At 38.3% G+C, this 109,654-nt stretch overlaps 5 protein-coding genes and 1 long non-coding RNA gene across 13 annotated transcripts in view; 5 read left to right on the top strand and 1 right to left on the bottom strand.

Annotated features, from left to right (window-relative positions):
• Positions 1 to 16,043: 16,043 nt before the first annotated feature.
• On the top strand, positions 16,044 to 24,756 carry tp53inp2b (tumor protein p53 inducible nuclear protein 2b; the record flags this gene model as incomplete). Of its 4 annotated transcripts, none has more annotated exons than XM_079401444.1 (4): positions 16,044 to 16,288; positions 17,511 to 17,862; positions 20,267 to 20,396; positions 21,166 to 24,745. In XM_079401444.1, 3 exons carry the CDS (start codon positions 17,739 to 17,741, stop codon positions 21,431 to 21,433), a joined length of 522 nt encoding a protein of 173 aa, XP_079257570.1. In that variant the 3' UTR covers positions 21,434 to 24,745. The 4 variants fall into 4 exon arrangements, with proteins under 4 accessions (XP_079257570.1, XP_079257568.1, XP_079257571.1 ...); XM_079401442.1 differs by having other exon boundaries at positions 16,051 to 16,288; positions 19,976 to 20,396; positions 21,166 to 24,756; XM_079401445.1 differs by lacking the exon at positions 16,044 to 16,288 and having other exon boundaries at positions 17,737 to 17,862; positions 21,169 to 24,739.
• LOC306859976 lies at positions 17,150 to 25,943 on the bottom strand. The gene is made up of 3 exons (XR_013783350.1): positions 25,708 to 25,943; positions 24,766 to 24,815; positions 17,150 to 17,889 (listed from the first exon to the last, which is right to left on the bottom strand). It is a non-coding gene; the product is annotated as an uncharacterized lncRNA (long non-coding RNA).
• ggt7 (gamma-glutamyltransferase 7) lies at positions 25,407 to 53,040 on the top strand. Of its 2 annotated transcripts, none has more exons than XM_079401440.1 (16): positions 25,407 to 25,501; positions 28,640 to 28,836; positions 28,914 to 29,140; positions 31,193 to 31,344; positions 32,624 to 32,738; positions 32,875 to 32,942; positions 34,890 to 34,963; positions 35,200 to 35,393; positions 35,748 to 35,835; positions 38,006 to 38,133; positions 39,848 to 39,936; positions 40,042 to 40,194; positions 40,742 to 40,859; positions 42,680 to 42,817; positions 42,918 to 43,017; positions 51,363 to 53,040. In XM_079401440.1, exons 2-16 carry the CDS (start codon positions 28,647 to 28,649, stop codon positions 51,524 to 51,526), a joined length of 1,998 nt encoding a protein of 665 aa, XP_079257566.1. In that variant the 5' UTR covers positions 25,407 to 25,501; positions 28,640 to 28,646; the 3' UTR covers positions 51,527 to 53,040. The 2 variants fall into 2 exon arrangements, with proteins under 2 accessions (XP_079257566.1, XP_079257567.1); XM_079401441.1 differs by lacking the exon at positions 25,407 to 25,501 and adding an exon at positions 25,686 to 25,939.
• A 238-nt stretch (positions 53,041 to 53,278) lies between these two features.
• On the top strand, positions 53,279 to 68,880 carry ncoa6 (nuclear receptor coactivator 6). Of its 4 annotated transcripts, none has more exons than XM_079401153.1 (15): positions 53,279 to 53,403; positions 55,236 to 55,490; positions 55,833 to 55,988; positions 56,165 to 56,287; positions 56,665 to 56,793; positions 59,305 to 60,144; positions 60,231 to 60,317; positions 60,470 to 61,856; positions 61,952 to 62,067; positions 62,161 to 65,640; positions 65,737 to 65,784; positions 66,174 to 66,204; positions 66,494 to 66,535; positions 66,835 to 66,980; positions 68,372 to 68,880. In XM_079401153.1, exons 2-15 carry the CDS (start codon positions 55,280 to 55,282, stop codon positions 68,422 to 68,424), a joined length of 6,849 nt encoding a protein of 2,282 aa, XP_079257279.1. In that variant the 5' UTR covers positions 53,279 to 53,403; positions 55,236 to 55,279; the 3' UTR covers positions 68,425 to 68,880. The 4 variants fall into 4 exon arrangements, with proteins under 4 accessions (XP_079257279.1, XP_079257278.1, XP_079257276.1 ...); XM_079401152.1 differs by having other exon boundaries at positions 53,284 to 53,403; positions 59,329 to 60,144; positions 60,231 to 60,362; XM_079401150.1 differs by having other exon boundaries at positions 53,284 to 53,403; positions 60,231 to 60,362.
• A 1,838-nt stretch (positions 68,881 to 70,718) lies between these two features.
• On the top strand, positions 70,719 to 84,331 carry LOC306860050 (protein spire homolog 2; the record flags this gene model as incomplete). The annotated part of the gene is made up of 14 exons (XM_079401584.1): positions 70,719 to 70,890; positions 74,192 to 74,223; positions 74,306 to 74,470; positions 74,597 to 74,722; positions 76,371 to 76,430; positions 77,622 to 77,789; positions 77,915 to 77,995; positions 78,718 to 78,844; positions 79,000 to 79,064; positions 81,893 to 82,012; positions 82,079 to 82,146; positions 82,219 to 82,246; positions 82,329 to 82,453; positions 84,163 to 84,331. The coding sequence occupies 14 exons, from the start codon at positions 70,719 to 70,721 to the stop codon at positions 84,329 to 84,331; spliced, it is 1,506 nt and encodes a 501-aa protein (XP_079257710.1).
• An 11,115-nt stretch (positions 84,332 to 95,446) lies between these two features.
• top1b (DNA topoisomerase Ib) overlaps positions 95,447 to 109,654 on the top strand; it is a 19,078-nt gene continuing 4,870 nt past the window's right edge. Inside the window, exons 1-16 of the mRNA XM_079400523.1 lie at positions 95,447 to 95,660; positions 95,909 to 95,933; positions 99,212 to 99,308; positions 99,527 to 99,611; positions 99,725 to 99,774; positions 100,700 to 100,789; positions 100,873 to 100,963; positions 101,047 to 101,141; positions 101,234 to 101,349; positions 102,651 to 102,772; positions 102,898 to 103,020; positions 103,094 to 103,281; positions 105,898 to 106,042; positions 106,598 to 106,741; positions 108,763 to 108,948; positions 109,273 to 109,341. Of these exons, the coding sequence (XP_079256649.1) occupies positions 95,628 to 95,660; positions 95,909 to 95,933; positions 99,212 to 99,308; positions 99,527 to 99,611; positions 99,725 to 99,774; positions 100,700 to 100,789; positions 100,873 to 100,963; positions 101,047 to 101,141; positions 101,234 to 101,349; positions 102,651 to 102,772; positions 102,898 to 103,020; positions 103,094 to 103,281; positions 105,898 to 106,042; positions 106,598 to 106,741; positions 108,763 to 108,948; positions 109,273 to 109,341 (1,659 nt within the window). The 5' untranslated portion in view covers positions 95,447 to 95,627. The remainder of the gene's footprint in view (positions 95,661 to 95,908; positions 95,934 to 99,211; positions 99,309 to 99,526; positions 99,612 to 99,724; positions 99,775 to 100,699; positions 100,790 to 100,872; positions 100,964 to 101,046; positions 101,142 to 101,233; positions 101,350 to 102,650; positions 102,773 to 102,897; positions 103,021 to 103,093; positions 103,282 to 105,897; positions 106,043 to 106,597; positions 106,742 to 108,762; positions 108,949 to 109,272; positions 109,342 to 109,654) is intronic.

Below are 109,654 nucleotides of genomic sequence, written 5' to 3'. Positions count from 1 at the left end.
TTCACACAATAATGATAAAAATTTAATTGAAGGGGATAATGGTGTTAAATACATTCTATTATTAATCCCCATAACCTTTACAATTGAAAAAAAATATATATATTTTTTTAAACCTAATAGCAGTTACAATTGCTGGACATGTTTTGTCCCATGACTTAAGAATGTCTGATTTACTAAAGTAGGTTACTGTTGGATAATTTATACAGCACTACTAACTCCATGCCTACCGGTGAAGAGTCCCAGCTCAGGCTGGGGCCCGTTCTTCATACGTCGCTTATTATATGACACATCCAAGATGATCATCATGCTAATCATGATCTGGCTAATTCAACGTCCCTGTTTCGGCCCTCATCTGCCATTTCCATAACAAATACATAATAATAACAACACTTGACCAATCCAGTATGATAAAAGCATGGGCTTTTATCATCAGACCAGCCACCTTGCATCTCGGACAAAGAAAAAAATCATTTAACTGTGATAATGCAAAAAAAATTATAAAAATTGAAAAAAACATTTTGGTTTTGCAGATTGATATTATTGTTGTTATTATTATTTTATTGTTGTTATTATTATTTATTTTATTTTATTTTTTTACTATAGTGTAAGATTGATTGTAAACTGAACGCAACCCTGACGAAAAACTTGACAAAATTCTGTTATAATATATAAATGTTATAATAGATCAAAAAAATTAACAATTTTGTATTTGAATTGTTTTTAATTGATTTATATTGATTTATATTCACGATTTCTAGTATTTGTACAGGCTTTACATTTTTATTTCAGTAATTAGCATTTAATTTAATTGTATCTTTGAAACAGATTTGTTATGTGACGGCATTAATTAAAGTTTCTTAAGGGTCAAGATCAGGTTATCTGCATCTCCTGCACTCCATCAAGCCACTCCCATAATAACTGTCATCTATCAAATTAATGCATGACTCAGATTAACTGTATTGCATGTGTGTATGACTCTAATACAATTATGAAGTAGTTATTTATTTTATGATGAATAAATATTTCAGTGAGTAAAACTGGCTGTGTCTGTAGTATTATAGACTACACAACAGTATTATATTGTTTTTAAATTAATTTTTAAATGATTATTATTTTAAATTACTGTCCATGAATTAGTAGGGCTTGTAATAAAGTAGCAGTGGCTGGGACAAGATTTTAAGTATCAATTCTGCTTAAAAAGATGCAATCTAATCCTGTTTACATGAAATAAGCTGCTCCAGAGCAGGTTTAAGTTTATGGACCTGTTGCTATGACAGCAAGTCCAATTGGGGCTGTTTCATAAAACCAGTTTACCAAATAAGCCAGGTTTATTTCAGTTAGTCTGACTTATTGCCAGTTGATTTGGATCAACCCGGAGATCGGCTGAATGGATTCAAAAATGCTAAAACTCAACTATTTAACTCTAGGAGAGTTGTAAAATGAGCCTATTTTTATTATTATTTTAAAGTGGAGTGTTCCTTTAAATGAAGTGGTTGAATGAATGATAAAAAAAAGACATGTAGTGGTTTGGCCCTCGATTTTATGTGTCCTACTTAGACAACCAACAAGACATATTGCATTTGAGATTTGATGACAAAATATGCAAAGCAGCCTTTAATACAGACAAGCTTGTGGTTCTTCCTGTCAAAATGCGAGCCCATAGCATGACAAGGATGGTGTTACCTGGAAGCTGCTGCTTATGGTTTCTGCCAAACATAGCGCTTTCCTTTCAGGCCAGTTCATCTTTAGGTTTAGTTTCAGGTTTTGTCACATGGTTTCAAGTCTAACATCCCAACCTGCAGTTTCCCTTTTGCAGCTCTAGAGGTGACTTTCTGTGAGTACTGACACATGTTGTCTTTAATTGCCTTTACTATTGTTACCCCTGCAGTTAGCTGGTTCTGTTTTGATTGTTTGATTCCTATCTGATCAATCAATAAAGTGTCACAATACTTCTCTTCATTTTGAATCGTATATACAATTGTGCCATTAACACACCCTGTAGAACTGACAGAAATAATATATTTGTGTGAACTGTGCACTGTGTTTTTAACCCTTAAAAGCCCTATATATGAAATAATAGTCAGTAAACTAGTCAGAAATATTTATAGCTTATATAGTATGATATAGTGAAAATATGGACCTCATACTTGAGAAAAAACACCTCCAAACTGAGCAAAATTATGTAATTTGGCCAAAATAAAGATGAAATTCTGATAGCCTGTAATGCACCAATGAGGTCTTTGTAACTGTATAACATGCATAAAATGATACAAATATCAGTTGTCACGCTATATCTCTAATAATGTCTTAGTAAGATGATATTTAAATACTTAGTTTTATAATCAAAGCTCTGTAGTTTAAAACACATAATGCAAAGCAGTAGAATGATGACTGAGAGATGAACAAATGTGATCCATTTATTTTGACAAAGCATATTAAAATGTATGCATGCATAATCAAGAAATGTTGCTTCAGTCCAGTTCATGTTGATTTATTGCAAACATTATTCTTATGTTTACTGTACAAAAATCAGTAAAGATTTCAAAACAAAAAGACACAAGCACAAGCTGAATGTGGACATTTGTAAAATTATACCAAAAGACCTTTTACTTGCTACAAAAATGTCAATTAGATGACAGAAGGCATGTTTTAGATTGTGTGCAACAGGTTTTTCAGCAAAGTTTTGGTCATGTTAGAAATTTAGAGGCACTGTAGGTTTTGCACACACACACACACACTGTTAGCTGTATTTAATTGCGCCACCTGCTGGCCTGTGGTGTCTCTTCACACGACCTCTGCTCCCAGCTCAGGTTTATGTTATCAGGCAAAGGCTAAGGGTAAGAGGAGCCACAGGGCCGGGCAGGATATTTTAGGATGGCACAGAGAAAGGTTATGTAATCTGAGGTTTGAACTCACCCCTGCATACTATCCATCAACCTGGCCAGTATGCTGAGTGTGTATGTACTGTACGTGATCTGCAGAAAAACACCCAACACTGATGAGACAGGCCAAATAAGCCAGCTTCATTACTCAAATCTAATTGTACGGTGAAAAGTGGTCTCCATATGACAGGTGTTTGGACGGGAGGGGAAGAAAAATAGTCTCTGACGTCAGTCACAAAGGAACATTACATTACATTTTGCTGAAAGATTAGGAAGACAACCTATTTTTTTGTTAGAATAACGTGCACTGATCAATCATGCATGATAAGAGCAGAAAGTCAGTGATGTCCAGTGAGAGGTTAAAGCTGTTCTTTTGGTCCTGTAAATTCTCTGGTTGGGTGTGATCCCCAGTGACTCTGTGTGCTTCATATTCCTTCCATGGGCATTCCTTTGGGACTGTTTGTTCCAGACGTGTAGAGACACATCAGACGGCCGGACTCAGAGGAGGCCACTGAACGAGTGTGTCTTACTCACTGAGCAGAGACAACAGTGCAGTAGGAAGTAGATCCATGTTCAAGCACAAACGAGCCTTTTCATCTGTTTAGATTAGATTGGATTCAACTTTATTGTCACTGTGCAGAGTACAAGTACAGAGCCAATGAAATGCAGTTAGCATCTAAACAGAAGTGCAAATAACAAAGTATATAAATAAATATAAAAAATGTGTATATACATTAAGTTTTATGACATAGTGCAAGTTATGAGGTAGAGGAGGAGAGACTAGCTCAGTGCAGATGACTGTACATACAGCTTAGGTTGCAAGGAAGTATAAACAGAAGGTGCATTATAAAGTGAGGTATGTAGTAGCATATGTTTATATATGGCCAATGACCTTAACGGCATCCGGAGGTAGAAATGTGCAAGGGAATGTGCAAAATATCAGAAATATGCAAAATAACAGAGGAAACAATAAGAACATTGTGAGTGAGGAGTGCAGACAGGTTATTGAACAGTGCAGTTTTTTTTATTTTTTTATCCATTAGGTGGTCCATCTTGGATGTAGTGTTCAGCGCCTGAGATTGCAGTTCAGTAGGCTGACAGCTGAGGGAAAGAAACTGGTCCTGAGTCTGCTGGTGCGACAGCGAAGACTCCTATAACGTCTCCCAGATGGGAGAGGAGTGAACAGTCTGTGACTGGGGTGAGAGGAGTCTTTGATGATACTTCTCACTCTCTTTAGGCAGCATTTGTGGTAAATGTCTTTGATGGAGGGTAGCACGACACCAGTGGTGTATTGGGCAGTTTTCACCACCTGCTGGAGGGCTTTCTGGTCCGAAACAGTGCAGTTGCCATACCACACTGTGATGCAGTTTGTGAGAATGCTTTCAATAGTGCAACGGTAAAAGTTCAGCAGGATTTGGGGGAACAGGTGAGCTTCCCTTAGTTTACTAAGGAAGTAAAGGCGCTGTTGTGCCTTTTTGATCAGTATGGAGGTATTCAGGGTCCAGGAGAGATGCTCAGAGAGATGGACACCAAGGAACTTGCAGCTCGCCACGCGCTCCACTTCGGTCCCATCAATGTAGATGGGAGTGTGTGTGTGGTCCTTCTTAGTCCGCCGGTGGTCTACAATCAGCTCTTTGGTCTTCTGGGTGTTGAGTGCAAGGTTGTTGTTGGCACACCACGTTGCTAGATGCTGGACCTCATCCCTGTAGGCCGTCTCATCATTGACGCTGATCAGGCCTACCACCGTGGTGTCATCTGCAAACTTGATTATGGAGTTAGAGCCATGTACAGGTATGCAGTCGTAGGTGAAAAGGGAGTAGAGGATTGGGCTCAGCACACAGCCCTGTGGTACCCCAGTGTTTAGAGTGAGGACAGAGGAGGTGTGGGTACTGATCCTAACAGACTGTGGTCTGTTGTGGCGCTTTTCCACTGCATAGTACGGCACGGTACAGTTCAGTACGGCACACTTTTGGGGGGTTTTCCACTGGGTACAGTACATGGTACCAGGTACTTTTTTTAGTACCACCTCGGCCGAGGTTCCAAGCAAGCCGTACTGTTACCAAAACGTGACGTGTAAACTCTGCTGATCACTGATTGGCCGGAGAGAATCGTCACTGCCTATGTCATTGCACTTGCGGCACGAGACACAACAGACCCGCTAGATTTAAATCAGCACAGCCAGTTAAGGATCGAACGCAACTGTTTTGAATGGGCGCACCTTTTTTAACAACCATAAATGGCTGTTTCGTTGTCTGTTGAGGAAGTATAGACAATCCTATCATGATAGCCGAGGAACAGATCCAATGAGAGCGTGATGGAGAGACGCAAAATTAAAAAGTTTTTCAGGAGTCACGGCAGTAGAGGTGGCGCAACTATAATGACACGTGAATAATCCCGCCCACTCTAAAGCAGTACTAAACTGCAGTGGAAACGCAACCCGAGCCGAACTGAGCCATGTCGGGCCGTTCTGAACCGTGCCGAGCCGAGTCGTACCACGCAGTGGAAAAGCGCCATTGGTGAGAAAGTCCAGGGTCCAGTTACAGAGGGAGGGGCTGATGCCAAGATCAATGAGCTTGGAGATCAGTGTGGATGGGATCACTGTATTGAAGGCAGAACTGAAATCAATGAATAGCATCCTGACATATGTGTTGGTTCTGTCCAGGTGTGTCAGGGCAGAGTGCAGAGCTGAGGCGATGGCATCTTCAGTTGACCTGTTGGATTTGTAGGCAAACTGGTATGGGTCCAGTGTTGGGGGCAAGCATGTTTTCAGGTGGGAAAGAACCAGCCTCTCAAAACACTTTGCAATAATGGGAGTAAGAGCAACTGGTCGGAAGTCATTGAGGGCCACTGCACCAGTATGTTTTGGTACAGGTACAATGGTGGCTGTCTTGAAGCAGTTGGGAACAATGGCTTGGGCCAAAGAGAGGTTGAAAATGTTGGTGAAGACCTCAGCCAGCTGTTCTGCACAGGCCCTAAGCACTTGGCCAGGGATGCCATCAGGGTCGGCAGCTTTGTGTGAGTTCACCTTACACAAGGTGGCGCACACGTCACTGGTGGAAACTGTGAGCGGCATGTCGTCAGGTGTGAGCTCAGCTTTGATGGGTGGTTCTGTGTTTCCACAATCAAAGCGAGCATAACATCTGTGTTAACATCTGTGTGGGAGTCCAGTGTGGCCCGAGAAGCAAACAAATTCCAGTCTGTGTTCAGGAACTCCTGCTGTAATGAAGAGTCTGCTTCTTCCAGCCAAACTTTAACAGTCCTCACAGTGGGTTTCACACGTTTGATGATGGGGGTGTATTTGGGTAGCAGGAACAGGGAGAGGTGATCAGATTGTCCAATGTCGGGGAGGGGAGTTGCTCTGTAAGCATCAGGGATGTTTGTATAAACATGATCAAGAGTATTGTCTCCTCTTGTAGGGTAAGCAACGTTTTGATCAAATTTGGGGAGAGTTGTTCTCAGATTGGCATGATTGAAATCACCAGCAATAATAAAAACCTCATCCGGATGTGTTTGCAGTTTATTAACAACAGAAGATAGTTGAGTTTACTTGAGTCTCAGCACTCAGCTGCGAACGGAAGTGGAATTCAATGCAAATGCTGTAGTAGATAATAAAATGTTGCTTCACTCCTCCTCTGTCTACAGTGCTTGCTTCCATTTCTGGATTTTTTTCTACTTGAGCTCTTGTAAATCCAGCTAGACTTTTGCATGTCCTGATGTAAATGTGAGTGTTATTAGTCTATGCAAAGCACTACGGTGCTGGGTGTTGTCATGACATTCACGTGGCCTATATGTTTATTATGGTGTTGCTGGATGGTTGTTTGGGTGTTGTGGGGCGATGGCTTGACTGTTGCTACGGGCCAAAGTCAAAAACCCCACCCTCAAGTGTCTGTGATATTCCAGTTACTAGATATGACCCAGGTCCCTCCTTCAGTGTAAGTAAAAGGGATTTTTATTATTGTCTTTGTTATCATGTTAAACTGAAGAAAACAATATTGGACTCCACTTCACATACAGACATGTTTTCTGTCTGAAATATATTATGCCAATAATATCTTGTAAAGACCACTGAACTGAAAAAACTAAACTAAAACCTAGTAAAATATTGATATAAATATATTTTAAAATGTGACCCTGGACCACAAAACCAGTCATAAGGGTCAATTTTCCGAAATTGAGATTTATAGATCATCTGAAAGCTGAATAAATTATCTTTCCATTGACGTATGGTTTGTTATGATCGGACAATATTTGTCTGAGATACAACTATTTGAAAATCTGGAATCTTAGGGTGCAAAAAAATCTAAATATTGAGAAAATCCCCTTTAAAGTTGTCCAAATTAAGTTCTTAGCAATGCATATTGCGTAGAGTGAAAAAGAAAAAATATTTTCAGAAGCGAATCAATGATAGTGGTACAGATAGTAAGAGAATGTGGAATGTATTCAACGAAATCATGGGGAAAAAATCTACTTGTACTTCTTTTGTTGAACTGAATGGAGTTTATTTGACTAAGCCAATACAGATTGCAAACTATTTTAATGATTATTTTGTTAAAAAGGTTTCTAACCTTAGAGAGACAATGAAATTTACTGTTGATTCCAACTCCAATGAGTTGATAGAAAGATGTATTATGAAAGATAAACTGTGTAGTTTTGAATTTCATCAGGTTAATGTTGTGCAGGTGGAAATGTTGCTGAGATCTTTGATTGTTAGTGGGTCTGTTGGTACAGACAACTTGGATAGTAGGCTGTTGAAATTATCAGCTGGACATATTTCTAAACCAATCTGTCACATTTTCAACAGATGTTTGATTAATGGTGTGTGTCCTATGCTTTGGAAGGAGGGCAAGATAATTCCTTTACCCAAAGACACAAAATCAACATTCTGTGGTCCAAATAGTAGGCCTATTAGCATTTTGCCTATTTTAAGTAAATTGTTGGAAAGGATTGTATTTGAGCAAGTGCAAGATTACTTTTCTAACAATGATTTGATTACGAAGTTTCAGCATGCTTATAGGTCTGGTCATTCCACCTGCACTGCAATGACACAAATGTCGGACAGCTGGCTAACATCAATTGATAATTCAATGCTAGTGGGTACACTATTACTGGACTTCAGTGCTGCTTTCGATGTGATCGACCATGAAATTTTGATTTCTAAACTTATTAGTTATGGTTTTACTTCCTCTGTAATCAAGTGGTTTAAGAGCTATTTGTCGGAGAGGTCGCAAAGAGTTTATTTTAATGGTGCATTATCTTGTAGCAAGTCCCTGGATTGTGGTGTCCCCCAAGGAAGCTGCCTTGGACCTTTGTTATTTTCAATTTTTACAAATGATATGCCATATACACTCAGTAAGGCTACATTGACTATGTTTGCCGATGATTCTACTCTTTATTATGCAGCCCCTACATGTTCAGAGCTTAATCAGGTTCTGTCTTGTGAGATCAGCAAATTGTATAACTGGATTAAAACAAATAAACTTGTTCTAAATATATCAAAAACAACGAGTATAATATTTGGGTCTAAGTATAGATTATCTGATAATCCTAAAATTAATATACAAGTAAATGGTCAAAATATACAACAAGTGAAAAAGGTGAAGCTTCTTGGACTTTGGCTTGATTGCACATTGTCATGGTCTGATCACATCAATAAAGTTGTTGCTAGAATGGGTAGAGCTGTTGCAGTAACCCGTAAATGTGCACGGTTTCTAAATTCACAGTTGTTTTGTCGTGTTGTTTGTACATTGGTTTTATGTCATTTGGATTACTGTTCTGTTGTATGGTCTGCTGCATCAAACAGTCTTTTGAAAAAATTACAGGTGGCTCAAAACAAGGCCGCAAGACTGGTTCTTGGTTGTTCTTCTAGGACTAGTGTTGCAGAGATGCATGAACGTCTTGCGTGGCTGATGGTCAAGCATAGACTATCTGCTAATATGTTAGTATATTTTCATAGAATTATTAACACTCAGACTCCTAAATTTTTTTAGGATAAAATAATTTACTGCTCAAATATGCATTCACATTACACAAGAGGGGCGAATAGTCAACAGATTTCTTTACCCCTACCTAAGTCTGACTCTATGAAAAGGACTGTGTTTTATAGGTCAATTGTGTTTTGGAACAATCTTCCAGTTGTTATTCGTGAAATCAAGGGAAAAACTGCTTTTAAAAAGAGACTAAAATTGTATTTGTTCTCAACATCATAATATCATTTGGATTGGTTGAGTGAGGTTGTGTCGTGTGCTATGTTGCTTTTCCTTATTATATTATTATTTTAATAGGTATTTTCAGTATTGTTACTCTTTATTGTACTTTTATGTGAATAAATATGTGATATATTTGGGAGTAATTGTGAATGTAACTATTGTGTTTTGTAAGTATTGTCTGGACCCCAGGAAGACTAGCTGTCGTCTTGGCGTCAGCTAATGGGGATCCTTTTTAATAAAATAAATAAATAAATAAATAAAATAAAAAATATTACTAATCAAAAATTAAGTTTTGATATATTTACAGTAGGAAATTTACACAATATCTTCACGGAACATGATCTTTACTTAATATCCTAATGATTTTTGACATAAAAGAAAAATGATAATTTTGACCCATACAATGTATTTTTGGCTATTGCTACAAATATAGCCCAGCGACTTCAGACTGCTTTTGTGCTCCAGGGTCACAATTACAGATTAGCGATATACAGTATACTCACGTTTTTTTTTTTTGGAACTGATGGTTCCTTGAAGAACAAAAGGTTCTTTTAGTGGAAATATGTTGTTTAGATTATTACAATGTTCTTCACACTAAAAAAAAAAATAATATACATTTTAAATATATTTAAAAATATACAAAAATACCCACATGTATTTGCTAAAATATGTTTCAAAATATATTTTCTAACAATATATATTTGCCATTTGTTTGTATATTTTTGAAAATATAATTACACATTTAAAATATATTTTCAAAAATAGTTTTTTAAATTTTTAAAATGCTCCAAAAAAATTCAATATTGCAATATATAAAGATTTTAAGCATGGTTAAATAATTATAAATCTGATTTTGATCTCTAGTAGGCCAGTCCAGGTTTGTATTTAGCCTACTGAACTGGAAATGTATTTTCATGTCCCTTAAATACATTTAGAAATATATTTTGGTATACGAAGGTTGAAACTAAATATATTTTCCATTTCAAAAACATATATCATTGAGTTTCACTGTTTGCAACATATATTTAGTATATATTTCAAATATATTTTGGCTACATTTTTTTTTTGCCATGTGGGAGAACTGTTCCCTGAAATGGTTCTTTTACAGCATTCCTGTAAAAAAAAAAAAAAAAAAAACTTTTTGGACCTTTATTTTTAAGAGTACACTATTTTATTTTTAGACAAAATTAAAGACATTTTTCAACATTTTTTTTATGTTGTACTGAAGAAAGAAAAAGTCAAATGTTTGGAACAACGTGAGTAAATAAAATAAATTTTTCAGAGATCTGTTCAAAGAGCTATCTGCTATTGTATTTTAAAGAACACCATGCAGAAAATGGTTGAACACTTGCAGCTACAGTTGATTACCGCATGTCATCATATCCCACTCTGACCCGAAAACGCTCCATGTGAACTCTAAAGATAAAGAGTGAGAGCAGAGACAGTCAGCAGGCCCCAGAAATGACCTCCGCCTTGTCAAGAATTACGAGAGAGAGAGAGAGAGAGAGAGAGAGAGAGAGAGAGAGAGAGCGCATGAAGTACAGCTTGTAATTGGACTTTCTCTGTCTGCAAACATGTCTGTTCTGTAGATACAAAAGATAAAGGTGACAGCCAGTTGAGATTAACAGCATTGATTAACAAAGTATATATATATATATTAGCTCTGATCCACCTACATTTCACTGCTGGTTAAACCCTGTATAATTGTGTATGTGACAAATAAAAAAATAAAAAATCTTGAAACATGACTGCTGATCCAAACAGCAGATATATAGCAAAATTATGCTGCATGTCTAAAATGCCTTGTTTTCCATTTTCAAATCAAAAAGGCAATCCTAAAAATGCATTGCACTGGGCTCAAACAAATTTAAAAACCCCTGCCTTAGAGGACAGAAACGTGTCTCAAGGGGTTGGAGCTGAGCCATTTTAAAATGCCTCGACAGGGATCATTAACCATAAAAGGCAAGTTATAAAAAGCATTTAGTGCACCAACAAGTCTGTGCAAAATACAGTCATCATCTGAATTCCTAACATATTTGAATAAGGATGATCCTTGATTGAATGTACCGCAGGTGAGACTGAATAAAAAGAGATAGGATGGTCCTTTCCCTAACAAAAGCTCACTGGCATTTGTATTGATGATTTTCCACAGAGTCTGCCCTATTTGAGGGTTTGTGTTGAGCTTTCATCTGGCTCCTCCTCCAGTTCTTTGTAACGTCCAAGATAGAAAGCACTTCAGCTGGTTCACTGTGGCCACCACGTCTGTTTTTAGGGAGTAATCTGGAAAGGTTAAGAGGGCCATGATGGTAGCTTCAAAGCATGACAGCATCTAGGGTAGAGAGCTACAGTAAAATCAGCTGATGTGGTGTTTGTTCTCAAAACAGCTCTATCTCTCTGCTATCTGACATCTACATCTGTGAAAGTCTTTCACAGCCACTTAGGATCTGGAAATCCTCATAAACAGACTATGCATTTTCTTACCATTTTAAGAGGCTTGGGTTTCTGTGATGCTCATAAATAGCGAGGAGAGTCACTCCAGTCAAGTGTTGTGTACAGACTGCTGAAGTTCACAATATAGCACCGCCACTCAGTGAACTTTCACCCACTTTTCCACCCTTAAGCAAAGGTGAAGGCCTGAGAGAAGACACCTGCCAAACAAGCCGACAACACTTGAGGAAAGAGCTGGGAAAGAAGTACATAATGTATGCAGCGGAGGAAAGAAATTTCAATTTCAAGAGGGGAGGGGCATCCTGTCTCAAGGACAGGACAGACGGCCTCAAGAACGAAACCCGTTCCGGGACCCACGGTGGAGCAGGGAGCTCGGGAGGCCATGGCGGATCTGCCTCAGAGGCCACGGCCCCAGCCCCAGCCCCCACCCCCGCCTTGGCCTCGGCCTCTACGGCTGGAGACATACTACCCCCCCCCCCAAAGTACTTGGGGGAGCTTACAGGACTGAACGGGGGGGTCAGGAGCCCTCCCTGGGCCGAACAGGAAATCAGGAGCCCTCCCTGGGCTCAACAGGGAATCAGGAGCCCTTCCTGAGCAGATCTGGGGATCAGGAGCCCTTCCTGGGATAAACGAGGAATCAGGAGCCCTTCCTGGGCTTAACTCGGGATCTGAGAAGCGCTTACGAGGAGCTGGCACTGGAGGGCGCTCTGGAGGAGCAGGCACAGCAAAGCACTTTCGAGGAGCTGTCACTGGAGTGTACTCGGGCTGGAGCCGACAATGGAGCGCTTGAGTGAGCGGCAGCCAGCGGGCTTGACGGGGGAACAGCCGGAGGGCCTGTGGGAACAGCGGATGGTGGCGGGCTTGAGTAGGAATCAGCTGACGGGCTTGACGACGGGCTGGTTCTGGCTCCCACGGGGAGATTGTAGTTGGCCACGAGCCAGAACAGAGCATTAAGAGTGGTGTCAGGAGAAAACAAGGAAAACAAAAGACTTTTCAAAAAAACTGTAAACAAAAGGGGAGAAGGGGCCGCTTACTTTTTGTTGTGTCTGCAATTCTGTCTCTTTTCACACAATAAGTACTGGAACGAGGAGACGATGAATAAACTTCAACATGGACCTTAACTCAACAAACTCAGGGAAACGAACTAAGGGGTGACATCCAGGAAGACAATTCAACAGCAGACCCTGGACTCAGGGAAACACAGTGGATAAACAGTGGAGTAAATTATAATTAATGACACACACCTGGAACTAATGATTACAAAATAGGAACTGAACGAGGACAGGAACAGGAAAAACCAAATATGGGCATGGAAACACTGGGAGTACAAGGAAACACAAGACGCGGGGACAAAAGTCTGACACTGACGCTGTGGTGTTAAATTTCTGCAGCAATAGTGGTTTCCAAACAGGTTTTCCAAACACTCCTTCCACCTCAGCCCAAAGTCACTCTATTGGTTGAGTCACAAGTTGATGTGGCTTAAAGAAACAGAGCAATGTTGTGAAGCCACTGTGTTTTCACAAAGATTGGGTGAAATTCAAAATTTGAGAATTGGCTCCATCTTGATTCAAGAGTACATTTTGAATGAACTGACCACCAGATTGTGACTGGACTGGACTGGACTGACTAGTCCAATGCAAAATGGGCAAGAACATTAAATGTAGGCCTTCTGTTAAAAGTTTCCATTTTGTAAACTTGCTTCATGTTGTTTGACTCTAAAAACTTTTGGGGGGTATTAAAGCATTCTAGGAGATTAAGTCCTTTTTTTGTTTATTTACCATGGTCCATGCAATAAAGATCATATGCTTGTTAAGTCATGCTTCACTATTTCTAGAGCCAAATGCTCTATCAGATTCCAAAACAAACAATAACTGGTGCTAATATACACTTTAAACAAAAACGATGCTAAATAGCACTAAAATTGGGTCACTGGCTTGTAATCAGGAGCCAGCACATATCTTTAAAGGCCAATGGTGTCAAAAGGTGCTATGTGGACTTATAGGCTTAATAATAGGCTTACATGTGTGTATGATAGCATGTTTATGGGTCACAAAATGTGATTAATGTGTTCTATACATAGAGAAATATTATTTAAAATGAAATACAGTAGTTATGTGATTGTAGTTCTGCCTCCCTAAATTCAAACTTGAATCACATTTCCACAATTAATCCATAATTGCCTATGTTTTGTTGTGCACATTATCATTCTGGGACAGGACAAAAAAAAGTATTATATAGCACATCAGATTTATTCACCTGTGTATGTGTGGTCCATGTGTTCCCAAATGTCCCCACAGGGATCGTAAAACTTGAAATGTTTGACATTGTGAGGACAATTTCAGAGTATACACGTCAATACTAAATGAAGTTGTGTTTTCCTATGAGGATTTGGATAGAGTAAGGGTTGGAGTCTGGAGATATATAAAGGTCATATCATATAAAAATCAATATGTTTATGGAGAGTCTTTCGGTGTGTGTGTGTGTGTGTGTGTGTGTGTGTGTGTGTGTGTGTGTGTGTGTGTGTGTAAACATTTATGCTTGTGAAACAGCCTGGTTGATGACACTTTGCTTGCTCAATATGTAATATTGCGTACCAAACGGGGCATGCCGTGCCTGTTTGATTCTGTAGGGCAGGCGTGAGATAAAAGTACACGCTGGAGGCTTTTGTCCCTGCTTATTCAGTTTTCATTTTTATTATTGTGTTAGCAGTTTTATGTAGGATCATGTCCATTGTTTTTAATTAAATAATGACAACAACATCCAGGGTGTAGAGGACAAATCACCAGGTGACTCAGAGAAAGGGAGGAATTACTGGAAAGGTGTCATTGGTTTGACATACTGTATGTAGTATCATCTCTAGAATATGGAAAGGGCTACAAATCACAATCCACCGATGGACAGGTTATAATATTTGGTTGGGTTCTCGTTTGCATTTATTTGTGATCACTGGAAGGTGTGCATGGAATGAACTTGTCTGGTGGCATCAATACAAGCAAGCTACAGTATGCTCACATTTTAAAGTAAAAGCAAGTCAACAAATGGTGATGTTGTAAATGTCAAATTCTATGTAACAGATCATTTGAAGCCTAAATGTGACCCTGGACCACAGTCATAAGGGTAAATTTTTCGAAATTGAGATTTATACATCATCTGAAAGCTGGTCGGACAATATTTGGCCCGAGATACAACTATTTGAAAATCTAGAATCTGAGGGAGCAAAAAAATCTAAATATTGAGAAAATCTCCTTTAAAGTTGTTCAAATGAAGTTCTTAGCAATGCGTATTACTAATCATAAATTAAGTTTTGATATATTTATGGTAGGAAATTTACAAAATATCTTCATGGAACATGATCTTTACTTAATATCTTAATGATTTTTGTCATAAAAGAAAAATCAATAATTTTGACCCATACAATGTATTTTTGGCTATTGCTACAAATATACCCCAGATGTTCATATCATGTCATATATACCAGATGTTAGAACCTTTTTCTCAGAAGCAAAAGATGTAATAGTTCTATAGTGGTGAATAGAAACTAGCAAAAGTATATATTGCGTATATAAGAATATATATATATATTGCTAGATTTTTGGTGTTGTTGTCCACTGCAAAATTATATTTTATATTTTGCTAAAATGTTTTATTAGGTACAAGTGCATTGCTGTTTGATTACTAGGGTTTTTGGCTGCTAGATAATTGCCCCAAATCAAAAGAGGCCACTTAAAAAGTCTTCATAATATCCTGATCTATAAATTTGTCTCTCTCATAATCCTAAAATGCATGCAATTAAAATGTTGTTATTGCTAATATTGTTTATTACATGTCTGCTAGTGTTAGAATAAATATGCAAATAAAAACGAGTGGTAATACGATAATACGAGTTACTATCTAAAGATCCTAAAGCCTTTCAAGACCAGCTGTTTTCCATAGGATGCTGACCTGTCAGCTTTCAAACCAGGAGTTGTGATTGGTTGCTGGTGACATGTGGCAGTCTAAGTCCCGCCCCCATAGCGAGGGCAATATTTACAAACACTGTTTAAAGAGACAGAGCTCATATTACCTGCAGTAGCAGAAATGCACCTAATCCACACCAGTGATATAACATTTCAAACACCTCAGATTACTATATAATCAAACAAGCCTGTAAATCATTTCAGCTCGCTCGGCCTTGTCCTAATCTTTCACGGTTAAATTACACAACTCTACAGTTTTAATGACTTTCAACTTTGCTAAAATAATGTTATCAACAATATAAATAACTTTTCAGTATTATTCTACACAAAATAAAACAACACAAGCTCTATTAAATGCAGTCCGCTTTAAGGCTAAATGTATATTTATGGGATTTCATAAGCGATTATTTTTATTTTTTTAATTGCAATGACGTTGATAACACTATCTGCCCAACCCCCACCTGGAGCTGGTGTAAGCCTCTGATTGGTCCAGCGGCCGCGGTGGGCGGAGCCAGGCCGTTGCTATGAACGTCGTGACGTCACCATCAGCTGTTCCGTGCGTGCTATATTGTGATCTGCGGATCAGCTGGCGAAGCAATAACATCACAAACTATATCTGCTGGAAAAACACACTATTTACACGCAGATTTCTTCTAAGAAGAAAGACTTTTCATATTTTTATTTGTGTGTGTGTGTGAAATTACTACCTCGTACAAAAGAAGACCTGAAGCTATGCTTTAAGATTGTTGTTGTTTTTATTGTGATCGTCGTGTTTACATCTTGAATAATTCTGCAGGTAAGATGCTAATCTCCTCGGGTTTGAGCTGAATTTAGTTCGTCTGTAGAAACTATCCGTCCAGAAACTCTTATCCATACATGGATCTGTATGAACAGTGTTTTATTCGGTTATTAATCGGTTTAATTGCCATCATATACGGCTTGATCATTATTTTGAGATCGTATTCATAGAGTAGACCACAGCCTGTCGATGCTTTTCTGATCTTTACCTTCAGAAGTCGCTTAAAATAGCATTCTAAGCATAGAATGTCACTTCACTTCATTTCAATATTGTGTTTCCTAGTCGACGCTTGGAGGCAGTGAATGTGATTTCTGATATTAAAGTGTTGATGAAAGCGGTGTTATTGAAGAGAATGTGTTTATTTGAGAGCTGGTAATACTCTTGATCCGAGCTGTCATTGCTGTGACCCTCAGTCTCTCTCGCTTCGCATTATATGCTTTCATGTGTTCATGTTCACTTTTGCTTGACTGTTTTTCTGATATATGTCCACGGTTGCCTTGGTTTCATCGGTAAACACAGGAATCGGTGTTGTTTTTCAAACAGTATCTGTCAGGCGTACGATAAAGTCATTTTTATTAAACGGGTTTTCGTTCTTGGTGAATGCACTCGGTTTATCTTGGGAGAAAAGGCTATTTTTGTATGTTGTTGGTAAACGGAGTTGTTTTAGCTGGTTTTTATCAATGACCCTGCTTCCTTTCTGTTATTTTAGACTCTGTCCGCGGGTCTGATGATGAGGGCGGGGTCAGTGCGCATGTGACGTCACCCCGACGCAGGGTTGCGCATCTGAAGCCCCGCCCACTGACGCTTAGTTAAAGCCCGCCTGCAGGGGAGCCATTGGGACTTGATTTTTTTTTTTTTAGTTCAGTGAATGGGATTATCATTTAAAATCATTTAAATTGAATTAATGATGTGGATTAACAGAGACCGAGAGATAGATACTGGTCATATTTCATATTCATATTCCAGTCATAGTTAACAAGTAGTCATATTTCAGCCTAAAATTACAAGATAAAAACATTGCATCGTAGCATGTTTAGGATTATTTTCATGAATTGTAACACTATGTAACATATATATATATTTTACAAAATATAAAAAAAAAAGCCAAATACTCATAGTGCCACTAAATCTGTTGTTCTAGAGGTTGTTTTGATGAAATGTTATTTTATGATATGGTTTTCTTGACCAATTCTGTTGTTTCTGTCTTTGTCAAATGTAGATCTTTGCACCAACTGAGACCTTATATTATACTGCGCCTTCTCTGAAGACTCAAAAAAGGCCAATAAACCTGTGATCAACCTGCCATCTGTTACATCACTGAAAAAAAATAGCGACTTTAGTTAATTAAACAGCTATTAAAATAAAACAAACAAACAAAAAAAAAAACTTCTAAGGCAGCTATCCCTCAGAAAACAAAAAACTGTGACCTTTGACCTCCGAGGCAGCCATGTTCCAGCGGTTCACCAGTTTGTTCTTTGGAAGCGAGGAAGAAGTTACTCCAGATATGAAGGGACCAAAGCCCTGTGTGACTGAGGCTGATGAAGAGGGATGGCTCCTGGTCAATCTGCACGGTGAGTGTCCTCTGCCTTTAATGGGACCTACATTTATACAGTTTACAAAATAAAGGCAAGGAACAAGTTATATTTAATTTAGTTTCAAGTGGATGTCAGAGTAAAAAGGCAACATTCTACTGAATGTAATGGATTAATCTCTATGCATTTGGAAAACATTGGCTTGGTTCCAAAACTTAGTGAACTGCCTCACTATTTAAGGCAGCTTGTGAGGCATCAACACAACCCGGTCTGAAATGCTTTTCATAGCCAGCAACTGTTTTAACAGTCATGTATGCATGACATGCAAATAACAATCCTCAGGCAAAGCCCACAGGAATCATCAAATGCTAAAAATAGCATTTTGCTAGGCTAAAGATGTTATACTCTAAGGCCCAAAACATACTCTTTGAATCTAAATTAGTGCTGTCAAACGATTAATCGCATTCAAAATAAAAGTTTGTGTTTACATAATATATGAGTGTGTACTGTGCATATTTATTATGTATATATAAATACACTTGCATGTATACATTTAAGAAAATAGTTATATTTGTATAAATATATTTATTTATATATATATATATATATATATATATATATATATATATATATATTTTCAAAATATATACTGTATGTGTGTGTCCTCTTATTTATATATATATATATATACATACACATAATAAATATGCACAGTACACTCACATATTACATAAACAAAAACTTTTATTTCAGATGCGATTAATCGTTTGACAGCACTAATGTAAATATTAATACTTGTAGATGCACAGCTCAATTTTGTGTCATTCAAATGTTCAAAATGTGCCATACAGCATATAATTAAAAAAATGTAAATGGTGCTAATGGTCTACATTAGCACAAATAGCAACATCAACAATATTAGCATAGTTTTCTGTTCCAGATCAACTACCATCATAAGGTCATTGCACACGGAGTCCGAAATTTGTGCATGTTAAAAAATAAATACGACTTTGTGTCAATCATGTTTACACACTGCCTTTGAAACTTTCGTCCATCATAAAAAAAAATTGGCTCAGATTCGATTTTCTGCGTTTTCGCATCCATAACATGGATTTTGAAAGGAAAGGATGACGAATACGAAAAAACGCATGTAGTCCGAAACCGCATCCTGTCTAGCAGGTATTACATTTGATTTGAAAGCATTAAATATGTTCAATGTAGTATAAATATGAGTAGAATGATTAAAATTCAGAAATACTAGATCTACCATGTTGTCGCCATTCGTAACTCGGCACAGTAAACTGTACATCGAATGTGTGCTCCAGAACCTCAATAGAAGTAACAGGTCATCCAGGTACTTCTCACCTACTATTTGTTTTTTTTTTTACATTACTGTACACTACTCCTTTGGTGTGCTGTTTTCGCAAACTATATAGCAAGGTTGTAGACATATTTGAATGCAGCAAATATCCCTGAGCAAGTTTTTGTTTTTCCAAAAGTAAACAGGAAGCAAAGTAGGAGAGAGAGAGGGATCTGGGATTCAAACTCAGGATACCCACAACACAACGGCCTTTTATGTCAGCACACTGCCTACTTGGCTACTGGCACCAACTTATTCCTAAACAAGTTAGTAAAACTGTCAGCATAACTACCTGAAATAATAATCTGGTTTTAATGAACAGGTAACTATCAACCCCTGGGCTCTAAGGTTTGGTGAAGTGTGTAATTCCTGTGACAATCTCCTTTTTTAGCCATTATTTCCCTCACAACTGACGCCAATGGTTGAGTAAGTGTGGCTATACTGTGTCTCATTGAGCTGTTCAGACTATTACTAGAAATGACACCCTTCCCATTTGAAATGCTGCACAAGTAGGCATCTCACTAGGTTTTGGAACCAAGTTGTTGGGACTTAGTAGTACAAAGTAGTACATGGTGAGTAGATCATGATAATTTAAAAAGGGTTAAAAAAACTAATGGTAGTATTTATGTTTTTTCTGTATCCCTTCTCATTTGTCCATATTTGAATGAATTCCTTTTATTGGTATGTGTGCTCATGGTACTGGCATCCCCCACTCGCATGGCTTCAACCATACCTTTCATATTCTGGAAATACACCCTGTTCTGTCTTCTATCACTTCCTACTTCACTGAAGGTGAGGATGGGCCAGAGGCAGCTTCAGTAGCATGCGCCCGTCCCCGCAGTGAATGTCACGCATCTCAGATATGCGGCCCCTCTCCTCCTACCTGCAGAAACCGCAGGACTAGAGCAGGCAGGATACAGCTGGCACATCCTTCCTCCCCTTCCATCTGCTCTCCTCCTGATCCTGCCTCCTTCTCTCACCTTGAGTCAGTAGAAGTGAATGTGTTGTTAAGTGAGCAGGGATCGTGTTCCTGCAGTATGGATGAGAGCTGGTTTGTCACCCCTCCCCCCTGTTTTACTGCAGAGGGAGCCTCGGCGGAGGCCAGCCCCATGGAGGACCTCCTCATCGAGCACCCCAGCATGTCTGTGTACGTCTCCCCTGGCCCTCTCTCTGCGGTGGAAGAGAGCACCACCAGCCTGGCTGGCAGTGTCAGGTAAATTTCACTTCTGCTGTTTGTGAACTTTTCTGCAATGATGCAATTTCACTTGGTTTGTGTTTGTTGCGCAAAACAAATGTAAACCAGGTGACTGACAAAATGTCTTGTCCAGGGATCTCCAACCCTGCTCCTGGAGAGCTACAGTCCTGCAGACTTCAGTTCCAACCCTGCTGCAACACACCTGTCTGTAATTATCAAGTAGCCCTGAATAACTTGATTAGCTGGTTCAGGTGTGTTTGATTGGGGTTGGAGCTGAAATATTCAGGATGGTAGCTCTCCAGGAGCAGGGTTAGAAACCCCTAGGGTGTATTCCAGAAAGCAGGTTATGTGACATACCCGGGTAAGTTTGAGGATAAGCGAGCGGATAACCTCAGCTTTCGGTTCCAAAATCGGAGGTTACTTTCGAGGTATGCAAGTAACCATAGTAACTTGCTTTCTGAAGATAACCTGCTCCGGAGCAGGTTATGTTCCAGGGTTAGTTCACTTCAGTGCTATCAGTGCACACGTGACATACTGACCAGCCTTCAGTGGGCCTGACAGATAGCCCACAACATTATATAATATTAGATTATATAATATAGCCTCATATATATATATATATATATATATATATATAAGTAATAAATAAGGTAATATATTATTCTAATATGGTTATTTTATTTATTTTATTGGCATATATAACAGTTATTTGTATTTTCACTCCATTCTGTCTATTTGCTTCTCACTCAAACGCTTCCTATTCCTCCTCCTATCTGCACTGTTACAGCAGGATGTCTGAATCAGCAGCGCCTGTAATGACCAGGAGCAGCATGACCACACGGGTGACCCGAGGAGCAGCCGCACAGGCAAACGCCCTGGCTAAAGTCACCCAGGTCTCCAGGGTCCAGAGGGCCAAAGCCCGCACTGAGCGTCGCCACCTGGCACGCAACCGCATGCAGCGCCAAAATCGTGTGCGTGAACAGGTGCAACGGCGCACTACCCACACCCGCAACTCCTTCCTGCACCAACCGTGCCAGCGCAACTTCTGCCACTGATGCATTAAAGTTTACATTGAGGGCATTATAACCCACCCCAAGAAACCCTCACCTCCCAATGAATCCCCTGCCTTCTCAAGTTTTCCTTTTGCTTTTACTGGTTTTATGCTATGATGTTATTCAGTTTCATATTAATCAGGTTTGTCTTTGAGCACAAGCCAGTTTATCCTCTTTTCACTCTTATCTGGAAACCCACTACCAAGCACAATTACTCTAAGACGATTCATATATTTGCTTTCATATAATGCCCATGTACCTCCAATAACACCCAAATCAGTTTCCCTGTCTGGGAGTATAGTTGAAAAGGAGACACGTGTAAACTGTATCTTTACATACATCCTTCTAAATGTATAACATTGACACTTCAGGTACATTGGCACTGTTTGTTGAAACATAATCAGGTTAAATTGTCAAAAGAAGGAGCCAACCACTGAATGCTTCATGGAAATATGATCCTAAGATCATATCACACTGAGAGAACAAAAAGCTACTACAGCAATGTAAAGGTCACTTAAAGACAACAAGGATAAAAAGTCTGTAGATAAAGTGTGAGTACGCAAGAATAGATACAAGTAGTTGAGAGTTTGCAGATTAAGACAAATCTAGCCAGATACGTTTGTAAAGAGGTCATTTCAAAGTAGATGTTGCTGCCTAATTTTCAGCAAAGCGGTGCTAACTTTCAAAAGTAATTAAACTCCCAAACAATTTCATTTAATTGCTTGCTTTTGAATGTCCTCTGTTCCTAAACCTAGCGAGTTGCCTATCGAAACAGCATTTAGGAAACACCATTTATATGTGTGCTTCCACAAAGGCAGTATCCTTCCAAGAAAAGGCAGTTTCACTGAAGAAATCAATTCAAGATGGTGGAGAAAGTGGGCACTGTCAATTCTATACATAGTCTGAATGGGAAAGATACCCCAGTGCATTTATAAATAGATATTTACACCCAATATTTAGGTGTCCTTATTGGAGTGTTGCCTTGTGTTAGCTTAGCAACATGCTAACATCAAATTCTATTGAAATCAACTGTAAGCATCAAAACTCTTGTGTACTTTGTAACTCATTCAGTACTAAAAAGTATAGAAAACAGCTTAGCAACATGTTACCATAAACTTTAAAATAAATTTTGATTGTACATGTTACAATCAAAATTTATTTTAATTCATGTCTCTTGAGGCAGCTTCTTAAGGAATCTAGATTTTGAAACGGAGCCTTCAGGTAAACATCATGGATAGTACTCGTATAACAACAACAACATATTACTAAGAAGATTCATTATTATTTTTCAATGATCTTTTAGGGATACAGCTCTTTAGCATGTGACATGAAGCTAAAGCTGACATGATAGCATCTGATCTAATAGGAAGCGATCGCAGGAGTATCGGGGCAATGTCTTAACAGATCGACTTACAGAGCTGAGGAGAGGTTGCCGTAGATTATGGATATAATTGCTTATAGAATGTGCAGGATTGTGACTCTTTATTTGCTTCATGGAGGATTACTGTTGGGTGAATTTCACAAAAGTTGTCAAGATGGCTGCATAACCTGCAAAATATTGTTACTTTTGATTTTGGGATGCAATTTGTCTGCAGTTTTTGTGAGATTGACCTGACGCTCCACAAAAAAATCATGTACTTGTCCACTGCAAAGCTTTCAGTGTAGCTCAAAAGTCCCCCTGTCCAGCACTTAATGCTTTTGTGTGAAATCGCTGTGGCCACAGAGACAAAGAACGAAAAGTTTTCCCATGACCATTTATCTCTTTCTCAAAACATCCCTTTTTCAGACGATGTCATTATTTGCATTTCATCAAACCTCTTAAATATTGATTATACGATTGTGCTTTACATCCTCATTGTATTCTGATGTCTGTCAGAGGTTGCTGGGTCAGCGTCTCTCTCTCTTTTGACGGACTCGCACTAACGCATACGTCGAATCCTAAAATGTGCTCTTCCTTGACAGTCAGCGAATGCTCTCGGCACATTCACAGGAAATGCGTTCACCACGTTGTGATCTATCTTATGTGTATTCAGTAATGAATAGACTAACAATGGTGCTTAAAGTATATAATTATATGACTGTTTGTACATTTCTTTGAGAAGTTTGCACTGTCTTACGTTTTATGGAGAATCATGGTGTTTAGCAGTATGCTGTTTTCGTTTGCAATGGTGAATGAGATGCCAACATGCATGAGTTGGGGAAAAAAGCTACCTTAAGAGGTAAACAATTATTTGCATTCAAATGTATATAATTGCAAACTATTTACAGTTCAGTGTTGGCATTATTTTCATATGGAAACATCACCTTCCTGTTTTCATGGTATCATTTAACCCTATGTTTCTCCAAAAACTTGAGTACACGTTCTTACTGGGTATTTTATGATAGGAACCAACGTTTGCCATGTTGTCAGTACCACCACTGAGCAGTTTTGCATTAAGAGGATTTGATTTTACATGCAATTTTCTTCTGTCAGTTTAGTGTTAAATCATTTTAAGACTTCTTCTTGTAGTTTTTCCTATCACCTGCCAAAATCTGTAAAACTATTATTGTAGTAGGCTATCTAAAGCTATTAACATAATAATATAACTATAATGTAAATCTAATTATGCTTTTATTTCTTTGTTTTCATTTTAAATGGACTGTTTCTACATCATATTGACTCCACAGAGAGTAAAGTACGAATGTCAGTGGTGCATCTAGGAAAATCCAAAGCCCTGTAGCCTTACAAGGGTCCTTAACATCGTCCACTTGAAGGTCGTCTTCTATTTGCATTGTTTCTACATGTTAGATGAAGTGGACACGGCAAAATCGCGTAATGAACGTACAGTGATCTCTGCCCTCTGAACAGATCCACCGCTGCTGTTCAGCGCAACAGCTGGGCAATGTATACTCTGTGTTATTTTTCTGTGTGTGTGTGTGTGTGTGTTCAATATGATTAATTTAATTTGTGGGAACAGAATGATGTCCATTAGGCTGGTGGAAGCGATTAGTTATTTGTGATTTAAGGGAAGGTCGACTGAAAACATGAAATGAGAAAAGATAACAAAAATAAATATGCTTGTATTTTTTTCCTCATATTGTTATTAGAAGAGATGTTCACCTTAGTAACAAAGTACAAATAGAGTATTAAAAATGATTGGTGTACATGATATCTATGGTGATTGTGCCTTTCTGCATGGTTTTCATGATGTGCCGACTGTTTATCCATATGACATGGGCATCAGAGACCTATGCAAGATACTATGATGGGTTTCCAGCATCCATGCAGAAATGCAGGTACCAGACAATAACAATAAACACTCAGGATGCAACTGCAATCAGGGCTCATTATTTACCTGCGTGCTGCTTCTTGCTTCTGTCTTCATGCACATGACTTGAATAACACCTACAATGAATGTTAGAAGTAAATATGACTGTAAAACATAAAATGGCTTATATATGTAAACATTAAGATGCAGCGCTGTTATTACCTCGCTAGTGAGACATGTCATGTGTAGCCTTTAAGTTGCTACACTAGGCTAACTGATAAAATCGTCAGGGCAGCGCTGACAACGATGCGAAGTGATATGGAACTGTAATGCGGTCAAGAAAGCTGCCTGGAACTACGTTCGCCGTGCGTTTCCCTGAAAATAATTGCACACCTCAGAACGTTCGTCAGCCAATCAGATTCAAGCATTCAACGGCCCCGTAGTATAAAGTGTTGTAAATACTAAAATATATACAGTACAATACACTTTACTATAGTACGGTTCAAAAACACCATAGCATATGCTATAAATGACATAGTATTGTGTTCATGTGGGAAGGAATGCAAAGCCTGACACTTTGCGCTGCTTCATAAAAATAAGGGTTAGCTACACTGTAAACTTAATAATTCCATGTCCATATTCCTGAGAAGCACGGAGTGTGTTTGGCGTACTTTGATAAACACAAGAGCCTGCTCGGCAGGATCAGTGTCTCTTCACTCAGAGCGCGCACGCGCAGTGTTGCATTCATCCAGAGAAATGAAGGCAGATATTCACCTGCAGTAGCCTAATATGTGACAAAACACCCGGACAGCGTATTTAACCTGTAAGTATGATGAAAACGCTGGATTTAAAACATTATTGCTATTGTGTTGATGTAAACAAAAGCAACAGACGGGCATCTGCGTCGCGTTTTAAAACTGGCTGTGAGCTAAAAATACATCTCAACACCCCTGTGTCTTGTTTTGCTCGCGACGCGCCGTCTTGCTATTTTAAAGGTAAAACGCGTCACGCGTGAACGCGCGCACACACCTGCGTTGGTTTGTCAGCTGATCCTTCTTCGGGTTTGTATCCGTGTAAAAACACCGAAAGTGTGACTCAGCTGCTGAATTACAGAAATCAACCGATCTCTGCTTTATTTTAATTGTGGTCTTTATTATAAGTGCTCTTCATCATCCGTGCAGTCGACACGGGTCTGGATATATTGAAGGGGAACTGATCATCCAGGAAGCGTCTGCTCTTCACGCGCATCCTGCTTTATATGGTACGAAGAAGGGGTGGTTATTATATCCACTGCTTCACTTTTACATGACAGATCGTTGTTGTTCTTCTATATCGCCTTATCTTTCCATAAACGAACATCCACCAGGCCTTCATTGCTGTCAGTGAATAGATTTGGAGGCCTTGGTTTCTAATGTTACACTGGGAGTGATAAATTGTGATTTCAGATGAGTTTTGTATTAGATATTGATGTTGAATTGTTGATTCAGTTCAGGGTGCGATGTCAGTAGTCATTATAGTTATGCTAAAAGAGGAAGTTTACAAAATGCAAATGCAAAACCTTTTTTTTTAGGTTGAAATATAATGCATTAGTATAAATATTTTAGGTCTTACAGGTTTTCACAGCTCTTAGTTTGTTTAAAATGGTCCTGTGATGTGACATTTTTGAAAATGCAATGTAGTCTATCAGTAAGTTTGGTCTTAAAAGCTGACTAATAGTTAGAAGAGAATGCGGTGTTAAATGATTTTAGGGAGAGAGTTGCGTCTACCCATGAATACACATATACACATGCAGGCAAATAAAAATAGACCAGGTCAGCACTGGAAATCCTGTACATCCCGGATAAAACTCTCCAATACAATACAGATTGATAATTCCTGATGAAGCTGCTTTGAAACAGTTATAATAAATTATTCAATTATGCAGCAAATTCATGATATTCAGATCAGAATAGTGACATTATTCAGCTCAGGTTTGTTCATTTTCATTCAGTTTACTAACAGTGTCAATATTCATTCATTCATTCATTAGAAAATGAATTTAGCTGTAAATCAGCTCTACAGAAGGCAACACGCCTGATTCAGGTCAGCGGCTCATTAGTCAAGACCTCAAATGTATGAGTGAGAGAAAGGAGACGTTCATAATCTGCTGTGTTGGAACAGGTTTGAGAACCACTGAATACAGATGTTCTTCAGCAGGGGATTTCAGCTTCAACCCCAATCAAACACACATCAAGCAGCTAATTACTCTAATTACAGACGGGTGTGCTGGATCTGAACTCTGCAGTAGCTCTTCGGAAGCAGGGTTGGAGATCCCTGTTCTATCCACCTTTTTCCAGACGAGCCTACTGGGTTTTAAATGATGGGAGGCACTTCCGGTTTGGGGAAGTTCCACTCAAAAAGACTGCAGCAAAGCGTTTCAAATCATAAGATTGCGCTACAATCATTTTGATTGAATATCCTGTCAATTTTCATTCATTTTCTATTTTCAGAAGTCAGGAGAATAACGTTACGTGTATATTAATGTGACGATATCTATAGAATAGCTCTTTTCAGCCCGCTGCATTATTTCCTCCTGATTATGTGTCCTTTGTATTCCTCTGTAAGTAAATGGAAAAAAAAGACAACATATAGGCTACTGTGCATCTGCGGTCTGCTCTCCCGGATTAATTTACAATATAAACCATGAATGCACTAAGAATCTTTCATTTTTTCTCCCTAAATCCTCACGTCTCGTTTTCACACGGATGCGGTAAAATCTAATTATTACGAAATATAGACATATTACTATAATGATATTTAACACATCTATAATATTGCTGCGGATAGAAGTAGGATCTTTAGGTTATTCGTGGTATTCTGAAAGTCATTTGTTAATGCTTTTACACATTTAATGTCACCTCATTGTACCCAGATTTTGAAAATGCTTATTGCGTTCATAGAGCGAACATTTTGCTGATTTACTCCCATCATTTGCGCAAAGCCTCATGGGTCGTAGAAAGAAGGTGGACAGCATGAGACAGGCTTTAGCCCTGTACTACTCTATTTCTTTTCAACAGAGTGCTCCATTTATGGCATATTTTTGTAAGGCCAACTCAAAAGTTCAAATCACCCTGTCCCTGGGTCCCTTGACAAAACCCCAACAGGATTTTTCCATTGGTTTTTGGATTACTGTGAAAAATGAGCTCTGTGTCCAACAAAAGTTGTTGATTCTTAGGCTACGGGTTTTGTTCAAGATAATCAGCATTTATGAATTTTGAAATCTAAATACAAAAACCAGAACCATAAAGTTAGACGTAGGTTGTAAATGAACTACGCCGCAATCACACGACTTCAAAATCACCACCATTAAGCTTCCGGCAACTCTTTCAGTAAAGGTTGGAGCTTGAATAGTTTGCAAGAGCGCGATTATAAAGAAAATGAGTGACTTTGAACATGGGGAGTTGGGAGTTGTTCTGCGAGCGATTCAAATGCTCGCTCTCCACCCAAATATAAAAGCTGTTGTCAGTTAATGAAGACCTAACGGATGAACTTGCAGCTTGATTGGACTCTTGTTGTGTCAGAAAGTTAGAAGACTTCTAGTTTTACAGACATCGCCATCTTTGATTTTACTTTGGTCACGGGTAAGGAATACGGGCTTGACTCCTGTTGCACGTTCACACAGACAGTATTCGAGATGCTAAGCTGCTGTGTGAACTGGACATTTTGAGACTCACACCTGTAAGGAAATGCGGTTGTCATGCGGTTGAATGTGGCCTTATATTACATCTTGTAAAAAGGGGCATGGTTGATGCCCTTTAAGGACAATGGAACTGGAAGTGCTAAAAAGCAACTCATTTACAGATTTTGGCCTACAAACATACCTCTTCCTTCTAGCAATCTGTATGTTATATTGAATAACTGTGATATGAATGTCCAGCATAATGAATGCAGAATTGTGCTGAATTCCAGTTGGTGGTTTCAGGTAAATCATGTACACTCCGGCAGCCGATACGGGAGTGACGGTGGTGGAGAAGGATGCGGCTCTGAGCAGTGCATACTCACCTGTGGACTACATGAGCATCACCAGCTTCCCTAGATTACCAGAAGATGATGTTTCAGCCGACAACACGCTCAAATCACGCAAAGACGATGATAACTTCCTCAGTGAGCAGGACGCAGGTAATACGTTTGATCATAGTAATATCTGACATAGTCTCCACGTAGTGTCCTAAATTCTGTCCTGTCTCTGTGTGTAGACCCTGATCTGTTTCTGAAGTCGGCCCGACTGCAGCGGTTGCCCTCCTCCGCCTCTGACTTGGCCAGTCAGGACATCTCTCCACTGAGAGAGACCAGCAGAGACCCGCTGGCACAGGATTGTGCCTGCACACGTGACGGGCTGACCGTCATCATCACCGCCTGCCTGACCTTCGCCACGGGCGTCACCGTGGCCCTCATAATTCAGATCTACTTTGGAGACCCACAGGTGCTGTGAAGTACTACCACTATTTTGGTTGGTTTTCAGTGAATGATATACCTCAAATTTGCTTTGCTCACTGAAGTTTATGTAATACTAGGGCTGTCAAAATTAACAACCTTAATTGTGTGTTTTTTTTTGTTTGTTTGTTTAAAGGAACACCACTTTTTTTGAAAGAAAAACTCCCCAAGAGTTAAACAGTTGAGTTTTAACGTTTTTGAATCCATTCAGCCGATCTCCGGGTCTGACGGTAGCACTTTTAGCTTAGCTTAGCATAGATCATGGAATCTGATTAGACTGTTAGCAGCTCGCTTAAAAACGACCAAAGAGTTTCAATATTTTTCCTATTTAAAACTAAGACTGACGGAAAATGAAAAGTTTGCAAAAATGGCTAGTGATACTCTGATTCCGGCGTAATAATCGAGGAGCTTTGCTGCCGTACCGTGGGTGCAGCAGACGCAGTGATATTACGCAGTGCCTGAAAGTAGTTCATGATACTAGTTATGATACAGATGGGGATTGCTTTCAGGTGGTCAAAAAGTCATAAATGACCGTAAAGAACTGGGAGAAAATCCACGTCATGTGCATTAGATTTCAAAGAGACAGCACTGCTTTTAAAGTGAAACCTGCTGTAGTCTGTCATTGTTGTAAATCAAAGAACAAAAGAGAAATCACTCACTGCTCTTCGCTGATTAACTTCTGTAGTTTGAATAAAGATGAATCTATATTCAATTCGTAGTTTGTTTTAAGTTTATTGTATTTATAGATTGTTTTAAGTTCACTTAAGTTACATTTTTCAAAATAAATGTTAAAAATAATGTTTTTTTAGTTGTAATCAGTCTGTAATGTTGAATGGCTATAATTAATGTCTAAGATTGAGGGAAAAGATATTTAAATCGGACAAACTTCACTTTTACATGGTGTTTGCATATAAATGTGTCTTAGAAGTGTGTACACAACCAATCTACAATGATAAATATCCATTCACTACTTTTTACTTAATCCCCAAACACCTAAACAGTCTCAATTATCAAGCCGTTTTGATTTTATGAGCAATATGAGATAATATTGCTCAAGCCTCGCCCACGGCCTTGCTAAAAAGTTCAAACTCAAGGATGGATCAGGACCTACTGTTCCTCCAGAAGAAGTACGCCTCACACTTTATTTATTATGATTATTTGCAAATCGCCTTTCTTCTTCCACGGAAGAGAGGGGTGGGGTGAGCAGAGCTCATTAGCATTTAAAGAGACATGCACTGAAACAGCTGGCTGTCAGGTAAAAAGGGTGTTGTTTTACTTGGCCATTGAGGAATTTAACCAAAGTATGTAGCAGACATTTCATGAAGACCCTAAAGAATCATACCAACTTGTGGAAAATAGAGAAATCAGTAGCAGTATTGATATCAATGATACTGGCGTTTATTAATTATAGGATTCGTAGTTAAAAGGTCATAAAATACACAATTTTTATGTTGTTTCTACATAATTGACAGTATAAATATATTGTATTAATATGTAGATAATTGCAATTAATTCCAGAAAAATGTGTTTTTATTTTTTATTTTTTTTATTGATTGACAGCACTAGTTGGTAGCTATATTTCCATCACCCTGTTTTTTATGCACAATTTGAAGTATTGCATCAGAAGCGAGTGATGGAAACACAAAATTTCGACTTATGCAAAAAAGGGAGATGGAAATGCATTTTGCGTTTAATTAATAAATTGCTCTGAGGCACAAGTAGTTTATTATGCATGAAAATTATTGTATTCAGTGGGTTCTTACACTTTTCTTAGTGATATTTAATGCCAGTTTATCAGGAAGTGATGATTTTGTTCTCTTTGACTTGTTGCATGGAAACAGTGCTTATTTGCAAATGTTTTATGTGATATTCCAACTTTGCGCACAAATTTGCAACTTTGGATGGAAACCAAGCTATTGAGTACTACTTATGCGTTTTGGATGGTGGAAGATAAAATGGGTGAAAATAAGGAAAAATTCCAATAGATTTTTTCCCCGAATAGAACAGAACCTTTCCTTATTTTAGTCTCTTCTGTCCTCAGGTGTATAAGCAAGCCGCGGTGGTGACGGATGTGGCCCGCTGCACGTCTCTGGGCTTTGACGTTCTGGGCAAACAGGGGTCCAGCGTTGATGCCGCCATAGCCGCTTCGCTCTGCCTGGGCATCATCCATCCTCACACCTCAGGCATCGGCGGGTACGAGCGCTAGTTCAGTGGTTCACAGCAGTCTTTGTTTACATTTATGTATTTAGCAGATGCTTTTATCCAAAGCCACTTACAAAAAGAGGACACTTTTTTTTAGGCAATTCATTAATGAGCCACAATATTTGCACAATGCCAGTTTTATTAGACAACTAGATTAGCAAGCGAGATAGAGAAGAAATACGGAGTGTGTGTCTGTGTGTTTGCGCGCATTGGTTAAAAGTGTCTTCAGCTATTTCTTGAAACATGATGGTCTCTTAGTACTTCAAGTGGAGGTTGGCAGCTCGTTTCACCAGAGAGGAACAGAGAGGGTGAAGGTTCTGGCCAGTGATTTTATGGGCTCTTTGAGAAGATTGAAGGTGTTGCTCGTTCAGAGACCTTATTGTTTTATAAGGTAACCTTTAAAAGGATGGTTCACTCAAAATTTAAAATTGGTAAATGGAAGCTCTGACATGCTTTACCAATAAGGTTTGTTCTTGTGCATCAAGCAAGTAGCCTACCTTTGATCTTCCACTTACCATATTTTATGTGATAAATGCTTATATGTGAATAAAAGCCTAAATTAAATCTGTTCAACATATTAAGTGATTCTGTCTCCTCGGAAGACTTGGATTAAAAAGCTTGATTCATATAGATTACTTTACAATGTCTTAGATTACTTTTTCTGTCTTGATGACAGAATTCTCAGTTTTGCGTGCAATATCTCTTTAAAGATTACACTGTAATGGAAAAATACAAATATTAAGGATTTGTGAGTTTGAAAACATAATTGTGATTTGAGGTGGAACAGCAATGGAAATAAGCAAAAGTTATGGACATAATGGATATTTATAAGATAGCTTTATCTGCTTGTGAGTATTTGTTTTGTCTACTCCTTTAGGTATATATTTCTATTTAAAAAAGTTCTATTTAAGATGCCCATATTTTTATGCCCATAAATTTAAATTTAGGCTCTGTTAGAATACATGGTTTAAATAAAATAAACACATGATTTTTGATTAATGTGAAGCAGTGTACAATGACTATTTTTGGTGTGATTGCTTAAATATGTTATATTGAACATCCAGCCAGAAATCTCTGTTAAAGGTTTTTTAAGACATCCTTTTCCAGTAAATCACTTATAACTGGAACGGGCATGGAAATTCAACTGGTGAAGGATTTCAGGAATCCTGTCGAAAGTTTTGTAAGGAGGCACATGTGCAGGGCTAGAGAAATTGATTTAGCGGGTGATGAATCAGAAACAGTGAGTGACTGTATCTCACGCTCTTCTCAGTGGTGGCGTGATGCTCGTCCATGACATCCGCAGGAATGAGAGCCGGGTCATTGACTTCCGCGAGACGGCTCCCTCTGGGATTCACGAGGACATGATGCTGCATGTTAATCAAAGGGTAAAGGTTTATTTTCATTTGCTTTCATCTTGTCTTTAAGTGCATCATATGATAATGTTAAAAATCTGAATCGAATGAATAATGCAAGCACTGTGCCTGCTCTGCAGTGACGTGTGTCTGTCTTTCTGTCTGTTAGTCAGGTCTGTTAGTGGCTGTTCCCGGCATGATCAGTGGACTACATCAAGCTCATCAGCTCTATGGAAGGTACAGTTTAAGATAAGCCCATTTGTAATGTAGTGTTGAGAATATTTGGGTTGCACATTATTATAAAGTACGTATACTTGTACCTGCCAAAGAAAGTTCTGGTAATATAAGGTAACTACATGGGGTAGGGGTAGGTTCAGGGCAAGTACCTAGTTTTTACCTACTTATTGTAATTACTATAATAAGAACATGGTATGTACATGAGGAACAGGACTGTAAAATAAAGTACTACCGATATTTGTGTAAAAAAACACATCTGGAAATGAGGCTTCTACTTGTGGTTTTGTTCTAGAGAGGTCAATTTTAAGGGCTTATTGGATCCTACTGTGTGCCCGCTCAAAGTTATGCACAAATAATAGAGAGCCCTTTTCCTTATATTTATCGGTAGGGTTAGGAATTGAAAATCAATTCCAGTTCCAGCATCAAATACTTAAGGTCAGGAATCGGATACTTGTTGTAAATTAAAATTTCAATTCCACCCATCAATTCCTGTGTGTGCATCTTTTATTTTTAGCTGGCGAGAAGTGGCTGTTAAAAATGTATTAGTTTCTGAATCATTCATTCAAGAGATTGACTCAAAATCACTGATTCGTCCACTAATGAAACAAGTCAATCTTGAGTGAGTCATTGAATCATTCCGTTCATAAATTCCATCAGATTTGGTTTAGTTGTCTATTTTTCTTTTCTTCAGAATTGGGAGAGAACTACAACCTCCAATAAAAAAAAAAAAAAAGGTTTATCCAGAATCGTGCAGCTCTATTTTGCACTTAATCGAGTCCAGTTTTTATGTAGCCAGCTGATTTTTATTCATGGTATTCAGCAGCAATTCAATGTTTTGCAAAAGGAGACACAAAATAAATATGTTTGATATCTAAATGTTTGACTTTTTTTTTTTTTTACCACATTGGAATCGAAAATGGGAATCAATAAGAACTGGAATCGATAAGCAGAACTGGAATTGATCAGATTCAAACGATACCCATCTCTATTTATCAGTTCTCTTTTATCATTTTAATTGGGTAGGATAGGATTTTTTCTCTGAAAATACAAGTTAATGTTATTGCATTGGCCTAAAACTTTCCAAATATTGGATTTGGCCTTTTTATCAGCTTGTTTTTTTTTCAGTTAGAACAGTTTTGTTGAACTGATTGATCATAGGCTTCCCTGTTCTGAGCTTATGCTCAGCCTTTTTTTTTTTTTTTTTTTTTTTTTTTTTTTTTTAGATGAATAAACTTGAGTGACTTTTTTCACACTGAGCGGCATGAGCTCAGATCAGATGAGGCCTACAATCAATCAGTTCCAAAACAAATATACAAAACCTGTGCTAATTGAGAAAAAAAAAAGAATTGATACAAAGATTGAATGCAATATAGCACAAAACCAGTCTGAAGTCGCTGGGCTATATTTGTAGCAATAGCCAACAATACACTGTATGGGTCAAAATTATCAAATGTTCTTTTATGCCAAAAATCATTAGTATATTAAGTAAAGAGCATGTTCCCTGAAGATATTTTGTAAATTTCTTACAGTAAATATATAAAAATTAAATTTTTGGTTAGTAATATGCATTGCTAAGAACTTCATTTGATCAACTTTAAAGGGGATTTTCTCAATATTTAGATTTTTTTTGCACCCTCAGATTCCAGATTTTCAAATAGTTGCATCTCAGCCAAATATTGTCTGATCCTAACAAACCATACATCAATGAAAAGCTTATTTATTCAGCTTTCAAATGATGCATACATCTCAATTTTGAAAAATTGACACACAAATTGACTGCTTTGTGGTCTAGGGTCACACATTGCATAATAACGAGATGTTTACAAGCAGTTTAAAAAGCCTGTAATTTTTAACGAGGAACACCAAATTAGATTTTCAAAACAACACAAGGGTTAATGATGGCTGATGGAAAAGCAGCTGTGCATCAGTGTTTTCTCTCTCCTCTAGAATGGCCTGGAAAGACGTTGTCACTATGGCCGCAGATGTGGCGAGGAATGGATTCAATATGACGCATGAGCTGGGTGAGCTTTCATCACGCTTGTCATTTACACGGTTGTACAGTTTTTACGTTACACAGTCTACAGGAAACGTCTGGAAAAATTATTCTGTTTCAGAGGTTTCTACGTTTTGATTATCAATGCATTGTTTCTTTGGAATATCATACACTGATGAACTGTAAGACTGTAAATGTAATATTTGTTTGTTATTTTATGTTGACTTGTAAGCAGTTTGGTATAACTGGCATCATCTTTCGCAGCTGATGCTCTGTCTGAAGTGAAGGAGCAGAATGTGTCGGATGCATTCAGAGATCTGTTCCTGCCGAACAGTCAGGCTCCACTCGCGGGACACTTCACTAAACGCCTGGATTTAGCTGCTGTTTTGGACAGGATTGCAGCCAATGGAGTCTCCGAGTTCTACAGTGGGAACCTGACTCAGGAAATGACTTCAGGCGTATGTCTCCAGTGTTATCTTAGTATTATTAATATACTATCAGAGTATTTATTTATTAAGATTTTCATTGACTATTTTCATTTTAGTTTGAGTAATTTCATGTGCTTTATTTTTTTTTTTACATTTCAAGTTAGTTCATTTTTATTTTAGTACTTCAACTTTTATTAACTTTATTTCAATTAATAAAAACAATAGTTTAGAATAGTTTTTTTTAACATAACTGACCTCAGATCATTAAATCATCTTTCAAACATTGGATTTTTAAACCGTTTGTAGCTATTTTCTTAGTTTGATAACTAACAGTTTAATAACAGATCATATGATTGTATTAATATTGTGTGTTTTTGTGGCCAGGTTCAAGCTAAAGGAGGTGTGTTGAACGAGGACGACTTCAAAAACTACTCCACTGTCATACAGAAGCCACTGCAAAGCCTTTACCAGGGTAAACACACCAGTTTTCAACAATCAGCTCTGAAAGAACCTATAGACCATTTCAGAGCTGATGTCACAGTCACGTCACTTGCAGCTGCGCGCGCATAGTGATGCAGAAAAACACTGGTAACAAGTGGAGGTAAACGGGTCAAATCCATGGAATAAGAGAGAACATTCTTTTGTGCCTTTTGATGTCAAAATCTGTCGTCAAAGACACCATTTGAAGCTACACGCAGACATTTGAACGGACAGACTGTGGATGAAACCGCTATTACTCTACTTTTAAAGCATAAATGATTTAAACAATAGGTCTACATAATATTCACACATGCCGTTCATAGGGGACATATTGCATTAGCCCTAAAGTTACAGCATGAAATATTATTTAAACCTATTACTATTAACATTTATTTTATCTCACAATCCTGACTTTTTTTTTCTCGCAAATGCAAGTTTATATCTCCTAATTTGGACTTTATAATTCAATTAAACTCAAAAATGGCGAGTTTGATGCTATTTTAAAGATCATTATTTTGTGTATTTGGTGTTACAGAATATGCTGACATGCTTTTATGTTCAAAAAACACATCATTTTTCAAATAGTGTACATTATTATAGGTCCTCTATGCCCCGCCTCTCTCAAACACAAAGCCCCTCCTTCCGACAAGCGCAGTCTGCTCTGATTGGCCAACTGGCACAGTGCATTGTGATTGGCCGAACACCACAAGCACGAGTCGGAAATGTAACGCCCCTTTTCATAACCGCGAGCTTCAGCTTTCAAAATAAAAGTAAAGACAGCTAATAATGTCCTTTAGTTTTACCATCAGCTCAAGCCCGAGAGGGGAACAGAGTCACATGAAAACCCTCATTTTCTTCCACCAGATAGGCCCCGCCCACAAAAAACGTCATCCCTGTTTCGGATCTGTAAGACTATCCAACATCACTTTCCTTTCGTTGAATAACAGTGCTTATCGCTGGCTGACGAGCTCTTCTAAAATGCGGAGAACATTTTGAAAATGACATCTAATCAATATAATCTGTGATCTTTTTAAACCTAATTATTTTGTACCGTATCCGTGTAATTCTCTATATCTCTCCCAGGTTTTCTGCAACCATGATGCGCGCGCATCCCAAATGTTTCCAAACCTATAAATGGTCTATAGATGTTTAAAATACTGCAGTTTATGACTTTATTAATTGCTGTAGTTGAGATGTAGTAGTCTATTGACCTTCAAAGTCCAGACAAGAAAACCCTTCTGCTTTACCCTGTATTAATTTCATAATGGTGCATAATTACTGTTGTTATTCGACTTCTCACAACAGGGTAGACAAGAATTGCAGGTGGAAATTTGACAACACTGCAATTCAGCAGAATTTTGTAAAGTACACAATCGTCATGCTTCGGTAACGGTGCTTGTTTGGAAACCGACTGAGTAAAAGTTAAAGTAGTCCATCAAGAAAATACTAATGTATTAAAGTAACTGATATTTTATGTACTTCAGTGCTAAAAGCACAAGGGAATGCTTAAATAATGGCCCAGAGATCCTTCTGTGCAGGTATGTGCTTTTCTATATATGACATTTCCTTCTAAATATAGTCTATTATAAGTCAAAATAAACACTGACTTCTGTACAGTATTTCTGCTTTGTTTCTGTACACTCCTGCTATGCAGATGGAGTGATGACTCATTAAGATAAAGCTCTATTGTTTCCCTTGTAAATCATAAGGGGTGTTGCAGGAAATGAGCATCATAAAGTGGGTAGGTCCGTTTCTGACTTCTGATGATCCGTATTTGAAGCCGTTGTAAAAACGCCCACTGTGACCACACATTATTTATTAATGTTTCAAGCTCCTGTCCTGCCTGGCAACCCTAAACAAACTGCAGTTTTTATTTTATTTTATTTTTAAGTGGTTTAAGAGCATATTTTCTCTGCGGTACAATGGTCTCTAGTGGCGTATTGCTGTAAGGAAACCTCATTAGATAAATGCAGACTAGACTGCTGCTGCTTGGGTTAATGTGACACGTAGGATTTTCCTGTTGCCTGTTTTGGAAAATCTTTTCCTCAAGCCTTTAATGGCTTGGTTTTCCATGAAGTTCAACAGCTCCTGTAGTCTTGAGCACCTCAGCGATATTTTAATGGACAGGTTGAGCAGTGTTTTGCCTTGCGTGTCTCTGACAGGCTTCCAGGTGTTTGTTCCTCCTCCGCCCCACGCGGGAGCCGCCCTGCTGTCCGCTCTCAACATCCTGGAGGGATTTAACATCACAAACCAGGTGTCCAGGAGCAGCATTTACCACTGGATCGCTGAGGTACTGCAGGGCTGTAACCAGCACAACTCGCATTTCTATTGATTCATGGCTTTAAATAAAGTGCACTAGTGATTTATGTCTAATAATCAGATTTTTTTCTTCTTGCTCTTTGTATCATGTATTTTGTGCTTTCTACACAGTCTCCTGCCTTTAGTAGATGCCTTTAACTTTGTTCAATAGATTAAGTCAATTTTATATGGCTTATCACAATATGCTTTACCCTGGGTTAACATCTTTAAATCCTGGATTAGAAAGGGTTAGTTCACCCCAAAATAAAAATTCAGTCATTAATTACTCACCCTCATGTCTTTCTTAACCTGTAAGACCTTCGTTCATCTTCAGAACACAAATTAAGATATTTTGGATGAAATCCGAGAGCTTTCTGACCCTCCATAGACAGCAACACAACTGAAATGTTCCCAGAAACATAGCAAAGACATCGGTAAAACGGTCCATGTGACATCAGTGGCTCAACTTCAATTTTACGAAGTTATGAGAATACTTTTTGTGTGCAAAGAAAACAAAATGAATGACTTTATTCAACAGTTCTTCTCCCTGAGTTACCGTCTTCCTCCATGAAAATTGTCATTAATTACTCGCCCTCATGTCGTTCCAAACCCGTAAGACCTTCGTTTGTCATCAGAACACAAGTTAAGGGAATTCATGAGCAATATCTGCTTCATTTAGTCATATATTATATTACATTACAATACATTTACATTTAGTCATTTAGCAGACGCTTTTATCCAAATGAGGACAATATTATATTATATTTAAATTTCTGTGTGAGATTTAAAAAAAATATATTTTTAATAGAATGTCATGGTAAAACAGCACTGTAAAAAATATATATATTCTCAGGTAACCTAAAATGTGCATTACACCAAGGGTCAAATCAAATATAAATAGCATGTTAAAGGTGTCACACTGTTGTTGCATGTGCGCTGTACAGGTCTGGTGTAAGGAATGGTTTTGCTCAGGTGGCCGAAATGTCCACCCGATAGAGAGAAGTTTTGCTTTATTAGAGGAAACATTGGTGTCACTGTGTGGTGTCTTTTTTACAAACGTAATCCTGCATAAAATCCATTCTGAATGTAAAAATATGCAGTTCACTCCACTTTACTGCAATCCTGCAGATTTAAAGTCATTTTCATTCCGCTAAAAGGTCACGCAGTGAAGCATCAATGAATCAATCCCACACAATTCACAGGTCAGAGTTCACCGAACTTGAACTTTAAATTTCACATGAGCTTGCGTTTCCTGTCTCCTGCATTTGCATGCGTATGAATGGCAATCAGTGGAAAGAGAAAAGGATAGTGTGACCAGTCCTTTAGCCAGTTCATATAGATTAATGGGAGAGGTCACCTAAAAATTAAAATTCAAAAGTGCACGAGTGTTATACTATTATAGTTTTTATTAGTATTTTTTATTTAGTTTTTATATTTTTCATTTTCATTTTAGTTGATTGAGTCATTTTGTTAGGTTTTTTTAATATGTCCATATGGTTTTAATTAATTTCAGTTAGAATTATTTTAGTACATCAAGTTAAATGAAATGAAAATGAGATGTTGCATTGGTAACTAGCTAAAATAAATGTTACTAAAAGTTTTTCAGTTAATATTTGTAATATTTTTTAACCCTGGTGCACAACAGCGCTTGTGCTCATGCACTATTGTTTAAATATTCCTGCCTGTGTAATTTCCTCCACATGTAGTCTCTGAAGATTGCGTTGTCTCAAGCCAGTGGACTGGGAGACTCCATGTTCGATTCATCGGTTTCTGAGTTGGTGACGCAGATGCTCAGGTGATTATTGAATCAAAACAAATAGACAACATGTTTGTTTCAACAGCAGTGGTTCAACATAGTGTCTTTCTATACCTTTTCCATAACACTGGCTGGCTCTGGCAGTAAAGGCCAGGCTGCTGCGCTCCGGCAGAAGATCAATGATTCACAGGCGTCAGCGGCCGAGCACTACACGCCGTCATACGAGCTGCAGGAGGGCGCTGTGGCCAGCCAGCTCATGATCATGGGCACCGATGACTTGATCGTGTCTGTTATGAGGTGCGTGACTTTACCAGGTGATGGAGTGTTTGTATATGTGACCCTGAACCACAAAACCAGTCATTAGGGTACATTTATCAAAATTGAGATTTATATATCATCTGGAGGCTACATAAACAAGCTTGTTATGATAGGACAATATTTGGCTGAGATACAACTATTTGAAAATCTGTAATCTGAGGGTGCAAAAAAATCTGAATATTGAGAAAATCTCCTTTAAAGTTGTTCAAATGAAGTTCTTAGCAATGCATATTACTAATCAGAAATGAAGTTTTGATATATTTACGGAAGGAAATCAGAAAATATCTTCATGAAACATGATCTTTATTTAATATCTTAATTATTTTTGGCATAAAATAAAAATTTATAATTTTGACCCATACAATGTATTTTTGGCTATTTCTACAAATATACCCCAGCGACTTAAGACTGGTTTTGTGCTCCAGGGTCACATACAAGTAAACCCAATACCAGGGGTGTCCAGTCCTGCTCCTCTGTAGTTTGCATAATGAATGAATGAAATAATTAATGTTTCTTCTGTTCCTAGCTCTCTTAACCGGCCGTTTGGGAGCCGCATTGTGACTCCCTCTGGGATTCTCCTGAACAGTCAGATGCTGGACTTCTCTTGGCCCAACAAAACTCACAGCGTTGCAGCTTACAATCAGGTACGTCTAGATGCCTACGCATGGCAAAAACAGGCACACACTCATAAAAACTATTTTTAACTTTTTATTTTATTAAATAGTCATCCAATCCCTCTCTCTTTTGCCATTTGGGTTAAAAGATGCTCCAAGTAATTTTGATAGCTTTTGCCAAAAGCCTTTCACTCTCTCCAAAACCCCTTTTTCCCAAAGGCGTGTCAGCAAACCCCAATGTGCAAATTGATGCAACAGTTATTTCAACAAGAAACTACCATTATGAAATGCCACAGAGAATTCTGGGAGTGTAATTGTACTGTTTGTCCATGTAAATTATAGGATGACTTTGTGAAATGTCCCATTAGATCTGTTATAGCAGGGGGTGTCCAAACCTGTTCCTGGAAGGCCACTGCCCAGCAGACTTTAGCTCCAACCTGGTTGGCATTCACAGTTTTTCAACAGTCGTTTACAGGCTACATGGCACAGTAAATAAAAAAATTACAATTATATAAATTAAAAGTAAAAGTAAATTAATCATTTGGTGGAATGCACTTATTGTGTACATGCATGTTTTTTACATTGTACTTGCAGTTGAAGTCAAAAGTTTATATACACCTTGCAGGATCTGCAAAATGTCAATTATTTTACTAAAATAAGAGGGATAATACAAAATGCATGCTATTGTTCATTTAGTACTGACCTGAATAAGATATTTCACATGATGTTTACATATAGTCCACAAGAGAAAATATATAGTTGAATTGTTCAAAAGTTTACATCCCCTTGTTTCTTCATACTGTGTTGTTACCTGAACGATCCACAGCTGTGATTTGTTGTTTAGTGATAGTTGTTCATAGTAGTCGTATCTCAATTTATTCAGCATCAACCTCACAAACAGACAATTTTATAAGACATCATTACAAAAACTGATCAAATAAAAACATCACAGACATTCAGGTCAGTACTAAATAAACAATAACATGCATTTTGTATGATCCCTCTTATTTTGGTCAAATAATTGACATTTTGCAGATTCTGCAAGGTGTATGTAAACTTTTGACTTTAACTGTATATATTAAGAAATACCTGCATGTGATTACATCTGTAATTAATTTCTGTAATAACATTTATAATTACACTGTTGACCCATCCCTTACACTTTAAACCCACCCATACCACCAAACCTGTCCCTAACCTCACCCGTATCCCACCTCAACAGCAGCAGAAGTGTGTTGCAATACAATATAAACACAACAAGTACATTGTACCTATTTTCTGATGCAAGTACATAGTAGTTAAGGCCACCTAATATAAAGTAGGACCCAAAAAAGAGCACAAATTGCTGGTCACTGCAGTGCACATTGGGCGTATACAACACTGATACTCGTCACTAAAATATAATTTATTTGTTGAAATCCTGAAGCCGTAAAAGTAATTAAAAAAAAAAATGCACATAGCAGTCATATCAGATAACATTTTTAGCCAGGTAAAATCTACATAGTTTATACAGTGTAAAACATTAGATTCATTAAATACGCTAATTCCTCCCAAAAGCTTTTATTCAGCATAGTGTAGTTCTTTCATTGACATCCATTAAAAAAAAAAAACGGCCTCTTGTCTCCTTCCCTGTGTACCGCTAGCCGTTATGCTTTTTTGGATACAGGTTGCAGGTTTGCTTTCCAGTGGCTTTGCTGGACACTTCTAGGCAAGCGTGTCGCACTAAACTCTGCAGGACGCTGACACTCCTGTGTTATAGTGACATAGTGTTATATATGATAGGGCCCTTTGTGTGCAAGGACCTTAAGTGATATGCGTCAGGATTTTAACATGTTTTGTGTACTCCTCAGCGTAACAGCATTGAGCCGGGCAAGAGGCCGGCCTCGTTCCTGACGCCAATCGCGGTGAGGCCGTCCATCGGTCTGTGTGGCACATACGTGGCGCTGGGCTCCTCTAACGGCGAGCGGGCGCTGAGCGGCATCACGCAGGTCAGCGCTCATTACTGGGCTGTGTGGATGTACACCAGCACATTTCATTCTGCTACTAGCATCGCTGTATATTAACCCATATTCTGATGTGTTTTTGCAGGTTTTGATCAATGTTTTGTCATTACGTAATAACATGAGTGACAGCGTGTCCTACGGCAGACTGCATCCTCTCATCCAAAACAACACCCTGCTGGTGGACTGTAAGTTCTGCATTGTTTACTCTTGCTTCCTCTGGGGTCCATTTAAAAGTTTTCTCTAATATAGTGTATACTCTAATTTTTTTTTTTAAATGATGCCCAAATGTATTGAATCTATGTATCTGAAAGAAGTCTCTTCTGCTCACCAAGGCTGTTTATTTGGTCATAAATACAGTAATATTGTGAAATACTATTACAGTTTAAAGTAACTGTTTTCTATGTGAATATATATTAAAATGTAATTTATTTCTGTGATCAAAGCTGAATTTTCAGCATCATTACTCCAGTCTTCAGTGTCACATGATCCTTCAGAAATCATAATAATATACTGATTTGCTGCTCAACAAACATTTCTGATTATTACTGTTGAAACCTGGTGTGCTGTGATGCAAACTAATGCAAAAAAAACATGTATTTGCAATAGATCTTTTGTCTTTACTGACATTCTTTACTGTTTTTACTGTTTTAATCGATTTTGACTGCAGACTAGGGCTGGGACAATACATCGATGAATCACGAAACGATTCCGCATCGATTCTGAGATTTTCCGAATGCATGGAGATTCCTCGGGAATGGAGTCTGAGCTTAGTTTTGAACAGCAGATGGCGCTGCATGCTTTAGAAACAGCTGTACTCTGGTTGTTCCCAAATCCTTGCACACACTTGAACCTAAAATAATCATTCATAAAATTAGAAAAGGTTGAAATGAATTACAAAGGTGTTCACAGTGGGCTGTGTTTATATTAATCTCGCGTCATAAAAGCATTCTGAGCCGAAGTGAAATTACAGACTCAGCCGAATGCACAGCACAGCAACACCTCTTCTTCATCAGCATTTGAGTGTGCGGATAAAAACTAGATTACAGCGCCATCTGCTGTTAAAATCTAGGCTCAGAATTGATTCCTGAGGACTCGTAATGCATTCTGAAAATCTCAGAATCGATGTATCGTCCCAGCCCTACTGCAGACGTGTGATTTTGACTGCAGATGTGTGATTAATTACAGACGTGTGATTTTGACTGCAGACGATGTGTGATTTTGACTGCAGATGTGTGATTTTGACTGCAGATGTGTGATTTTGACTGCAGACGATGTGTGATTTTGACTGCAGACGATGTGTGATTTTGACTGCAGATGTGTGATTTTGACTGCAGACGATGTGTGATTTTGACTGCAGATGTGTGATTTTGACTGCAGACGATGTGTGATTTTGACTGCAGATGTGTGATTTTGACTGCAGATGTGTGATTTTGACTGCAGATGTGTGATTTTTTTTTTTTTTTAATTGCAGACGTGTGATTTTGACTGCAGACGATGTGTGATTTTGACTGCAAGATGTGTGACTTTGATTGTAGACGTGGGATTTTGACTGCAGACGATGTGTGATTTTGACTGCAGACGATGTGTAATTTTGACTGCAGACGATGTGTGATTTTGACTGCAGACGATGTGTGATTTTGACTGCAGACGTGTGACTTTGATTGTAGACGTGGGATTTTGACTGCAGACGATGTGTGATTTTGACTGCAGACGTGTGACTGACTGCAGACGATGTGTAATTTTGACTGCAGATGTGTGACTTTGTAGATGTGTGATTTTGACTGCAGATGTGTGATTTTGACTGCAGACGATGTGTGATTTTGACTGCAGACGATGTGTGATTTTGACTGCAGACGATGTGTGATTTTGACTGCAGACGATGTGTGATTTTGACTGCAGACGATGTGTGATTTTGACTGCAGACGATGTGATTTTGACTGCAGACGATGTGTGATTTTGACTGCAGACGATGTGTGATTTTTTTTTTTTTTTTTGACTGCAGACGATGTGTGATTTTTGACTGCAAACGATGTGTGATTTTGACTGCAGATGTGTGACTGACTGTAGATGTGTGATTTTGAGTGCAGATGTGATTTTTATTAATTGCAGACGTGTGATTAATCGCAGACGTGTGATTTTGACTGCAGATGTGTGATTTTTGCAGACGTGTGATTTCGACTAGATGTGTGATTTTGACTGCAGACGCGTGCTTTTTGACTGCAGATATGTGATTTTTGACTGCAGATATGTGATTTTTGACTGCAGATGTGCTCTTTGACTGCAGATGTGTGATTTTGACTGTAGATGTGTGCTCTTTGACTGCAGATGTGTGATTTTGACTGTAGATCTGATTTTTGACTGCAGATGTGTGATTTTGACTGTAGATCTGTGACTTTGTAGATGTGTGATTTTGAGTGCAGATGTGTGATTTCTTTTTTTTTCTTTTTTTATTGCAGACGTGTGATTAATCGCAGACGTATGATTTTGACTGTAGATCTGATTTTTGACTGCAGATATGTGATTTTTGACTGTAAATGCTGTAGATGTGATTTTGACTGCCGATGTGTGCTCTTTGACTGCAGATGTGTGATTTTGACTGTAAATCTGATTTTTGACTGCAGATGTGCTCTTTGACTGCAGATGTGTGATTTTGACTGTAAATCTGATTTTTGACTGCAGATGTGCTCTTTGACTGCAGATGTGTGATTTTGACTGTAAATCTGATTTTTGACTGCAGATGTGCTCTTTGACTGCAGATGTGTGATTTTGACTGTAAATCTGATTTTTGACTGCAGATGTGTGATTTTGACTGTAAATCTGATTTTTGACTGCAGATGTGTGATTTTGACTGCAGATGTGTGATTTTGACTGTAAATCTGATTTTTGACTGCAGATGTGTGATTTTTGACTGTAAATGCTGTAGATCTGATTTTTGACCGCAGATGTGCTCTTTGACTGCAGATGTGCTCTTTGACTGCAGATGTGTGATTTTGACTGTAAATCTGATTTTTGACTGCAGATGTGTGATTTTGACTGCAGATGTGTGATTTTGACTGCAGATGTGTGATTTTGACTGTAAATCTGATTTTTGACTGCAGATGTGTGATTTTGACTGCAGATGTGTGATTTTGACTGCAGATGTGCTCTTTGACTGCAGATGTGTGATTTTGACTGTAAATCTGATTTTTGACTGCAGATGTGTGATTTTGACTGCAGATGTGTGATTTTGACTGTAAATCTGATTTTTGACTGCAGATGTGTGATTTTGACTGTAAATCTGATTTTTGACTGCAGATGTGCGATTTTGACTGCAGATGTGTGATTTTGACTGCAGATGTGCTCTTTGACTGCAGATGTGTGATTTTGACAGCAGGTGTGATTTTGACTGTAAATCTGATTTTTGACTGCAGATGTGTGATTTTTGACTGTAAATGCTGTAGATCTGATTTTTGACCGCAGATGTGCTCTTTGACTGCAGATGTGTGATTTTGACTAGATCTGATTTTTGACTGCAGATGTACTCTTTGACTGCAGATGTGTGATTTTGACTGCAGATGTGTGATTTTGACTGCAGATGTGTGATTTTGACTGTAAATCTGATTTTTGACTGCAGATGTGTGATTTTGACTGCAGATGTGCTCTTTGACTGCAGATGTGTGATTTTGACTGCAGATGTGTGATTGACTGTAAATCTGATTTTTAACTGCAGATGTGTGATTTTGACTGCAGATGTGCTCTTTGACTGCAGATGTGTGATTTTGACTGCAGATGTGTGATTTTGACTGCAGATGTGCTCTTTGACTGCAGATGTGTGATTTTGACAGCAGATGTGTGATTTTGACTGTAAATGCTGTAGATCTGATTTTTGACCGCAGATGTGCTCTTTGACTGCAGATGTGTGATTTTGACTGCAGATGTGTGATTTTGACTGCAGATGTGCTCTTTGACTGCAGATGTGTGATTTTGACAGCAGATGTGTGATTTTGACTGTAAATGCTGTAGATCTGATTTTTGACCGCAGATGTGCTCTTTGACTGCAGATGTGTGATTTTGACTGCAGATGTGCTCTTTGACTGCAGATGTGTGATTTTGACTAGATCTGATTTTTGACTGCAGATGTGCTCTTTGACTGCAGATGTGTGATTTTGACTAGATCTGATTTTTGACTGCAGATGTGCTCTTTGACTGCAGATGTGTGATTTTGACTGCAGATGTGTGATTTTGACTGCAGATGTGTGATTTTGACTGTAAATCTGATTTTTGACTGCAGATGTGTGATTTTGACTGCAGATATGCTCTTTGACTGCAGATGTGTGATTTTGACTGCAGATGTGTGATTTTGACTGTAAATCTGATTTTTAACTGCAGATGTGTGATTTTGACTGCAGATGTGCTCTTTGACTGCAGATGTGTGATTTTGACTGCAGATGTGTGATTTTGACTGTAAATCTGATTTTTGACTGCAGATGTGTGATTTTGACTGCAGATATGCTCTTTGACTGCAGATGTGTGATTTTGACTGCAGATGTGTGATTTTGACTGTAAATCTGATTTTTAACTGCAGATGTGTGATTTTGACTGCAGATGTGCTCTTTGACTGCAGATGTGTGATTTTGACTGCAGATGTGTGATTTTGACTGTAAATCTGATTTTTGACTGCAGATGTGTGATTTTTGACTAAATGCTGTAGATCTGATTTTTGACCGCAGATGTGCTCTTTGACTGCAGATGTGTGATTTTGACTGCAGATGTGCTCTTTGACTGCAGATGTGTGATTTTGACTAGATCTGATTTTTGACTGCAGATGTGTGATTTTGACTGCAGATGTGTGATTTTGACTGTAAATCTGATTTTTGACTGCAGATGTGTGATTTTGACTGCAGATGTGCTCTTTGACTGCAGATGTGTGATTTTGACTGTAGATCTGATTTGTGACTGCAGATGTTTGATTTTGACTGCAGATGTGTGATTTTGACTGTAGATCTGATTTTTGACCGCAGATGTGTGATTTTGACTGTAGATCTGATTTTTGACATGCAGATGTGCTCTTTGACTGCAGATGTGCTCTTTGACTGCAGATGTGTGATTTTGACTGCAGATGTGCTCTTTGACTGCAGATGTGCTCTTTGACTGCAGATGTGCTCTTTGACTGCAGATGTGATGTTTGACTGCAGATGTGTGATTTTGACTGTAGATCTGATTTTTGACTGCAGATGTGTGATTTTTGACTGTAAATCTGATTTTTGACTGCAGATGTGTGATTTTGACTGCAGATGTGCTCTTTGACTGCAGATGTGATTTTGACTGTAAATCTGATTTTTGACTGCAGATGTGTGATTTTTGACTAAATGCTGTAGATCTGATTTTTGACTGCAGATGTGCTCTTTGACTGCAGATGTGTGATTTTGACTGCAGATGTGCTCTTTGACTGCAGATGTGTGATTTTGACTAGATCTGATTTTTGACTGCAGATGTGTGATTTTGACTGCAGATGTGTGATTTTGACTGCAGATGTGTGATTTTGACTAAATCTGATTTTTGACTGCAGATGTGTGATTTTGACTGCAGATGTGCTCTTTGACTGCAGATGTGTGATTTTGACTGTAGATCTGATTTTTGACTGCAGATGTGTGATTTTGACTGCAGATGTGCTCTTTGACTGCAGATGTGTGATTTTGACTGCAGATGTGTGATTGACTGTAAATCTGATTTTTAACTGCAGATGTGTGATTTTGACTGCAGATGTGCTCTTTGACTGCAGATGTGTGATTTTGACTGCAGATGTGTGATTTTGACTGCAGATGTGCTCTTTGACTGCAGATGTGTGATTTTGACAGCAGATGTGTGATTTTGACTGTAAATGCTGTAGATCTGATTTTTGACCGCAGATGTGCTCTTTGACTGCAGATGTGTGATTTTGACTGCAGATGTGCTCTTTGACTGCAGATGTGTGATTTTGACAGCAGATGTGTGATTTTGACTGTAAATGCTGTAGATCTGATTTTTGACCGCAGATGTGCTCTTTGACTGCAGATGTGTGATTTTGACTGCAGATGTGCTCTTTGACTGCAGATGTGTGATTTTGACTAGATCTGATTTTTGACTGCAGATGTGCTCTTTGACTGCAGATGTGTGATTTTGACTAGATCTGATTTTTGACTGCAGATGTGCTCTTTGACTGCAGATGTGTGATTTTGACTGCAGATGTGTGATTTTGACTGCAGATGTGTGATTTTGACTGTAAATCTGATTTTTGACTGCAGATGTGTGATTTTGACTGCAGATATGCTCTTTGACTGCAGATGTGTGATTTTGACTGCAGATGTGTGATTTTGACTGTAAATCTGATTTTTAACTGCAGATGTGTGATTTTGACTGCAGATGTGCTCTTTGACTGCAGATGTGTGATTTTGACTGCAGATGTGTGATTTTGACTGTAAATCTGATTTTTGACTGCAGATGTGTGATTTTGACTGCAGATATGCTCTTTGACTGCAGATGTGTGATTTTGACTGCAGATGTGTGATTTTGACTGTAAATCTGATTTTTAACTGCAGATGTGTGATTTTGACTGCAGATGTGCTCTTTGACTGCAGATGTGTGATTTTGACTGCAGATGTGTGATTTTGACTGTAAATCTGATTTTTGACTGCAGATGTGTGATTTTTGACTAAATGCTGTAGATCTGATTTTTGACCGCAGATGTGCTCTTTGACTGCAGATGTGTGATTTTGACTGCAGATGTGCTCTTTGACTGCAGATGTGTGATTTTGACTAGATCTGATTTTTGACTGCAGATGTGTGATTTTGACTGCAGATGTGTGATTTTGACTGTAAATCTGATTTTTGACTGCAGATGTGTGATTTTGACTGCAGATGTGCTCTTTGACTGCAGATGTGTGATTTTGACTGTAGATCTGATTTGTGACTGCAGATGTTTGATTTTGACTGCAGATGTGTGATTTTGACTGTAGATCTGATTTTTGACCGCAGATGTGTGATTTTGACTGTAGATCTGATTTTTGACATGCAGATGTGCTCTTTGACTGCAGATGTGCTCTTTGACTGCAGATGTGTGATTTTGACTGCAGATGTGCTCTTTGACTGCAGATGTGCTCTTTGACTGCAGATGTGCTCTTTGACTGCAGATGTGATGTTTGACTGCAGATGTGTGATTTTGACTGTAGATCTGATTTTTGACTGCAGATGTGTGATTTTTGACTGTAAATCTGATTTTTGACTGCAGATGTGTGATTTTGACTGCAGATGTGCTCTTTGACTGCAGATGTGATTTTGACTGTAAATCTGATTTTTGACTGCAGATGTGTGATTTTTGACTAAATGCTGTAGATCTGATTTTTGACTGCAGATGTGCTCTTTGACTGCAGATGTGTGATTTTGACTGCAGATGTGCTCTTTGACTGCAGATGTGTGATTTTGACTAGATCTGATTTTTGACTGCAGATGTGTGATTTTGACTGCAGATGTGTGATTTTGACTGCAGATGTGTGATTTTGACTAAATCTGATTTTTGACTGCAGATGTGTGATTTTGACTGCAGATGTGCTCTTTGACTGCAGATGTGTGATTTTGACTGTAGATCTGATTTTTGACTGCAGATGTGTGATTTTGACTGCAGATGTGCTCTTTGACTGCAGATGTGTGATTTTGACTGTAGATCTGATTTTTGACCGCAGATGTGTGATTTTGACTGCAGATGTGTGATTTTGACTGTAGATCTGATTTTTGACTGCAGATGTGTGATTTTGACTGCAGATGTGTGATTTTGACTGTAGATCTGATTTTTGACCGCAGATGTGTGATTTTGACTGCAGATCTGATTTTTGACTGCAGATGTGCTCTTTGACCGCAGATGTGTGATTTTGACTGCAGATCTGATTTTTGACTGCAGATGTGTGATTTTGACTGTAGATCTGATTTTTGACTGCAGATGTGTGATTTTGACTGTAGATCTGATTTTTGACTGCAGATGTGTGATTTTGACCGCAGATGTGCGATTTTGACTGTAGATCTGATTTTTGACTGCAGATGTGTGATTTTGACTGTAGATCTGATTTTTGACTGCAGATGTGTGATTTTGACCGCAGATGTGCTCTTTGACCGCAGATGTGCTCTTTGACCGCAGATGTGCTCTTTGACTGCAGATGTGATTTTTGACTGCAGATGTGTGATTTTTGACTGCAGATGTGCTCTTTGAGTGCAGATGTGTGATTTTGACTGTAGATCTGATTTTTGACCGCAGATGTGTGATTTTGACTGTAGATCTGATTTTTGACTGCAGATGTGCTCTTTGACTGCAGATGTGATTTTTGACTGCAGATGTGTGATTTTGGCTGTAAATCTGATTTTTCACTGCAGATGTGTGATTTTGACTGTAGATCTGATTTTTGGCTGTAGATCTGATTTTTGACTGCAGATGTGTGATTTTTGACCGCAGATCTGATTTTTGACTGTAGATGCGTGATTTTGAGGGTGGAGTTCCACTTTAATTCTCTTGTTCTCTGTCCAGCTAAATTTGCAGAGGTGGATGTGAAGTCTCTGATGCAGAAGGGTCATGATGTGCGTAAGGTGGACATCATCTCGCTAGTAGAAGGGACCCGGAGGACCAATGACCTGATCATCGGTGTGAAGGACCCTCGCAGCACTGATGCCTCAGCGCTGTCCATGCCCTAGATTCACACACACTCTGTGCTGCTGTACCGTTTGTGCACTAAATGGGGACGTTATGAGGTTAACGAGTTCTAAGGAGTTGATAACCTAAATGGATGGACAGTGTCCGGTAGATGGAAATGAGCCGCTCCCTGCTGCCCTGCCACAAAAACAGCAACATGCACACATACTATGATGACAAATTGTAAAAGACAGTTAGCTGTGTTGTTTTTGTTTGTTTGTTTTTTTTTTAATTTACCTCAAGATTTCAAGACACTGGTCTCACACCTGACTAGACAAGTTAAAGGAATAGTTCACCCAAAAATAAAAACGTTCTGAAAAGTTGCTCCCCCTCAGCTCATCTAAGATGTAGATTGAGTTACTCGCCGATGGATGCTCTGCAGTGAATGGGTGCCGTCAGAATTAGAGTCCAAACAGCTGATAAAAACGCCACAATAATCCACCATTTTTTTGAGATTGAAGATGATTTGTAATGCTAAATTTCTCCAAATCTGTTCTGAGGAAGAAACAAACATTTTCTACCTCTTGGATGATCTGAGGGAGAGTATGTTTTCAGGTTTATTTTTGGATGAACTGGTTAACACATACAGTATGTGTCAAAACATTTGGACATACCTACTCTTTATTACTGATATTTTCCACATTGTGGAATTATAGTAAAGAAATTAAAACATACCACAAATAAAGTATGCAGAATATGTAGTGACCAGAAAATTTCAAACAAATCAAAATATTTGTGCTTATTCAGTCTCCAGCCTTCCTCTAGAGTCCAGCTGAGCACACTTCATGTGGAGCATCTTGGGATGCTTCAGTAAAATAAACCGTATCCGAGGTGCTTCATGTGTGCTTTTCCTTCACTCATAACATCAGAACGAACTAATTCAGTCAAGTGTGTCCAAACTAGTATTTAGTCTTTTTATTTTCCTAATTAGCAGTTCCTTCAGGGTTGTGTAGGATTATGCCTTACGCGAATTAGAGGATTTTTTCCTCTTGCACGGTCTCTTGAAGCCTTCATGAAGAAGTATGTGAGTAAATGTTACTTGAAGTGAATGTTACATGAATAAATTCTCCAGTTTATGAACAAAGGATTGTACATATTCTATAATAATTAATGAGGGTTGGGTGGTAGCTATATGGTCTTATTTTATTAGCCTATCAAAACATTAAGGAAATGGTCTTAAATGAAAGAAGCTGAGAGAATGCCAGTTGTAAAATAATCATATAAAAACCATAATATGCCTTCAGATGCCATGAATATTTCCTTTTACAGTTTTATTTTGAATTGTAGATGTCAGTTTGTTGAATTATATAAGTGTAATGCATTTTCTCTTCGGTGTGGAAACAGTCAAATAAGTTTTAGTTTATGCACATATTTCTAAGAGACGATCAGTTGATTATTTAAGTGAATTGAGCTTCCTGTTTGTATTTTCTGCCACAATTGAATATTATTGCACGGTAACAGCATTACTGTTGTGTTTAATAGCTTTACAAGGATGGAGAATAAATATGTGTGGTGTAGTTTCTTTGCATTATTTCCAAACTCATTTAGGAGTACTGGAGATGTACTCGTTGTTTTGTAATGCACCTATAATCTATGCATTGCATCAAAAGAATCAATATATTTATATAAACTACAACATAAAGTGCACAAATCAAAATGACGCTGTTGTCATATCCATTACTCTATCAATAAAAATGTGTAAATATTTCAAGGAGCCTAATCAAGTGAAGCGGAACCTGTGATCTTAACCCTCTCTCGCGGACGCGCGCGGCGCTCAGCGTTGAACTGACGTGCACAGCCGCCTCGCGAACGCGCCGTTAGCATCTGCTAGCATAGACCTGTTTACTGCAGTAAAACCACTCCTGATGGACTGACAACGGTGAGATCTTACCACCTCCTTACCTTACAGAAACATTACCATGAAGTTAGCATGTAAGTGCGTGCGCTGCGTGGAAGCAAGAGGCTAATATTAGCGAAGCGGTGAGCAATGAGGCTAACTGTGTTTGTATAGCTAATACATTAGCCCGAGTGAAGGAAACTCGTTATAATAATTCACTTATTCATTGCGGTGTTATTGTTAGGACTGCGTGCTCCAGACACGAGCTTTAAAGCTATTACAATACTGTGTTGTTTGTCTTTGTTTTGATATTGCTAATGCTAGAGATATAAACCCATATGAAGCTCTTCAGTTAAGTCATCGATAATTGCAAGGATAACGTACTAGTATTATTAGATGTTATGTTTTGGATATCCACAGGTTACATCGCGGTTAGAAACTCTTTTCTGTCTTTCTAAAGGCACCTCATAGCAGTGTTTGACATCTCATTATAATCGTTGTTGTACTGTGTTCTCTGAGTGGATTGTGTCTCGTTTGATAAAGAAACTTGGGTGCACTAACAAAGAAGTAACGTTACCTTGCAAAGTGGCATGGTATTACCATTTGATACCCTCCCTTTTATTTCATTTGAATTATGTAAAAATGCAACTTAATAATTAAGATATTGTATTTAAAAAGCCTCATTAAAATAACAAAACCTGGCAGCCTTGCATAATCCTTTATTATTGTTTCGAAACTGCTTATTAATGTTTGAAACATCTTTGTGCAGCACATGCAAAAACATACAGAGGGAAACTAACAGGAAATGATATCATATAAAGGACCCCTTGTGCGTCAAGGTCAATGAGTCCTTAATAGTATCAGAGCTTTTGACCATTTAATGACAAAGCAAGGTCACTCTTCAAAACTTATATTCGTGAATTAATAATTAAGCATTTGTAAAAATGTGAAGATGGGCCTATATTTTAGGTGATTAAAGAGGTGTCCACTCACATGTAAACTAATGCTTTGTTTTTGAAGGAAGTCTTTTATTCTAAGGCTGCATTTTTGTCAAATAAAAAAATACACTATATGCAGTAATATTGTGAAATATTATTGCAATTTGATATAGTTTTCTATTTAAATATATTGTGAAATGTAATTTATTCCTGTGATCAAAACATCATTTCTTCAGTGTCACACAATCCTTCAGAAATCATTCAGATATGCTGATTTGCTGCTCAAAATACCTTTTACTATGTTGCGCTGCCTAATATTTTTTCAGTGTTCATTAATTAATAGAACGTTTAAATAACAGCATTTATTTGAAATACAATTTTTAATGAATTGTTGTTGTTTTTTAAATCAATGTTAAGTCTTCGCTATCACTTAGTGCTTTTTTTTCTGAATGAAACCTTGAAAGTCATTTTAAATAAAAGTCTTACTGGCCCCAAACTGTTGAACATTAGTGTATTCAAGCTTTATTAGTGTCATTACTTTTAATTTGATGGTTATACCACATGACACATTTGTAGTCATTGAAATTAAAAATTTCTTGAAAATGGTTTCTTTTTCTGAAACCATATAACTTGGCACATGTGTTTTAAACTACATTTTCCTACATTTTATTTTTATGGACACTCTTGAATGTCCTTGAGCCTTAGATCAATGCAAAATATAAGCAGAAATATATCTGGAATGATGCAAATGGAAATGTTGCTTGGTAATGAATGGTAATTTCTATGTACTTGATTTTTGTTTAAATCTATCTCAAATGTATATGTTTTGTTTGCATGGCAGCATATATTGTATATAATTATGAAGTTAATATTTAGCATATGCAGACAAGGGTTTCTCATCAGTGGTGACTGATCTTGTTGTTTCTCTTTAAGCAGTGTCACTGTCTCCAGAGGCTACGCAGCTCTTTTGGTGAAGGGCTATGGCGCATCAGCTGTCCCTGGATGCACAATGCCCTCGAGCCGTCCCGCTCACGGATCACGACTCCGGAGTGGAAGATGGAGACGATGGCTCCAGCAGCCCTACCACGACCTCCACGATCTATGTTGCCTTCAAAGGGAGCATGAATGATGAGGACTTTCAGGAGAAGCTGGATGCCATCTTAAAGGGGATGCCAGATATGCTCTTGCTAGGTCAAGATTTGGCTTGAAACTATGATTATTACTCATATGCATGAAAAATGATTCATTGCTGCTGGAAAATTAGATTTTTGCAAAGATTCATTGAAGTTTAGGCCTATACATTAAATTTAAATGCTGTTTATTTTAAAAAATATAGAGAGCTCAGTGCACTTTGCTCAGTGTTTAGTATATGGGCTAGTAGTCCATTTTTTTTCTTGCATTGTTTTATTTAAAAGCTAACAGACATTTATTTCAAACCTAACAAAATGAAAAAAAAATTTGGTGTCTTTAATGTTTTTTCCCTATCTCACTTGGCTTATATTGCTCCTGTACTCCACTCTTTGTCTAATAAAGGTACTAAGAGGCTTGAACCCGAGCGCGTGGAGCCGTGGAACAGCGTACGTGTCACTTTCAACATCCCCCGAGAGGCAGCCGAGCGACTGCGCCTCCTGGCTCAAAACAACCAGCAGCAGCTGCGGGATCTGGGCATCCTGTCTGTGCAGATTGAAGGTACGGATGTGTTGAATCTGCTCAGGCAGAACCACTGGCAATGCAAGGGTCTGCCGGCGACCTCATTTAATGCTTGACGTCATTGGCACATTGTATTTTTAATTACATGTGAGTTCCATTGCAGCCTTCGTTCTTCAAACAGCCAATGTGTTGATCGGCCTGTTGGGTTCATACAGGTGAAGGAGCCATTAACGTTGCGGTTGTACAGGGCCGAAGTCAAGAAGTAAGGGTAAATGGACCCCTTGGCGCTCCTGGTCAGATGAGAATGGATGTTGGATTCCCCATGCAGCAGGGCCAGGGTAACTATGCACAAGTGCTTAACTTAACACGGCTTTCTTCGACTCCTGAAGGTGCACGGTCTTGCAGAGTTTATCTCTAACGCTGATGATACACAGGGCAACTTTTTGAGCAATGTTGCTGAGCAACTTTGGTTAATGTTGGCGTCAGTGGGCAACCAGGTGAGACGCAGGGCCCACGACTGATCTAAAGCATCCAGATAGAAATCTGTTACCCATTCTCAGTGGGAAAGTGCCCAAACAAAATTGCTTAAAAAGTTGCCCCGTGTATCATCAGCCCAACCCTAAATAAACACATCTGTACAAACTAAATAAGGTCTTCAGGATTACTTAATAATTTAAGTAGGAAAGTGTATGCTGAAGAAATACTTGTTTTTCAGCTGGGATGCGGATGAATAACCCTTCGGTGTCCATGATGCCTCCTGGGGCTAATATGGCAGCACAGGGAATGGTACCGAATAGTGGTGGACCAATGCAGCTAAGAGCACCAAGGCCACCTTCACAGACAGGTAATGGCAATTCTTTCATTCAAAGAAGTGAAGTTACCCTTATTTATATTCCATACTGCTCTACAAAGGCAAATGCAGTAGTTGCAGCACCATTGGGGCTGTTTGTTTTGAGATGTATTTTCACACTGTTTTCTCTGAATCAGAGTGTATTAAGATTTATCTTGAAGACACATCCAGCAGGCAGGACTCATAGCTGGTTCGTAGCTTGTTGTAAAATGTGTTTCATGTCTCCTATGACCATAGATTTCAGTGGGTCCTCTGATCTCATGACTACATACATCAGTCACTATGCAAGTGTTTTACTATGTTGAAAAAGCACAAAAATATGTTTCAAGCTGAAGTTTTAGTAGCAGTATTAAGTGAACTCTTGAGGATTGTTCTTCATATGTTCTGTATGGAATTATTTATTTTTTATTGTAAGGACTTTTGGCCAGATTTACTGATGATTAATTGATGGTAGCTGCTGAAAGTCAGATCCAGTCTGCAGATCAGAGTTGACGGATTTAACAGAAAATCGCATAGTAGTGTATAATGGACACAGACTCCAGTTTTTTAGCTTCAGATTATGATTCGATCCAGTCGGAGGATATCAGATATGTTTGATATTTTGAGCCGATTTTAGAGCACATAGTGTTCAATTGTCATGCAACTTTAGCAAGGATTTGCATGCTTCTCAAATGCTCACGAAGAAGAGTGTTTATGCATTCGACTGAGTCATGTAATTGCATCTTGGCTCAGAATCCTTTTATGACACAAGATTAATGTAAACACGGCCCACTTTAACCTTTTTGAACTTTATTAATTATTTTATGTTTAAGTGTGTGTAAGGAATAGACCCTTTTCACATGACGTCACGCAACTTCTGTTTTGAGTCGAAGCAGGGTATTTTTACTTCCGCCCGCATAGCAAAGTGCCATTCAAATGAACTTACGAGATTTGCCACTTGAAGTCGAGGAGTTGTGAACGGAGAAGTCGTACTTTCTGATTTCCGTGAATCTTGCGCAATGTTTGCTGTCTTTATTGCTGTTAGATATATTTGTCAAATAAGTTTTAGATATTTGCATGTGGTAACAAAGACTTTTCATTCAACAATTTATGTAATATAAGCCTGTACTATTTAAATCTCAATAAAATGGGGTCTATATTTTTCCACTTTATTTTGATAAACATGACACAATTTAATTCATAAATAAATAAATGGGTCATTCTGTGGAAATGTCCATTTTTCTGTCCCTAGCCTTTACAGAAATATTACACTTGAAAAACACGTTGGGGTTAAAATTTCTTTATATTTTAAAATGAAACAATGTTATTTGAGCGATTACACCTCCTTGAGCCATCAATGTGGCAATATTTGTTTTTTAATTATAAAGAATTCCAAGCACCACAAAACTGCTCATCCCCACAGCAATGAAAGTGCTTTATTTTGAGGTCAAAAACAGGTTTTTCTACCATTTAAAATTCAATAATGTATTCATAACTATCAAATATATTATATAAATGGCATAATAAAACAATGCTGAATAAATATGATAAAATATATAATGAAAATGGTGGTCCTATGGAGTTGGCACTGGTGTTATACCCTTTAACAAAAATATTTTTTTTGAAGTAAAAATCACACTGATGACATCACTTGACTTCCTCCTTCCTATTTTCTAAACATCTATGAAAAAATCCCCATGTTATGTCCACTGTTTCTTGTTCTTGACCGGGATAATACTGGGTTTCTTTTCAGACCACTTGCATTTATGGATGTGAAACTTGTAATATGAGAATATTTATTATAAAAAATATGACTTGTGTCCATGTGATTTTTCCCATAGTAAAAAAAAAAGTTACAACATTTGTCTTTTTTTATTGCAGAATAACAACACTTGCATGAAGATTTACAGTGTACTCACTATTACAATATTAACAGCAACTAAAATAAATAAAATAAATTATCCAGGGAATAAACCGAAATAACAAGTGAAAAGGATTTAAGTAGGCTATATATTTTGTGTGAAGACGTAAACGTTATCATACAAATCTGAACGCAAATCTATAACATTGCTGCAGGGTAGCCTCCCAACCATCTAAAGCAAAGATGTAGAATAACGTTCACAAAAGAACCTGACTGTAAGTACATTACCATTATTAGTCTCAGCTCTTAGCGTACATCTTTAGATTTCAAGTTGTTCCCGCATTTTCCCGAGAAGTCTCCGGTGTAAAGGTATAACGGAAGTACGGATCCACTGCTTCGCGGAAAAGCGGAAGTTAGCTGACGTCATTGTGAAAAGGGCCTATTGGAAGCAAGCAGAGTATGGCTGTTTCTAAAGCATGCAGCGTCATCTGCTCTCTCCTCCGCATCATGAGTAGACACGCCCCTTACTGCTGATTGGCTACAAGTTTGTTTTGGTACTCGGCCCCAACTCATTTTTGAAAAAATACGTACCCCACCTTTAACAGGGATTTAGTTCTCATTTCATCTTTCAGAAGTTTTCACATTTGTGTTCACATTTTCATCAGACACAATGGATCCCATGCTTTCAGGGCTGGCCTTACAGCAACAGCAACAACAACTCCAACATCCTCAAGTGGGACATGGTCCACTCGGTAACTTAGGCCCACAGGGGCATCACATGCAAGCCATGCAAGCAAATCGACAGCTAAATCCAGCAGCCCTACAGCAACTTCAGCAACAACAGCAGCAGCACCAACAACAGCAGGTTCAGCTGGCTCAACTAGGTGGTGCACGTGGTCCTTTCAACCCCTCCAACCAGATGCCTGTACCCCCTGGCTGGAACCAGTTGCCCTCTGGTGTTCTCCAACCACCACCTGTCCAGGGTCCTATGGGACCAGGTTGGAGGAAAGCCCCACCACAGCCACAAATGGGGCAGCGTCAACCCACTTTGGCATCTGTTCAGACGCCCAGTCATCCACCACCACCATATCCATTTGGAAGCCAGCAGGCTTTCAATACAATGGCACAACATCAGTTGCAACAACAGCAGCAGCAGACAGGGGCAAACCAGTTTGCAACCCCTCAGCCCAAAGTCCCTCAGGGAGCACCAGGTGTAGTTGTCTCAAGAGCGCCTCCTCCTCTGCCTCCCTCATCTGCCCCTCAAGGAAGTCTCACAGCCAAGTCCCCTGGTTCGTCGTCATCTCCTTTCCAACAGGGCTCACCTGGAACACCTCCAATGATGGGACAGGGACAGGGGCAACTTGGTCCACGTCCCACAACCCCCCAGGGTTTCCCACAAGGTGTTGGATCTCCAGGAAGAGCTGTGATGGGCCAGCAAGGAAACATTCAGCCTGGCTTTATGGGCATTCCACAACATGGACAGGTTCCCCAAGGTGGAATGGGAGGTATGTTTTCAGATATTCAATGCAGAAGTGATTTTATATTGTTATTAATGTGGTTACATGTAACTTAATATGTATATATTTTGCAGGTATGCCCAAACGAATGCCAATGGGGTTCCCAAATGCACCTGTTAATCAAAACTTCGGACAAGGACCGGTTACTACCACTGGAGCAGGTAGTACACCTCAAATACAAAATAGTCAGAGCATGGCAAACACTGGTAAGATGTGTGGATTGTTTTAATACTGTTTTGAATCTTTTGTTCTAATATGAAGTTTTATCCACTTTCTATATATCAAGTTTCAACATCTGAAAATCTCATTATAGGCATCCAGTCATCAGCCCCAGCGCCAAATCACATGCAGTCAAATCCCCTTCAAGGTGCTGCAATGACCCACCACAGTGGCATGTCAGCTCAACCCCCAGGCACCACCTCAGGAGGTAGTATGGGACAACCTCAGCAAGGTCTTCAAACTCAAATGATGGGTGTACCACATTCACAACATCAAACACAGGTTGTAGTTTCCACCCAAAGTCAAATGGCACAAAGCCAAACAGGGGGCCAGACTGTTTTGTCCAGGCCAGTGAATACTGGGCAGCGAGGAATGACCCCTCCCAAGCAAATGATGCCACCACAAGGTCAAGGGATCATGCAGAACCAAAACCAGCTGGGTGGAGGACAGGGACATCAGGCTTTATTGCAGCAGCAACAACAACAACAACAGCAGCAGCAGCAGCAGCAGCAGCAACAACAACAACAACAGCAGCAACAGCAAAATGCTATGATGGAACACATTGTAGCTAGTCAGATACAGGGTAACAAGCAGGCCTTTGGCCCAAAAGGTCAACCTGGTGTAATGCAAGGCCAGATGATGAGAGGTCCTTCACCTAATATTCAAGGTAATATGCCGCAGTTTCAATCTCAGATGGGTCAGCCACAAATGACTCCGCAACAGCATCAGCAACAGCAACAACTGGCTCATTTGCAACAACAGCAGCAATTACAGCAACAGCAACTACAGCAACAGCAGTTACAACAGCAACAACTACAGCTGCAACACCAGCAGCCACAACAAGCACAAATGCAACAACAACAGCTACAGCAACCCCATCAGCAAATGGTACAACAACAGTCTCAACAAATTCCAATGAATGGCAATCCCAACCAAGCATTAGGGATGCATGGGCCTCAAATGCGACTTCCAGGAAATCATCATTTAGTACAACAACAGCTTCAGCAAAAACAACAGCAACAGCAGGTGATGCTGCAGCAGCAACAACAGGCTGGTCAGCAACAGCAACACCAGTTAGGAGATAGTAGTGGAAATGCTGATATCAGCCAACAGATGGTTCCAGACCTGCAGAATCAGCAACAACAGCAGGGTATGTTGGGAAACTCTCAACATATGCAGGTTGGCAATGGCCATTTTCCTGGTCATGGCATGTCCTTCAATCCTCAGTTTGCTGGTCAAATGCCAATAGGAGCCCCATGTGTTCAAGCGGGTGGATTTCAAGTGAACAAGGATGTGACACTAACCAGTCCCTTGTTAGTAAATCTTCTCCAAAGTGATATTTCTGCCAGCCAGTTTGGTCCTGGTGGGAAGCAAGGAACAGGTGCAGTTGCTGCTAACCAGGTCAAGCCTAAAAAGAAGAAACCACCTCGTAAGAAGAAGCCAAAAGTAGAGGAAGGACAACAGTCTACTGACGGTCTATGGTAAGAGCTTTTTATTCTTTAATTTTTACATTGAAGCTGAGTAAATGACTCTGTTGCACTGTTGAATAGAACTACAAAGTTTGTGTCTGTCTTAGTGGTCTGGATTCACTGCCTCATGGAATGGAGGAAGTAGAGATGCAAGGGTTGGGAGGCGATCAAGGGGGTGGCATCGACTCTAACTCTAAACTTTCTGAATTTGCTAATCGACCAGGTAAACAATTTAATGCCTTTTGATTGATTGTTTACTATTTTTACATAAATTTTTACTTATAGTATTTTTATTTACTTACTATTTTATCTTTAGGTCTGCCTGGTCAGTCTGGAGATCAAAGGGTATTACAGCAAATGCCAATGCAGTTTATGCCTCCACAACAGCAGCAACAGATCCAGCAGCAGCAAATGCAGCAGCAGCAGTTACAACAGCAGCAGCAGCAACAAATGCAGCAGCAACAGATACAACAACAGCATCAACAGATCCAGCAGCAGCAACAAATGCAACAGCAACAAATGCAGATACAGAGTATGCAGGGTCCTCAAGGTCAAGCTGGAACTTCACAAGGACCCCATCATGTCCAGACCCAGATTCATTCACAACAGTCAATGCAGATGCAACACCAACAACAACCACCACCACCACCACAACACCTCCAACAACAACTGCAGTCACAGCCACAACAGCAGCAACAACAACAACAGGCGCAGCAGCAACAACAACAACAACAACAACATCAGCAGCAGCAGCAACAACAAATGATGATGATGCTTAAAATGCAACAAGAAGCTAAAAATCGAATGCCACTACAGCAAGGTGGGCACTTGCAAAAGGGTTTAGTCAATCCTAATGATCCATCTCAGAGAATGCCTGTATCACAGCCGGGCAACATGCCTGTAATGATCGATCTTCAAGGGCATGGAGGTGTTCCACCTTCTCCTGATAAAGCCAGAGGAATGCCACTCATGGTAAATCCACCTCTCACTGGACCAGCAAGACGGACACCTCATTCAGAGGTTGGACAGCCAACACTACCAGAAGAAACCCCTGGAAACCATAGCATGCAGGACCGGGGACCCCTTGAAATTGGTCAACAGTCAGGAAATGGAAATCAACCAATGATTCCCAATCAAGGTCCTAATACTCATTTAATAAAATCTGTGCCTTTATCAGTGACCCACCAGCCAGGAGCAAGTCCCCAACAGCAGTCCCAGCAAGTGGTAGCAATGGCTGGCTCACATAATATTCACTTTTCCAGTGCTCCTGCAACTTCCCAAAGTTCCCGCCCTAAAACCCCTAACCGAGCCAGTCCTCGGCCATATCACCACCCTTTAACTCCAACCAACCGTCCACCAAGTACCGAACCCTCTGAAATAAATCTGTCCCCTGAGAGACTGAATGCCTCTATCGCTGGTCTTTTCCCTCCAAAAATTAACATTCCTCTGCCACCACGGCAGCCAAATCTTAATCGAGGTTTTGATCAGCAAGGTCTTAACCCAACCACACTTAAAGCAATTGGCCAGGCTCCACCCAACCTATCAACTCTTCCTGTCAATAATAATACCAGTGGCAACAATAATGGCCCACAGTCTTATCCATCAGGTGTTGGCATGGTAAGCTCTGGAGGAAAACAAGACAAACAGACCAGTGTTGGGCAAGCTAAAAGAGCTAGTCCCAGTAATAGTCGTCGATCCAGCCCTGCCTCAAATAGAAAAGCTGCCACTCCAAGCCCAGGAAGACAGAAGGGTGCCAAAGCATCATTGTTATCACCTCCACATCCACAGCAAATGATGGTTAGTCCACAGAACGTGATGGTTAGTCCCAACTCAGTGCTCCCAACTACCTCTGCATCTTTGCTATCAGCAGGACCTGGAGAATCACAACAGAGTTTAAATTCTCTGCAAACCCTACCTGGTAGTGCCGATTCAATTAGAGATGGCCAGGTAGTGACTACGCAAGCAGAGCAGCATCAGGCAGTTCAGTTTAGAGAGCAGTCTGCTCCTAAAATGGCAAGCCCTCGGGTGCCTTCTCAGGAACCCAAACGGCAAGAGCTTAGCAATTTGGTTGAACAGCGTGCTGGAGATAAACAACAACCTCGGACAATACCACAACATGACCATGGCTCTGCTGTATCACCAGCATTTAGAGATGCTCCAACATCTCTGAATCAGCTATTGGACAACACAGGCACCCCGTCTTTGTCAGTGAAATCTCAAAATATTCCTCAAGTGGGTGGAGAACCTGTGCAGAAAGAGAGCCCTCATGCTCCACCAGCTCAGGAGAACCAATCCAATCCTGTTGTCTCACAGAGCACAAATATCGGCACCTCTTTGTCTACAAGTGAAACTGATCAGAAACCTAAACCTGCTTCAGTATCAAGTCCAAATGTTGTAGCCAGTAGCAGTGCAAACCTGCAGTCTGTCAGTGCTGTATCAAGTGTTAGTTCAAACCAAACTGTGCTCTTAAGTCTCACTTCAATACCCAATCCTTCAGTAAGTTCAAATCACAATCTTATACCCATCTCAAATGCATCTCAAACTGTCTTGCAAAGGCCCATATCATCAGCGTCAACGCCACAAAATCAGATCACGGTCTTTGTGACCTCTAATCCCATTAGTTCTGCTACCAACACAGCTTCTGTGGTTCCTTCTGCTGTTGTATCCAAGGTTCTGGCAGTTCCCAATAAAAACATAAGACCTCCTGATGTTCGTCAACAAAATCCTACCCAAACGCGTCCACAGTTCATCGCAGGATCTGTGTATTCAATATTTCAAGCTACGCCAGTATCATCAAGTGCTAATGTCATGTCTCAACCTGTCACTATGGTTGGTCCTATAGTCTCTGCAAATATCCAGCTTACTCCTACTCCGGTGTCAACTACATCACCACCCTCTGCACCAGCATCAACATCTATGCTGACAAACTCACCTGCTGTCAGCATAGCTGCTACTCAGCAGAGCCGCACTGTCATTGGGCAGCTTCAAGTTCAAGTACCTGCATGTCAGGCTTCCCCTGTAAACATAGTTCCACCACCTCAACAGCCAAGCCCTGGAGTTTCCAAACAGGAGAGTGTCTCTGAAGCTAGTGGCCTGAAATCTAGTCCTGTTGGGCAGTCGGCCTTACATTATGGCATGTCCTCACCCTTTCAGCAGCTATTGGCTTCTCCACCAGCTTGCTCTAGCCCAGGGGCAATGCCTGTTGCCCGCAGAAGTGCCCTGTCTCCAACAACAATGTTGGCCAAAAGCAGTCCAGTCCAGACTGTTGTAAGCAAACATACCGCACCCAGCATCTCTTCGAGTAATGCCGATGATCAAAAAGAGCGAACCCCTGTCACTCAGATTGGAAAGACTCTGGATGTTGCCACAACTCAAGCTTCTTGTGTGGTTACGTCTGAAACGGTATCTGCACTTCAGCCCACTGCTCCAGTGACTATTCCAGCTGCTCAAATAGCGTCTCAGCAATCTGCACTTCCTCCAAAAGTGTCTTCTCCTGTACCTGTGCCCACTCCTTCTCCTACTTCTACACCATCGTCTAATATGCCGCCCCCAGCCTCTACCCCTGGAATGGTTCACCTGTCTAGTCCTGTTGCTACTTCTTCACCAACATCTAGTTTGCCTGCAGTTTTAGTTTCTGCACCCACTGCTGCTCCAGGACCTCCCACTACAACCTCCAGCCCCTCTACAGCAACATCCGCACAGCTCTCTGGGGATCAGCAGCCTTCTTCACTGGTGGAGACTAGTGTACCTGACTCTGCTGAAACAAAAGCAATTGTAGATCCTTCTGGCATCTCAGGTAACTACTTGATAGTATCAAGGCAAATTCATTAGTTGTCTAGTCAAACGTTAATGATTTTTACATCTTAGTCATTATTTTTATTTAACTTTACAGCTCATCCTGAAGCTCCACTAGAAGACCAAGCTTCATGTGACCAAGCTGGTAAACGCCTTTTTAATAAACTCTATTTCTACCCATGCAAATGGTAGTCACATGCAGGGGTGCTGCTATGGTTCCTGGGCCCGCTCATGCAGGTATCTCAGCTAGGAATGTAAAGATGCACCCCGAGCTGGTTGAAAATCGATTAAAATATGTGATGATTTAAGTTGGTTGAGAGATCGAATCCTGCTACAGTTGGGTACGGGGGTTTATCTGCATGTATCTCTGAGGGGGACTGACTGTCTTCAGAAAAGTTTTTTGGCTTTTAGTATGAATATGTTGGCCTTAAGGTTATCTATAAGCTAGTGTGAAGCCTGAAGCTGAGAAATAGAAAAACACTATGCACAGTCAGCGTTTAACACTAAACTAATTTCAGTTGTCTCTCTTTACAGGACAAGGGGTTACCACTGCATCAGAACAAGGGTAAGGCAATATTATTGACTGTGACTCCGATTATCTTTTTTTTTCACCATCATTTGAATTTTATTCATTACCTGAATTTTAAAATGAATACATTTGTTAATTGTTTCAATCAAGAGGATTAATTTTATTGGATAATCTGAATGAACTCACCCTCATGAACACACTAATAATCATGGAATGATTCATGAAATCATTCTTTTTCTTGATCATTACTCAAATATGGGGAAGGAGGAAAAAATGTTGTTGAGCATCAAAGCAGTTTACCGCTGTTTTTCCACTTCTATAACAGATGGGCAAAGAAAAGAAAGACGCCCGTCAACTTAGCCCCAAGGTATGTATATAGCAGACCTGTAGATTCCCTGCACAGGTCCGTGCATGGGGCAGCGTGGCCATTTTAGTAAAGAGGTCATGAACAAGGACGGACGTTATCTGTGGTAGATGAGGAAAAACAGCAAGTGGGAATTCCTCAGTTGTACAGGGGCCAGATGTGGTCATTTTCTTCAGTCTTAAGACCAACAATTGATTTCCAAAGAAACCTAGAGAATATATGTAGCATAAAAATGTCTGCACTCTGAGCATTTTGATTTATTTTTTTTCCCTTTATCCCCATTGCCCTTCTTCCTTCTGCAGGGATACAAGGGCCACCACTGAGAAAGCAAAAGGTCCTAGTCGACGAAGCTCCCGAACAGACAAGGAACCTGAGGAGGAAGCATCTGACAATGGACAGAGAAAAAGAGCTGCTAGGCCAGGCTCAGCCTCATCAAACACAGGAAAAGGTACAGGTTAGACGTCTAGACATATAAATGCATGCAAATACATTACATTTACATTTTACATTTATGCATTTAGCAGACGCTTTTATCCAAAGCGACTTACATTGCATTCAAGTTACAGTTTTTACATTTTATCAGCTCTTGCTTTCCCTGGGAATCGAACCCATGACCTTGGTGTTGCTAGCGCCATGCTCTACTATTTGAGCTACAGGAAAGCTTGATATACACTACAGTTGTTGAACAGTAAGATTGAATTTATTCTTAAAGAAGTCTCTTCTGCTCACCAAGCCTGCACTTATTTGATCCAAAGTACAGCAAAAGCAGTAAAACTTTGAAGTATTTTTACTATTTAAAATAACTGCTTTCTATTTGAATATATTTTAAAATGTAATTTATTCCTCTGATTTCAAAGCTGAATTTTCAGCATCATTACTCCAGTCACATGATCCTTCAGAAATCATTCTAACATTCTGATTTGCTGCTCAAAAACATTTATTACTATTATTATTATTATTGTGTTGAAAACAGCTGAGTAGATTTTTTAAGGATTCTTCGATGGATAGAACGTTCAGAAGGACCGCATTTATCTGAAATAAAAAATCTTTTGTAACATTACAAATGTCTTTATCATCACATTTGATCAATTTAAAGCTTCCTTGCTAAATAAAAGTATTAATTTCTGTAACCCCCCCCCTCCCCTAAAAAAAATAAAAATAAAAAATATATATATATACTGACTCTAAGCTTTTGAATGGTATAATGTATAATGTTAAAAAAGCTTTTTATTTCAGATAAATACTGATCTTTCTGTTCAAAGAATTCTGTACTCAGAATGTACATAAATGTACTCAACTGTTTTAAATATTGATGATAATAAAAAAATTGTTTCTTGAGCAGCAGATCAGAATATTAGAATGATTTCTGAAGGATCATGTGACACTGAAGTAATGATGCTGAAAATTCAGCTTTGATCACAGGAATACATTACATTTTAAAATATATTCAAATAGAAAGCAGTTATTTTAAGTAGTGCTGCTTTTGCTGTATTTTGGGTCAAATAAATGCAGGCTTGGTGAGCATAAAAGGCCTCTTTAAAAAAAAAAAAAAAAAAAAAAAAAAAACTAAAAATCTTACTGTTCAAAAACTTTTGGCTGGTAGTGTATATGTATATATGTGTGTGTGTGTGTATATATATATATATATATATATATATATATATATATATATATATATAAAAAACAAAACGAGCGGTGAAATAAAAATGTATGTAGAAACTATATGTAAAAAAAAAAACAAAAATCTTAATAAAGCAAAAACATCCATTGTAAATCCCAAAATGCTGAAATGATTGTTTTTGATGACTAATTTACCTTTTCTTTCTTCTGTCTTTCAAGAATCAAACACTGGAGCCAGTCCCACCCAGGCAAAACGAAGGAAGTCAAAGTAATCATGACATGAATAAACCTGTGAATTGTACATTTATTTTTTGTTGTTTTCTGAACTTGTTTTATCTGCTGTTATTCCTTTTATTCTAAGCAAGATAACCATGTACAGAAAGTTCTTTTTTTCTTTCTTTTTTTAATCATGATACTGTATTTTGTTCCTGGCTACTACAGATCACTTTTAGAATTGTGTATGATGTATTTGTATGTCATTGGTTTGGTGTGACTTTTTTTTAATTATTATTAATATTGATAAATTCTGGATTAATCGTGTGATGCAGACTAAGAATAGAATCATGTCTGTAGTATCACAATATATTAATGTGGCTGAATCAGACTTTGTACTTTCTACCCCATGTCGTAGGCTATATCATGAATTGACTGCATTTTAATGCTGTCAGCACCTGTGTTCACCAATTTAACCCCCGGATCACATGCATTAAACTATTTTTACAAGTGTACATTTGACTTGTTTTTGTCACTAAACATGCAAATAAGAACCCTGAGTTTAATTTAACAAAACCTTAAAAATATCAGTGATCTTAAATTAGAATGGATTTAAAGACAACACTTGTACAACGTTCTAAATGGAATACTAGCATACTTATTTATTTTACATTATTTGTCCTTTATTTAACCACGTAAAACTTTCTGAGGATAAAAAATCTCTTTTACAGAAGTGACCTGGCCAAGATGCAGCGCTGCATTTCAGAAAAAGAACACAAAACACAATTAAAAACATTTACAAGTTAATTCTTCCTTGAGCAGCTCATTGATCAAGAATCTAACCTCTGGTTTCACAGACGAGGCATAAGGCTAGTCCTAGATTAAATGTAAATCTGAGCTGTTTCAACTGAAAGAAACTTGCACTGATTGGTCTTAAAATATATCAGTGCCTTTGTTTTGTCTCAAAAAGCACACAGTAATGTTTTTTTTCTAAGCGTGTTTATAAAAATTACTTGTGTCCTGATTGAACTATGGCCTAATCCTGGTTTAACCTAATCCGTGTCTGTGAAACCGGGCCTAAAAGTGTTCATTGACACCAAGGTCTGCAACTTGTGTTGTAAGACTTCCAATCATTGGGCGCCGCAAACGGAAAAGCTTGTTTTCCAAGTTCAATTCGTGCAGATGGAGCTTTGAGTTGGGTGAGAGAACTGAGATATGGAGGCGGTACACCCAAAATGCATGACATGACCTCATTGTGTGCTTAGTTCATTAGCTAGTGACTACCAAAAAGTAGTTCATTTGTTTTCACATAAATCACAGTCTAATCAAATAGGCTAATAGTCAGACATAGATGCAAACCTTGTGGTTGATTGGTATTCATTTTATAATACTGGAAATAGAAGTTGAATGCAGGCAAAGTTTAAGCTAAAAAAATTAAATATCGGTGCTTGGTTAGCACGCTGCACACTTAGCATATGCCTTGGGATCTGTAGTTTATGTGAAAGATATGAAGGCTGCATTTATTTGATCAAAATACAGTAAAAACAGGAATATTGTTAAGTATTTTTACAATTTAAAATAACTTTTTTATTTTATTTAGCTTAAAATTGCAAGTTTTTATTGTGATTAATCTCAAAACTGGTTTGTTGTGTTCAAGAACTCCTAACTTGAAAGAAACTGTCTGCAGTGTTTTGTATTTTCGCCATTTTGGAGCGAAGAGTGGAAGAAAGAAATCAAACTTACAGAAACAGACGCAAGCCATACAGCGAAGGGGCGTTGTTAGGCACGGTTATTCCTTATACTTAGTAAGGTTTCACGAAATAAAACAGAGCAAATACACTGTAATGATATTAATAAAAACATTCTTCTTCTGTAGTTCCTGTGGTTGCCGAGCAACACACAAAGCTTTGAAAGTGGCTCAACCAATCAGAATCAAGGACCGGAACAAACCGTTTTATAAAATAATTTTGAAACTGATTTCATATATATTAAAATAATAATAATATATATATATATATATATATATATATATATATACAAAAATACAATTGCTTTAAAATTTTCAGTGGAAACAAAGCTGCAAAAGTGTACTGTCACTATATTGTTTGACCGGTTGATTCACCGTCTGAACGAACCGATTCATTACAAATGAATCGACACACGCGTTATCAGATTGACTCAGTTCTCAGGTGCAGTTAATTACGCTCATTATAGAGAAGAGCTGTGAAGTAGCTACACACGTCGAAGGGAGCTTGTATCGTTGTGGAAGTGATATTTTTATTCAAGCTGAAACGCACATGTTTTGAAGGAGATGATGGAGTTGAGCACAGGTCACAGGTGTTCATATGAGCAGATGTCTCTGGCTGAGATGCTGGAGGTTCAGGAGCATCCAGTGAGTGAGGAGCAGGCCTGGGCTCTGTGTTATCAGCTCTGCTGCAGACTCTCTCATCAGACACGGGAAGCAGTGTCTCCGGACCCGGCGGCGGTGCTGGTCTCCAGAGACGGCGGCGTCTCTCTGATCAAAGGTGAGAGCCTTATAGGTGTAAGGCTATATTTAACATTTTAACAGTAAACTCTTTAGGAATTACGTATATATTTAATTATTTGTGTTTAAAGAAATGCTGGATTTAATTATGAAAAAAATACTAATTTATAGTATGTGTTTCTGTACTTTAGTTAGTTTGTGTTAATTCTATAGTTGCTGTGGTGATATAACAACTGTAGTAATATAAACAAATTACCCAATACTGTACAAAATGTTTTACAACTATATTATACTACAATACACTACAGTTTACTGTAGTAAAAACTAAAGTATACTGCAGTATTTATTAGTTTGCTATAGTTAATACTACAGTAGGGGTAAGATGAGCCACTTTTTACTTCTGAGTCATGTTCCCTTATCTTGAGGACCACATAAGTACAATGAAAGTATATGAAGTAATTTCAGGATGTTTCCTATCATTTTAAATGATCAATGTATCTGACGTATAAGGATTTTCGACAGGCCAATTTTAAAATACAAAAATGCATGCACACACAAATTCATATTAAAATGTACAACTAAGTGATTTTAGTGTTTTTTTTTTCATCTAGATGAATTAGCCGTAGCCTTACAAAATGTAATGTAGTGCGACCATGATTTATATTAAAATTAAATAATTTCCTTAACATGCATAAAAAAAAAAGTTCTCAGTAATTAAAGTGTTTAGAAAAGTATTTGCATTTAATTTGAGTTTCTGTAAATAATGATCTCTTATTTTTGTTCTATAATTTCAGAGTTGCCTTAAATGTAGTTAACAAACATCAGTTTTATGCAATTTGCAGGAAAAATGTTTTAAAAATACCATTTAAGCATACTCTAGCAGTGATTCATATTTCAACCACAGAAATTAGATTTTATTTTTATTTTTTATATTTGGTCACACCACATGACATTTTCAAATTCAGTCAAAATTTACAAGCACAGAAGGTCACTATGAAATATATAATGAAAATAAATAATTGCAGAAATAACTTATTCATTGTTTTTTTTGAGGTCATACCACATGATATCCAAATGTGGTAACTACATACCAGCTGTTAAAAAGGTTTTTTTTTTTATTTTTATTTTTTTATTTGAAAGAGACTTATAAACCTGCTTGATGCTTCCATGGGTCCTTGGCAAATTGGTATATGATGCAAAGTCTTAACTTTGAATGGATTTCAACATAAAAGTCCCAAAATGGTAGTTTCTTGATGGTCGCACCACATGATGTCATAAAATGGAAATCAAAGTTTTGTATATTATGATGGAAATATAAATACAAATGCTTTGCAATTTTATACAGTATTACAAAACACTTTGGAAATTATGCCAAATAGTGCAGAAAATTAATCTGAATAAATTTAGGGTAATTTCAAAGATGTTTACAAAAAAAGTTATGGCCGGACAGTCGTGATATTTTGACACTTTGAATAACAGAAAAATTACAAGTAACTAATGTTTTTTGAAAAGTTAAAGTGAGTTCATACATGGGAGAGGCCCTTCATATATATATGCAACCTTTTCTATGCATTTAAACCTATTTTTAACTGAGAAAATGCAATCGGAAAGAGAATTTAGGCGTCACGTCAGTGACCCATCTATGACAGGGTTCTACAAATATGGCTTCTTATAAAGTGTTCCTTTTCCTTTTTCAAACAGTCTTATTTCTTTTCATAAAGCTAATGTAAACAACATAAAACCAACCAAATTAAAATTTCAATCTTTAATTGTTTGCATTTCTGAAACAATCTTTAACACCAAAGTTATAATCTCTCCCCCCCCCCCCCCCCCCCCCCCCCCAAAAAAAAGACTAAACAGAGTTTGAGTAAAAAAAATAAACCGAATTAGAATGAAGGAATAAATGTCACTGAAACTAATGAACAATATAGTCAAAAGATTCTTGGCATGGTAGCTTTTCTGCCATGTTGAACTGGCCATTTAGCGACTACAGGTGGAAAGATCTGATTATAATGTGATAAAGCATCTTCTGGTTCTTATCAGAGATGGATTTGGTGCACTTGTACACTGTCCCTATCAAATAAACTACAAATAATATGTATATATGATGAACTAAATCAGTTGTGTAATCACATTAAACTAGCAGTTTATGCTTCAGAGATTGAACTTAACTTCAGTGCCTTATGGTAGGATAAGATAAAATGCTGGCTCAATTTACCCCACAGCATTTGGCTCACTTTGCCCCATATCTGCCATTTTGGAAAAAAACTAGCTTGCTTACTAATTCAGGCTAATATTTAGCTAAATGATTTACATGGTTTTATACATTGCTAAATCACCTATATTCAACATTTTTAGACCTGGATAAATTTACTTTGATGTAACAGCCATTACATATGCTAAAATTTTACTTTAAAAACTGTTTTTGGCTTGCCAAAGTAATTGGGTGTCTTCCACTCCTCCCGTGTGTTTCTTTTCACAGTCTGGCAGAAATTATGGGTGGTTTCAAAATATGTTCACATGACAATAAAAGTGTACAGTTGGCAAGATAAAGGGGGTGGATCAACTTACCCACTGGCTCATGTTACCCACTCTCCCCTATGCTGTAGCATTCATTAACAAAGGGTTGTAAATACTATACAGTATAATACACTTTACTATGGTATTGTTCAAAAACACTATAGTATTTGCTATAAATTAATGTAGTATTTTTGTCATGTGGAAGCACAGTATTTGTGGTGCAGTCCATTCATTGCAAACAAATTAGTTTACAGTAATGTCCTTACATTTAAAGTCTGCGGGGCAAGCTGGACGGTCTAAAAGCAGAAATCAATATACATATTTCTATGAAAGCAATTACATTATTGTACGTAATTACGTTATGTAATTGCTTCTCTTTTTTTTTTTTTTTTTTTTTTTTTTTTTTTTTTTTCTCATATCCTTGCAGTGACATGAGTCAAAAATGACCTGATGTACCTTATGGTCGTTGCAGGGAATGTTATTTATTTGTCATTTTCATGTTGACACTGTCATTATTCACATTGTATTTTGTTTAATGTGTATTCCAGTGCAGTTCCTTGCCCCACTGACTTTTATTGTCTATAGTGTTAATTAAAAGAGATGGATTAAAATAATTTTCTGTGGCTGCATGGGGAAAAAAATAAGCATTTTTAAATACTTTTTAAACATGGATGTGATTTGGACGTAAAAACTGCACTGTTGTGTAGGTGAATCAGTTTGCTGTTTTTGATTTTTATTTTTTTTTAAACATACTAGTGTCTCTTAGATTTTTCTCATCAGAACAATAAAAACGAAGTGATTTTTAACCTCTCTTTCTGTAGGTCATTCATGTGTGATAGAGACAGAGGAACAGGTAGCTATTATATTTTCTTCAGGTACATAAATATGTCATTGATTCATGCATATGCCGTTGAGAGATGTCAATGTGTCTGTAGGCTGTGGAGTTTGTTGGCCGTCTTGTGTACTTGAGTCTGGACTGGGGTCTGGAGACACAGGTAGAGCGTGAATTAAGCGAGACCTTGGAGATCTTGGTGTGTCGGATGACCAAAGTGAACCTCGGCCACTGTCAGCCCATCTGCAGCATCGCTGATGTCATCCATGTACTGAAGTCCCTCATCTGCTGCATGCACTGAAGCTGAATAAGCCTTGGTGTGAATGCATTAAAGTGAGTGCTTTAAGGCAGGATGTGGCCTGATCCTGGCTTCTGTCAACTGTTTTCCGCACAGGTCTGTGAGGAGCGCCTGTACAATCCGAGTCATGCAGCTAAACACTACAGGAGTGTGTGTTCCAGTCTGTTCTCGCGCACTGTTGAGTTGTGTCAGTATCTGCAGATCGTTCAGCAGTCCAGGAAGGTGAGAGAACTCAATGCATCCTAATACAAACCTCTGTGCAGTTTTGGTATGGAAGTAAAATGGATAGTGAATTCATGTTGACTTTAAGATTATTGAAAAGGTAGTTTTTAATCAGTTGAACAACTACTTAAACTCATGGATACCTGGACAATTTTCAATCTGGTTTCCGAGCGCATCACAGCACTCATTAAGATAATCAATGATATTCGCTTTAATTCTGATTCTTTGCAAAATATCAGTGCTGGTACTACTAGATCTTAGTGCTGCATTTGACACTGTCGATCATAACATACCTCTAGAGAGACTGGAGAACTGGGTCGGGCTTTCTGGGATGGCACTCAAATGGTTCAGGTCATACTTAGAAGGGAGAGGTTATTATGTGAGTATAGGAGAGCATAAGTCTAAGTGGACGTCTATGACAAGGCTCAATTCTTGCACCGCTCTTGTTTAGCTTGTATATGCGCCCACAAAGTCAAATAATGAGAGAGGCAATTTGGTTCTATCACAGCTATGCTGCTGATACCCAGATTTACCTAGCCTTATCTCTAAATGACTACAGCCCCATGGACTCCCTCTGCCAATGCATTGATGAAATTAACAGTTGGATGTGCCAGAACTTTCTTCAGTTAAACAAGGAGAAAACTGAAGTCATTGCATTTGGAAACAAAGATGAAGTTCTCAAGGTGAATGCATACCTTGACTCAAGGGGTCAAACAACTAAAAATCAAGTCAGAAATCTTGGTGTGATTCTGGAGACAGACCTTAGTTTCAGTAGTCATGTCAAAGCAGTAACTAAATCAGCATACTATCATCTCAAAAACATTGCAAGAATTAGATGTTTTGTTTCCGGTCAAGACTTGGAGAAACTTGTTCATGCCTTTATCACCAGCAGGGTGGATTCCTGTAATGGTCTCCTCACCGGCCTTCCCAAGAAGACATTAGACAACTGCAGCTCATCCAGAACGCTGCTGCCAGGATTCTGACTAGAACCAGAAAATCTGAGCATATCACACCAGTCCTCAGGTCCTTACACTGGCTTCCAGTTACATTTAGGATTGATTTTAAAGTACTTTTACTCGTTTATAAGTCACTCAATGGCCCAGGACCTAAATATATTGCTGATATGCTCACTGAATATAAACCGAACAGACCACTCAGATCATTAGGATCGAGTCCGTTAGAAACGCCAAGGGTTCACACAAAACAAGGGAAGTCCCTTTTTAGCTTTTATGCCTCCAGCAGTTGAAACCAGCTTCCAGAAGAAATCAGATGTGCTAAAACATTAGCCACATTTAAATCCAGACTCAAAACTCATGTGTTTAGCTGTGCGTTTGTTGAATGAGCACTGTGCTACGTCCGAACTGACTGCACTGTATTTTGTGTAATCATCTTTAATCTTTATTAATTGTTCTAAATTTAAACGTTTTTAAATTTCTGGTTTTATTGTTTTTTTTATTTTTTATTTTGTGTGCTATATAAATAAACTTGCCTTGCCTTTAAGACACATCTCGTTTTTGTTCTTAGTCCTTTTGTTTCGGACTAAAAGAAACTTTGTTTTTAGTCCTGGTTTGCTGATCAGTCTCACTGTAACTTTTACACCAAACCTAAAGATGCATTATACTACTTTTTTTGTTAAAACTCTCAACAGAGTCTGCAGAAGCTATTTGAATCAGAGACCCAACTGGTTGCACGAGTGGCCACAGACTGGGTAAGCAGCACCGCCATCATCACAAAAAATAAATAAAATTCCACTTTCAAAGATGTCATTGTGCATTTCAACTTTTTAATCTAAACCGAAAGGTCTTTAACTTAATGTTTTGCATTGTGACCGTTTTCATGACAATTTGAAATTCAGTATGAAAATTTGGCGTTTAAGTACACTTACACTGGCGACTTTAGTGAAGGCTTGTTTGTGAAGGCTTGATTAAGGCTTACATGTGAAGTTTCTTGCTCTGTATAAACGGTCTCATTACTGTAATGGATTTCTTTGTCTAAACCATATCTGTCTGACCTACTGTACTCCGGTCTCTCAGATCTTCTGAGCTTGTTTTTTGTCCATTCCTCGTTATCGGCTGTCCACTGTAGGTGGTAGGTCATTCAGTGTCAACGCTCTGAAATTATGGAATTCACTACCCCTTACACTTCGTAACTTATCTTTGTCTACCTTGAAGACTCAGCTAAAAACGTTTGTTTAATTTGAATTTTGGATAATGTGGCTTTATTTGGTTTATATGTTTGTAATGTCTTTTGGGTATGTAAATGTTTTGTATAGCACTATGTAAAGTGACCTTGAGCAATGGAAAGGCGCTATATAAATAAAACTTCTAAACATGATTACTTTTTATTAAAACCAATATGAATTAAATTCAGTGCATAAATGTACACAACTGTACTTGTATGGTGCCCAGATTAACAGTCTGGAGAAGTTGACTCTAATCTTCAGACTGGCTCTTTAGTGACTTAGAGTTGACCGATTTCATAGAAAATCGCATAGTGTGTGTGATGGTCACAGACTTTCATTTAAAAAAAAAAAAGTTAAGCTTCAGGCTCTGAATCCATCAGGTCGGATGATATTAATCTCGTGATATTTTGAGCTGATTTTGCAACACGTTGATTTCATTAATTTAGTGGGGGTTTTTGTTGTTGTGATTGGAACAACTTTAAAGTCTGGTAGTGTGTGAGATCCTCTGCTGTTTTGTGTATGATGGCCAGTTTTTCCTTGGTTACTATTCACAAAGTTGGTAAGTGTATGAAGCCTAGTTTTTTTAAATCTGTTCACCATCAGTCATTCTATACCATCAATCGGATTGTATCCTGGATATTTCTTGCTAGCTTTCATGATAAACGTGTCGTAGTGAGTCCTATATTTGTTTAGTTGCTGGTATTGTTCGCACTGCAGGTGTCCTCATGGAGGGATCTGGTGGATGAGTTGAGCAGAGGTGTGCTGCTGCAGCCGCTAGCGAGGAGACTGACTATCAGCAAATGCCCACAGCCTGCGGAGACCCCTCCGTTCAACCAGCTGCTGCGGGACATCCAGTGCAGACGCTACACACTGCGGAAAGTTCAGCTAACTGTACAGTCAGGCTTTGTTTTTCTTTCATTGCGTGTTTTTATGTCAATATATTCTTTGATTTCACTGTAGTTTTATTGGATTGGTGTCAGTTATTTGAATGTGTATTCTTGCATCCATAGGATGTAGGAGATGGCCAAAAAAAACTAGACCCTCACCAGACTCTTCTAGAGTTCATCCGCTCACGGCCAAAGTTGAGACCGGTGAGAATTTGCCAAGCCAACTTGGCAGGAAAAACAAAGGTCTTAACTTGACACTGTGTGATCATGTCTTATTGTGCCAATTCATCAGTGTATGTTATTTTCTAAGTTTGCCATCATAATTTCTCATCAACGTATAGAAAAACTATTTCCTTTTTTGGCTCATGTCACAAACCCTCTCCCTGTCATATAAAGACACTTTGGCCATCTGATCCATTCTCTCTGGATTGCCTGTTCAATTTTAAATGAAGGTTTATTTGTCCAAGATCACATTCATAAATAGCACAGGTATATTTGTAGCAATAGCCACTGTATGGGTCAAAATTATCCATTTTCTTTTTATGCCAAAAATCATTAGGATATTAAGTAAAGATCATGTTTCATGAAGACATCTTGTAAATTTCCTACCTTAAATATATCAAACTTCATTTTTGATTAGTAATATGCATTGCTAAGAACTTCTTTTGGACAACTTTAAAGGCGATTTTCTCAATAATTAGATTTTTTTGCGCCTTCAGATTCCAGATTTTCAAATAGTTGTATCTCGGCCAAATATTGCCCTAATCAACCTTACATCAATGAAAAGTTTATTTATTCAGATTCAAAAAACTTAAATTGAAGAAATTGACCCTTTTGACTGGTTTTGTGGTCCAGGGTCACATTTGTCAACTAACAGGTTTTGGCTTCCATGTCCATAGATTTCTTCTTCATTTCCTCTTCCTCAGGCGTCCGAGCGTAGTATACGCCTGAAGCCCAAAGAGCAGATCAGTCTGCATGAGTTGCTGATGGAGGAGATTCGCTCGACTGACCACTGCAAGCGTCTGGCACACAACACCGAGATGAACTATAAACGTACAGAAACCTTTTAGTCCACAACTCTGTCCTTTAATGTTACTACTTTGTTCACAAAGGAATTGTAAATTTATTTGAGCAATATCATGTCGTTTTTTTTTTTTTCCTGTAAGCTCTGAATTTGGTAAATCACTGACAGTTTTGTTTGCTTTAAGCCGCAGATGGCTTGGTGATTAATGAAGCGGCTGAAGAGCGTTCTCCTCACAGGATACGCTCTAATGTATACGTCCTCTTCAGATTTCAAGCAGCACTTTAAACAGATTATTGCAGTTTATAAGTTTTTTTTCTCGACTGTGCAGGAAGCTGTTGGTTCAGGAAGTGATGCGCAGGATGCCAGCTTTACAGGTCAGATCTTGACTTTAGTTGCTTTGAATACTGTAAATGAGGAAACCTGAACAAGATCACGTCTGTCACATTGACTTCCAAGTAAATGATTATAAAGAGCATTTTAATGAGAGATTGCATGAATCCACTAACAGGTGTTATAAGTTAATACCGTAGTGAGAATTTGAGGATTAACGGGTTGATTTTTAAAGTGTCCATTTTGTTTTCTTTGGTTTTGAAGTGACGTGATCTGAAATTGAAAGGTGTTTCCTTTAAATGTGGTGGGGATTTTCCCACAAAAACATGGATGCATCTCATCTATCCATATTAACAGGAAAGCGCCGGACCAGATCTTTTGCTTGCAACCGGGATCTCTTCAAAGTGGTGCGTCGCTTTGTCTATAATGTTATATGTACTGAAGCCTGCAGTAGTGTCTGTGGTGGGACACCAATTTCTCAGTGCACTTTTTATATCAACAATGCCTCAAATATGTCTAACTTTTTTTTTTTTTTTTTTTTAAAGGGGTCATGAACTGCCTCCCTTTTTGTACTGTTATTTTGAATTTAAGATTTTTTTTTTTTTTTCAAAATATGAAGTAATGGGCCATTTTCTGTCCAGTTTTTGACTCCCCTCATCAGAACGCTCTGTTTGAATAGCAGTGGGCGTTTACTTCCCAGTCTACAATCCACCAGGCCTATGATTGGCTAATAGTTGTGTGTTTGACAGTGTACATCCTTCACAGATGGACGCTGCTGTCATTTTAGGTTAAAAACGCATAAATACTCCTATCAAGCGTGCTGTAATAAAGCAATAGTGATCACATAATTTAAAACCGTTACACTTGTATTGCCACATTACTGTCGGATCCAATATATTTGCAGAGCATCGTCTTTTAGTTTCAATCTTCGAAATGTTCCTTGTTTGTAAACGAATCAGTAAAATGAAGTGAATAAAGGAGCAAGTTCTTACTCGCGCTGTCTGGATCCTCATTAAAAATAAAGTTGGGATGAGAAGGAAGGCGATGCAAACACTGGTTTTCCACAACTTGGCACTGAACAGCATCTCTATTTAATTTATTTATTCCGTGTAGACTTGCATGTTCGCCACTCGTAAATGATGCATGTAGAATTGGTGGGCAGGGCTAACAGGCAGGGATGTAGAATTGGTGGGCGGGGCTAACAGGCAGGGATGTAGAATTGGTGGGCGGGGCTAACAGACAGTAGGCTTGTCTGAGATGAGCAAAATCTGCGAGATGCATGCCAGTTAGAAAAGTGTCCGAGTTGCGTCCAACTTGCTCTGTCATCCTGACGTGTGCCAAAAAACTCTCGCAACAGTGAGGTGGATTGGTGTCGGATTGAGCAGTCGAGCGCAGTTGCTCTCCACCGACTGCTCTGATCAAAATCATGATGGGAAACGACTGGCTGACGACACAGCTTAATGCTCATTGGTTCAGACAACCGTGATGTTTGCTAAAATGTTTGATTTTGTTTTATCTGATTTCATGCGAGTGTGTATAAATTATGCATGAATATTCCCAAACACTGACAGTGCGATCTCTGTGTGAGATATGTGACTCATATTTCTATAAAAATCTAAAATACATGTTTGTATTAAAGTAAAAATAGATGATAAATATGCCTTTCGTGTACGACTAGGCTTATTTATTTTCCATTTTTACTTTAATAAAAACATATATTTTAGATTTTTATAGAAAGTCACATATCAGTGGGTGGGGCTAAACAGCAGCAATGTAGAAGCAGGCATTGATCATCTGTGGAGGCGGTGCTTATCCACACTATTACATCATAGCTGTACATTCCACAAGTTGTTTTGTCAGACTGGCTTTAATATAAGCTGTTTTTAGAGTAATGAGAGTTGAGTTCTGAAACTTGGATGTTTTTATAACTCAATGACCTCTTAAATTACAAAAGATCAAGGGATTTTTTGGTTTCTCAGTTCATGACCCTTTCACACTTCTCATTTTTCTGATTATAAACTCCTAGGACACACAGATTGTTAAACTCAGACCAGTATTCTGAAACCTGTTACCTGAACATTTTCAGTGAAAATGATCAGCAAATACAAGTCAAGCAGAGTCCTGGTTTGACATTTGAATACTGTATTGTGATTTTAGACGGATAATCATGAATGTGTTCACACTTGACTTTAGTTCATCTACACTGGTTATTATAAAAACTGTCTGTTAACTCTTCTATGCACAGTTCACTCACAACTGTACTTCCGTCACTTACTCATTCTCATATTTTGAAGTCACATTAGGATAAAGACATAGTGTTGTTAGTTTTGAATAATTAAGGAAAGATTTCAGCCATGTGTCTACAGTAAAAATCTTACGGTTCAAAACCTTTTGACTGGTAATGTTTTTTTAAAGTATCTCCTGCTCACCAAGCCTGCATTTATTTGATCCAAAGTACAGCAAAAACAGTCAAATTGAAATATTTTTTTAGTTTAACTGCTTTCTATTTGAATATATTTTAAAATGTAATTTATTCCTGTGATTTCAAAGCTGAATTTTTAGCATCATGACTGGTAGTGTACATGGAGTAAAAAGTATTGTTTACGTTGTGTTAATTACCTTGTAAATGTAGAAATGCACATTTAACTTCAGCAGAACTCAAGTGCAGATCCCCAAAATGTGTATAGTAGAGAAGTGCTATTACTCGAATACTGTATCTCTGTACTGTTGATCTCTTCCTGTTGAAGGTGAAGAGCAGTAACGGGAGGTCTGTTCTCACGACGATCGTTGACGTCATGAAAATGCACAGTTCTGAGGAGAAAGGAGATGTGAAGGATATGTCGTGTGCGAGATATGAGGACTGGCGGGTGAGAATTCCTCCGATCCTGATTCAGGAGCTCAAAATATGTCATCTAAAAGTCTGTTGTTCTCAGGTTTGTTCTTGCTGTGCAATGAGGAGCCTGTATTTCACGTGGCATAACGTCTGCTCTGTGTGTCGGAGGTCAGATCACGCGTTTCTCTGATTCTGCGCATGATGAAACTGTTTTGTGACGTCTATGCTGTGTGTTTGCAGGGTTGTGTGTCCCGGGTGTTGTCTAGAGGTAGGCTGGAGTCTCCTGTATTGAATCTTTAGTAGTCATTAATGCCGTCTGGCGGTTCATTTGCATGTGTTCTCTGTATCAGATGCGTCTGCCCTCCAAGCGCTGCGTGAACCTTCCTCTGAGCTTCTTCAAGCAAATCGTGATGAAAGATGGCGAGCAAAGCCAGAGAAACTTCTGGAGCGAGCGCTGGACCTGGAATTCAGTCTGGTGAGTGGACTATATCAGCTGAACCAATTACCAAAGATTTTGCTTGAAATGATAACCGAAAAACAGAAGAATCGACTGATCTAGTAAGTACACAAAATCAGTCAAAAACCTAAGCAAGAGGAAACTGTTGGCCTTTCTTTAACAGTAAACTTCTCCATTCATGGACCTTCTGATGTAAACATTGCAATAGCTTCAAGACATCAAGCTCCAATCTGGTATATGAAATGCAGTACTTTGCAGTGTTATCTTTTAATTTGTTCATTTTTTTTTTGTGGTGAGCTCTGCTGTGGCATGAATTTCCCTTTGGGATTCAATAAATCAAGTAAGATAACTTATTTTATTTAAACAATTGTTGGCTATAATGAGCACTTCTAAAGAAGTACTGAATTTTAGTTTGTGAGGTTTGTGGCATCAAGTCTTTGGACAGTATTCAGAATTTGAAATTTTGTTCCAACGTTTTTTTTGGGTTTTTTTTTTTTTTTTTGTTTACTGAAGAACGTAATTTGAGTCTTGAATATTCTGAAATCAGAAAATGAATCATGGTTAATTTAATATTAACACTCCCAGTTTCTGTAAATAAAGTTTAAAAACCAGAAGCTTTGTCATAATTACAGCAGAAATATTAAATAAAATATCTTCAAATATTGTGTTGGCCAATGTGGGGCCTTCAAGTGACAAAGGTTGAGAATCACTGCTTCTAGTCATGTCTGAATACTCCTTCACAACCTAAACACACACAATACTGCCATGCATCTCGTGAGTTTAGCCAGATCCAGGGATGCAAACTCATCATAGGTGAAAAAGGTGACAGACACGCAAGCAAAAAATCAAAACACTTATACAGTTGTGCAGTAAAATTCACTTTAAAGATTCACTTTTAATTCATGGAGATGACATGGAAAAAAAATGTGCCAAAAATCCTGGTGAAAAACAAAGACTTTTAAGATGAAAATTACATGGAATTACCATTATATCCAGTAGATGGCAGCAGAGGATCGCTCATTAGCTCAGTTGCCGTTTTCACATCTTGCTTTTGGATTTATTATAAAATGACTATTATAAATTAGTACTGTACAGAAGTAGTAGTAGAAGTACAATTAAATAATAATGCATTAAATATTTGGAAATATTGTTTATTTAAGCTACATTTTAAAGGACACATCAAAAAAAGTGCTTTGTTTTATATTTAACTGTAGAAGCTGCTAAATATATTCAGCCAACACACGATGATGTTGTAGATTTATTACCCTGAATTTAATCTGCATCACTTTAGCTCTATTTCTCTCTCGCTCTCTCTCTCTTATTATAATAGGTCGCTCTGCGAGCGTGTAGAACTACTAAACTTGTGTGAAAACTAAAATTAGTTCAGAGCAGATTCTGACTCACCTACAGAAAACGCCTCTGATTGGCCATTGCTTTCAACAGAGCTGCTGGAGATGCCTGTGATTGGCTACAATACTCAACGTGGCAAAAACACGTAAATAAAACTTGTGAAAAAGGAGTTTGCATCTATGCAGATCAGTCGAGACGAATACATCTCCCAGTTTTCCACTTCTTTCTCTTAATATGGCCATTTTCTAGAAAATGAGACATATGACTGCAGTGTCTCGACAGATGATTTCATCATTTGTCAAATGATAATGTATACGATTGGCTCCAGCTGTGTGTCAGTTATCGGTGAGACAAGCTTTGTTTGTCTGCTCTGTCAGGATTCCTCTGGTTCTGGTGTCGCGTGGCTCCAGCTCCACATCCCTTCACACTCTGGCCATGCGCGACTGGTACAGTCAGGACATCTGTGTGCGCTGCCAGAAGGATCTACTGCAGGCGTGTGACTCGCTGCCGTCCCGCTGTCCCGTCACAGACTCTCAGGAGATCTGAACGCCTCCGTCCTTTTATCTGCTCCTTTTATTTATCTATCAGTGGTGTTTGTGTGTTTTCCTTGTTGGGTTGGTTGATCACAGTGTGGCACCATGTTGGTTCTAGACATTTGTTTTTCACCAGTTGCAGAGTTAGTTTTAAGGTTTTACATTATGAACAAATTAAATAAATGTGCTGAATTTTTACTAATGTTTGTATGCATATGGAGCACAGTGATGATGGCCTTCGCTGCAGTTTAAAGAAATATCAAAGGCAAGCCCACAGTGATGTTTCGCAATGGTTTAAAAATAGCTAAAATAGTCCTCAACTACTTCAATAAAAGAATAAGATAAATGATACTAATTCCAGTGAATGTTTTGGTGTAGGATTATTTGGGAGTGTCACATTTCAATTAGATGATCCAAATCTTTTTATGCCATTTTGTCATGGAGGTCTTCTGAGATTTCATGCAAATCTGACCAACGGCAGAAGAGTTTGGGGAGGTTTTTTTTTTTTTCTTTTTTTTTTTTTTATTTGAAAACATTTGTAGACAAATGAAAAATATTTCAGAGGACAATAATTTGTAACCTTAATGGTTGTAGAGTTTTGAGCTAGTAGTGAAATTTAGTGAATTTATTTTTAAACCGAAAAGTTGTAAAGTTCTGTCTGATTGGGATGTAAAAACAAAATCAACCTTGGATACCAATTCACCAAACCAGTGGAGCATGTTGCTTGGTTTGGTTTAGTGTTTGCGTTGTTTAACTGCATGTGTACACTGAAACCCATAAATTTGATTTTATTCATAAAGTTTTATTAGACTTTAGTGTTAGTAAATATTTCCTTTTTAACCATTTAAAATTTCCCTTTTTTAATTAGGTTAGGTACCTATGCCTGACTTTACTGAAGAATAAACAAAAGGAGCATTTAGCAGTGGATTGTCTGAAAGTAATGCCTAATGTGTCTCTTCATACAGTCGTAAACTCCTAATTAAGCAATACATTACTCGATGTTGAAATAGTGTTTTTATACAACATAAGGTGTATTGTTTACATGAAGCAGAGGTATAGCGTCATATAAACTGATAATACCCAGTTGAACATTTCATAAGCTGTCACACAAATCAAAAAATTATATTAATTTATTTGGTTAATGATCTCTGGAATCCAAACAAAAATGTATAATGTAAATATAAGCTACAGTTATATAATAAAGCAAGCTTTTGTTTAAAACCCTGCATAAGTTACTGAGGCCAAAAGAGTCTCTACTGACATCTATGCACTATGAACACTGCTTCATATTCAAAGCGCAATGGTATAATGTGAAGAGTGTAGGTGAGTCTGTCTTTGGAAACAAAAAATAACACAAAATAAAAGTTACTAGCAAGGGTGCCCCCTGTTTCCCAGTCTATCTTTGGAAACAGTAAAAAAAAAATGGTAGTTACTTCCTAACCCTAACCCACCTGTTGGATAGATGTTGCTGAGAGGCCAGGAAGGAGCTAAGAAGGCTCAGTAGAGTAATTTCCAGTTACTCGTGTTTATTAGAGACGTGCCGCCAACCAGTGATGATTTAAGAGTGATGTTCAATAACAAAAAATAAATAAAAATTCACTGAAACTACAAAACAAAGAAAAATGCTGTCAGCAGCAAAATCTACAGCTCAAATCAGTTGCAGGGGCACTTCTGTCAGTTTGAACATCTCACAGCAGACATGTACTTCAAGTCAAACCGCTTCAGCTTTCTGCCCCCACCCCAAGATCGGAAACCAGTGTGTAAATCCATCGAGCACTGCAGATGGCGTCGGGCACCACTTCAAACAAGCCAGGCAGTTGATCTTAACATAATGGAAACTTGTCGTCCTGGCCGAACAATCCCGACAACGGCATATGCTGCAGAACCTGCCATCAAAATCCGGATCAACGGCAAGTAATCCTTTTCAAAACAAATACTCCTGATTCACAAAGTCTATATTGCAGGTGATTTCGGCCACTCACGGCTCTTACTTGGCTTCGGTCTCACTCACTTCCGCTCACTACGTCACACCACCCCTGTTTCTCAACACCACTCCTTTATATCCAATCAGAATTTCTTCACACATTTGTATCTTCATCCTGATTGGCTCATACTCCACCTTGTGCGGTTCTCTTAGAATCTGTCACACTGTACAGGATAGCGATCTTGTCCTTCGTCTCGCAACAGTACAGCACCTAGTCCAAGCTCAGACGCATCTGTCTGGACTACAAAAGGAAGGTCAAAATCAGGGCTTTGCAAGACCAGGGATTTACACAAGCAGGACATTACGTCTTGAAAAGCTTGCTCACACTCTGGTGTCCACTTGAGTCTTACAGGACTACTTTTCAGAGTTAGATCAGTTAGTACTGCAGCTCTGCTGGTGAAATTGGGAACAAATCTTCTGTACCAGCCGATTACTGTGCCACTTTTCTTTGTTGTTGGAGGTGCACATGGCAAGATAGCTTGCACCTTATCTACCTGTGGTCTGATGGATCCTCCGCCCCAAAACATAGTCTAAGTAGGTAACTTCTGGCTTGGCAATCTGGCACTTTTTTTGCATTGACGACTAGACCAGCCCGTTGGATTCTATCAAGCACTTCAGCAAGGTTCCCCAGATGTTCCTCCCAAGTGGCGCTGAAGATGACGATGTCGTTGATATAAGCTGCAGCATGAGCTGTCCAATCCTCTGAGAACTTGAAATAACAACAAGGCGCTGAAATGTAGCTGCTGCCCCGTGCAGGCCAAACGGCATAAACCAGAAATGATATAGCCCTGAAGGAGCACGAAAAGCAGTCAGTTCTTTAGTAGATTCAGTCAAAGGCACTAGCCAGTATCCTTTGCATAAGTCGAGCATTGTTAAAGGGGTCATCGGATGCCCATTTTCCACAAGTTGATATGATTCTTTAGAGTCTTAATGAAAAGTCTATACTATACTTTGGTTAAAATTTCTCAATGGTAGTGTAAAAAAAACCCTGTACCCTGTAAAAATCAGCTGTTTTCAGCAAGCTGTTTTTTAGTCCATGCCGCTTTAAATGCTAATGAGCTTTGCTGACCCCGCCCCTCTCTTCTGTGGGGTGATGAGAAGATTGTAAACTTCAGCTGCGAGACTGGCTAACTAACACATTATTAGAAAAGGCGATTTGCAAAGATTAATAAAAAACCCTTATACTCAATTTTTCTGTAGGTGAGGCTAGATCACGAATGATTTGTGCAAATGTAGACGCATTAAGGCAGATCGGGGATCGGCGAATTTCCTTCAAAATTAAAGTAAACGTTAATCCTCTGTGTCTTCAGCGGCTCAGTTGTCGGGAGTAAATGACGACTGCTTTTCATTATTACATCCAACAACGAAGCACCTCAATTGCACCGGAGTCGACTCGATGGCAGACTGATGACAGCTCACTCAGGGCGGGTCTAAGGTAAGATGGCCTTGTCAATCAACTATCGTGGGAGGGGCCTGTGCAGAACTACGTCATTCTGACAGGACTCTCAGAACAGCCTGATTTGAGAGAGGGGAATTTAAAACGGGGATTTAAAAGAAGGATATTTTATCAATATAGGATGGATGTGTACACACACTTCCAAAACACGTTTATGTTCAAAGAACTTGTAAAGTGAATTTTGCATCCGATGGCTTTAAATACTTGGCTTTGCCTAGACGCTCAACTTTTAGTTCCTCCTTTAAGGCAGGAACTAGACGGGCAGGCACTCTACAATGTGTTTGTCTGATGGGCTATGTTTTAAGAAGGCTAATGTTATGCTGCAGAAGATTTGTTTTACCTGGCTTGTCACTGAACAAACCCTCTGGTACATGTTTTTGGAATTCTCTCTGCTGCTTGGTTGTCAAGTGATCAACTGCTGGGAAGGTAAGCGCTTCTTCATCCACAGGGAAGTACTCCTCTACTTCCTCCTCTTCATCCACTTTCCTTGCCCACAACGGTTCAGACCAAGAGAATTTTCTCTCATGCCAGGGTCGTAGGAGGTTGATATGAAACACTTGATACTACTTTTGCCGATCATGTAGAAGGATCTCATAATTGGTAGAACTCAATTTTTCGCACCACTTCATATTGCCCCTGCCATTTGGCAAATAAACTGCTGTCAGATGTGGACAGCAGGAGTGGGACTTTCTGAATGCCCCAACTGCAATACCTTGAGTCTCATTAGTTCTGGAACCACTAACCTCCCTCCCTCAGCACTGAACATACAGTCTGTCATCTTTAATTACAAAATTATTTTTCTGCTGTAACATTGATTGAGGTCACACTCTCTGCCTTTTCAAACAATGATTTTAGTGTTTTGTCCTGCCTCTGCAGCTGCAATATATCATGTGTAATATGTTCATTTATTTAATCAGTACCAGGTTTACGCAACTCTTCAATCACTTTTGTGCCCTCCACTTTTCTCTGCTGCCTCTCACGTCTAGACGACTTTACTTTAGGATGCACATCAAAGGTAAGTCTTGCAAGGAATGCTTACAGGTCTCATCATGCTTAGCCTGGGCTCTTGTCACCCCCCCCTAATGTTTGCTAAATCCCTATCAGTCTGCAAAAGCTCTACAAGCACTGGAACATCTCTACCCAATATCACTGGATAGGGTGCCTGCTCCACAATACCAGCCTGATTCTATTTCAATTACCAAGTCTGTCTTGGGGTATGCGCTCTCATCTCCATGAATACAACGAATCCTCAATTTACCTTGCCTTGCTATACCCAATTCAATCAAACATTCAGTTCTCACTAGAGTTTGACTCTACTCCCTGATGTTTAATAGTGTCAATACCTAAATTAACTTGGGGAACATAAGTACTCGAGTTAGAATTAGTCAGACCACTTACCAGTTGGGCTGTTGCTGTAGTTCCGCCATCGTCTGGGTTGATACAAAGATCATCTCGCTGCCATAAAAGCCTCTGCCATCTCTGCTGCATGTTTAGATGAAGAAGGGTTGTTCTGTTTCACCCATGTTTTTGTCTCTGAATTGAGTAACTTAAGGAACTGCTCTAACACAATCTGGTCACCTATCTTTTCTTTCGTCCAATGTTTAGGAGTCTAAACATTTCTTGTATTTCTCATACAAGTCTTTCAACCTTACTTGCAGCTCTCTCGGAGTCTCATCCTCCTGGGCACTGTACAATCTGAAGCGTTGTCTGTACGTCTCGTTGTTAATTTCAAACTTGTCAAGAATAGCTTGTTTAACATAATCATAGTTTAGAGAATCCTCAGAATCCATGGCCACGTAGGCTACTCTCGCCTTACCAGACAACAGAATTTGCACTGCCCAATCTTGCCTAGGCCATCGGCATGCTTGAGCAATGCATTCAAACGTTGTTAAATAATGTCCTCTTCCGTAGTCCATGGCAGCATTTTTGGGGACTGAAAACACAGCGGAGTAAATACCTGTGCTTGCGTTGCTACCTCATGCGCTGGCGCTGAACACAGCTCATCATCCTGGCTTACATGTGGGGGCTGACAGCTGAAACAGGCAGATGGAGGGGAAGCCATAGCTGCTGACATAGTAGTGGGAGCTGTTGCTTCCTCCATAGACAGTCGTTCTTGCTGTTGTTGATGAAGTTCAGCTTGCAGCTGAATAAGCTCCATTTATGCTCCTGACACTGCACCTATTTTTCCATTTGTTCTTCTCTTTGCTGTTGTCTTTGCAGGAACGTTTGCAGCATGCCAGCAATTGAGTCAGACATTGCCTCAGAAGACACCTCCTCAGACTGATCCGGCGGTTCAATCTCCTCCACAGCTCTTGCCTTACTTATCCTGCTTCTTAGGTGGCATTCTCTTTTAAACACCGTCTCTGCAGCCATACAACTTAAACACAGCTGTTGCCTCCAACTTCGATGCACCCCTGTGTACTGTCCTCCTAATGGCTTGGAAAGACCGTTGCCACCATGTGTTGGGTAGATGTTGCTGAGAGGCTAGGAAGGCTCAGTACTACAGGGTAACTTCCAGTTGCTCGTGTTTATTAGAGACATGCCACCAACCAGTGATGATCTGAGAGTGATGTTACATAAAAGAGAAATAAAATAAAAACACAACAAAACAATCACTGAAACCACAAAACAAAGATAAATGCTGTTAGCAGCAATACCTCCAGCTCAAATCACTTGCAGGGGCACTTCTGTCAGTTTGAACATCTCACAGCAGCCATGTACTTCAAGTCAAACAGTTTCAGCTTTCTGCCTCCACCTCCCCTTACAGCTACAAACACATGCGGTGCGACGCGGTCGTTTTTTCATCGAGATAAAAACATCTCAGCTTTTCAGAATGCCACAAGCGCACCGCAGGTCATGTGACAAGAAACAACCAATCAGCTTCATCCTTTCCCGTAACAACATTGAAAGCTCAGCCAAGATGGAGAAATAGCTGATCATAGCTGTACAAGGATAGCCATTTTAAATCAATTTAGTAGCAGAGCTACTGCAAGCGATTTTTCTTTTTTTTTTTTTTTTTTTTTTTTTTAATGCTGGAAACCATTTATCCTTTGAAACTTCCCGTCTTCATGGAGAGTGCAGGTCACGGTTACTTAGCAACGGCAGATGCCACGGGAGCGCAAGCTACAGAGCGCTTTGGAAAGAAAGAGAAAGAGGCACGCCTAGCATTTTCCACACGTTTTTAGGTGCAACGTGAATGGCCCCTAAATAGGCTATTTTCCCGCCAGACATTAATGGCACGAACCAATCCCATGGGGGAGCACATATCCCAATGTACATCTCTCCATACACATTTCCTCAAAACAGAAATATAAAAGAGAAATACATATAACATGAATGTAAATACCAAAGAAAACACTGCTTATATGCAGCATAACCACACTGAAACAGACTTATACTTATAACCAAAGTGTTATCATATCTCCCAGCACCCCCCATTTAGAAAATGGAATGATCTTAAACACGAAGGGTTCTGGTTACACGCGCTACTGGAGCACTATGTGCACAAACTGGGGCTGACAGGTAAAAGTGGTCTACACTTCTACAAAATATATATTTATAAATATAAACAAATAAATTATACAACACAATAAATTACTGTGAAACACACATTATCTCTTATCGTTATTGTCTCTACAGTCTTTACGAGTCACAGAATCAAAGCAACACTTACAATATGCAGAGCCACTGAGTGACATTCATAAAGTTATGTTCATAGTCCATGGGACATAATCCCATTTTGTCAATGAACACTTTAAAAACACTGCTTCCTTCCCAACAGCCACAACATAAACACAGTCAGATATTAAACTGGTGCTTTAGTGATAACGTCATCATCCCTGTCATGAATTCTGTCCATAGACTTCCATCCACTAGCCACCAGAGACCACTCTTCCATTACATTGACTTTCACGCCACACAGACTGTTACACATCACCCTGGACTGCATTTCCCATCATCCATTGCATACTGAGTACACACAGCTGTAACCAATCACACACTCACCTGAAAGCTATCACACACACACACACTATATTACACCCACTCAGATCGTTCTCAAACTGCCAAGCATTGTTCTGCATATATCACTCAACTAGTGATAGCTGCTTTACGGAGCCTAGTTTCTTGTTCTAGTTAAGTCTAGTCATTTCGTGTTTCCTGATTCCTGCCTGTGTATCTTGGATTTACCCTTGTCTCGCCGCTCGGACTCTGTTTATACATCGTCTGGACAATTGCTCATGTTTCTGGATTACCGCTGTTGTCAAGCTCTCTGGATTTTGTTCAATGATCTACGCCAGCCTTAGGAATACTCTGTTTTCCCTTATACCATTGGTCTCAAACTCAATTCCTGGAGGGCCACAGCTCTGCACAGTTTAGCTCCAACCAGCTCCAAATCACACCTGCTTAGATGTTTCTAGTGATCCTGAAGACCTTGATTAGTTGGATCAGGTGCGTATGATTAGGGTTGGAGCTAAACTGGGTAGAGCTGAGGCCAGTGTCCTGCAGAGTTTAGCTCCAACCCTAATTAAACACACCTGAAGCAGCTAATCAAGCTCTTACTAGGCAAACTACAAGCGTCCATGCAGGTGTGTTGAGGCAAGTTGGAGCTAAACCCTCCAGGACCGAGTTTGGACAGCCCTGCCTTATACGTATCTGTTTGCTGATGCTCGACCCTGGTCATGCACAGACATTTTCTATGTTAAAAAGCACATCAAATATATAAATTTTTATCATACAGTCCAGTTTAAAAAGCTGAGCTGTAACCCTCCATAAGATCAGAAATATATACAATTTTGTGTTTTCTCACTCAGAATGTATTGTACAGTTGTGGAGGAGTCACAAACTGCACCAGAATCTGAATGCATTCATCAAAAAGAGATATTGGTGTCAAATGCCAACATCAGGCTGAAAAGAATACAAAATAAGCAAGGAAAAAATACTTTTTGAACTTTTACATGATGAATTTTTATTCTACCCATCACCATTCCAGATCAGTGATGCTAACTAATTTTCAGAGAAAGTTGCTAAAGGAAGATCGATTTGTTGCTAAATGACGTTGTCATTGCGCAATGACATCATTGCGTAATCACGATGCAAAATTGTCACATCAAATCTCAGCAAAAAATATATTCATATAAAAATAAATGTTAATTTAGATTTGTTTGTAAAATAATATGCATAATATAATATTAAAATATAAATAAGTGTATTTTTAAATACAATGAATTATTGAACACTTACACATTTTGAATGATTACAATAAGTTTTTTTTTTTTTTTTTTTTTTTTTAAACAGCTAGTAAACTAGTAATACTACACATTCTCAACAATTATACTTTAAGCAGTATATTAGTACTTAGTATACTACACTCTAAGAAAAGTCTGTAAAAATAGGGCACAATCTACTATGTTAATAATATGAAAGAATTTTCCATATTGGCTTTTTACCTGCATTTTAAATTACGCATTTTGTTTAAATTAAGCATTGTGTATAATGTCCTGGAATATATCTTTTCCATTTTTCTTACAGTGTACTAACTGATCAACAATCATATTTGTACATGATTTTCTATACCCTTCATTTTCAGGTTTAAAAAAAAAAAAAAAAAAAAAGTTCTGTATGATTTATTGATTATTCTGTATAATTATGCATGATTTATAAGCTGTTTTGGCAAGGTGCTCCACGATGCTGGAAAAGGCACAAATTCTGACAAACTCCAAGCACTGATTATGCACTAATGGTCTGCCATCAGTCAGGATGTGGCTGATTGACCGCATGCCAGGGTGAATCGCAGAGGTCTTGGAAAAAGGAGGGTCAACAACTGCAAATATTGAGCTTTTTCATAAACAATGTAATTGTCAATAAAAGCCTTTGACACATATCAAAGCCTTGTTATTATACTTCACATTAACATCTGAAAAAATAGATATAAAAACGCTGAAGCAGCAGACTTTGTGAAAATTAATATTTGTGTCATTCTCAAAACTTTTGGCCACGACAATACTGCACAAACTGTATTTTCTATAGGCCTACCCTACATTTTTAGGTTTAAAAAAATGTTCTGAATCATTTCTGTATGATTTTTTTCCTCATGGAGATAAAAGATGTCCCAAAATGAAAAAATACTATAGTAATTTACAGTAAATACTATAGTGTTTTTGAACCATACTATAGCAAAGTACTTGAACTGTGGAAATGCCTTAAGATGGATAAAGTCATATTTTTAAAATAGGAGTTTTTTGGTCTGCATAGGAGTGTTTGTATCAGCATCGGCACCCATTTCTTGTGGTGTCCCGCAAGGTTCTATTTTAGCACTTTTTTTCTTTTCTCCATATAAGCTACCATTAGGATTGATTTTGGATAAATATGGTGTGTCGTTTCATTCTTACGCTGATGACACTCAAATGTATTTGTCTTTTAACCCAAATTCTTCCAGTGCCTTGGGGCATTTGTTGGCATGTGTAGATGAGGTGAAGCCATGGATGGCTGCTAACTTTATGAATCATAATGAATCGAAAACAGAGGTGAATATATCTGGTTCCTCTGAAATGAGTGATACGGCTGGAACATTAAGCCCTTTTAGGAAACATCAAGTAAAAAAATTGGGTGTGATCTGTGACAGTGCTTTAAAATTTAACTCTCAAATAAGTGAAGTTATCAAAGCTAGCTTTTACCAATTACCTAAGATTGCTAAGATTAAGCCTTAGCACATACAGACTTGGAGAAGCTTATTCATGTTTTTATTTTTTCTCGATTCGATTATTGTAACTCACTTCATTAGGGTACTCAAACAAAACTACTGGACAGATTACAAATGGTTCAGAATTCAGCCGCAAGACTACTGACAGGTAGTACGACCACATTGCCCCTGTTTTGAGATTGTTGCATTGGTTACCAGTACCTTATACAATTAATTTAAATTGTGTTTAAATCCCTGTATATGGTATAGCCCCTCCATGATCTTATTCATGTTCAAGAGTCAAAGAGATCAAAACTACATCCTACATCTTTGATCTCCTACATTTTCCTCGATCAAAGTTCAGAGGTGACCATGCATTTGCGGTAGCTGCCCCGGAACAGTTTTCCAGTGTCTTTGCGGCAGTTATCATCTCTGAATTAATTGAAGAAGCAGTTATTTTTTGACATTAGCTTTTGATCAGGGATGAGTGCTGAGGTATTGTCGCTGTTATTCGTCTGGGTCTGTCTTGTATGTTGTGCATTGATGTTTTTTCAGGGGTAATATTTTTTAATTCTATTTATTATTTGTTATATTATTTTAATTTAACTTACTGTATAGCACTCTGGTCAACTTAGTTGTTTTATTAAGTGCTTTATAAATAAAGTTGGAGTTGAATTAATTTGTTGTGGTAATTCTATAGTGGCTGTGGTCATATTAACAACTATAGTAATATAAACAAATGACTTTACCCAATAAATCTGTAAACTAAGTTTTCTAAAGTGTACTGTAGTTAAAACTAAAGTAGTTTTATCAGTTCACTACTACAGTATGCTGTAGCATTCATTAAAGTGTTGTAAATAATATAATATATACAGTATAATACAATTACTAGCCTATAGTATGGTTCAAAAAGACTATAGTATTTACTATAAACTACTATAGTATTTTTTTGACAAAATTCACTGGTATGGTATTGTCACCAAAAGAGGGTTAAAAACCGGTGAAGATTAGTGTAAAGTTTGTATAATACTGTGGTTAGACAGCAGTGTTATTATGAAGCTGCGCATGCGCAGTCGCGCCACAGCCCGACGACTGAACTCTTCCATCATTCTGTCACAGCTTTTAAAACACAGACAGCTTCATCGTTTCCAGCTATTACCTTCATCATCATCGTCATCTTCAGTCTCAACATGAGTGGAGAGCATGCACACAAACGGCACCAGGTACCAGTTTCGAGCATCTTCTCTATATTGAACCATTCTCGCAGCACATATATCTGCAATAATAATAATAAACAAATGCTCCGTGATTGCAGTGAACTTTACAAACGAAAAGTTAAGATTGCACGTAAAAGGACAACATTGCAATTGCGCAACGCCAACTTTATGCGCGAATATCTTCTAAATGCACGCGTTTGTGTCATTGACATGTAACCTAATATGTTAAAATGCTGTATAAATGTGTGTTTCAGATGCAGTCTGGGTCTGAGGACTATAGTAAGTGTTTTTGACAGGAGAGAAGAGATGAAGCTCATTACAGTTAAACACAGTGAGATGAAGCAGACATGGCGTCTGAGACCCGTCTATTGTTCAAAAACAGCTGTGAAAACGCACTTAACACCTGAAATACCTCACACCGAGATGCATTCGTGTAGAGAAGCAGATATATGAGCGATCATGGTGTCGGGTTTAAAGCATCTGGCGCTGAAAGACAGGACTTAGTCTCTGCGCCATTTTCTTTTCTCTGCACATAAGCAGCATTTCTATGAGAGACAGCAGCTATAATAAAGATAATATGCAGCACTGTCACTATGGTAAGCTGATGTGCTCCCACAAAAATAACATGGTTACCCCCGCTGGTAATGCAAAATCATAATACAGTAATATGAAAGAAGCTTTGTCTGTGGTAAATCACTATGGTTAGTAACATTAAAATAAAGTACTGTCATCATGTAGTATACTTCCTGGTAATACTATGGTTTGGGGTATATGAATATGGCAATCATTCAGTATATAGGTGGACACAGCTCTTTTTTCAATATGTTTCTTCTTATGTTGCATTACAGTCCTTGTTAAAGCTCATGTGCGCTGATATTACTCTCTAAACACTCCTCTGAACGCCTGCAAAGCTACAGTGATGCTATCAGATCACCCATAAGCCTGTACACCCTGCACACTTTAAACAGTGCAATAAAGCACTTTTTTGTTGCTTCTTTTCTGTTTAGTTGATCTATTTGTCACTTTGAGTTCTGGTACATGAAATTACATTATTTGCACTATTTTTAGTCATTTTATTTAGGAAATTATGCTTATTTGTAAGTTCTTTTGTTAAGTTTTGGTTTTTTAGAATGTGAATACAAAAATAAGTAAATAATGGACATGATTTGAAAAGGTTATATGGGTATAAAAATCATTATCATGTTCATTAAATGGATTAAAACTACTGCATAAATATAATTTGGTATCACAATATCCACTAAACATTCAAAGAATTAAATAAAAAATACTGTCAACAGTTAAGGGACCAATTCCTCCTATTATAACTATATAACTAGTAGCTTATTAGCATGCCTGTTATTAACATATGTGACCCTGGAGCACAAAAGCAGTCTTAAGTCGCTGGGCTAGCCAACAACACATTGTATGGGTCAAAATTATTGATTTTTCTTTTATGCCAAAAATCATTAAGATATTAAGCAAAGATTATGTTCCATTAAGATATTTTCTAAATTTCCTACTGTAAATATATCAAAACTTAATTTTTGATTAGTAATATGCATTGCTAAGAACTTCATTTGAACAACTTTAAAGGTGATTTTCTCAATATTTTGATTTTTTTTCACCCTCAGATTCCAGATTTTCAAATAGTTGTATCTCAGCCAAATATTGTCCTATCATAACAAACCATACATCAATGGAAATATTATTTACTCAAGCTTTCACAAAATTGACCCTTATGACTGGTTTTGTGGTCCAGGGTCCCATATTGGCTGTTTATTAGTACCTCTAAAGCACATAATCTGCATGACCATATTTCACAACCCTAACTCTACCCAATACCTAAACTTAACAACTACCTTACTAACTATTAATAAACAACAAATTATGAGTTTATTGAGGCAAATATCATAGTAATTGGACCTTAAAATAAACTGTGACCAAAAATATCAAGCTAAAATATAGTACATTAATTTAATTGAAATAAAAAAGGCCTACACACAAGGAGCACTAGAGGGTTAAGTAAATGCAAGAGATTAATATTTTGATGTATACATATAATTGGGTGTAATTCTGATGTGTCTTTTGACATTGAAAGATGAGTTTTTTGAGCTGGCAGACCCATGCAGTCGTTGGATTGGCTTCACGATCTAGTACACTGCCAAAGCATCACGTTTCACATGTTTCGTGTGGTCTTAAATGATACAGTAGCGGAAAAGCAAGTTGCACATGAAGAATTGAATGAGAACAGCACATTGTGTTTGTACATGACCATAATCATTGATGTGCTGTTGTGCTGCAGTAAGCGTATTATGAATGAATAATGTGTTTATGCCAATCAGAGTTTTTAAGGTTGATGTTTCAATCTAAACTTGTCTCTGATTGAGTAATTTGTTAGGTTTAATGAGGTTGACTACAAATGGAAGAGCAGGGTAAAGATGTTTTTTTCCATGATGAAGAATTAAATAATATGATGTTATCTAGGGTTATTGCTCGTTTTCTCAACTGAAACTAATAAATAAAAATAAATATTTCTTCAGTTATTAATACAGTAGGCTTGACTCGCTAGATAATTGCAAAAAATAGGCATATACAACTGACTATACAAAAGACTGATCTTTCATTTTGTCCATGTTTTTTTCTGTGTTAATGAATAAAATATCAATTAAAAGTGTCCAAAATCTTAATAAGTCTAATGGATGCACTTACTCAATATATGTTCTCATATTCTATGATTACCATATTCATATACTATGGTATTTACATGGTGCAACATGATACTGTTTCAAGTAATTGCACATCACAGACATTCGAGGGGTGTTAATTTGAGGGGTGTTAAGAGTGTATCACTGTGTCAATTGCTTTTACAAATGTTTTATTAAAGGTTCACCCAAAAAATGAAAATTTGCTGAAAATATATTCACCCCTAGGCCATCCAAAATGTAACATTCCCATTCTTCACTTGCTCACCAATGTGAATGGGTGCCGTCAGAATGAGAGTCCAAACAGCTGAATAAAACATCACAGTAATCCACAGTCTATCAGTCAATGTCTTAAGAAGCGTTGAGAAGCTTCTTGTTTGTCGTCTCACAGCAAAATCCACCCACATACTTGTTTTGAACTATTCTGGACTGTTTCACTTGTAAACGATGCTGTGCTTATTTCTCTCCTGATTCACACGAGATGTCTTTTTCGTTGGAGAAAGCAATAATATTTTAGCTGGAAGCAACAGTTTGAAAACATCTTAATGATGGAGTTTCTCATTACAAACACAGCTTTTCTTGTGGATTATTGTGATGTTTTTATCAGCTGTTTGGACTCTCATTCTGACGGCACCCATTCACTGCAGAGGATGAGCATATGATGCAGTGCTACATTTGAAGAAACACACTCGTCTACATCTCGGTTGGCCTGAGGGTCAGTCAATTTTAAGCAGATTTCATTTTTGGGCAAACTATTCCTTTAATTCGTATGAATTCTGATGAATTTCATTGAGATTTATGGCATCCCTAAAACCTGTCTGGTTTTCTCACTGGTCTGTATGACACTTGGCTCAGATTCACACAAACACAAGGACAAACATAAAGACCGAGAACACAACCACAAAGAGCACAAGAGAGACAAGGAGCGAGAAAACCCGAAGAACGGCAACAGGTGATTCTTTTTATAACTTCAGTTATTTTGACATTTCTTTAAGGTTTGTAAACATCATTACTGCTTGTATTCTGACCTCTGCTCTTTATCCAGCTTTGGCATATTGATCTGCTGTAAGAGTTTGCAGTCCTGCACGTTTCAGTGGCATTAGTCATCATCAGAGATTCATTTATCTAGTGTCCTATAGGAGAAACTTATCTTTTTTTCATTTGTCACAGTGAACCCAGAAGCTCTTCTGAGAAGAAGCATCGAGAGAAAGAAAAAGAGCGGCTTAAGCACAAAGAAAAGCAAAAAGAAGAAAAGGTTGATTTATTTGTGCCATACCAGACAGTTGCAAAATATAATGAATGAAATAATGTGTCTGTTTGAGCATTCTTTACGTATTTATAAATCTTAGTTTTTGTGTTTTTGTGAAGTTTCATAGTTCTGATGGGAAATATCGAGATAAAGAGAACGGCTTTGTAAGGTGAGACAAGCGATGTTCCTCATTTACAGTTGTGCTCATAAGTTTACACGCCCCTTGCAGAATGTGCAAAATTTTAATAATTGAAACAAAAGACGAATCATGTCTTATTTTTTATTTAGTACTGTCCTGAATAAGCTATTTCACATAACAGATGTTTACATATACTCCACAAGACAAAATAACAAATGAATTTATAAAAATGACCCCATTCAAAAGTTTACATACCCTTGAATCTTAATGTGTCATTTCCTGGATGATCTACGACTGTCTTTATATTTTGTGATAGTTGTTCATGAGTCCCTCAGTTGTCCTCAGTGTGAAAATATGGATCTCAAAATCATACAGTCACTTTTGGAAAGGGTTCAGATATGCAGAAGATGCTGTAAAACCAAAGAATGTGCAGGAGCTGGGGGATTTCTCTGAAGAACAGCAGACAGTTGAACTGCTCAGGAGAAACAAGGGACTCATGAACAACTATCACAAAATGTAAATATAGTCTTGGATCATCCAGGAAATGACACATAGTATTAAGATTCAAGGGTATGTAAACTTTTGAACGGGGTCATTTATTCAGTTATTATTTTGTCTTGTGGAGTATTTGTAAACATCTGTTATGTAAAATAGCTTACTCAGGACAATACTACATACAAATAACATGCAATTTTCATGATCCCTCTTATTGTGTTTCAATTATTAACATTTTGCACATTCTGAGCACAACTGTATACTGTAAGTCATAGTGTTTTGATTTGCACATTGGAAAATATTAATTCAGTTATTTTATATATGCACCAAGATAAACATTTCAGGTTTTTCACTTTGTAATCTTTCAGGCCCGTTGTATAAATTTTATCTGTGGTGTAATTTTTACAAATTATGTCTTTAAAATTATGTAAAATGTCCCCCTGCTTATGTCTTGTTTCAGCTCTCTGTCAATTAAAGTGGAAGAGGACAATGGCTATCATCATCCCATCAAACATGAGAAACCTCTCAAGAGAGAGCGGGATGAAGACGAGTATGTGCAATTTGCTCAATTCCCATCATCCTCAGCATACGCACTCGTTTGCTAAACCCATAATATTTCTGTTTGTAAAGCAGGTATGAACACAAACCCAAAAAGGTAAAAGTAGACAATGAGAAGAAAGTGAAAAAACGTAGACCGGAGGACAGTGATTATGAGGAGAGGGAGGTATGCATCACTCTTTCTCCTAAACTATCTTCTCCTTCACTTTGGCATTGGACTGTTGCTCATGTCAGATCTGACCCATCCAGGAAAAGAAACCAAAGAAGAAGACCAAAGAGGTAAAGAAAGACTCCACTGGAGGGAAGAAGAAAGCCAAAAACGAGCCAGAGGAGAAGTGGAAATGGTAAGACACAATTGAGACAAACCTGTACTGTCAAATGTTTCTCCCTTCTTGTGTTTCTGCAATGCTTGTCTGTGTCTTCCACTGTGTCTCAGGTGGGAAGAGGAGAAATACACAGATGGCTCCAAGTGGAGGTTTCTGGAGCATAAAGGGCCTGTGTTTCCCCCGCCGTATGAACCCCTGCCAGGCCGTATCAGGTTTTATTATGATGGTGAGGAGTGTTGGCCTTTGACCCCGCCACCTGTCCGCTATCATATTCTGCTCAAAAACACTACACAATACTATCCTAAAATCATTACAGATTGACCAATAATGCAACAATACAATCACTTTAAGTTAAACGAACACTACGATTTTTTCGAAAATTGGCTCATTTTCCAACTCCCCAAGAGTTAAACAGTTGAGTTTTACTGTTTTTGAATCCATTCAGCCGATCTCCGGGTCTGGTGGTAGCACTTTTAGCTTAGCTTAGCATAACTAGGTACTACTTTCAGGCATTGCGTAATATCACTGCGCCTGCTGCACCCACAGTACGGCAGCAAAGCTCCTTGATTATTACGCCAGAATGACGATGTAACTACAGAAGAGTCGAGCTTTAAATAGGAAAAATATCGAAACTCTTTGGCCATTTTTGAGCAAGATGCTAATGGTCTAATCCGATTCAATGATCTATGCTAAGCTATGCTAAAAGTGCTACCGCCAGACCAAGAGATCGGCCGAATGGATTCAAAAACGGTAAAACTCAACTGTTTAACTCTAGCGGAGTTGTAAAATGAGCCTATTTTCAAAAAAAGTGGAGTGTTCCTTTAATTTTCCTGTAAAAAGTGCTGTTAAATGTTTAGCGTTTAGTAAGTTATACCCTTGTGAAAAAATAAATATACTAAAATGTATTTGAAATACATTTATTTCATTTAACATTTACATATTTCTGTACTTAATAAAAATACCCTGCAATTGTACTTTTGGTATACTAAATTGGAACAAATAATTTGTACTTAATGCACTTTAATTGTGCTGCAGTCCAACTAAAGATATACTTAAGTATATTTGATTGTGCTAAAGTGGAACTTTTGCAAGTATACTTCAGGTACACTTCAAATATCTTGCATTTAAAGAGTGATATTATTCAAAGATCACACAATCCTTATGAATAGTGACATTAAAACACATTTTAGGCTTAATATTAAGAAATATGCATTGTGCACAAGTGATACTCCAAATAAAGTATAATTATAATTTTTATTAAGTCTTGATTGACGTCGGTATATATGTTAACAGATTTGAACTATACTTAGTATGAAATAAATGTATTTTCAATTTATGACTTTTTTACTAGGGTCAGTTTACCTAGTATACTTTTTAAAAGAGATAACTAATTAATTAGAAAAGACAAAATTAAATGTCAGTCACAAATAGTCAGTTTTTAAAATAAAATGACATCAGCATGTACAATGAGTGTATATTGTGGTGTATGATGAGGATATTGAAGGATAATTATCATGTGGTCCACAGGAAAGGCCATGAAACTGAGCCCTGGTGCAGAAGAAGTGGCCACGTTTTATGCAAAAATGCTTGACCATGAGTACACAACTAAAGACATATTTAGAAAGAACTTCTTTAAAGATTGGAGGAAGGTAACACACTTTTCAACACATTACTGCTGTCAGTATACTGCCAGTTTAAAGGAATAGTTTTATCAGCAGCTGGAAGTTTGAATTTGTTCTTATAGACACATTATCTCACAACTGTTTCTTGTAAGGAAATGAAATCAGAGGAGAAGTCAAAGATCACAGAGCTGAAGAAATGTGACTTCACTGAGATGCAAGAGTACTTTAAAGCACAATCCGAGGCCAGAAAACAGATGTCAAAAGAGGAGAAACAGGTTAGTTTGTCACTGCACCTGAACACAAGCAGAAACTATTTGAGCTATCAATCAATTCGTCACGTTTCTACAGAAAATCAAAGAAGAGAACGAGCGCATTCTGCAGGAGTACGGATACTGCGTCATGGACAATCACAAGGAGCGGATCGGGAACTTCCGGATCGAGCCACCAGGTCTGTTCCGTGGCCGCGGGGATCATCCTAAGATGGGCAAACTGAAACGCCGCATTCGCCCCGAGGACATCATCATCAACTGCAGCAAGTCAGTCCCTGAGGGTTCAGTATTATTACTGGTTTCATGCTGTTGAACAGGGTCTCAAAGTTTACATTCAAAGGTCCGAATCTGAATTCTCATCAGTGTCAAAAGGTCCGAAATAATTATTACAAAACTTGTTTTTAATAAATATGCTTATAACTATATATTACAATTCAGCTTTATATTTGCTAATTATCATATTCATGACCAGTGTTGGGGGTAACGCTTTACAAGCACAAATTTTTTTAAGTAACTAGTAAAGTAATGCATTACTAATTTAGAAGGACACATCTGAGGGGTAAGACAGTAGCACCGAGAACTATATACAGTAATACATTTTGAGCAACATGACAATAGCAACTGATAATGTAGGAAACAGCAGACAAATGCACATAATCAGTTGCATGAATGTACCAAAGCAATTGCAAGTTCGCAACTTGTTCAAGGGAATGAGAAACTGCTTTTATGATGTGCACAAGTGATTAGATGATGTGGAGGCTGAACAAGAGTTTGTAAAAATTTCATTTCTGTTTGAGAAATGCACCAAAGCAACAATAAGAACTTATTACAGAAATAATATACTTTTCTCTGCATGTTAATTTAAATTGCATGAAAACGTATTATAGTTTAAATTCAAATTAAATTAATATAATTAATTTAATTTTGACACATTTAATAGGACATTTTGCAGTTACTTCTGTTGCCTTTGAAATGTGGTTGAACTGGGCAATAAATGTGTTTGTTAATTAAAAAACTAAACTAAAATAAACTTAAATGTCATTTGTATTGAAACTTTAAGTATTATATGTATTTGTAGTAATATTTGTGATGATGAAGCTGCAGTTTAGTACATTTAAGATATATTAACTTTAATATCAATATCAAGATATTAATATCAAATAGCACACTACAGTTAAAGTTACGATTAAGTACATTTCATGTGTATGTAAGCACATGTAACATGAAGTATGTTAGTCACCACATCAAAATAAGTGTATTTTGAAGCTCGACAAAGTAATTATAATGATTTAAAATGCATTTTAAAGTAAAAGTTTTAATTTGAAATTATTATAACGCACACTTCTTAAAGTGTACTTAAGTGTGTTAATAAACATTAGTCATGAAAATGAACTCTGTTTAAAGGGGTCATATGATGTTGCTAAAAAGAACATTATTTTGTGTATTTGGTGTAATGCCATGTTTACTCGCTTCGAGGTTCAAAAAACACATTATTTTCCACATACTGTACATTATTGTTGCTCCTCTATGCTCCGCCTTTCAATTTTTACAAAGCTCATCGTTCTGAGAAGCGAGGCCTGCTCTGATTGGCCAGCTATCCGGTGCGTTGTGATTGGCCGGATACCTCAAGCGTGAGATGGAAATGTTACGCCCCTCACTGTATTGTGATGCTGTGTCCCGGTGCGACGACACAAACACAATAAAACCCATTATAAACGAGGCATTTGTTGCATCCAGTGGGGACATAATTACTGATTATAATGACTTATACTGTCTTTTTACCATTTCTGCATTTGTGATCGGAGAAACGACAAACAACAAGCACTACTCTACACAGCGCAAAACACGCGTTTGAATCGTCAGTAGCAGAAACATACTTACAGGCTGTGAGTCAGAAGCGCCAGACTGTCTATGCGACGTTGGAATTGCCCCACTTCATAGAAACAGCCATTCATAGTGTTCACATTGTAGGCTACTCTCCCAGGTTCAGGAAATAGTCCTCTGTAAGTTGCGCTACACACACTCTTAATATTTGGGTTGAACTGTTCTGGAACAGTGTTGTAAATACAACTTAACCACTGATTTCTAGTTGTGTCCTCTTTTGGAAACCCAAACAAAGTACTTTCTCTTTCACATCGAAACACAGCGTCTCCAGGACATGGCGCCGGCGGCAGCAACTACAGCGAGAATAATAGTTACGCCTTCTTTCATTGCGTATACATTTGGGCGGTGTTATGCAAATCTTCCCACACTGTGACGTAGACATGTGGGGGCGTGTTTGAATGAGCCGTTTCAGGGGGCGTGGCAGAGTCTTAGCTTCTATAAAGAATATCTCTTTGGGTTTGAGACTTTAGTCTTTGCAACTTTACAGATCTTATCTATTCACAAACAGCTTGTAACACTCCAAAGACAAAGGAAACCTTAAGTGGCATTTTATGTAATTAATATTATATTATCTGCGAGTACAGATTTGAAGTACACTACAAGTGCACATACACAGCAATTAAGCACACTTCTTTCTCACAAATGTTAGTTTAGTGGTTAATAATCAGAGGAATTGGCTGTGCTGATCAGAGCACTTGACCTGAGGCAGCCCATATATTTAGCTGGCCATTGTTGTTGTTGTTGCTCACCGCTCATCCTGAGAGCGTGTCAGAGGGCCGCTTCCTGTGTGTGTTTTGGCCGGCCTGATCCTGTTTTGCTTTGGCAGATGTGTCATGCCCAAACTCTGATAATATCTTTCATACAGATCTTCAACTGAAGGAATGTCAGTTTTCCACATTAGATTTCAAAGTCAAGTTAAAACAAAACTTTTATCAACAAGCAGTAAAACTGTAACTTGTATTTTGAATATGATGGTCCCCCATTGTCTGTTGTCCTCAGAGATTCGGTTCACCCTAAACCGCCTCCAGGCACCAGGTGGAAGGAAGTTCGTCATGATAATAAAGTCACGTGGCTGGTGTCGTGGACGGAGAACATTCAGGGCTCCATCAAATACATCATGCTCAACCCCAGCTCCAGAATCAAGGTCAGAAACTCCCAACACTAAGGCCCAGTCCCAGTTTTATTTTATACCCCTTCCTCTTGTCCCTTCAAACAGAGTATCAAGGGGTAGGGGTGAAAATATTCCCCTAAAATGGTACACCACTACTATACCTTTACGTCATCGTCTAGCTCCTACAATACACACACTTTATTACTGGTGTGCATTAGAGTGAACATTGATAATAAATCAGCATATGATATATTCAAGTACAAAGCCGTTATTTTAAATTATAATAATATTTTACAACTGTTTTTTACTGCATTTTTAATGTGGTGAGCATAAGAGACTTCTTTTAAAAATCTTACTGACCCCACATTTTGAATGGACCGTTAATCATCAAGTAGTCGATTAATTGATTAATGGTGCTATGCAAACGTTGAATGGCAGTGTATGTTGACAAACTGGCATATGAAATACAATCAATGGACTTTTGACAGCAATTCTAAGTAATGAATTGTTGAGTTGATTTTGAATGGGTTCATTGAAATGAATTCACTACAAGTAAAATCAAGCTGTTGATTTTTGCATGTGTCTCAGGGGGAGAAGGACTGGCAGAAGTACGAGACGGCGCGGCGGCTGAAGAAGTGTGTGGAGCGCATCCGAGCGCAGTACCGCGAGGACTGGAGGAGTAAAGAGATGAGGATCAGACAGAGAGCCGTCGCTCTGTACTTCATTGACAAGGTCTCACTTCATCACAATGGCTGGTTTAGATCAGCTGTTACATCCACTGCATTTTCTTTCAAATTGGTCTAATCTTGTGCTAAATTGAACTTTCAATAGTGAATTAAGATTTTGGTCATAATCCACCATTTTTTATTAAGTAATTGGTAATATTTTAGATAGGGGAACATTATTTACTTTTAACTAGTTGCTTATTAATATGCATATTAACGTATTGCATATATATAACAATATATATATATATATATAAAAAAAAAAAATTTTCTGTGTTGTGTATTTCCTGGTAATCAAATGAACACGCAGAACATGAGGATTTGTATTTAAATAGCCTAGTATTTTGCAGTTTAATATTCACAGACACTATCGCGATTTGATTAAAGTGTATTGACCTGTTCTTTATTTATTCATCACAAATATGACAGATTACGTGAAATTCCGCGTTAGACAGTAAATTCCGCTTTTATGACGGGATCCGCGCTTCCGTCCATGTCTTCTGTATCGAGGTCAAGGAAATCATAGACCCTACTAATGAGCAAACAAGTATGATAAGCTCATTGTGAGAGTAAAAGACTGGGACAATGTTTATTTACTTTATAGCGTTGCATCTCACCAACTAGGTGACAACGTAGCGTTAAATCACCATTCAGCAGACACAAGCCACCACCGCACTGCCGTCTACTGGACTGCAGAAAGATACTACCTTTTCAATCTGCTATGTTACTGACAAACTATGTTGTGTAAGCATGAGTGATATCACTATGTGATAAGCATGAGTTCTGGGACGCTGGATGATATAAACACAAGCACTGACTGCCGTTATCAGTTCCGGTGGCCACAAACACGTGCAGCGATGCACAGATCAGCTCTAAGGTCTGCTGTTAAAAATTAACCATCCGTTCATCATATCATCATGCTAAACTAAGAATTAGAATCATTGTAATGTGAGGATCAACTATAGGTGCGGGTTGGTGACTGACGGATAATTTGAAGCAGCGGACTCGCGTCAAGTTTGAGCTCATCCGCGCATCTCTATACTACACTGACCTGGGTCGCCATTAGCAAACAATGGAGCGCGCTCTGCTGGACAAACTAAGTAATTACACCATTTAGAAGCATTTCATCTCAGTAATGACGGTGCTTATCGGTTACTCAGGAAAAAGGTCTAGATGTTCTGTAAAAAAAACAAAAAAGTTCACATCGCCGCGCCATATCGGCGGCATATTCGCCGATACCGATATATCTGCGACAGGCTCATATCGGGCGATAAAATCGGCAAAACAATATATATCGGTCGGGCTCTAATAATAATAATAATAATAATAATAATTATGATTTTAATTAGACCACAAAAATACAATTATTGCAAAATTATTAGTAAACAGAAATATCCTACATTTCACTGCTGGTTATACTCTGTATAATTGTGTATGTGACAAATAAAAATCTTGAATACTATATCAAAATAAATTTATTTAAATGATTTATATAGGCTAAAATTAATTAGATATAAATATTATTTATTTTTAAATAATTATTACAAATATCTGCAGCCAATAATTCATCAAAATCTAATCACTTCAACCTAGTGTATTTAATTGTTGCATATTTATAGTAAATCCGGTTTCCTTGGTGAAAGTTGATTGACTTATTTTTTCATCCTAAATATATTGAGTTGTACTGTATTTATTATTTATATTTGGAATATTTTTTTTTACACCAGCTGTTCGCAACAAATCAGAACAGAACTGCAACCTACCAGTTGAGAACCAATGATATAACATATAATGCATAATTATAATTAGTACATTTTTATGCTCCTGAAATAATCATAATTTAGACCATTTCCACCCTCTGTCTGACCCTTGGAATTAAACAGGTGTTTTTGCTCTGATTTCGACGTGATTTCAAACAACCGTTTATCAGGATGGCCTGAGGTGTTTGGCTCTTGACTCTGTGCTGCACTGGAAGCTCTTGATGTGTGCTGGGAGTTAACAGTGTAGTGTGTTTGTGTTCGTGTGAAGTTGGCTCTGAGGGCTGGTAATGAGAAGGACGAGGGGGAGACGGCAGATACGGTGGGCTGCTGCTCTCTGCGTGTGGAGCACATCAGACTGCACCCTCAGATGGACGGACAGGACTACGTGGTGGAGCTCGACTTCCCGGGAAAAGACTCCATCCGTTACTACAACAAAGTCCCCGTGGAGAAAAGAGTGAGACAATCTAAATACGAGCAGCATATTGGTGATATTGAAAGTGCCTCTATTATGGCTTATGACAGGTTCATATTTTGGTTTTGGGAGTCCCCAACAACAGGTTGACATGCATGCAAGGTCAAAAAACACTTTCATTTTCTTATAATATGCATTTATTTTTACCTTTCTTGCTCAACGACTCCCAAACGATTCACTCGTTTCATTATTTTAAACATCCATAATAGGGGCACTTTAACATCTTTTTTGGATGATGGGGAGGGAGGTTTAAGATGTTCTTTAATATTTATAACTAATAAATGTATATTGTTTTTGTTGTGTTAGGTATTTAAAAATCTTCAGTTGTTCCTTGAAAACAAGCAGGGGAAAGATGATCTGTTTGACCGACTCAATGTAAGACTACATTTCACCATGAACATCCTCCTACCTAGTGTGCATCTTGTTTAAACAAGCCTGTTATGTGAAATATAAATCTGAAAAAATCTATTTGTTTTAAATGCAGCAGTTTATTTGAGACAAAATCTAAAAAAAAAAATACAGTCAGGTACGGAAGTATCCGGACACTGACTGAGTTTGTGCTTTTGCTTTTATACACCACTACAGTGGATTTGAAATAAAATAATTGAAGTGATTGAAGTGCAGACTTTTAGCTTTATTTTAAGAGGTTCCACAAAAATATGACATTTACCATTTAGGAGTTACAGAC

The sequence above is a fragment of the Barbus barbus genome (assembly GCF_936440315.1).
Source record: "Barbus barbus genome assembly, chromosome: 40".
Taxonomy (NCBI): domain Eukaryota; kingdom Metazoa; phylum Chordata; class Actinopteri; order Cypriniformes; family Cyprinidae; genus Barbus; species Barbus barbus.
Note: the sequence above shows the minus strand (reverse complement) of the source record. Positions and strands in the feature narration are given on the sequence as shown.

Bases quoted from the DNA above. Each gene is read 5' to 3' on its own strand.
- ggt7 (XM_079401440.1), top strand. From the start codon at position 28,647: ATGTACACTCCGGCAGCCGATACGGGAGTGACGGTGGTGGAGAAGGAT. The intron at 35,836-38,005 runs GTAAACACACCA...TGTCTCTGACAG, and splicing joins ACTGCAAAGCCTTTACCAGG to GCTTCCAGGTGTTTGTTCCT. The intron at 40,195-40,741 runs GTGCGTGACTTT...TTCTGTTCCTAG, and splicing joins TTGATCGTGTCTGTTATGAG to CTCTCTTAACCGGCCGTTTG.
- ncoa6 (XM_079401150.1), top strand. From the start codon at position 55,280: ATGGCGCATCAGCTGTCCCTGGATGCACAATGCCCTCGAGCCGTCCCG. The intron at 60,145-60,230 runs GTATGTTTTCAG...TATATTTTGCAG, and splicing joins TCCCCAAGGTGGAATGGGAG to GTATGCCCAAACGAATGCCA. The intron at 66,981-68,371 runs GTACAGGTTAGA...CTGTCTTTCAAG, and splicing joins CTCATCAAACACAGGAAAAG to AATCAAACACTGGAGCCAGT.